Below are 125,812 nucleotides of genomic sequence, written 5' to 3' on the forward strand. Positions count from 1 at the left end.
GCGGATTTTACTGGACGACTGTGGGGACAGAGGAGTTTGGATCACTCTTTGGTTCCTCTTCTCCAAACGGACATATTATATATGGAGGGATCTACTTCTGGAATTGCTTATAATTTAAGTTGTACAAATGCAGTCTGATGTCATAAAAATAACTTTTCTTATATAATATCCTACCGATTGGGAAGTACTGGTGGCCACCAATATTATTATTAGAGATTGGGGTGAATATTTTAGGGGAATTTATTGTACTAATAAATCTTGACCTTTATTTACATGAATTTGCAGAAGAGTGAGATACCGTATGGGGGATCACATGGCCCGGATAGACTAAGGAGGACTTTTCTTTAGCTATTTGATCTGAGTGCCGCAAGGTTGGACTTTTTGTCTATATACATTATATACACTATAGATCAGGGATCCCCAACCTTTAGAACCCGTGAGCAACATTCAGAAGTAAAAGGAGTTGGGGAGCAACACAAGCATGAAAAATGTTACTGGGGTGCCAAATAAGGGCTGTGATTGGCCATGTTGTAGCCCCTATTTGGATTGTCAACCTACATTGAGGCTCTGTTTGGCACCTGGTTTTTATACAACCAAAACTTGTCTCCAAGCCTGGAATTCAAAAATAATCACCTGCTTTGAGGCCACTGGGAGCAACATCCAAGGGGTCGGAGAGCAACATGTTACTCACGAGCTACTAGTTGGGGATCACTGCTATATATACTATATACAAAGGTAGGCTCCTTCCATTACTCTCTAAGGCCTCTAATACATTGTCAATCCAATGTTAGGGATCTTCATACAGAGTAGAGCAGGGGTTCCCAAAAGGTAGATGGGGATCTACCAGTAGATCTTTAGTTGGTGATCAGTAGATCTCAAGAAACTGTCAACAAACAACTTGTCTAAATCCCCCTCCTGTTTCATTCTTTTCATTCAGTTAATTATTATGCTAAGGTTACATAACAAATATATGTTTAAATATAACAATACAGTAGAACCCCCATTTTATGTTTTTCAGGGGACCAGAAAAAAATGGTGTAAAATCCAGGAAAATGTAAATGTTTTAAGCATAATATATAGATGGGACCACAAAAAAATAATGGAAAACTTAAAATCAGAGGATGTAAAATTGAGGTTCCATTGTATACATTTTCTCATAAATCAATATTTAAGTAATATTTTCCATGGAACAGAATGATAACAAAGATTTTATGGATGTAGAGCATAATGGGACAATATCACTAAAAGTAGACCTTGCCTAAGTAAAGTTCGGGCCCTCCTGGAGTAGAGGCTCCATCGAGCCAGTCCATATGTACAAATCAGTAATGTACCAAGCCAATCACTTAGACATCTTTTGAGTGGTTAGTACAATACTCAATAAAAAGATGGCTGGACGATTGACATCTTTCTTTGGAGGGAAATATATCACACTACACCCAGGGCCTCCATCACGGGTGCTACTGTACGAGGCAGGGGGGCCCAGCTTTGCTGCACTTTTCAAAATAGTCGGGCCCTCCTTGACGGCACCAAAGCTGTGCCACATCTTTCTTGAACTGTCAAAGAGTCAAATAGCAGAAGTCACAAAAGGAGTCGAAGTTGAAGTCCTGAAGCCACGAGTTCAATTCCACTGAACACCAATGTGTGTTTTTTATTTTATTAAACCCCTAGTCACCAATGTATTATTTTAAAACTCTGTAGGCCTCTGCCACCAAATATTCTCTGGGGCTCAAATGTTTCTTTTTAAATTATAAAGGGGGGGGGGCCTGGTGCCAAAGTTTTTAAAAGAAAAAAACTTTTAAGGTTTGTTGTATTGGGATTTCTAATTGTCCCTCTCTGTCTCAGAACCAGCAATGGAGAGGGAGGGTAAGTTTATATCAGATCAGCAGCTGAACTCTGTGAGTTGTTATAAAATGTTATTTTTGGGTTGACTTGTCATTTAAGGGAGAGTTTATTACACTTTTCCTATCTCTCTATGATGTCCTACAGATACATTGCTGATAATGACACCAACATCTCAGCAATGTAATGTTAGTCACATGGTCACATAGTGTGAGACAACTGAGAGGAGCAAGTCATTTGAATACTGGGAAATCCAAGCAGCACTAGGACCATGAAGCTCCTGTCTGTATGGGGGAGGGGCCAGAGCAGCATTTTGTGGCAGTTACACACACAGAACAGGCAGTGAGTTTTGTTTGTCATAAACTGCCACATGTGAATGGCAGTGCTCCTGGCAGAGACTCTAGCCACTGGCCCCGGGATGAATTGGCCCCAAACTGACTGGTGACAAGAACACTAGGAGCCTGGGAAGCTGATGTGAGGATTGGGGGAAGAATCTGTGGAAAAGGAAGTCCCAGGGAATCGGGAAGTGAGAGGTAAATGATCAGGTAGGATCTGTGCAGCCACTGGGACAGAATGTTCTGTTATACAGATAGCTAGAATCTCAGCTGCCATAAAGCAGGACAGGACTGCTGCTTACAATGGGGATCAGATAGGATCTGTGCAGCCACTGGGACAGAATGTTCTGTTATACTGATAGCTAGAATCTCAGCTGCCATAAAGCAGGACAGGACTGCTGCTTACAATGGGGATCAGATAGGATCTGTGCAGCCACTGGGACAGAATGTTCTGTTATACAGATAGCTAGAATCTCAGCTGCCATAAAGCAGGACAGGACTGCTGCTTACAATGGGGATCAGATAGGATCTGTGCAGCCACTGGGACAGAATGCTCTGTTATACAGATAGCTAGAATCTCAGCTGCCATAAAGCAGGACAGGACTGCTGCTTACAATGGGGATCAGATAGGATCTGTGCAGCCACTGGGACAGAATGTTCTGTTATACAGATAGCTAGAATCTCAGCTGCCATAAAGCAGGACAGGACTGCTGCTTACAATGGGGATCAGATAGGATCTGTGCAGCCACTGGGACAGAATGTTCTGTTATACAGATAGCTAGAATCTCAGCTGCCATAAAGCAGGACAGGACTGCTTCTATATTATTATTTTTTTCTTTTTGATACATTGTCACCATAATTATTGTGATGACTATTACAATAACTTATTTGACGGATGTATGAAACCAAAACACAAATGTCATAACTTATATTTTTACAAAGAATATTCTACATTTTTTTTTGTCCCTTTACAAATTTGAATATATGAAAGAAGAGGTAAAGAAACCCCAGAAGCGAATTATTCTCTTTGGAGAAAGACAAGAGGCCATTAGTTGTGCAACTTCTCCAAATACATATTTTTATAATGAATAATAATCTAAATAAATTGTTTTCCTTTTTTTGCATCAAATAAAGAAGAGGAAGAGAAGCCCCAGAAGCCAATGATTGTGATTGTTTGGATAAAGACAAGAGACCATTAGACTGTGCAACTTCTCCAACACCAGCAAATCCTCACATTGGAAAGAAACATCTGTATCAGACTCAGAATCACCATCATTACAATGAACATTCCCAACTCCCAGAAGGAACTTCCCTCAGTAAGAAAACAATTCAAATGCTCAGAATGTGGGAAAACATTTACAAGACAATATAACCTTCTTATTCATATGAGAATTCACACAGGAGAGAAACCATACAAGTGCACAGAATGTGGGAAAAGTTTCAGGAGAACAACTACCCTTAGGAAACACCAGAGAACTCACACAGGGGGGAAACCTTACCCATGTGCAGAATGTGGTAAAAATTTTACAACAAAATCCTATCTTAATAAACACCTGACACTTCACACAGAGGAGAAACCATTTATATGCGCAGAATGTGGGAAATGTTTCAGGCGAAAAAAATCCTTAAAAAGCCACCAGATAATTCACACAGGAGAGAAACCTTTCACTTGCACAGAATGTGGGAAAAGATTTGCTAGAAAATACCAACTTCCCATTCACATGAGAAGTCACACAGGAGAGAAGCCGTTTAAATGCACAGAATGTGGGGAAAGTTTTAGCCGAAATTCAAACTTCAGAAGACACCAGAGGCTTCACACAAGGGAGAAACCTTTCACACCCACAGGATGTGGGGACACAATTACAACACAAATCCACTTTAGTAAACTCCATGTAATTCACACACAGAAGAAACCATTTATATGCACAGAATGTGGGAAAAGTTTCAGCTACAGCAGTTCCCTTAAAATTCACCAGAGAATCCACACAGAGGAGAAACCATTTACATGCACAGAATGTGGGAAAAGATTTGCAACAAAAGTGCTCCTTTGTTATCACCTGAGAAGTCACACAGGGGAGAAACCATTTGTGTGCACAGAATGTGGAAAAAGTTTCAGGTTAATCAATACCCTTAAAAAACACCAGAGAATCCACACAGAGGAGAAACCATTTACATGCACAGAATGTGGGAAAAGATTTGCAAGAAAAGACAATCTTCATACTCACCTGGGAATTCACACAGGAGAGAAACCATTTGAGTGCACGGAATGTGGGAAATGCTTCAGGGAAAGCAGGAGCCTTAGAATACACCAACTAATTCACACAAGGGAGAAACCATTCGAGTGCACATAATGTGGGATACGATTTGCAAGAGAAGAAGGTCTTCATACTCACCTGAGAATTCAGACGGGAGAGAAACCATTCAGCTGCACAGAATGTGGGAAATGCTTCAGGTTAAGCCTTAGAAAACAGCAACTAATTCACACAGGGGAGAAACCATTTGAGTGCACAGAATGTGGGAAATGCTTCAGGGAAAGCAGGAGCCTTAGAATACACCAACTAATTCACACAAGGGAGAAACCATTCGAGTGCACATAATGTGGGATACGATTTGCAAGAGAAGAAGGTCTTCATACTCACCTGAGAATTCAGACGGGAGAGAAACCATTCACCTGCACAGAATGTGGGAAATGCTTCAGGTTAAGCCTTAGAAAACAGCAACTAATTCACACAGGGGAGAAACCATTTGAGTGCACAGAGTGTGGGAAAAGTTTCAGGGAAAGCAGTACCCTTAAAAAACACCAAAGAATTCACACAGAGGAAAAACCTTTTACATGCACAGAATATGGGGACACATTTAGGAAAGAAGGCTGCTTTGATACATGGGGGCATGGGCCATTTTTTTATGACTAAGGGTCCAGGCTATTTGTTGGCCGGGCCCTCCACCCAGGAACCCTGGTGACAAATGGTCTAATCAGTGGGGCCACCTGGGATGTTGCCCCTGGGGGATATAAGTCTTAACCAAGATTTGTTTTACCACTTCCCTGGAAATACATTGGGGAAACTCCAAGCGGCTGTTGACAAAAAGAACTTGTGTGGGGAGTGGGATGATGACATTTAGTAAGTAGTAATGGAACATTCTGGTATTTAATAAACACTGTCAGCCCATAATATCCACTTTTTAATAACCAATTTTTACAAACTTCCCCCTATTGTAAATATAAAATATGTGGACTTTATTAAAACTACTGAATCTTCTCTTTTCTCTCTTTCATCTTTCATCAACCAATCAACCTTCAGAGCAGATTTCATACACCCGCTTCACTTTTATTACATGTGGAGACTTGGCTGAATGAACATAGTGATACACAGTCAGATCTGTTAGTTTGATGAGGGTGCACAGGATTAAGTCAAATAAAGTAAAATGCAATTAAATGTAAATATGGGGGTGTATAGATCTGTGTATTACTTTCAGTCAGGCAGAGAACCCCGAGTTCTGACAAACCACTGGCCACTAGCCTTACCAGCAGTAACACATGGGTAGGCTCCTTAAATAGTTATTGCAGTTGGGGGGTTCACACATCCTTCTCCGGCACTGTCTGGGCTGGTGCTCCATTGGAACAATATAAACATTGTATAGACTTTATAGAGATGAAAAAGTCCAACCTGACAGCACTCACATCAAATAACTAAATAAAAGTCTCCCTTATGTTATCTGGGCTATGTGATCCCCCGGGCGGTCGTTCACTCTATCACATATTCATATAAAGGAAATAAATCAAGATTTATTAGTAGGGATGCACCGAATCCACTTTTTTGGATTCGGCCGAACCCCCGAATCCTTCGTGAAAGATTCGGCCGAATACCGAATCGGAACCCTAATTTGCATATGCACATTAGGGGTGAGAAGGGGAAAACATTTTTTACTTCCTGGTTTTCTGACAAAAAGTCACGCAATTTCCCTCCCCACCCCTAATTTGCATATGCAAATTAGGATTTGGATTCGGTTCGGCCGGGGCAGAAGGATTCTGCCGAATCCGAATCCTGCTGAAAAAGGCCGAATCCTGGTCGAATCCCGAACCAAATCCTGGATTCGGTGCATCCCTATTTATTAGTACATCATTTAAAAGCAATTCCCCTGAAATGTTCACCCCGACTTCTGATAAAAACAATCGTTCTTACCACTCCTGCAGTAAACGATTCCGGTGAGTGTGATGGGGAGAAAGAGTCTAGTACCAAACCTGGTGCAACTGATCTACCTGAAGTCCATAGTTACAGTCTAGTATGATGCAAACGTCTGCTGTAATCCGGCGCGCTCCTCCATCTCCACCAATTAGGAAGTCGTCCAGTACAAGCGAACACGTGTTTCCCTTCGCCCTCAGAGCTTTCTCAAGGCCACTGTAAACTCATCAATCACATGATGTTCCCGTTGCTCTCGTTCTTTTAAAGATATCACCAAACCTGGAAAATACCTAAAGTTTCATGTCCTTTGAGTCCACACCCACACTCCAAATTGATCCAAGAATGTCTCCCATTGACTAAAACAGCAATTCAGCAGGATTTAGGTGGCGAATATTCAAATTTGAGTTCTTCAAGAGTATGATAGATCTCAAAAATAGAATTCAAATTTTTTTTAAAAAAAACCTCAAAACAAAATTTAACAATTCTCTAGTCATATTCGACGGTTTTGGCCATAAAAAAACTCAAAAATTAGAAATTCAAATTTTCAATTCGACCCTTGATATATTTGCCCCACAGTGTTACATAGATCACAACCAGTACCGGTACAAAAGGCGGGGAAGGCCCTGTGCAAAAGAGCGTACAATCTAAAGGGGAAGGGAATGGGCAAATCAAACATATTAATTCTGTAGAAATCTTGTTTACAACATCATCAATCCATATAGCAGAAAGGGGATATCTGCAGGTGGTATTCGTATATCTAAAATAATAGATATCATAAACATTAATTACAGTGATCCCAAAGTGTCAACTACTGCTGCGTTCCTAATCTCTAAAAGCAGAAGGCAAAAAGCCACCTCTTGTAACTTTAAGAGCTGAACTTTTGGGTTTTAACTGGGAAATTCAGGTTCGCTAGTGCAGAGAGCGCCACAATCGCCTCTGGATGGAGTGAAACGTGTGGACCTATAGCGGATTTTACTGGACGACTTCCCAATCTTTGGAGACAGAGGAGTTTGGATCACTCTTTGGTTCCTCTTTTCCAAACTGACATGTTATATATGGAGGGATCTACTTCTGGAATTGTTGATAATTTAAGTTCGACATATGCAGTCTGTTGGGATAAAAGTAACTCTTCCTATATAATATCCTACCGATTGGGAAGTACTGATGGCCACCAATATTATTATTAGAGATTGGTGTGAATACTTGAGGGAAATTAGTGTTAGATTTTGTACTAATGTAGGGATGTGATCATTTAGACACCCTCACATAATATTGGCAGGCAAATCCTTAGTATTATGGACACCTAAATGGGTCCTAATGGGGACCTGTGTTGTAGCTCTGCTTATATAAGCCCCTGTAGTTCTCACAGTGTACTTAGATGGCACTGTGTTATAGTATAAAGGTCTAAGTAATAGGGATGCACCGAATCCAGGATTCGGTTCGGGATTCGGCCAGGATTCGGCCTTTTTCAGCAGGATTCGGATTCGGCCGAATCCTTCTACCCGGCCGAACCGAATCCGAATCCTAATTTGCATATGCAAATTAGGAGCGGGGAGGGAAATTGCGTGACTTTTTGTCAGAGAACAAGGAAGTAAAAAATGTTTTCCCCTTCCCGCCCCTAATTTGCATATGCAAATTAGGGTTCGGATTCGGTTCGGTATTCGGCCGAATCTTTCACGAAGGATTCGGGGGTTCGGCCGAATCCAAAAAAGTGGATTCGGTGCATCCCTACTAAGTAACCATGCGGTCTGGGTCCATTACTTTAGCCCTTACCCAGCAGGCAGGAAGGGAATGGGTAGTAGAACCTAGGCGCTTCGGCCCTAGTAAAGTGCATAGCTATACTCATTCATAGATCACTCTAGAAGTGACAGGTTATTTAGTTGAGCAGCTCAAGGCTCCAGATGCAGGGATCTAGTAGGTCTCCTGGGTTCCACTTAGGGAGAAGGCTGAAAGCTGAATTGCTGCTTAACTACTGCTGTAGTTAAGGTGAAAGAGAGAATAAAGGAGCATAAAGGGGACATTCGTAACTTTAAAAATGGCACGGCAAATGATACCCCGGTATCACGACACTTTAACATAAATAAACATCACGTGTCCCAGTTAAAATGGTTGGTGTTAGAGGTGGTAGAGCCACCACAAAGAGGAGGGGATGTTAGAAAACTATTATTACAGAGGGAAGCAGTTTGGATAAAGAAACTGAACAGTTTAGCCCCAGCAGGTATGAACGACCAATGGAGTGTTGCAAGTTTTCTATAAGTGTTAACCCAAATGTGTATACTATGTTGCTATCCCTGTGTACTAATATAACTTTGTATCCTTTCTAGAGATATGCGGCTGCCCTTAGATACAGAGTAGAATAGAAATAAGAATCTACAGTTACAGCACTACAGAGTGGTAAGAGAAACTGGGCAATGTCGCTATAAAGGCAGGTAAATTAAATGAAAAGCAAAATAGTAAATATGATGTATTTGTGCTTATCGTGTGCTCTGTTTACAGTATATAAAATGAATGATCACTTAAGTGAATACTTGAAGCAATTTTGGACTCTTTATTGTAGGCTTCATTGCAGTACAAAGGGGTAAAGTGTAATAACCTGGATTTTAACTTGGACACTTTAATATGGACTTTTAATAATGGACACTTGGCACAGATGGAGGGGACACCAATTTGACACAAAAAGGATTGGACTGATGGAGGTTAGGCGAATAAACCCCCGAAGCAGTAACCTCTGATGACCTTGTCTTTTAATTACTTTTAACCACTTTTTAACCATTGGGTGAAGTTAATTTGTCTACCAATGATGGTGGAGGGGAGGAGTCTAATGTATTTAAAGTTTTTTGTACGATGTGCACCTGTGAACACTTGACAAAGAGCCACAATGCTCGAAACATGTTGTGTTTAATAAACCTTGCAGCAAAGTATCTGCGGTTTTGAGCCTGATTTGTCCACAACTCTCACAGAAACTACAGATATTTGGCTTCTAATCGGGACAGAAGCAGTGGCACAGGCAGGTAATGGTGTAATTGGTATCAACCTACTTTACTTTAACTACTGCTGTAACTGTTCCCTTGCCTGCAGGGATCAAGTGTTCTCTGGTGCTGTGAGTATAATGCTATCCTTTGTTCTATATGTTCTCTATGCTCTCCATTGTGGATGTCCTTTTAAATAAATAAACTCAGTTTCTGGTTAAGGATAAAAGAACTTTTATTTACGTGAATTTGCAGTAGAGTGAGATACCGTATGGGGGATCACATAGTCCGGATAGACTAAGGAGGACTTTTCTTTAGGTATTTCATCTGAGTGCCACACACACTGTAGCAGACATCACCAACAGGAATATCTGTTTAAAAAGCCTTTATTTTGCTTTTCTTAGGCTTAATGATCAGGACAGTTACAACGTTTCAAGCCAAACAATGGCCCTTTATCAAGCTAATGTTACACACATGTTGAAACATTTTATACTATATATCATAGCGCCATCTTATGGCAAAATACTGGAAAAGCATTATAGTACAGATACATTTTCAAATATTCACATTTTAGTTGGTGGAACAATTCTGTCCACTAATTATCAAGACGATTTTTGTGTCCCAATATCTGTAAAATCAAAATTAAAAACAATTTTACCGGAATATGGAGTATAAATCATATTCCCGATTGAGGCCATGGGGTTTCATTATTTCTAAATACCGTATCCACCAGGCTTCTTTTTTAAGTCATTCTTTATTTCTATCACCTCCTCTACGGAATATCGGAACATTATCTATAACCTGGAATTTAAGTTGTTGAACCCCATGGCCTTTCTCGGTAAAATGACATTCAACCGCCTGCTCCACCTTGTTTAATCTAATGGCAGATTTGTGCTCCCTGATTCTATCTCTTATCATTCGTGTGGTTTGTCCCACATATAAATATCCGCACGGGCATCTTATAACATATGCCACAAAAGTAGATGTACATCAGGCCCAGACTGGCAATCTGTGGGTTCTGGCAAATGCCAGAGGGGCTGCTATAAGGTCCCATAGAAAGTCAGTATTTAGTGGGCTGGTGGGGGCTGTTTGGGCCTCTATGTGGGCTGATTGGGCCTCTGTGTACCTGAAATGCCAGGGCCTATTTTAATTCTCAGTCCGGCCCTGATGTACATGTATACTATCCCCTGATCTTGATCGGGTTCCCTTTCCGGGGGTGATATAATGTGTCTCCCTTTTGACAGTTGGAGCAACAGTTACAAGATAAACAGGGGAAAGTGCCATTATTTTTTGGACGTAGTGCACCTTGTTTTAGCTGTTTTCCCCCTATATCTGACTTGACCAATATGGATCCAATGGTTCGATTTTTCTTATATGACATGAGGGGTGAATCATGAAAAGCCTCAATAGTTGGTAAGTCATCTCTCATGATCTGAGTGCCGCAAGGTTGGATTTTATTGTCTATATACATTATATACACTATATACACTTTATACACTATATACACTATAGTCACAAGTAGGCTCCTTCCCTTACTCTCTAAGGCAGTGATCCCCAACCAGTAGCTCGTGAGCAACATGGTGCTCTCCAACCCCTTGGATGTTGCTCTCATTGGCCTCAAAGAAGGGGCTTATTTTTGAATTCTAGGCTTGGAGGCAAGTTTTGGTTGCATAAAAACAGATGTACTGCCAAACAGAGCCTCCCATAAGCTGCCAGTCCACATAGGGGATATCAATAGCCAATCACAGCACTTATTTGGCACCACCCAGGAAATTGTTTCATGCTTGTGTTGCTCCCCAACTCTTTTTACATCTGAATGTTGCTCACGGATGAAAAAGGTTGGGGACCCCTGCTCTAAGGCCTCTAATACATGTAAAATGGAAAGTGGGTGAGTAGAGGTTCCATCGAGCCAGTCCATATGTACAAATCAGTAATGTACCTCACTCCATAGAACCAAGTCAATCATTTAGACATCTTATCAGTGGTTAGTACAATACACAATAAAAAGATGACTGGACGATTGATATGGTTCTTTGGAGTGAAATATATTTGTGGGCCGAGGCGACAGGGGCCCGGGCCTAGAGCAGAAAAATATTAGGGGTGCCATGCCACCCAGCTGATTTCCAGGGAGCACAGCTTAAACTACACCCAGAGTCACATCAGGGGGTACTATTGTATGAGGCCCGGCCTAAAGGGGGGTCCGGTTGTGCTGCACTTTTTGAAATATCTAGGCCCCTCTTGACAGCACCAAAGCCGTGCCACATCTTCTGTAGTCCTGAACTGCCAAAGAGCCGAAGTACCAAACAGCCGATCCTGAAGTCCCGAAACCAAGAGTACAGTCCTACTGACACCAATGTCTTTTCTTTTTTTACATTTTATTAATCCCCTGGCCACCAATGTATTATTTTTAATACTCCATAGGACCCTGTCATTAATATTCTCTGGGGCTCAAATGTTTCTTTTAAACTTGTAAGGGCGGCCTTGGCACCGATGTTTTTTTTTAAAAAAAACTTTTATAGGGTGCCCTGGCATCAACATTTCTTTTTTTACATAAAGGGGGCCCTGACCACCAATGATTTGGTGCCAATGTTTCTTTTTTTTTAACTTGTAGGAGGCCCGTGGTCACCAATTATATTTTTTTAACTTGTAAGGGGGCCCTAACCACCAATTTGTTTTTTTTAAAAAAAAACTTTTATGGGGGCCCTGGTGCCACAGTTTTTGTTTAACTTATAAGGGGGCCCTGACCATCAATGGGTTTTTATAATGTGTGTAGGGGGTTTACCATTTTCAGCACTGATGTCTGTGTGGTCTTTTTACTGTAGTGTGTCCTGGCTGGGATCTGGGGTGGGTAAGGTTTCCACCTTTTTTGGAAAAAAATACCAGCCCTCCTATATTTTTGTGGTTTTGCCCAATAAATACCATTGGCATCCAGCAGTATTTTAACTGGCCAGGTGGCAACCTTAGGGGTGGGGCTTAGGGACTGGGATGGGCCCAGTGGGCTCTGAAATTATGTTGTATGGGGCTCTATGATTTCTAATTGCCCCTCTCTGTCTCAGAACCAGCAATGGAGATGGAGGGTAAGTTTATATCAGATCAGCAGCTGAACTATGTGACTTGTTATGAAATGTTATTTTTGGGTTTACTTGTCATTTAAGGGAGAGTTTATTTGATTATTAAACTTTTCCTATCTCTCTGTGATGCCCTACAGATACATTCCTGATAATGACACCAACATCTCAGCAATGTAATGTTAGTCACATGGTCACATAGTGGGACACACAACTGAGAGGAGCAAGTTATTTGAATACTGGGAAATCCCACCAGCACTAGGACCATGAAGCTCCTGCCTCCTTGGGGGGAGGAGCCAGATCACCATTTTGTGGCAGTTACACACACAGAACAGGCAGTGAGTTTTGTTTCTCATAAACTGCCACATGTGAATGGCAGTGCTCCTGGCAGAGACTCTAGCCACTGGCCCCGGGATGAATTGGCCCCAAACTGACTGGTGACAAGAACACTAGGAGCCTGGGAAGCTGATGTGAGGATTGGGGGAAGAATCTGTGGAAAAGGAAGTCCCAGGGAATCCGGAAGTGAGAGGTAAATGATCAGATAGGATCTGTGCAGCCACTGGGACAGAATGTTCTGTTATACAGATAGCTAGAATCTCAGCTGCCATAAAGCAGGACAGGACTGCTGCTTACAATGGGGATCAGATAGGATCTGTGCAGCCACTGGGACAGAATGTTCTGTTATACAGATAGCTAGAATCTCAGCTGCCATAAAGCAGGACAGGACTGCTGCTTACAATGGGGATCAGATAGGATCTGTGCAGCCACTGGGACAGAATGTTCTGTTATACAGATAGAATCTCAGCTGCCATAAAGCAGGACAGGACTGCTGCTTACAATGGGGATCAGATAGGATCTGTGCAGCCACTGGGACAGAATGTTCTGTTATACAGATAGCTAGAATCTCAGCTGCCATAAAGCAGGACAGGACTGCTGCTTACAATGGGGATCAGATAGGATCTGTGCAGCCACTGGGACAGAATGTTCTGTTATACAGATAGCTAGAATCTCAGCTGCCATAAAGCAGGACAGGACTGCTGCTTACAATGGGGATCAGATAGGATCTGTGCAGCCACTGGGACAGAATGTTCTGTTATACAGATAGCTAGAATCTCAGCTGCCATAAAGCAGGACAGGACTGCTTCTTTCTTATATAAAGGAAGGATAAATAACTATATGTAAAACTTATATATAAATTGTCTCCATAATTATTGTGATGACAGTGCCAAACTATTAAAAACTTATATATATGAAACCAAAAAACAGAAATGTCATAACAAATATTTTTACAATGAATATTCGAAATTATTTGTCCCTTTACAAATTTGAATAAATTAAAGAAGAGGTAAAGAAACCCCAGAAGCGAATTATTCTCTTTGGAGAAAGACAAGAGACCATTAGTTCTGCAACTTCTCCAAATACATATTTTTATAATGAATGATAATCTAAATAAATTGTTTTCCTTTTTTTTTTTGCATCAAATAAAGAAGAGGTAGAGAAGCCCCAGAAGCCAATGATTGTGATTGTTTGGATAAAGACAAGAGACCATTAGACTGTGCAACTTCTCCAACACCAGCAAATCCTCACATTGGAAAGAAACATCTGTATCAGACTCAGAATCACCATCATTACAATGAACATTCCCAACTCCCAGAAGGAACTCCCCTCAGTAAGAAAACAATTTGAATGCTCAGAATGTGGGAAAACATTTACAAGACAAGATAACCTTCTTATTCATATGAGAATTCACACAGGAGAGAAACCATACAAGTGCACAGAATGTGGGAAAAGTTTCAGGAGAACAAGTACCCTTAGAAAACACCAGAGAATTCACACAGGGGAGAAACCTTACCCATGTGCAGAATGTGGTAAAACATTTACAACAAAAACCTATCTTAATAATCACCTGACACTTCACACAGAGGAGAAACCATTTATATGCGCAGAATGTGGGAAATGTTTCAGGCTAAAAAAATCCTTGAAAAGCCACCAGATAATTCACACAGGGGAGAAACCATTCCCATGCGCAGAATGTGGGAAAAGATTTGCAAGAAACCCCCAACTTCATAGTCACATGAGAAGTCACACAGGAGAGAAGCCATTTACATGCACAGAATGTGGGGAAAGTTTTAGCAAAAATTCAAACCTCAAAAGACACCAGAGGCTTCACATAGAGGAGAAACCTTTCATGCCCACAGGATGTGGGGACACAATTACAACACAAATCCACTTTAGTAAACTCCATGTAATTCACACACAGAAGAAACCATTTATATGCACAGAATGTGGGAAAAGTTTCAGTTACAGCAGTTCCCTTAAAATTCACCAGAGAATCCACACAGAGGAGAAACCATTTACATGCACAGAATGTGGGAAAAGATTTGCAACAAAAGTGCTCCTTTGTAATCACCTGAGAAGTCACACAGGAGAGAAACCATTTGTGTGCACAGAATGTGGAAAAAGTTTCAGGTTAATCAATACCCTTAAAAAACACCAGATAATCCACACAGAGGAGAAACCATTTACATGCACAGAATGTGGGAAAAGATTTGCAAGAAAAGACAATCTTCATACTCACCTGGGAATTCACACAGGAGAGAAACCATTTGAGTGCACAGAATGTGGGATATGCTTCAGGGAAAGCAGGAGCCTTAGAATACACCAGATAATTCACACAGGGGAGAAACTATTCAAGTGCACAGACTGTGGGAAATTCTTCAGGGAAAACAGGACCCTTAGAAATCACCAAATAATTCACACAGGGGATAAACCATTTGGGTGCACAGAATGTGGGAAATGCTTCAGGGAAAGCAGGATCCTTAGAAAACACCAAATAATTCACACAGGGGAGAAACCATTTGAGTGCACAGAATGTGGGATAAGATTTGCAAGAGAAGAAGGTCTTCATACTCACCTGAGAATTCACACGGGAGAGAAACCATTCATGTGCAAAGAATGTGGGAAATGCTTCAGGGAAAGCAGGAGCCTTACAAAACACCAGATAGTTCACACGGGAGAGAAACCATTCATGTGCACAGAATGTGGAAAATGTTTTAGGGACAGCAGTACCCTTCGAAAACACCAAAGAATTCACACAGGGGAGAAACCATTTGAGTGCACAGAATGTGGGAAATGCTTCACGGAAAGTGGTACCCTTAGAAAACACCAAACAATTCACACAGGAGAGAAACCATTTGAGTGCAGAGAATGTGGGAACAGATTCAGGCTAAGCAGTACCCTTAAAAAACACCAAAGAACTCACTAATGGGAGAAACCTTTTACATGCACAGAATATGGGGAAACATTTAGGAAATAAGTCTGCTTTGATACATGGGTGGATAGGCCATTTTTTTTATGACTAAAGTTGGCCACAGACACAAAGATCCGATTGTACGTATCAACATACGATCGGACTTCCGCCATCTCCCGACCTGCCACTGACCATTCCGATCAAATAAAGTAGTAAAAGAACAGATCAGCTAATGTTCTGCCCCTGACAGTAATCGTACGATAGTTATGTCCGACCAAATCTATTGACACTGAAAATCGTACGATCAGCAATACACGCAGAGATATTACCCACAGCCGACAGAAATCTTTTAACCTGTCTGATCGACCAAACGACCGATCTCCGCCGGATGAAAAATGTTGGGATTCGCAACACACACGGTCCAAAAATCATACAAACCCACGATTCATACGATCAGATCTTTGCGTCTATGGCCATCTTAAGGGTCCAGGCTATTTGTTGACCAGTCCCTCCACCCAGGAACCCTGGTGACAAATGGTCTAATCACTGGGGCCACCTGGGATGTTGCCCCTGGGGGATATAAGTCTTGACCAAGATTTGTTTTACCACTTCCCTGGAAATACATTGGGGAAACTCCAAGCGGCTGTTGACAAAAAGAACTTGTGTGGGGAGTGGGATGATGACATTTAGTAAGTAGTAATGGAACATTCTGGTATTTAATAAACACTGTCAGCCCATAATATCCACTTTCTAATATCCAATTTCTACAGTCCTCTCCCTTTTCTAAATATAAAATATATGGACTTTCATAAATGATAAAGTGTAAAACTACTGAGCCTTTTCTTCTCTTTTTCTCACTTTCTTCTTTCATCAACCAAGGGCTACAGTCATTTGTTCCCGTAGTAACTGACATTTAGAGCCCCCAGATGAAAAAAGTGCACCAACATTTTTCACAGCCAAATTATGAAGAAAATGCAAAAAATAGCAATAAATCTTATGAATAATGTATTGCACAGTGAGATTGGGGGTCAGAATCCGAGTTCCGCTAATATCACTTTGTATTGAATGTTACACAAGCAGAAGTGGGAAAGTACGAGTCAGAAAAGGGGTGGGGCTCTTGGGTTAGTGGGCAGGGTTTGGAGATATATTGAGCAGGATCAGATGAATAGACAGTTCTTTAACAGGGTAAAGTCTATTTTATTATTCACATGTACAGACTCCTATGAGCCACCAGGCATAGAACAAAACAAAATCCTTGCCACACTTGGGCTCTAACTAATACAAAGGGTCATTTTCCCTCTCTACTACCGGTCCCCTACTGAATTCCTGGCCAAACACAAAAGTACATCTCCACAGTTTCACATTACCTTTACAGAGTCCTTTTTCCTATTCCCCAGGTGAGACTTTCTAGGGGAATTAACCTAAAATAAAAAAGAACAAAGGTGCTGTAGTCTAAGGATTTGATAGCAGTGAAGGATAATAGCAAAAAATGTTATTTAAACAGAAAATACATGAAGAATCCCCAACGTTTCAGTCCTATACAGGGACCTTTATCAGGAAAATGTAAACCAGTAACAAACAGAGCTGCAGTGAGACTCCAGAATATGAACCCTTGCCTGAAAATGGTTAACAAGTTAAGACATCATCAGGGAAATGACAGATGAAATTAAAGTGCAACCAATTAAGTCGAGAAAGTTCAGAGAAACAGCAATAGGGTGTAGTGTACAGACTATTGTCTATTGTATAGAAGCAAACAAGGGAAAGTTGTGCTCACCACTAATATTTAAAACCATTAGGCGGGGGTGCAATGAGGCTGTGACCACAAAATACATATAGTCAAATACAAGAGTCCTCTGCACTCAACCCATTATCAATATATTTAAGACAGCGACATTTTGTGCTACTGCTACTAAAAAATGCCTTACCCTTTAAACAAAACAGGGATTGTTTGTCCATATATTGCAATATATTTAAGCTGAACAACTACGTCACAGTCATCCCATATCTGGCCAGTCCTACACTTAATTTTCATCTGATTCATTAAGAATTCTATTGCTTAATTATACATTTTACACAGGGACTAAGTTTTACCTGCAACTTACTTGCTGCTTTCAAAGTAAAACTCCCAAACTTGGCTGCCCTTTTATTAGACAGCTTAAATATATTGCAATATATGGACAAACAATCCCTGTGTTGTTTAAAGGGTAAGTAATTTTTCAGTAGCAGTAGCACAAAATGTCTCTGTCTTAAATATATTTATAATGAGTTGAGTGCAGAGGACTCTTGTATTTGACTATATGTATTTTGTGGTCACAGCCTCATTGCACCCCCGCCTAATGGTTTAAAAAATAGTGGTGAGCACAACTTTCCCTTGTTTGTTATAGTTATACAAGAGCAGTGACCAGCTCCATGTTGTAGCTCCCACCCCTCCCAGCTATAGTCAGGTGATCCCACTGGTGTCTAATAAAAGGGCAGCCAAGTTTGGGAGGTTTACTTTGAAAGCAGCAAGTAAGTTGCAGGTAAAACTTAGTCCCTTTGTAAAATGTATAATTAAGCAATTGAGTTCTTAATGAATCAGATGAAAATTAAGCGTAGGACTGGCCAGATATGGGATGACTTTGACGTAGTTGGCCAGCTTAAATATATTGTAATATATGGACAAACAATCCCTGTGTTGTTTAAAGGGTAAGGCATTTTTCAGTAGCAGTATGCACAAAATGTCTCTGTCTTAAATATATTGATAATGGGTTGAGTGCAGAGGACCTCTTGTAGTTGACTATTGTATAGAAGCCCCATCCTATTGTGTACTGTACCCCATAGCTAGTGCCTGTATGTATCAGAGAATGGACAATCCTCTGCTGTCATGTCATGGCCATATTTAGTGCAACAAAGCCATTGCCCAATGAGAGCAGAGGTAGGTGTGTGGATGCATAAAAATATGGCAGACACAGGGCAACTGCAAGTCTTCATCCAGAGGTAATAGTGCTGTACGATGGTCACCCCTAGCCATGCCAAGGCTCAGAAGATGTGGATACTGTCACAAAATACACATTTGGGGTGCTGAAGAACAATCTCCAGTGGTGCTTGTCACAACATGACCCAAGTGCATTATTATATGGGCAGAAAAGCATTCAGCAAAGTAGTAGTTGATCTACAACTAAGTAGTGAAAAATTAGGTCAATTTTAAGCACCAAGCCATGTGCTCTGCATTCTCACCTATGGGCACAGAGACATGAAGCACATTGCAAGAAAAGCATCCGGCTTAAGTAGTAATTGATCTTTAACTATAAACACAATGAAAATAAGGTAGGGTTTCAGCTCAAACCCATGTGCTCTTCACATTACACAGTCAAGTGCTAGTCATGTATGGGGTACAAATGGCCAGTACAGCTTCAGGGAGAGATATAAAATGTATAAAATAGATAAGCAGGTACAGAATACATAAGATAGTGCATATACTATAGGGGAAGATGCAGTGTCTGAAGGAAACAAAAAGTAGAGATGGAACTGAGGTGTCCATGAAAACAAAAACATATCTCTAAATAAACAATAAAGCATATTCTCTCTAAAGAGTAAATCAATGTAGCCAGTGACTATATGTCACAAGCAGTCCATGGCAAGTGACACAGGCAGACTCAGTGATAGACCAATAGGTTTAAATGGAACATCCCAAAGGTAATGTCTCATTAAGAATTTTTGTACGTTAGACAAATGGCAGGGGACCTTTTTACCCATAAAGTGGATCACCGTACCAGAGGCCACCCCTTTAGACTAGAAGAAAAGAACTTTCATTTGAAGCAACGTAGAGGGTTCTTCACAGTCAGGACAGTGAGGTTGTGGAATGCACTGCCGGGTGATGTTGTGATGGCTGATTCAGTTAATGCCTTTAAGAATGGCTTGGATGATTTTTTGGACAGACATAATATTAAAGGCTATTGTGATACTAAACTCTATAGTTAATATAGGTATGGGTATATAGAATTTTAATTAAAAGTAGGGAGGGGTGTGTGTATGGATGCTGGGTTTTCATTTGGAGGGGTTGAACTTGATGGACTTTGTCTTTTTTCAACCCAATTTAACTATGTAACTATGTAGCACCCTAACTAGCTTTGTGAGGTCAGCCAATCAGTACATTTGGTAATACCCCCCACAAAGTCCATTTTTAATAACAAGTTGCCTCAGCGGTTACCTATTGAGCTTTGTTCAGCACCAGAAGTGTTTCATCTCGCTATTCTCCAGATGATGGAAGGTGTTCCTGCAACTGCAGTGTATATGGATAATATCCTTGTGTGGGGTAAAGATGTACAGGAGCATTATACAAGTACTTGAAAGAGACAATTTAAAACTTTATAGACCGAAAGCAATTTTTGCCAGTCCTCTTTAAAATACCTAGAGGGATATTTTACTGAAAAGGGGTCTTCATCCAGATGAAGATAAAATAGCCAGAATCAAAGATATGCCTGTTCCACAATGTAAGAAAACCTACAGTGCTTAATGGGAATGATAAACTGTGTGGGCAAATTTATACCTGGATTAGCACATAGAACACAATAAGACTTACTGAAAGTAAATACTGACTGGGAATGGAATGAATACCAAAATTTTGAGTTGGAAGACATAAAAAAAACCCTTAACCACAAACCCAGTACTACAGCATTTTGATCCTTCATTGCCAGGTAAATTTTCTACTGATGCATCACAGAAAGGCCTTGGAGCAGTTTTTATTCAAAAAGTGAATGACTCTTGGCTGTTAGTGGCTTATGCCTCCAGAGCAGGATAGTGCAAAAGGGCATAGGTGAGGCCGCACCTAGAATGTAGAGGTTATAACTATGGCTTCAGAGATACAACTTTGTTTTGCACTTTAAGCCAGGTCAGAACTTGTAGTAGACACACCATCATGTGAGTATCTGTCTGGGAATACTTCAGAAAATACCTTTACTGATGACATTTCTGTTAACTTAGTTAAGACACTTTAAGAGTTAGTCATGCACTATGGTCTCAAATAGCCAAGGCTCAACAGCAAGATGAAATATTGATGAAAGTCAAACATGCCATTGAGAAAAATAATGCAGCCTCGGGTGTGCATACCTACAATATCTTCATGAATTCTCTGAAATCAATGGTGTCCTACCCTGAGGCTCTAGAATTGTTATTCCCTCCTCAATAATCAAATTGATTTTATCAAGGCTTCATGAAGGGCATGTAGGAATAGAGAAAGTTAAAAGGAGAGCACGCACATGCCTTTACTGGCCAACCATGAATGAAGATATTGCAGTTGGATATCAGTTGGACCCACTCCCCATGATGCCCTGAGCTACTCCCTGACCTTCCCACACCACAATCATGGCCATAGGAAGAGAAAAGTAGGAATGTGCTGATGGGGGGTGGAGAGGGGTTGCGGTTGGGTTAGAATGCAGGCCCTGATCATGCAACTTTGGTGGGCCAGAAACATCACAGCTTTCATTAAACATAACTTTACTGCTTCAAATGAATGCTATTTAGGCTGTGTTCTGCTCCAAGCTATTTCCCGAAAATCATGGTCACTGTGTTTGCAGGAATCCCTGGGGTAACAATTTATCTGGGTGACATACTCATTCATGCACAGTCTCTGGAGGAACACAATCCAATCCTTGACCAGGTATTTCATAGGCTGATGGACTATCCTCACCTTAAATGAAGGCAATGTGTTTGCATAAACTAAAGTTGACTTTGTGGGTCACAGACTCTCATGCCTGGGAATTAAACCCTCACAATCCAGTCCTGGGGCCATACATCAATTACCTGAGCCAAAAGACAGAACACTTTTCTGGGATTCAGATACTGTTTATGTATCTAACAAAAGCAAAACACCGTTACTTGCCTTCCTTAAAAAGATATGCAATGGGTTTGATTCCAGCTTGTTCCCAAGCAGTCTTTTTAATGAGACTTTGTATCACTTTCACACATTTTCACTAAATGCACCTATGTTTTTATCTTGTGATATTTAAGTTGTTGCCATAGGTGCAGTCTTATCACAAGATTCAGCATGAAGTGGAACACCCCGCTGCTTTTGCTTCTCCAGCTCTCACTCCAGCCAAGCCAAAATGCACAGCAGGAGAGCAGGATTCACTGGCCTATATATGGGCTTGTGAAGAGTGACATCATTTCCTTTATGGCAGGAAGTTTACCCTGAGAACTGATCACCAAGCCCTAATTTCCTTAGTGTCTACATCAAGCTCAGGCCAATGCCCTCTTCATATTCTCAGATGGTCAGACAGGTTATATCAATACAACTTTGAAGTTCGATATAGACCAGGAAACTTTAATCAAGTTGCAGATTACCTGTCCTGTGTGGTCTTTGAATGTGAGGAGACATAGACTGCACAGGAGGAAGAAGACACATTGATGATATCAATTCATTAGTCTTTATAGTTACAACATGACACTTAGGGGCCGATTCACTAAGGGTCGAATATCGAGGGTTAATTAACCCTCGATATTCAACTAGGAATTAAAATCCTTCGAATATCAAAGTCGAAGGATTTAGCGCAGATAGTTCGATCGAACGGTCGAAGGATAATTCCTTCGATCAAAAAAAGTTAGCCAAGCATATGGGGACCTTCCCCATAGGCTAACATTGACTTCGGTAGCTTTTAGATGGCGAACTAGGGGGTCGAAGATTTTTTTAAAGAGACAGTACTTCGACTATCGAATAGTCGAACGATTTTTAGTTCGAATCCTTCGATTCGTAGTCGAAGGTCGAAGTAGCCCATTCGATGGTCGAAGTAGCCCAAAAAAACCTTCGAAATTCGAAGTTTTTTAACTTCGAATCCTTCACTCGAAGTTAGTGAATCGGCCCCTTAGTGACCTCATCTCAGAATGACCCAGTGATTCAAGAAATACTAATGTATTTACATTGACAATTGCCGTCTGTTTTACCGGGACACCTTTAGCCAAACTGCTAACTGAGAACTTATCTGTCACATTAGAAAGATGTTTGTTTAGTACAGGAGCACAGGGCAGTAATTCCAACTGCACTGAGGACAGAAGTCTTCTAGATGGCCCATGAAGGACATTTGGGTATGGTAAGAACAAAACATCTTTTCAGAGAAGCAGTATGGTGGCCTGGCCTACATAATCAAATTGTAACCTTCATTTGAAACTGTGAGCCATGCTTACTTACAAATTGAAGAACATGGCTGCTCTACTACAAGTTAAGCCTTTCCACAAGTCCCATGGGATACAAATCAGTTGGATACATTTAGAAAAATAACCAAAGCATCACAACACCAGAGGTAACTGGTTGTTGTGTACGATTTATACTCCAGAAGTAGCTACAACAGGGGTCATTACCTCAATAGTTATCATCATAACCTTAGAAGGATAATTTTCACGGTGGGGACTTTGAACACCCCCATACCATCCACAGGCCAATGGAGGTGTGGAACATTTTCATGAAACTTTAAAGAATGGACTTCAGGTACATCTGCATGAAGGCCTTCTGTTGAGCAAGTCTAAAGTCTAATGTTCTCTGACATTTCAGTCTGGTAGCTCAGTAATCCAGAAGCAGAATCTGAACTGTTAAAAGTTGCTACATTTGTATTTTATATATATATCCAGGTTTTGAAGAATAATAGAGGGGAAAGTGTTATGTATTTGTATAAGTTGTTTTAAGTTGTATAAAGTTAATTACTTTTGAAGGACATCAGAATGTTGTAGCCCTGGGTATAGTGGGAGGAGACTGGGATGCTAGTCTGGTATAGTGATTGTTCTATATAATAATCAGAGAGTTGTGAAGTACAGGGGCAGGTATATACCCAAAAGTGAGTGCCAGGTGCAGTGGAGACTCTCATTGTGCTGTTTCCATGTGGAGGAATCTGTGAAGATACAGACAGTCACGTTTCAGCCCCAATGCCGCCCTTCCTCCTGCTCCGCTCTTCTAACTTCCAGCGTTGGAGCTAGTGGAGGTGGGGCCACATCGCTAGTGCCACATCGCTAAAGTTACCAAAGGCGGCTTTTTGCCACCCTTGGTAACTGGCCGCTCCGTGCCGCCTGAGGCAAGATTCTCACCTTGCCTCATGGCCAGAGCGGCCCTGGATACAGAATACAGTCATTTCTGGGTCTCCAATCTCCTTTGTCAGTGAACCCACCATCCCAGTCACCCACCATCCCTGTGTGATACATATATATATATATAATATTTAGCTCCCAGGTTACACGACTGTCTCTGCTCCAAATCTTGTGATATTCCTGCCGTCAGTAGACTCCCCCATCTCCTCCGCTCCCCCATAATTCTGCTACAAGTCTGAGTGCAATTAAGGACAGTGACACAGTGTTTCTCCCCTGCCATATAAAGGGGGGCAATACTACTTGGCCTGGCTCTGGGCTCGCTAGATTTCAGCGCTGCTATTGGCCATTTTCAGCTGATTTATCCATACAAAATATATGGGCTGAATTGGTTCCATTTAGGTGAATGAATACAGCAGAGGTGCATTCTGGTACTTTGTTACCAACTGAAATATTCCAGCACACAACCCCCTGTGCCACAGACACATTAAATCCGTATTTTGCCGGGTTGTTAGCAAGTTATTTGAATACTGGGAAATCCAAGCAGCACTAGGACCATGAAGCTCCTGCCTGCATGGGGGGAGGGGCCAGAGCAGAATTTTCTGGCAGTTACACACACAGAACAGGCAGTGAGTTCAGCTTTGTTTGTCATAAACTGCCACATGTGAATGGCAGTGCTCCTGGCAGAGACTCTAGCCACTGGCCCCGGGATGAATTGGCCCCAAACTGACTGGTGACAAGAACACTAGGAGCCTGGGAAGCTGATGTGAGGATTGGGGGAAGAATCTGTGGAAAAGGAAGTCCCAGGGAATCGGGAAGTGAGAGGTAAATGATTGGATGTCACACTGCTGCTCTGCACAAAGCTCTGAGCCAGTGCTACTGATCCAATCTAATGCCCCCCATTATGTTCTAATCAGCCATAGTGTTTAGCCAAAGACATGCTGCACCAAAATGGCTCTGCTCAGCTACAGGCCCTGTGTGCTCTCTGGGCATGCTGGGAGTTGTAGTGAGGGAACAAGGGACAACACAGGCTCTACATAAGGAATCTGGAGAATGTGCAATGTTTTCTCATTGGCTTTATATATATCTCACCTGACAATTCGCAGTTCCCTTAAGAACAGAGACACGCTGCGATTCGGGGAGATTAGTTGCCGGATGACACATCTCCTCTTCTTTAGGGCAACTACTCTCCCCAAACTGCCTCCCCGCCAGCTAGAATTGAAATCGCCGGCAGGATGGCACTCAGAGTGCTTCGTTTTCTCAAGTCGCCCGATGTTTCTTTGAAAAACAAAATGATCTGAGTGCCATACTGCCCGCATAACTCCAAGGCTTCCCTTAAAGGGCACCTATCACAGCCAAAATCAAACACATATTAACAATCTGACCAGTACAACATAAATACGTTTAATTAAACTACATATATAGTTTTTTGAAAAAACTGCAGGTTTTAAAAAAATCCCTTACTTTGTCAAATGGGTTCTTTCACTGAGGGAGGCCATACTGTGACTATAACAGAGACTATAATATGCAAATTTCAGGAGCATGCTCAGATTGTAACACTGCTTTGAGTATTCTACCCAGAATGCCTTGTTTTAGTAAACTCCTCCACTAGAAGTATCAGGAGATTTCCCTCTCTTGTCCCCTGCTGGTGGTGTCATTATGCAAATGAAGGGCAAACACTAACTTCCAGCAGGGGGCAGCACTACTGAACAGCAGCACAACACACAGGTTTGGCTGATTTGAAAATAGCTTAGAAGGGTTGATAAGCAACAAGGAATTTCAACTGAGCATGTGCGAGATTTCAGAGCTGCAGTTGGCTGGGAAGATATAGGTAGGAGGAGCCAGTGAAATCCAAGATGGCTGCCTCAGCTAGAACTGCAGTGGAGATAGGGGAGATCTTGCAGAAGGAATAGTGAGCTGATCATTTACATTAAACAAACAATTCTAACTGTTTTAAAAATCAGATTTCTTGAACTTTCACATAGTGTATTTACTTAGGAAATGATTTTGGTCATGATTGGTGCCCTTTAAACTAAGGATTGCCCCAGAGATGCTCTGCCCTTTCACTGTGCAGAACTGACAGGACGATAATAAAGTGCCAGAAAACAAAATCAAACATGAAAAAGAATCCTCACAAGAGGAATTGAGAAGGGCAATTGGCCTCCAGTTCTCAACCTTCTCATCATCCTTCCCCTTCGAGAGTAAAATGAAAGAAGAAAACCTAATTGACTCAGGCATACCCCCCTCCAAACATTCATTAAAGATCTTAACTAACACCGGGACAGCGATTTAAAGGTTTTATAAAATTCTGCCGTTAGCCCATCAGTCCCTGGAGCTTTCTCGTTATGTATTTTATCAATCGCACCCGCCACCTCTTCTTCCTCAATATTTGCTGTCAATGGGGAAAAGTCCAAATTTACTGTATCAGGTCCTGGGGTCGCCTTTAAGAAGATTTCAGTCCTTTCTCTCTCCAAAGTTTTACTTCTGAACAGACCAGTATAGTACGACCTTACAACCCCGAGGATTCCCTCCCTGGATTTCTGCAACTCCCTCGGAGTCAATAAGACCAGTCACCTGATTTTTCTTAAAATTCTTGAAAGGATCAGGGGAATTTTATGCCCCAAAATCTCTCACCAGAATCATAGAGTCCTTGAGACTGTACTGATGTTGTCTAATCAGATATTTCAACCGGGCAATTTTCTCCCCCACCACCCCAGCCGAAATTAAGGTTCTTCTTCCTCAGAGACTGGTATGTTTTTGATCTTAATCCTTCACGTTTAACAGATTGTTTTGTGATGAAAGTTTGAATTTCTTTTTTGCTCCCTCCCACCAGTTATCACAGAATCAAAAAAAAAAAAAGAATTTTGACCACAAGGCTTCTTAAAACACCTTAAATGAGTCGTCCTCTGCCGCTTCTTTAATAGACCCAATTCCCAGCCTCCACAGCCCATTCCCTCTATTGGGAAAATCTGATATTCCCAGACTAAAATATACCATTAAATGATCAGAGAAATCTACTGATGATTCCTTCACATCAGAGAAGACCTCCCCTTCCTTTACAAAGATCATATCAATATAACTACTTCTATTGGAGCAAAAGTATGTATGTACCGCTTTCCTCCCTCCCCAAGTAGCTACATCAATATAACCTGCCTGCTTAATTATACCTAACAAGAAAGCTCCTTCATACTTATTATATCTTCCAGTTCTATCTCCTGGATTTATGGTCCAGTTGAAATCATTAGCCCAAATGACTTGGCTCGAAAGTAAGCCCATCATGAAATGGTTTCTCCTGCCTTGCAAAAAATGTTCTTGTCTCCCAGAAAGACCTACTATCCTGTTTTCCTTGTCCAGGATCAAAACCATTCTGAGCAAATTGCTCTACTTTTTCCTCCAGTAAACCAGTAGCTCGGTGATCCCCAACCCCTTAGCTGTTACTCTCAGTGCCTCAAAGCAGGTGCTGATTTTTGAATTCTAGGCTTGGAGGCAAGTTTTGTTTTCATAAAAACCAGGTGTACTGCCCAACAGACCCACTTGTAGGCTGCCATTCCACATAGGGGCTACCAATAGCCAATCACAGCCCTTATTTGGCACCACCCAGGAACATTTTTCATGCTTGTGTTGCTCCCCAACTCTTTTTACATCTGAATGTTGCTCACTGGTGAAAAAGGTTGTGGACCCCTGTTGTAGCTGCTTCATTCTCAGCAGGTTGCTTTCCCCCCTCCCCCTCCACCTCATTTACATTCCTTTCAGAGACTCCGCATTCCTTATTGTTTAATTGTTTATTGTTGCAGACAAATTATTTTCAAAATTATCATCTGATTCCCTCCCACCTTCATTCAACACAAAATCCATTTATGATTCAAATGACTTTTTCCCTCCACTGGACATTTCATTAAACGGTTCTTTGTTGGGTTTTTTTTTTTTTTTTTTTCAAAAAAGCTTTATTGTAAACTGTCAACAATACAAAGTCCTAGACGCATTTTCAGTTCCATATAACATGAAATTGTGACATGTTTCATGAAACTTTGTCAGCTACCAGAGCTGTATCTGTAAATTAACCTCTAACCTCTACCTAAGGGGCTAGAATACTGTAGGGAACTCAGTAGGGGTGGGGATGGGTAAAATAGAAAGGAATTAGGGGGGTACAGCAGGGTGTCAGTGAACTCGCTAATCCAGATAGGAGTAAAACGTATGAACTGATCAGGGCTGGAGGATATGTCCTCGAATTTGCAAATTTCCGTAATTTTATTGAACCAGTCTTTTATGGTAGGGGTACAAGTGGTTATCCAGTGAAGTGGAATTAAAAGTTTTGCCGCATTTAGTAATTGTGGCTCTAGGCTAGAGTTGAACATTCCTACTGCCCGTGGATTGTGGAATAACAGCACTTGCCGGGGGTCAGCTGGAATGGGGGTTCTGAGAATTTCACTAGACAGTGAGCATAACTCTTCCCAGAAAGTTCGTATGAGGTCATACGTCCAGAAAATGTGGTATAAAGTGACTTTTTCCCTGTTACACATCCCATTTGAAGTTTTGTATATGTGTTGTAACTTGGAAGGCGTATAGTACCACCTTGTGAGTATTTTATCATTGAATTCTTGTATTCGGCAGCATCTCGAGCTTTTGAGCATTTTAGAGAGTATTTGTTCAATCTGCATCTCCTCAAACTGAGTATTTAGATCGTCAGACCACCTCTTGATAAATGGTACTGACTCCCAGTTAGTTGGTAATTGGAGCATTTGGTATAAAAGGGAAACTACATGTCTTGGTGGGTCTGGTAGTGTACACGTCAGTTTCGAATTTGGTAATATATATATATTATTATATATATATATATATATACTGTATATATATACAGATAGCTAGAATCTCAGCTGCCATAAAGCAGGACAGGACTGCTGCTTACAATGGGGATCAGATAGGATCTGTGCAGCCACTGGGACAGAATGTTCTGTTATACAGATAGCTAGAATCTCAGCTGCCATAAAGCAGGACAGGACTGCTGCTTACAATGGGGATCAGATAGGATCTGTGCAGCCACTGGGACAGAATGTTCTGTTATACAGATAGCTAGAATCTCAGCTGCCATAAAGCAGGACAGGACTGCTGCTTACAATGGGGATCAGATAGGATCTGTGCAGCCACTGGGACAGAATGTTCTGTTATACAGATAGCTAGAATCTCAGCTGCCATAAAGCAGGGCAGGACTGCTGCTTACAATGGGGATCAGATAGGATCTGTGCAGCCACTGGGACAGAATGTTCTGTTATACAGATAGCTAGAATCTCAGCTGCCATAAAGCAGGACAGGACTGCTGCTTACAATGGGGATCAGATAGGATCTGTGCAGCCACTGGGACAGAATGTTCTGTTATACAGATAGCTAGAATCTCAGCTGCCATAAAGCAGGACAGGACTGCTGCTTACAATGGGGATCAGATAGGATCTGTGCAGCCACTGGGACAGAATGTTCTGTTATACAGATAGCTAGAATCTCAGCTGCCATAAAGCAGGACAGGACTGCTGCTTTCTTTTATAAAGAAAGGAGAAATAACTATATACTATTTTATACATTGTCACCATAATATTTTGATGACAGTGCCAAACTATTATAAAAAACCTTGGTTGACAGATATATAAAACCAAAACACAAATGTTATAACATATATTTTTACAATGAATAATATTCTAAACTGTTTTTTTCCCTTTACAAAGTTGAATAAATGAAAGAAGAAGCCCCAGAAGCGAATTATTCTCTTTGGATAAAGACAAGAGACCATTAGACTGTGAAACTTCTCCAACACCAGCAAATCCTCACATTGGAAAGAAACATCTGTATCAGACTCAGAAAAAGCTTTAGTACAATGAACATTCCCAACTCCCAGGATGAACTCCCCTCAGTAAGCGAACAATCCAAATTCTCAGAATGTGGGAAAAAAATTACAGACAAAAGTCACCTTCAAAATCATATGAGAACTGACACAGGAGAGAAACCATTTACATGCACAGAATGTGGAAACAGTTTCAGCTGCAGCAGTGCCCTTAAAAAACACCAGAGAATCCACACAGGGGAGAAACCATTTACCTGCACAGAATGTGGGAAAAGCTTTGCAAGAAATGACAGTCTTAATACTCACCTAAGAATTCACACAGGAAAGAAACCATTTGAGTGCACAGCATGTGGGAAAAGTTTCAGGGATAGAGGTACCTTTAGAAAACACCAAATAATTCACACAGGGGAGAAACCATTTGAGTGCACAGTATGTGGGAAAAGATTTGCAAGGAAAGACAGTCTTCACACTCACCTGAGAATTCACACAGAGGAGAAACCATTTACATGCACAGAATGTGGAAAAAAATTTGCAACAAAAGTGAACCTTTGTAGTCATCTGAGAACTCACACAGGAGAGAAACCATTCATGTGCCAAGAATGTGGCAAACGTTTCAGCTGCAGCAGTGACCTTAAAAAACATCAGAGAATCCACACAGGGGAGAAACCCTACCCATGTACGGAATGTGGGAATAAATTTATAACAGAATCCCACCTTCATTTTCACTTGAGAACTCACACAGCGGAAAAACCATTTGAGTGCACAGAATGTGGGAAAAGGTTTGCAAGAAAAGACGGCCTTCATACTCACCTTAGAATTCACACAGGAGAGAAACCATTCAAGTGCACAGAATGTGGGAAATGCTTCAGGGAAAGCAGGACCTTTAGAATACACCAGATAATTCACACAGGGGAGAAACCTTTTGAGTGCACAGAATGCGGGAAAAGATTTGCAAGAAAAGACATCCTTCATTCTCACATTAGAATTCACACAGGGGAGAAACCATTTGAGTGCACAGAATGTGGGAAAAGTTTCAGGGAAAGCAGTACCCTTAGAAAACATCAAAGAATTCACTCAGGGGAGAAACCTTTTACATGCACAGAATATGGGGACACATTTAGGAAAGAAGGCTGCTTTGATACATGGGGGCATGGGCCATTTTTTTATGACTAAGGGTCCAGGCTATTTGTTGGCCAGGAACCCTGGTGACAAATGGTCTAATCACTGGGGCCACCTAGGATGTTGCCCCTGGGGGATATAAGTCTTAACCAAGATTTGTTTTACCACTTCCCTGGAAATACATTGGGGAAACTCCAAGCGGCTGTTGACAAAAAGAACTTGTGTGGGGAGTGGGATGATGACATTTAGTAAGTAGTAATGGAACATTCTGGTATTTAATAAACACTGTCAGCCCATAATATCCACTTTTTTAATAAACATTGAGTGTAAAACTGCTGAGCCTTTTCTTCTTTACTTGTTTTCTTGTTTTATCAACCAAGGTGTCACGGTTGGCACCCTAAATCTAGAACCAATGCTAAGCACCCTGTTCAGGGCTCTTGCCTTCTGCCTTTAACAACCACCTTTCAACTCAGGAGGAGCCCTCGGCTAATCGGATGCCACCAGGTCTTATTAAGAGAGATGCCAAGTGAAGGGTTCTGAACGAGCAAAGGAGTATGACATTAAAGCAAAAGTCTTTTGGGCAGGAGATCACAGTACAAGGCGCAGGCAGAAAGCGTAGTCAAATCAGACCGGGTCAGGGCAGGCAGAGTACAAGCGGAGTCAGACAGGCAAGGATCAAACCAGGAGATCAATCAGGAGGGATACGGATATAGAATAGTCGATTACCAGGCAGGGTCAGGATTACAGAAGTCAGGATAGTCAGAAACAGGCTGGGGTCACAACAGGTAACAGGCAGAAATAGTACCCAGTAACTCACTAGAATAGAACCTATCACGGGCAAAGAATTTACACATTGAATTCCCTTTTAAGCGTTTGAATTTGACGCCATTGCGCGCTGACGTCATGACGCCAGCGTGCATGCGCCTTTAAATAGAGAAGATGCATGGCGAGCGTGCGCCCTAATCAACGCTCATTGAGGAATTAATACAGCGTGGCGGGCGTCCTCACCGAGGAGCCCGCAGGTGTCCCCGCTGACCCCCTCCCACTATTTATTTATGTAAACAATAGTACATAGTTACATAGTTTAATCAGGTTGAAAAAAGACCAAAGTCCATCAAGTCCAACCCCATACACACACCCCTCCCTACTGTCACATAAATGATATATCCCCATATCTATACTAACTATAGAGTTTAGTATCACAATAGCCTTTGTATTATGTCTTCATTCCAGCACACAACCCCCTGTGCCACAGACAAATTAAATCCATATTTTGCCGGGTTATTAGCAAGTTATTTGAATACTGGAAAATCCAAGCAGCACTAGGACCATGAAGCTCCTGCCTCCTTTGGGGGAGGAGCCAGAGCAGCATTTTGTGGCAGTTACACACACAGAACAGGCAGTGAGTTTTGTTTGTCATAAACTGCCACATGTGAATGGCAGTGCTCCTGGCAGAGACTCTAGCCACTGGCCCCGGGATGAATTGGCCCCAAACTGACTGGTGACAAGAACACTAGGAGCCTGGGAAGCTGATGTGAGGATTGGGGGAAGAATCTGTGGAAAAGGAAGTCCCAGGGAATCGGGAAGTGAGAGGTAAATGATTGGATGTCACACTGCTGCTCTGCACAAAGCTCTGAGCCAGTGCTACTGATCCAATCTAATGCCCCCCATTATGTTCTAATCAGCCATAGTGTTTAGCCAAAGACATGCTGCACCAAAATGGCTCTGCTCAGCTACAGGCCCTGTGTGCTCTCTGGGCATGCTGGGAGTTGTAGTGAGGGAACAAGGGACAACACAGGCTGTACAGGAGCAGGTACAGTGGCCTGAGACTTCAGCTGGGGGAGCAGATTCAGTTGTGTATATTGTGAGCAGACACTCAGTGAGCAGAGAAGTAAAATCAATGTCCGTTTATTCTGTACCCATTACAGAGGCAGCCTTACATGTTTCCTCCTTATACCACTTAGTCATGGGCTCATTGTGATGACTCTACCGATAAACTGTATTTAAAAATAAATACTCTGGTAACTGAAATACAAAATCAAAGCACAAATTTCATAATACACATTTTTGCAATTTGATAAGTAGACTGACTAGAGCTCAATAGGAGCAGTGTGAAAATAAAAAACATATATAGTGTAGGATTCTTCATTTCCAACGTGATTATAGAATTACCTTGTGAGTTGCAATTCCACCCAATTGACAATTTATATGTGATGCTTGTAATTTATCACTGCATTTAAATAGCACATATCATATGTGATCTAAAGTCCGGTGCTCTTGTTTCAAAATAATTAAAACAAAATTTAAAAATAATATATAAATGAAAGGTACTTTTTATGTAGTGGTTTTCTTTTTTCATAGTTATGATAAGTAGTTAGGTAGGTCACTTGGAGCGGAGCACTTTATATCACAGACTATGAAGAACAAAAAAATCACTAAATAACAATCACTTAATTTATCATTTCTAATTTTTTATTTTGTTTTTGTATTTTCACACGTGAGCAGTGGACTTTAGCTCACATATGATACGTGCAATTAAAATACAGTGATAAATTACAAGCTTCACACATATATATAGTCAATTGGTTGGCATTGCAACTCGAAAATTAAGAATCCTACACTATATATGTTTTTGTTATTTTTCGATTCTTCCTATCGAGTGTTGGCTTGGACGTAATTTTTTCCTTTATTGACATTTTTACAATGAATCACAGTCAAAATTAATTGTTTTCCTATTTATTTGCATCAAATAAAGAAGAGGTAGAGAAGCCCCAGAAGCCAATGATTGTGATTCTTTGGATAAAGACAAGAGACCATTAGACTGTGCAACTTCTCCAACACCAGCAAATCCTCACATTGGAAAGAAACATCTGTATCAGACTCAGAATCACCATCATTACAATGAACATTCCCAACTCCCAGAAGGATCTTCCCTCAATCCCTCAATGCTCAGAATGTGGGAAAACATTTGCAAAAAATGGTGACCTTCAAAATCATGTCACACTTCACACAGGAGAGAAACCATACGATTGCTCAGAATGTGGCAAATGTTTCAGGTTAAGCAGTACCCTTAGACAACACCAGAGAATTCACACAGGGGAGAAACCCTACCAATGTGCAGAATGTGGGAGAAAATTTACAGTGAAAACCGTCCTCAATTATCACTTGAGAATTCACACAGGAGAGAAACCATGCAAGTGCACAGAATGTGGGAAATGTTTCAGAGAAAACAGTACCCTTAGAAAACACCAGAGAATTCACACAGGGGAGAAACCATTTGAGTGCACAGAATGTGGGAAATATTTCAGGTTCAGCAGTACCCTTAGACAACACAAAAGAATTCACACAGGGGAGAAACATGGGGAAAAAAATACAACAAAAACCAACTTCAATAAACAGCTGAGAACTCACACAGGGGAGAAACCATTCAAGTGTACAAAATGTGGGAAAGGTTTCAAGGGAAATTATTTGCTTAAATGCCACATGAGAATTCACACAAGAGACAAACCTTTCAAGTGCACAGAATGTAACCGACGTTTCACTCTACTGGGAACCCTTACAGTTCACCAGAGAATTCACACCGGGGAGAGACCTTATATGTGCACCGAATGTGGGAAAAGTTTCATGTCAGAGCCACAGCTTAAGAGACACCAGAGAATTCACACTGAGCAGAAACCTTATACATGTACAGAATGTGGGAAACAATTGTCTCGTAAGGAAACCCTTGAGCGACACATACAACTTCACGCAGAAGAGAAAACGTTTACCTGTTCAATATGTGGGAAAATCTTTTCTAATAAAAGGCACCTCCTCTACCCCCACACAGCTCACACTGGGGAGAAACCATTCATATGCGCAGAATGTAAGAATATGACTCACTCCTTTCTTTTCTCATGTACAGAATGTGGCAAACAGTTCTCTAAATTCAGATACCTTACCAAACACAAGGAAATTCACACGAGTGAAACGTTCCCATGTACAGAATGCGGCAAACATTTCTCTACAAAGACCTACCTTGCCACACACCGGAGAATTCACTTTAAAAGGGAAACATTGTCATGTACAGAATGCGGCAAACATTTCTTATCGAAGACATGCCTTACCATACACCGAAGAATTCACTTAAAAAGGGAAACTTTCCCATGTACAGAATGTGGCAAACATTTTTTATCAAAGTCCTATTTTCAGCAGCATTACGTTACCCACACAGGGGAGAAACCTTTCACGTGCACAGAATGTGGCAAATGTTTTTCTATAAAGAAGAACTTTAACAGACACCAGAGAATTCACATAAAAAAGGAAACTTTCCCATGTACAGAATGTGGCAAATCTTTCTTTACAAAGGCCAGTCTCCAGCAGCATTCTATGGCCCACACAGGGGAGAAACCATTCACGTGCACAGAATGTGACAAATGTTTCTCTAAAAAGAAATACCTTAGCAGACACCAGAAAATTCACATAAAAGGGGCAACTTTTCCATGTACAGAATGTGGCAAATCATTCCCCACAAAGTGCAGCCTACAGCAGCATTCTATTACTCACACAGGGGAGAAACCTTTCACATGCACAGAATGTGGCAAATATTACTCCACAAAGAGAAGCCTTAGCAGACACCAGATAATTCACATTAAACTGAAACTTTCCCATGTACAGAATGTGACAACCTGCAATTCTATTATGTAATCCACATGAGAAAAACATTTTCAAATTGCGCATATGTGAACAAATTCACTAAAACAACTCTTTTTGCCTAAACCAGATTATCCACACAGGAGAGAAACCTTTCACCTGCACAGAATGTGGCATAAATTTGTTTAATTGTTAAACTAATTTCCCCTTTGAAGCTTCCATGGCAAATCCTGGGCAAGTTGTTATGTATATTGGAGCATTATTGGGGCCACTTAGAGGTGTGGCCATGAGTTCATGGGCCATTTTTTCCTGACTAAGGTCCTAAGCTATTTGTTGGCCAGGCCCTCCAGCCAGGGTCCCAGGTGATAATGGGCTAATAAATGGGGCCACTTAGAATGTGGGCCTCTAAGGGGTGTATACGTCCTATACTGCAAGTCTGTGACTGTGACTAGGGGATCAGGGTGTGGGAAACTCAAGGGTTAACAGTATCTTGGGAAGTCCAAAGAATATAGGAATTGACATGGTTAGTGTGGAGAAGATGTAAAAAAGTTAACATCTTCATCATCATCTACATTAGAGTCCTGCGCAGGTCCATTTTTTGACCCGTACCACACAACCTGTAATCCACAACCCGGACCCACAACCCGCATTCTTACCCGTTTGGAACCGCTACCCGACCCGCAAGTACCTTATCCACAACCCGGATCCACGGCCCGCTGACCATCAAGAATCAGGAAGTGCTGTCATTGTAAACCGGAAGTGACATCATCGGTTGTAGACGTGATCAGAAAAAAAGGAGTAAAACAGGAAGTGCTGTCATTGTAAACCAGAAGTGACGTCATCGGAAGTAGACATGACCAGAAAAAAGGAGTAAATATCACTATTGAGTAGGGATGCACCAAATCCACTATTTTGGATTTGGACGAACCCCCGAATCCTTTGAGAGAAATTCGGCCGAACCGAACCCAAATTTGCATATGCAAATTAGGGTGGGAAGGGGAAAACATTTTTTACTTCCTTTTTTTGTGACTAAAAGTCACGTGATTTTCCTCCCTGCCCCTTAATTTACATATGCCAATTCAGATTCGGTTCGGCTGGGCAGAAGGATTCGGCCGAATCCGAATCCTGCTGAAAAAGGCCAAATCCTGGCCGAATCCCGAACGGAATCCTGGATTCGGTGCATCCCTACTAACCTCTTTTCTTCTAATGGGAATGGGTGACATTGTGTCAGCTGGAAAGACCTACTGGTAAATAAATCATTAGAGAGATTATTATATGATCCCCTTATATATTTATACATAGTTATCATATCACCTCTTAAGCGCCTCTTCTCCAGAGTGAACATCCCCAATTTGGCCAGTCTTTCCTCATAGCTAAGATTTTCCCTTTACCAGCTTAGTTGCCCTTCTCTGTCCCCTCTCTAATACAATAATGTCCTGTTTGAGTGATGGAGACCAAAACTGTAGGGCATATTCTAGATGGGGCCTTACCAGTGCTCTATACAGTGGGACCCCCTCCTCCCGTGACTCTCTGCCCCATTTAATACAACTCAAGACCTTATTTGCCCTTGATGCTGCTGACTGGCATTACTTGCTACAGACAAGTTTATTATCTACAAGGACTCCAAGCTCCGTCTCCATTATGGATTTGCCTAGTGCAGTCCCATTAAGGGTATAAGTGGATATTGTTACATCCCAGGTGCAGCACTTTACATTTATCAACATTGAATCTCATTTGCCACTTAGCTGCCCAGATTGCCAGTTAGTCAAGATCCTGTTGCAAGTGCCACATCCTGGATGGAATTAATTGGGCTGATAGTTTTGTCTCATCTGCAAACACTGATACATTACTTACAATACCCTCCCCTGATTGCTGCTCATAATGCCATTCAGTAGGGCAAAATTTTCAACATGTTCCATAAACAAGCCTAATAATTTCCCCACCACAGATGTCAAACTTACTGGTCTATAATTGCCAGTCTGAGATCATAATCCCTTTTTAAATACTGAAATTACATCAGCTTTCCTCCAATCCCTAGGTTTTACAACATTTATTATAGTGTTTGTATTCATTAAATGCAGTTTCTTTCCACACAGTTTTTAAATGGCTTTCTCTTCTTTCCTATTAATTTTTTTTACTTCTATATTAAGCCACATAGGGTGATTCTTGGTGCTTCTACATGTGCTTCTTAAGGGAATAAATTGAGAACAGTGACAATTTAATTAATTTTAAATAAATGACAACCATTTCTGTTCTGTGTATTTAGCAGAAAATGTAATGCCCCAATCAATACTCTGTAGGGCAGCCCTCAAGGCACTAAAATTAGCTTTTATGAAATTCCTGGTTTTTGTTGCCCCAGTATATATTTGTTTTTTGCACCAGACATTAAATGATATAACATTATGGTCACTATTACCCAGGGGTTCAATGACTTGCACATTTGCTATAAGTTCTGGCTCATTAGAGATCACTAGATCCACAATAGCATTTTTTCTGGTTGGCTCCTCAACAACCTGTGCCATAAAATTGTCATGTAACAGTTTATAAACTTGTTCCCATCAACTGATCTGGCAGTACTTTTGCTCCAATCAACATCTGGCTAATTAAAATCCCCCATTATCATTACTTTACCCAAACTAGCAGCCTTTTCTATTTGCATCAGGAGCTTTGCCTCCTCCTCGTCACTTACATTAGGGGGTCTATAGTGACTCCTACAATTAATTTGGTGGACTCTTTACAATTGACAATTGATGATATGACACATTTTACTCAATATGTGTTAATTTGGTACATCTCTGGACAGACACAGTAGAGTTACTCATGACCTCTATACAAACTTTGAATTCCAATAAATTTAATTGCAGACTCACATATACAGTATATTTAGTACACCCAGAATTTAAATTTTTGGATGTGACTCTGTCAGTTGATAAGTTGGGTTGTGTGAAGTGCAGGTCCAAAAGATATTCCTACTCCTAATGTTATGTCATCTCCAATGCTGAGATGGAGTATAATGCTAAATGCTTAAGATTACACCCCTGCTTACAAACCTAGAAAATTAATTTTAAATGCTGTTGCTCTGAGTCACTTGCCTTTATAAATTTCAGACTGCTCACTACCACCTTTATTTGAAGTACTAATGCTGGAATCCCTCCCTGATTCACCACTGAAAGCTACTGAGATTGTTTTTATGAAGGCAAAGTATCCAATCCTATCTCATCTTCTCAACTGGGTATGGAAGGAATAGACAAATGAAAAGTTGTCTGAAGAGTTCAGACCATATTTAAGACACCAAAATTAACAGTCTGCTCATTAAGGGTGTTTATTATGAGGAATGGACAAGCTGAAAGAATGGTTCAAACTACAAAGGATATACTACCAGGGACTGGTCAACAGACTTGCTCGATTTCTTTTGGCTCAGCATGTTACTCCATGTCCAGGTGTCAGCCCTGTTTATGGGGTGGCACCTTAAAACTTGTCTTGACCATTTTAATCCAGACATAACTGAGGATATAGAGAGGCAAAAGAGCCTTGTCCTCTAAAGTTGGCCATAGATACACCAATCATTTTGTATGATATTTGGTGTGCCTATGGCTGGAGACAAGCCGACAGATATCGGTAGAAGACTTGGATATTGGTTGACTCATGCCATTGCAGGCACCCAAACATCGGCCATTGTTAGTGCAAAATTGTCAGATACAGATATTGTTTCTACCTGTACTGTATATCTGATAATTGAGCTCTAATAGATAGTATTTAAAAATTAACAATCTTTCCTAGGTAACTATAACATCTATTGCCACCTTAAGACTTTATGTACATTTGCTTCTAATGATCCAGAGCATGCTAGGAATTATAGGCTGGTCCAAAGTGGGTCCCTGCAGTAATAACGGAAGTTACTGGACCCATGTCATACAGGGTACATTGCAAAGATGGGCAGGAATGGCGCTGTCATGTTGATCAATTGGGGAGCTGTGTTCAGCCAAATAACAGTACTTTAATTGGCCCTACTATAGTTCCCAGTGGCTCACTTCCAGATGAAATGGCTGCCTGGGGAAGCCAAGAAAGTGACTCCTATAGAGAACTGTGATAATTCCTTGCAAAATGCCCCTTGTGGTAAGACTTCTGGTTATGAATGGCCAATGTGCACCATGAGTTAGGAGCTGCTCCAGGTGTTAGGAACAGAAATATTCCTTTTGACCTCCAATATTTGTCCAACCACCCCAAATAAAGAATCTTTGTGGATTCTAAGTATCTGATGATTGCCCCAACTGGTTAAAGATTGCCCATAGTGGTTGTACTAGCTCCATACAGGCCAGGTAGAGAGGTCTCAGGGGGAAATCCGCTACTATCACAGCAATTGGAGTCGGAATAAATACCATCCTGTCCTGGACAGATCTCTGTTTTTCTAATTGTTGTAGTCTCTTTTGAATTTCCTTTTGCATCAACCATGCATCATTAGTTGTATTACCAGGATTGGGACTATCAAGGAGGAAACTTTCATTAACTGGTTCCTCATTTGTGTGAACAGACAAAAAATAACAGTTCAGAATCTCTGCTTTTTCTCTCTTCTCATCAACCAGCTGACCCCCCACTAATATTAAGCTTCCCATCCCTTCCTGCTATTTACATATTTAAAAAATAATTTTGGATTCTTTTTACTGCTTGCTGCAATACCTTTGGCTTCCTTGAATCTGATAAATGTTTCGGCTGTCCCAGATAGGTAAGAAGCAGGTCTTTTCATACCCACCTCAACACCAACACTTCTATTGAACCATTATAGCCGCATTCCTTTCTTACAAGATAAGACATAGACATTTTGCATTCTTTAGGATTGAAGGCACTTACTTTCAAAAGAAGATTCTGATTTATCAGTACTACCAGCCTGACACCACTGTGACTGAACAAAATGCAGTATTTGACTTTTTACAGAAAGATACAAAAATGGTCGCAAATAGAAAATAGAAAGTAATTGAAAAATGTTTTTATTTCTGGTGAGCAAGCTGAAGCCAACTGAACTGAAAGTGTTGGAAGGTGAACAACTCCTTTAACCCAAAATGAGATACACAAGATCAACAAGATCAAAATATGATCCCATAAGGTCTGACCCCATTCAGATTTACAGTCAGTTGGGAAAAGTAACCTACTAATTAAAGGATGGATCTACTTGGCATGTGAGCAGAATAGAACCAGTTCCTGAGCCTTCATAGGGGTAAGACACTACTTCTAACTGCCATTTCTGGAATGAGACACCAATGTGGTTGCACAGCCCTAAATACAAGGAAACCCATCAGGCAATACTTCACCCCTTATTGAATGGACCAGAGAAATTCACCAAAGTTCAACCCACACCAACAACTTACCTAGGCGTCTGGCTGACTATGTACTTTATAATGTTTCCAGGTTTTGAAGAATAATAGAGGGGAGAAATGTTATGTATTTGCACAAGTTGTTTTAAGTTGTATAAAGTTAATTACTTTTGAAGGATATCAGAATGTTGTAGCCTTGGGAATAGTGGGAGGAGACTGGGATGCTAGTCTGGTATAGTGATTGTTCTATATAATAATCAGAGAGTTGTGAAGTACAGGGGCAGGTATATTCCCAAAAGTGAGTGCCGGGTGCAGTGGAGACTCTCATTGTGCTGTTTCCATGTGGAGGAATCTGTGAAGATACAGAATACAGTCATTTCTGGGGTCTCCAATCTCCTTTCTCAATGTACCCACCATCCCAGTCACCCACCATCCCTGTGTGATATATACAGGGCAGCCATCAGGGGGGAGAGTTGTAGGGGTACCGAGGGTAAGGGGGGCCTGGCCACGGCACACTTTCTTGATTAGCCGGGCCCCCCATCTTTCTTAGAGCTGCTGACTTCGGGAAAAAATGGACGTTTAAGGGGCCCTGGCCACCAATTTTCTGATAATGTGGGGGGGGGGCCTTGGCCACCAATATATATTTTCTCATGTGGGGTCCTAGCCACCAATATTTTTTAATGGGGGGCCCTGGCCACAAATGTTTTTTTATGGGGGGCCCTGACCACCAATATCTTTTTATTTTTTATTAACATGTGGGAACCCTAGCCACCAATGTTTTTTTTGTTTTTTTACTGTGTGGTGGGGGGCAGACCTGTGGGGTGGGGAGGGCGGACCTGTCGGTGGGGCTTGCGGTGGGTGCAGCCCAGGGGGCCCAGAAAATTTTGTCGTATGGGGCCCTGCGATTTCTGATGGCGGTCCTGGATATATATATAGTATATATATTTGTCAGTTTACAAGACTGTCACTACTCCAAATCTTGTGATATTCCTGCCGTCAGTAGACTCCCCCATCTCCTCCGCTCCCCCATAATTCTGCTACAAGTCTGAGTGCAATTAAGGACAGTGACACAGTGTTTCTCCCCTGCCATATAAAGGGGGGCAATACTACTTGGCCTGGCTCTGGGGTCGCTAGATTTCAGCGCTGCTATTGGCCATTTTCAGCTGATCTATCCATACAAAATATATGGGCTGAATTGGTTCCATTTAGGTGAATGAACACAACAGAGGTGCATTCTGGTACTTTGTTACCAACTGAAATATTCCAGCACACAACCCCCTGTGCCACAGACAAATTAAATCCGTATTTTGCAGGGTTGTTAGCAAGTTATTTGAATATTGGAAAATCCAAGCAGCACTAGGACCATGAAGCTCCTGCCTCCTTGGGGGGAGGAGCCAGAGCAGCATTTTGTGGCAGTTACACACACAGAACAGGCAGTGAGTTTTGTTTCTCATAAACTGCCACATGTGAATGGCAGTGCTCCTGGCAGAGACTCTAGCCACTGGCCCCGGGATGAATTGGCCCCAAACTGACTGGTGACAAGAACACTAGGAGCCTGGGAAGCTGATGTGAGGATTGGGGGAAGAATCTGTGGAAAAGGAAGTCCCAGGGAATCGGGAAGTGAGAGGTAAATGATTGGATGTCACACTGCTGCTCTGCACAAAGCTCTGAGCCAGTGCTACTGATCCAATCTAATGCCCCCCATTATGTTCTAATCAGCCATAGTGTTTAGCCAAAGACATGCTGCACCAAAATGGCTCTGCTCAGCTACAGGCCCTGTGTGCTCTCTGGGCATGCTGGGAGTTGTAGTGAGGGAACAAGGGACAACACAGGCTGTACAGGAGCAGGTACAGTGGCCTGAGACTTCAGCTGGGGGAGCAGATTCAGTTGTGTATATTGTGAGCAGACACTCGGGCATATTTATCAAGGGTCGAGTTTCGAATTGAAAAAACTTCAAAATTCGATTTCAAAAAGACCAATGGAAGTGAAGTTGAAGTTTTTTTTGGAGGTCCATATTCGGCCAAATTCTAATGGTACGATCAAAGGAACAACGCATTCGATCGAATTTGATTCAAAGTTTTTCCCCCAAAAAAGTTTTGAACCTAATTGACTCAAATAGGTTCTAGTCGGTCCCCCATAGGCTAAAACAGCAATTCGGCAGGTTTTAGATGGTGAATGATCGAAGTCAAAGTTTTATAGAGACAGTACAAATAAATTTAAGTTTTTTTCAAATTCGAATCGAAGTTGGACCATTCCCTAGTGGAAGTACACAAAAAATAGCTTGAAATTCAACGTTTTTAACTTCGAAAATGTACCTCGACCTTTGATAAATCTGCCCCTCAGTGAGCAGAGAAGTAAAATCAATGTCTATTTATTCTGTACCCATTACAGAGGCAGCCTTACATTGTTATCATTGGTTATTTAGTGTACTATACTGTACTGCACTGCTGTTGTTATACAATCTTCACTCACTGTCACTTATATAAATAACATGGTTCATCTTGTATTACGTATGCTCTGCTGCTATAATTCATTTTAAAAAATGTTGAATTTTTTTTTTTTTATTTAAAATCATTTTTGTACTTAGCTGTAGTATTTAACTAGTACGTTTTAACTTTGCACAGTCTAAAAAAGTGGATCAGGAGGCATTTCACTGCATGTTGCGATCACAATAAACTATATTTAAAAAAAAAAAAAATACTCCGGTAGCTGAAATACAAAAGCAAAGCACAGATGTCATAATACAATATTTCGGACTCAATACGAGCAGGGGAGGAATAGAAAAGGTAAAAATAAAAACATATATAGTGTAGGATTCTTTATTTCCAACGTGATTATAAAACGACCGTGTGAGTTGCAGTTCTACCCAATTGACAATTTATATGTGATGCTTGTAATCTATCACCATATTTTAATAGCGCATATCATATGTGAGCTAAAGTCCGGTGCTCTTGTGTCAAAAAAAATAAAAACAAAATTAAAAAATAAGATATAAATGAAAGTGCTTGCTATTTAGTGAATTTTTTCTTCATAGTCGTTGTAAGTAGTTAGGTAGATCACTTGGAGTGGAGCACTTTATATCACAGAAAAAAAGAAGAAAACACTAAATAGCAATCACTTTTAATTGATATATTTTTAAATTGTTGACAAAAGAGCACTGAACTTTAGCTCACATATGATAAATTACAAGCATTACAGATATATATAGGTATATAGTCAATTGGGTGGAATTGCAACTCACAAGGTAGTTTTATAATCACGTTGGAAATGAAGAATCCTACACTATATGGGGCAAATTCACTATGCGCCTAACGCTAGCGTCAATTCGCTAGCGTTGGCCATTTTCGTTACTTTGCAAATTCACTAATGGACGCTGGCTAACTTCGCTAGTGTTACTTCGCACCCTTACGCCTGGTGAATTTGCGCAATAGATGTAACTACGCAAATTCACTAACGCGCGTGGTGTACTGAACGCTACCTTTTACGCTAGACTTCCTTCGCCACCTCAGACCAGGTGAAGCGCAATAGATTAGATAGTGATTTCTTCAAAAAAAGTTAAAAAATTTTCTAAGTCCCAAAAAACGCTGGCGTTTTTTCTATATTATGGGTGATAGGCTGAAAAAGATTGAAAAATTTTTTGGGGCTCCCCTCCTTCCCCCCTACATTTCCTGACTCATGGCAACTAAACTATACAGTGGGCACATGTGTAGGGCAAAATAAAATTTTATTTGATGATTTGAAGGTTTCCCAGGCATTTGTAGTTATTCTACGTATTCCTCCATTGAAATTAGAATTTGGCGCCGTATGCAAATTAACCATCGCTAGCGTAACTTCGCTTCGCGAATCAACGCTAGCGCAACTGCACAACCTTACGCTACCCCTGAGCGCAACTTTGGATTTTAGTGAATTTGCGAAGCGCTGGCGAAACTACACCTGGCGAAGTGAGGCAAAGTTACGCCTGGCGCAACTACGAATCTTAGTGAATATATGTTTTTGTTTTTATTTTTTCTATTCTTCCCGTACTCCTATTAAGCACTGGTCACTCTACTTATCAGATGTATTTGAAGTTTAAAGGAACACTTTATTTGTCCGGCTTTTGGGACCAAAAAGAAACAGCTGGCACTTAATGTTTTCCTTTATTAACATTTTTACAATGAATCATGTTCAAAATTAATTGTTTTCCTTTTTATCTGCATCAAATAAAGAAGAGGTAGAGAAGTCCCAGAAGCCAATGATTGTGATTCTTTGGATAAAGACAAGAGACCATTAGACTGTGCAACTTCTCCAACACCAGCAAATCCTCACATTGGAAAGAAACATCTGTATCAGACTCAGAATCACCATCATTACAATGAACATTCCCAACTCCCAGAAGGAACTTCCCTCAGTAGGAAAACAATTCAAATGCTCAGAATGTGGGAAAACATTTGTAAAAAAAGGGGACCTTCATATTCATATCAGACTTCACACAGGATTGAAACCATATCATTGCACAGAATGTGGGAAATGTTTCAGGTTAAGCAGTACCTTTAAACAACACCAGAGAATTCACACAGGGGAGAAACCCTACCAATGTGCAGAATGTGGGAAAGCATTTTCAGCGAAACCCCTCCTTAATTATCACTTGAGAATTCACACAGGAGAGAAACCATGCAAGTGCACAGAATGTGGGAAATGTTTCAGGGAAAACAGTACCCTTAGAAGACACCAGAGGATTCACACAGGAGAGAAACCATGCAAGTGCACAGAATGTGGGAAATGTTTCAGGGAAAGAAGTGCCCTTAGACAACACCAGAGAATGCATTCGGGGGAGAAACATGGGGAAAAAATTACAACAAAAACCGACTCTAATATACACCAAAGAACTCATACGGGGGAGAAACCTTTCACATGCACAGAATGTGGGAAAAGATTTACAAGAAAAGACAGTCTTCATAGTCACCTGAGAACTCACACAGGAGAGAAACCTTTCAAGTGCACAGAATGTGACCAATGTTTCATTCGACTTGGAACCCTTAAAGTTCACCAAAGAATTCACACGGGGGAGAGACCTTACATGTGCACTGACTGTGGGAAAAGTTTTATGGAAGACTCATACCGTAAAAGACACCAAAGAGTTCACACTGGGGAGAAACCTTATATGTGCACTGACTGTGGCAAAAGTTTCATTGTAAAGAGCGCTCTTAAAAAACACCAGACAGTTCACACTAAGGAGAAACCTTATGCATGTACAGAATGTGGGAAAAGCTTCTCTACAAAGAACCAACTTTCTTCTCACATAAGTGTCCACACAGGAGCTTTTACATGTACAGAATGTGGGAAACAATTGTCTCGTAAAGAAACCCTTGAGCGACACATACAACTTCACTTAGAAGAAAAAATAATTACCTGCACAATATGTGGGAAAGTCTTTTCTAATAAGAGAAACCTTCTCTACCCCCTCACAACTCACACTGGGGAGAAACCTTTCATATGCACAGAATGTAAGACTATGTCTCACTCATTTCTTTCACAGAATCTGGCAACAGTTCTCTAAATTCAGAAACCTTACCATAAACCAAGAAATTGACACAACGGTCAAATTCACAGAATGCGGCAAACATTGCCCTACAAATACCTTGCCACACACCGGAGAATTCACTTAAAATGGGAAACTTTCCAGTGTGGCAAACGTTTCTACTTTCAGCAGCATTGTGTTACCCACACAGGGGAGAAACCTTTCATATCCATTGAATTTGGCAAATGTTTCTCTATAAAGAAGAATTTTAAGAGAGACCAGAGAATTCACATAAAAAGGGAAACTTTCCCATTCACCAATTGTGGCAAATCTTTCTTTACAAAAGCCGGCCTTCAGAAACATTCTATGGCCCACACAGGGCACAGAATTTGGCAATATTTCTGTACAAAAATATACCTTAACAGACACCAGAAACTTTCCCATGTACAGAATGTGCCAAACTTTTCTTTACAAGGGCCAGCAGCATTTTATTACTCGCACAGGGGAGAAACCTTTCACATGCACAGGATGTGGCAAATATTACTCTACAAAGAGAAGCCTTAGCAGACACCAGATAATTCACATTAAATGGAAACTTTCCCATGTACAGAATGTGGCAACATTCAACATGGGTGCATGGGCCATTTATTCCTGACTGAGGCCCCAGGATATTTGTTGGCCGGGCATTCCACCCAGGGACCCAGATGATAATTGGCTAATAGATGGGGCCAATACTGGCAAGTCTGTGACTTGGGGATCAGGGGGTGGGAGATTTAAGGATTAACAGTATCTTGAGAAGACCAAAGAATATAGGAATTGACATTGGTTAGTGTGGAGAAGATGTAGAAGACAAAGATAACAAAGTGTGATTTACGTACAAATTAGCTGCGAATTGACACATTTTACTGCACTAATAAAAGTAATAATAACGCTGAGAATAATTTTAGGTTTTATATTTAGTGACCGTTCTCTCTTAACCAAGAATTGTTTTGCCAATTCCCTGGAAATACAGTGGGGAAATCTCCAACCAGCTGTTGACAAAATAAAATTGGCCTTGGCATTTGTGTTGTGTGTGTTGGGGTGGGATGATGATGATGATGGAAGGTGTTATTATTTAAGGAATATTCTCAGCCCATAATATCCCATTTGCACAACCATTTTTACAAACTTCTGTCAGACTGGGACACCAGGGATCCACCAAAAAACCTTAAACCAGGGGCCAAACCTCAGTACTTCTGCTCAACCTCTATTCTCTTAGTCTCTATTCTTACAGACTATAATCTATTATTCCATCTATTTAGCTACTTTGTTCTCATAGAAATAGGGAATGGCCATGAAATAGGCCAAATGTTTAGCAGCATGAGGGGTCATTAACACCGTGGCCCACCGGGACTTTTCCTGGTATGCCGGTGGGCCAGTCCAACACTGTAGACATCCATGTACTGGCCAATCAGGATGATCTGATCATAATATTGTCTGTAAAGTGCTAAAGAACTGGTGTAGGAAGGTATAGTTTAACAACACCAAAATCAAAGGCAAAAATAATCAAATGAATGCAAAGTGATTAAACTACAGAAATAATTACTGGATGAATTGGGAGGACATGGAATCCCGCAGTGAGTGAGTTATAGTTTAGCTGGCCTGGGTGTCCGGCAGTAATTGTGCTAATCTTTCCAGGCCGGGACACACTGCACAATCCTGAGGCATTTTTCTTGCTGAAAACACAATATGAGAATAATAAACTGCCGCCATTGTGGAAAGTTAGAACATGCAGAGACAGACGCACGGAGATCTATTGATCAACATTCTCATTTTCGTGGTTCTAGAGGTTTTAGAAGTCACATTCTCTAAAACCACAAATATCATGAACTTTATTTAGAAATCTGAACTGTAAAAACACGAAAACTGTGACTTTTTCAAGTTGTTGCAAATAATTACGACTTTGTGTTGCATAAAATCAGTGTTGAAAAAAACTTGAAAACCTCTAAAAGCACGAATCAAAGAAAGATCCTCCAGTTGTAAAAGGGGACACCTGCCATTGACTTCTACGTGATTTCAACAGGTTTTTTTAAAGGCAAAGTTTATTGTTTTAACATATACAACATATCAAAACCATTTGTGTTTACTATGTGGCATTTAGCATGGTGTGCAGGTCATCGTACTTAGGAACTACTATAACAAAAAATATACAAAAAGGATTTTTGTAAAACTTACTTTTCCGGTATAGAAATGTTAGTACTGTCTCATATTCTCTATACTCAATAGATCATGTTGTACATCAGCCAATAGACTCATTGTATCAGCCTTCATCTTTTGGGGACCTTTTGTCGAGGGGTACTGCCTAGGTTCCACTTTTATGCTACAAAATTTTGCAAAAATGTAATTTACAAAGTACTGAAAAACTGCAGGGTCATTGCAAAGACCAAATGTCGTGGCCAAATATTTGTAACCGCCATCCCTGGTATTAAAGGCCGTTTTCCACTCATCCCCTTCCCTAATACGAATGAGATTTTACGCACCTCTAAGATCAAGTTTAGTTTAAATTGTGGCATTGTTAACTTGATTGAATAACTCAATGATTAGAGGAAGGGGAAATCGTTTTTTCACCATCACTTAATTAAGACCATGACAGTCAATACATGGGCGAAGCCCCCATCTTTCTTGCCCATGAAAAAGAACCCAGCCCCTGCAGAAGAGTTAGAGGGTCTATTAAAACCTCTCTCCGGGTTCTCTTTAATGTAATATTTCATAGCCTGAGCTTCAGGAAAGGAAAGAAGGTATGTTCTCCCTCTAGGGGGAGTGGACCCTGGAACCAAGTCAATGGGGCAGTCATACTGCCTATGGGGTGGTAGCGTTTCAGCGGCCTTCTTTGAAAAAACATCTGAGAAGTCCTCATAAACAGAAGGCAACCCCTCTAAAGAGGTTACTGCAACCACCTGAAGGGAGTTTATAGAGGAACCCATACATTTTGACCCTCACTGAATGACCTTCCCAGATACCCAATCTATACGTGGGTTATGATTTTGTAACCAGGGTAACCCTAGAATTAAGGGAGAGGAGGAAGAACCATCAAAAATGTGGAGCGATATTTCTTCAAAATGTATATTGTTGATATATATGGGGATAGGCATAGACTTTTGGGTAACCAGCCCAGACCCAAGTGGGCTCCTATCAATTGCTAAGATTCAAACAGGAGGAATAAGGGAAATATTGTGCCTTCCTGCAAAGGCAGCATCTAAGAAGTTCCCCCACAGCCACAAAATCCACAAAGGCAGAAATCTTAGCAGAACCCCCAGGCCAAGACAAAATGACTGGTACCAAGACCCTAGAGGCAAATTGGGGAGAGGAAACTTCTTGACCCAAATGGAGCACCCCTTCTCCATTTAGGCTTTGAAATTTCCAGGCCTCTTAGCATACAGTACTTCCCAACCATTCCACATCCCGGGACAAGTTCCGATTTATGCTGCCTGTTCTGCTGTCCCGGATGCAAAATGCAGATGTCCTGTGGTGCCGTCTTTAGTCCGTTTTATGGATCTTCTTCCTTCTTCCGGAGGAGCAGTGACTCTGACTTCGGGTCAGCTGGTGCTGTTGTGGTGGGAAGACTAGAGCTCAGCGCTGAAGAGTGTCAGTGACGCTGGTTTGCTGCTTTAAACTTGAAACCTGAAACTTGGAGTTGTTTGACTGAGCAAAATGTAAAGGGGGTTCAGTTTTTGTATGGTTAGTTAATGTAATATGTAAGGTAAAAATTTGAAAAAACAAAATAACGCAACTAAAGTTTGTTTGTTGCGTAATTTCCCCTTTTTCTTATTTTTTAACCTTTCAAAATTACCTTAAAGGGGTGGTTCACCTTCAGGTTAACTTTTAGTATGTTATAGAATGGCCAATTCTAAGCAACTTTTCAATTGGTCTTCATTGTTTATTATAGTTTTTTAATTATTTGCCTTCTTTTCCTGACGCCTTCTAGCTTTGAAAAGGGGGTCACTGACCCCCTCTAAAAACAAATCCTCTCTAAAGCTACACATTTATTGCTATTGCTACTTTTTATTACTAATCTTTCTGTTCCGACCCTCCCCTATTCCATATTCTCATTCAAATCAATTCATGGTTGCTCGGGTAATTTGGACCCTAGCAACCAGGTGGCTGACTGCAAACTGGAGAGCGGCTGAATAAAAAGCTAAATAACTAAAAAAACATTAATAATAAAAAAATGAAAACCAATTGCAAATTGTCTCAGAATATCCCTCTCTATGTCATACTAACAGTTAACTGAAAGGTGAACAACCCCTTTAACTGTTTGCTGACCTTGTTTAGCCCAATGAAGCCCAATGCAATAGACTAGTTAAAGGACCAGTAACACCATTTTTTTTTATTCAAAAAATACAAACTACACCCTCCAAATAATACTTATGTCCCACTGCATGTTGTGTATTTACCTCAGATTTAGCATAAAATTGACCAAAAAATGTCGCCTCCATGCTCTTCAATGCATTTTGAAAAAAGGCGAAAAGGCGATCAGCGCGCACCCGACAGCTCTCCTCACAGGACTTCCGGAAGTCGCGTCATGAACCAGGCAATTGAAGGGCTGCTTCAGTGGATCACGCAACGGCTGGGGGAGAGGCACACACGTGTAAGGGCTGCTTCAGATGATCGCGGGGGAGAGGCACAGCTGATGGAATGGCTGCATTTAAGGATCGCCAAAGTATGCGGGAAGAAAGTTGAGAGAGATAGGAGGTGGGGGGAGGCTGAGAGAGACGGATACAGAGGTGGGGGAAGGCTGCTGTATGTGAAGGGCACTGCTGGGAGACAGGAACGGGGAAGGCTGCAGCATGCGGAAGAAACGACTGAGGGAGACAGTAACGGAGGTGGGGGCAGGCTGCTGTATGTGAAGGGCACTGCTGGGAGAAAGGAACAGAGGTGGGGGAAGGCTGCAGCATGCGGAAGAAAAGACTGAGGGAGACATAACGGAGATGGGGGCAGGCTGCTGTATATGAAGGGCACTGCTGGGAGACAGGAACGGAGGGGGGGAAAGCTGTGGTATGTGGAGGAAAAGCTGAGCGAGAGAGGAACGCTGAGGAAACATAAGGAGAACACTTAGACTTTGACAGCCAAGAAGACGCTTACAGGTAACTAATGGTTGCTATGTGACGTCACTTCCGGAAGTGACGTCACAAAACAGGAAGATGGAACCCGAAGAACAGGAAGAGGCTCACGGCGGCGCGCAGGCAGGGGTGAAGATGCTTTTCTAGTGCTACAAGATGGCGTGGCCCCTTGGACTCCATGAGAAAGCTGCGGTTTCAATTTTTTCCATTTCCCTTACTAGAAAGCAGGATGCAGCTGCAAATTGGGTGTTATTAATGTAAGTACTTTGACTTTGTCTGGGTTCTCTAAAAGGTGTTACTGGTCCTTTAAGAATGTGCCCAGCATGCCAGGCACTTAAAGTTGAACTCATTTGAGGCAGCCCTGATACTGCTTTGGGGTAACTAATAATTGCAACTGCCCCTCCTCCACCCCCTCCCCCTAATTCCTTCAGCAAGAGCAGAACTACAATGAATGAGCAGAGGGGAGGTTCATTGTAGATTCATTATAGCACTGCTCTTGCTGAAGTTACTTGGGGGAGGGGGTGGAGGAGGGGCAGTTTTACACCACAGCAGTATCAGGGCTGCCTCAAATGAGTTTAAGTGCCTGGCAGTGCTCATTCCAAGATTCCAGCTGGGTATATGTATATATCTGTATGCTTGAAGCTCAATGTTACAAGGCTAAAACTCCCTGTAACATTAAAGTCTGTGGCTGCTCAGCCATGCCCACAACATTCCTTCTCTGTATATTTGTATTTATACATATGGGAGGAGGAGGTGCCATATTGATTCCCTTAGACAGTACAGTATGAGGGTATAGCTTATTGTGTGCCCAGAACATTCCTTCTCTGTATATTTGTATTTATACATATGGGAGGAGGAGGTGCCATATTGATTCCCTTAGACAGTACAGTATGACGGTATAGCTTATTGTGTGCCCAGAACATTCCTTCTCTGTATATTTGTATTTATACATATGGGAGGAGGAGGTGCCATATTGATTCCCTTAGACAGTACAGTATGAGGGTATAGCTTATTGTGTGCCCAGAACATTCCTTCTCTGTATATTTGTATTTATACATATGGGAGGAGGGAGGTGCCATATTGATTCCCTTAGACAGTACAGTATGAGGGTATAGCTTATTGTGTGCCCAGAACATTCCTTCTCTGTATATTTGTATTTATACATATGGGAGGAGGAGGTGCCATATTGATTCCCTTAGACAGTACAGTATGAGGGTATAGCTTATTGTGTGCCCAGAACATTCCTTCTCTGTATATTTGTATTTATACATATGGGAGGAGGGAGGTGCCATATTGATTCCCTTAGACAGTTCAGTATGAGGGTATAGCTTATTGTGTGCCCAGAACATTCCTTCTCTGTATATTTGTATTTATACATATGGGAGGAGGGAGGTGCCATATTGATTCCCTTAGACAGTACAGTATGAGGGTATAGCTTATTGTGTGCCCAGAACATTCCTTCTCTGTATATTTGTATTTATACATATGGGAGGAGGAGGTGCCATATTGATTCCCTTAGACAGTACAGTATGAGGGTATAGCTTATTGTGTGCCCAGAACATTCCTTCTCTGTATATTTGTATTTATACATATGGGAGGAGGAGGTGCCATATTGATTCCCTTAGACAGTACAGTATGACGGTATAGCTTATTGTGTGCCCAGAACATTCCTTCTCTGTATATTTGTATTTATACATATGGGAGGAGGAGGTGCCATATTGATTCCCTTAGACAGTACAGTATGAGGGTATAGCTTATTGTGTGCCCAGAACATTCCTTCTCTGTATATTTGTATTTATACATATGGGAGGAGGAGGTGCCATATTGATTCCCTTAGACAGTACAGTATGAGGGTATAGCTTATTGTGTGCCCAGAACATTTATTTTCTGTATATTTGTATTTATATATATGGGAAGGAGACTGTGTCTCTGATGCTGCCATTGTAACCAAGAGAAAGGGGGGTGTTTTTGTAAAAAAGGCGTGTATTTTGTATTTGGGCGTGTATTTCACCGCGCAGCAACTATTTTTTCCCGTTTCTAATTCTCAAATGTTGTGAGATTTCCTCTTTGGACACTGAATACCAGAGATCCCAGGTCACTTCAGGCTCTTCAGCTGCTGCAGAAACATTTCAGGGGGCTCCACAGAGGGTTCCTATGTCCTTGTTATTATTGTTATGTCACAGACTGTTATCAGTCCACCATCTTTATTTCACACACAGACTTCCCAGTCTCCTCCCACTATTCCCAAGGCTGAAACATTCTGACTTCCTTCACAATCAATTCACTTCATACAAATGAACAAAGCAAATACATAACAGTTACCAACTGAAATATTCCAGCACAGAAACCCCCTGTCCCACAGACACATTAAATCCATATTTTGTCAGGTTGTGGGCAAGTTATTTGAATACTGGGAAATCCCACCAGCACTAGGACCATGAAGCTCCTGCCTCCTTGGGGGGAGGGGCCAGAGCACCATTTTGTGGCAGTTACACACACAGAACAGAACAGGGTTACCAGGTTGGTTTACTGCCAAATTGGCTGGTTTTGAAATGTAAATGTCCAAACCCACCAGTTTTGGGCTAGTTTTGGGCTAGTTTTAATAGGTGTCGTGGGTTTGGACTTTCAAAACCCGCCCAAATGTTTTCATGTAAATTTTAGTGACGTCAGTCGTCAGTTCACTGGTGGAGACTCCCCTCGCGGCTTTGCTGGGCCGGCGCTGGTTGGACTGTGCGTGCTGATTGGCTGTGACACTGCGTGAATTAGCGGAGACGTCGCGGCTTGTCACCGTCATGTGACTCTTCCACAACTTCTCTCTGCGGCTGTCAGCTCAGCGTGAGCTCCAGAACTGGCTGCAGACACAGAGGGGGAAGGTTGCCAGTCCCAGGCAAGGAGGGAGGTGAGGCCTTTTCATCTGCACAAGGGAAATCCCAGCAGCAAAGGCTCAGCTCTTGGGGCAGCGGAGGGGGGGGGTGACTTTCATTAGAGCGAGAGATTGAAATGTTAATTTAGTCAGGGAGGAGGGGTTGCCCCATTAGCAGCCTCAGTAATTACAGACTGATGCCCCACTGGCCCAGCTCCCGTTTCCCAGGATTCACTGTTGCTGCTGCAGGAGGAACCTGACTGACTGAGAAAACCTCGAACACTAATTCCTCCTGGAAGCCCTGCTGTGCTTTCAACTGCCGGTCTCTTCACTGTGTTACCTGTATAACGTACGGGAATTGGCAGTGTATGAACTGGGCTACTTTTTAAAATGGCTTTGGCTACTTTTTTATAGTATTTGGCTGGTTTTGAAATATAAACCTGTCAACCCTGGAGCAGGCAGTGAGTTCAGCTTTGTTTGCCATAAACTGCCACATGTGAATGGCAGTGCTCCTGGCAGAGACTCTAGCCACTGGCCCCGGGATGAATTGGCCCCAAACTGACTGGTGACAAGAACACTAGGAGCCTGGGAAGCTGATGTGAGGATTGGGGGAAGAATCTGTGGAAAAGGAAGTCCCAGGGAATCGGGAAGTGAGAGGTAAATGATTGGATGTCACACTGCTGCTCTGCACAAAGCTCTGAGCCAGTGCTACTGATCCAATCTAATGCCCCCCATTATGTTCTAATCAGCCATAGTGTTTAGCCAAAGACATGCTGCACCAAAATGGCTCTGCTCAGCTACAGGCCCTGTGTGCTCTCTGGGCATGCTGGGAGTTGTAGTGAGGGAACAAGGGACAACACAGGCTCTACATAAGGAATCTGGAGAAAAACTGCAATGTTTTCTCATTGGCTTTATATATGTCACCTGACACTTCCCCATTCTCTTAAGAGATATTCCAATATCTGCCCCATGTATGGAGGGTATAAATCATAACGTTTCTTCTGTTCTGTGTTTCAGGGTGAACAGTGTCAAACTTGGCCCCACAGGACCTAAAACTTGTAGGACATATTTATTAAGTACTTCTAACTCAGTTCTTCAATGGGCGCCTATGATTGAATGTTATACAGATAGCTGGAATCTCAGCCATAAAGCAAAATCATCTCCTTCTTAGAAATAAGGAAAGACAACTGTATAATTAGTGTTTTTTCTTTTCCTCTTTTACATATTTGCATCAAATAAAGAAGAGGTAGAGAAGCCCCAGAAGCCAATGATTGTGATTCTTTGGATAAAGACAAGAGACCATTAGACTGTGCAACTTCTCCAACACCAGCAAATCCTCACATTGGAAAGAAACATCTGGATCAGACTCAGAATCACCATCATTACAATGAACATTCCCAACTCCCAGAATGAACTTCCCTCAGTAAGAAAACAATTCAAATGCTCAGAATGTGGGAAAACATTTACTCACAACAGTCACCTTCAAAATCATATGAGGATTCACACCGGAGAGAAACCATTTATGTGCACAGAATGTGGGAAAAAATTTACACACAACAGTCACCTTCAATATCATATGAGAATTCACACAGGAGAGAAACCATTTATGTGCACAGAATGTGGGAAACGTTTCAGGGAAAACAGTGCCCTTAGAAATCACCAGAGCATTCACACAGGGGAGAAAATGTTCCAGTGCACAGAATGTGGGAAAATATTTGCTAGAAAAGGGCACCTTCGTATTCACCTGAGCACTCACACAGGAGAGAAACCTTTCACATGCACAGAATGTGGGAAAACATTTTCAAGAAATGACAATCTTCAAATTCACCTGAAAACTCACACGGGAGAGAAACCATTCAAGTGTAGAAAATGTGGAAAAAGTTTCATACTAAATTGTCTCCTTAAATGCCACATGAAAATTCACACAGGAGAGAAACCTTTCAAGTGCACAGAATGTAACCAACGTTTCACTCTACTGAGAACCCTTACAGTTCACCAAAGAATTCACACCGGGGAGAGACCTTATACATGCACAGAATGTGGGAGAAGTTTCATGGCAAAATCACACCTGAAAATACACCAGAGAATTCACACAGGGGAGAAACCTTACATGTGCGCAGAATGTGGGAAAAGTTTCCTGACGGAGTCACACCTTAAAAGACACCAGAGAATTCACACAGGGGAGAAACCTTATATGTGCACAGAATGTGGGAAACGTTTCACTGTAAAGACTAACCTTAAAAAACACCAGAGAGTTCACACTGAGGAGAAACCTTATGCATGTACAGAATGCGGGAAAAAACTTTCTACAAAGAACAGTCTTTCTTCTCACATAAGTGTCCACACAGGAGCTTTTACATGTACAGAATGTGGAAAACAATTGTCTTGTAAGAAAAACCTTGAACGACACATACAACGTCATGTAGAAGAAAAAAAAATCCCATGTATAGTATGTAGGAAAAACTTTTCAAATGAGAGAAACCTTCTCCACACAACTCACACTGAGGAGAAACCGTTCATATGCACAGAATGTAAGAATATGTCTCTCCCCGTTCTTTTCCCATGCACAGAATGTGGCAAACAGTTCTCTAAAAAGAAATATCTTACCAAACACCGGAGAATTCACACAAGGACTGAAACGTTCCCATGTACAGAATGTGGCGAACATTTCCCTACAAAGAGATACCTTGCCATACACAAGAGCTTTCACTTAAAAAGGGAAACTTTCCAGTGTACAGAATGTGGCAAATATTTCTTAACAAAGTTCTACTTTCAGCAGCATTGTGTTACCCACACAGGGGAGAAACCATTCACATGCACTGAATGCGGCAAATGTTTCTCTATGAAGATGAACCTTACTCGACACCAGAAAATTCACATAAAAAGGGAAACTTTCCCATGCACCGAATGTGGCAAAACTTTCTTTACAATAGCCAGCCTTCAGAAGCATTCTATGGCCCACACAGAGAAGAAACCTTTTGTGTGCACCGAATGTGACAAACCTTTCTCTAATAAGAGTGGCCTTCAACGACATTATGTCACTCACTCAAAGGAGAAACCTTTCATGTGCACAGAATGTGGCAAATGTTTCTCTATAAAGATGTACCTTAACAAACACCAGAGAATTCACATAAAAGGGAAACTTTCCGATGTACAGAACGTGACAAGTGTATCTTGAAAAAGGGCAGCCTTCAATGGCATTATATAATCCACACTTTAGGATGGAACTGCTTTCTGACAGACCATTGTTTCTCCTACTCAATGTAACTGAAGGAGTAGCAGTGAGACATGGATTTTTAAGTGCTGTTCTTATATCTACCAGGGAGCTGTTATCTGGTTACCTTCCCATTGTTCTTCTGATGGGGGGGAAGGAAAGGGGGTGATATCACTCCATCTTGCAATGCAGCAGTTAAGAGTGACTGAAGTTCATCAGAGCACATGACTGTGGGCACTTAGGAAACTGACAGTATATCTAAGTCCATGACAAATTTCAAAATTAAATATTAAAAATATCAGTTTACTCTTTTGAAAAATGGATTAAATACATAAGTCTGCTGGAGCAGAACTATTAATATTTTGATGCATTTTGAAAAAAAAAATGTTTTCCCATGACAGTATCCCTTTAAGAAACTAATGTCCCCTTTGAACCTTTCATGGCAGATTCAGGTCAGTTTTATATGTATAATAGAGCATGAATGTATATTTTATATGTATAATAGAGCATGAATGTATATTTTATATGTATAATAGAGCATGAATATATATTTTATATGTATAATAGAGCATGAATGTATATTTTATATGTATAATAGAGCATGAATGGGGACATGAGCACATGGTCCATTTTTTCCTGACTGAGAACTTGGCTAATTGTTGGCCACCCAGGGACCCAAGTGACAAATGGGCTGATAACTGGTGCCACCTAGGACGCAGGCCCCTGGGGGCCGTATAAGTATTAACCAAGAATTCTTTTATCAGTTCCTTGGAAATACAGTTGGGAAAACTCCAGCTATTGACAAAAATAATTTGAGCTTGGAAATTGTGTGGGTACGGGGGGTGCAATGATGATTTATTAAGAAGTAATGGCAGCTGTTATTATTTAAGGGATACTCCCAGCCCATAATATCCCCTTTTAACAACTATCTTTACAAATGTCTCCCCTTTTTTAGATGTAAAATATATGGACTTTATTAAATGACAAAGTGTAAAGATACTAAGCCATTTCTTCTCTTTTACTTTCTTGTTTCAGCGACCAAGGGCTGTAGTCATTTTCCCATATACAGTGGTACCTAAAACACAATAATATAAACAATGTATTTCACTCATTCTCCTGAGTTACCCCACACTCACCTTTTCACTTTCCCTCCTCATTCTGCTGAGTTACCCTCATACATACCTGTCCTTCTCTAATAACCCTCTGACCCCCTCTATTCATGATGTTCTGTCGGTGGCAGCAATCATAGGAAAGTTATGTCTGACCAATAGAAGTGACAGTCACCCATTGATATGGTCCGATAGGCAATACATGCAGATATATTATCATTAGCCAATAGGAATCCCATTGACTAAACAACCAATCACCATTGTATGAAAAATGTTGGGACAATACACACATGGTCTGAAAATTATACAAAACTTCATATGACTTAATCTTTGCATATATGGCTAGTTTATGTAAAGCTATATTGGTGGTAAATATAAATAAAAAGAAAGGGGTTTCTCCACTGCAGGAAAACTAGTGTGTGCGGATCCATGTTTGTGGAATTGCTGTTGCTGAGGGGCCTTGTCGGGTCAACGGATAACCAGCACCACTAGAGCAGCGAAAGTGAGTAAAATTCCGGGTGTGCGGTGTAAATATTACAATATTAGCTTATGTAAATACATAACATTTCTCCCCTCTATTACACTTTAAAACCTGGAAACATGATAAAGTAGATAGTCATTCAGATGTCTAGGTAAGTTGCTTGTGTGGGCTGAACGTCGACATATTTCAGTGGCCCGTTCAACAGGGGGTGGATTATTGCCTGATGGGTTTTCTGGTGTTTGTGGCTGTGCAACCACATTGGTGTACAGGGTCGCACTGGACATTGGGGGCCCACTGGGTTCCAAACCTCTGGGCCCCACAAGAATACATGAACTCCGGGCCCCCCATGTGCATTCTCAAACTCCAGGCCCCCCATGCACATGTGTAAACTCCACTGCAGCAGTTTGTTTTTTTTGGGAGGCCCAGTACATTGTGGAAGGGGGTCTGGGCTGGCGGGGGCCCATGAGGGCCAGGCCTGGACTGGGAGTCAAAATAGGCCCTGTCATTCAAAGTACACAAAGGCCCAAACAGCCCCCTACCAGCCCACCATCTGGTAACTTTCTATGGAGCCGTATAGCAGCCCCTCTTGCGTTTGCCAGAACCCACAGATTGCCAGTCCGGGCCTGGCCAGGGACCACTGTGTTTTTTTCCCAGTGTCCTGCTGGGCCAGTCCAACCCTGTTGGTGTATCATTCCAGAAATGGCGGCGGCAGTGACTCACACCTGTGAAACCTCATTTTATAAGGTTACTGTGGACCTGAATGGGTTCACCAAATCTTGTGGCAAATCTTGTATTTAACAGAGTTTATAAGAGAAACCTTTGCTCCAGTGTCAGCAGTGGAATTGTGACATTAGCAATAACACAGTGACAGAGTTTGAAATGTGCTTTAGCCTTATCCACCGCATTAATGTCACTATTATCAGGGGTACAGTCATTTTATTCTACATCAGGAACTGCTGTGTCTTTCACTGAGCGGCACAATTTAGCCGTGAATTTACAGCGACTGCAGCGTTTCCCTTGTGTTGGGCGCAGTTTTATCCCACCTTTATGGTGGCTGCCTCCACAATTGAATCAGTGTGTATTAGATGTATTATCAGTCAGCTTGTGTATATGAATGGGGACCTCACTCCCTCCTGAAGGGGCCGCATATTCATATTCACAAAAGGCATTTCCATTTGGCACCCCAGCTCCACAGCTTTTTGTAAGTGTATCTGTTCCTTAAAGGAGAAGGAAACCCCCTGGACCTGCGCAGAGGGGTAAGTAACAAGTTAGGGGCATTTGCCCAGGGGGGAGGTGGGAGGGAGGGGAAGCAACACATGGGAGGGGGGAGGGTTTTTGGGCCCAGGGGGTTTCCTTCTCCTATAAGTGACTTCTCTCTAAGTTTCGTATTTGTAGTTTTTTCAATAAGTTTGTCTCTAATCATTTCATCATGTGAGGGACTAAATTTGCAGGTGACTGCTAGCCGCCTCATTCTATTACATAGTGATGTATATGAAGGCCCAGAACTAAGGGTAGGAACATGCCTAGGGTACAAATCTGGGGGCACCAGACACGCACCTTCTCAGCCTCCTTCCCCCTAGACCAGTCCCGTCTCTGTGCTCTGACTGACATCGGCATGCGCCTGCGTCCTTTTTACTTGCACGTCCTTTTTCTGTGCAGGTGCACGTCGTTTATTTGCGCCAATTGGGCACCTTGTTGGCCTGGCCCAGCCCCCTTCAGACTGATATCACCTGCCGAACTTAACTCTGGCCACTAAGGGCAGGACTACACGGCCGATTCCGCCCCGATCCACCTCGCTGACTTTCGGCCAGATCTCGATCAGGGAAGCCCGTCGGGGGCCCCCAAACACGGGCCAATAAGCCGCCGACTCAGTCTGTCTGCAGCTTTTATCGGCCCGTGTATGGCCACTTTAAAAGAACAAATAAGATGATGTTCTGGCTGTGACCAGATGTAGGAAAGTTATGTATGACAGATAGAAGTGACAGTCGCCCACTGATATGGTCAGACAGGCAATACATAAAGAGATATTATCATTAGCCGACAGAAATCTTTTGATCTGTCACATTGACTACGAAAAATATCAGGACAATCTACACGCGAGCCAAAAATCTTACAAAACTTTGATTCATATTCTATATCTTTGTGTCTGAGGCTTTAGTAGAAACTGTTGATACCAGAGATCCCAGGTCACTTCAGGCTCTTCAGCTGCTGCAGAAACATTACAGGGGGCTCCACAGAGGGTTCCTATGTCCTTGTTATTATTGTTATGTCACAGACTGTTATCAGTCCACCATCTTTATTTCACACACAGACTTCCCAGTCTCCTCCCACTATTCCCAAGGCTGAAACATTCTGACTTCCTTCACAATCAATTCACTTCATACAACTGAACAAAGCAAATACATAACAGATACCAACTGAAATATTCCAGCACAGAAACCCCTGTCTCACAGACACATTAAATCCATATTTTGTCAGGTTGTTGGCAAGTTATTTGAATACTGAGAAATCCAAGCAGCACTAGGACCATGAAGCTCCTGCCTCCTTGGGGGGAGGAGCCAGAGCTCCATTTTGTGGCAGTTACACACACAGAACAGGCAGTGAGTTTTGTTTGTCATAAACTGCCACATGTGAATGGCAGTGCTCCTGGCAGAGACTCTAGCCACTGGCCCCGGGATGAATTGGCCCCAAACTGACTGGTGACAAGAACACTAGGAGCCTGGGAAGCTGATGTGAGGATTGGGGGAAGAATCTGTGGAAAAGGAAGTCCCAGGGAATCCGGAAGTGAGAGGTAAATGATTGGATGTCACACTGCTGCTCTGCACAAAGCTCTGAGCCAGTGCTACTGATCCAATCTAATGCCCCCCATTATGTTCTAATCAGCCATAGTGTTTAGCCAAAGACATGCTGCACCAAAATGGCTCTGCTCAGCTACAGGCCCTGTGTGCTCTCTGGGCATGCTGGGAGTTGTAGTGAGGGAACAAGGGACAACACAGGCTCTACATAAGGAATCTGGAGAATGTGCAATGTTTTCTCATTGGCTTTATATATGTCACCTGACACTTCCCCGTTCTCTTAAGAGATATTCCAATATCTGCCCCATGTATGGAGGGTAAATGATGTATAATCTGTATCTGCTGTGCCTTCATTTTCTGCTCTTCTGTGTCTCACTGTCTGGAATGTCATATCTGACCCCACAGATTCAGCTTTTTAGGGCCCCTAGAATTTGTAGTCAGTGGCTCAGTAGCCTGCTTGTGTCATAATGTTCTGTTATACAGATAGCTAGAATCTGAGCTGCCATAAAGCAGGACAGGACTGCTGCTTACAATGGGGATCAGAAAGGATCTGTGCAGCCACTGGGACAGAATGTTCTGTTATACAGATAGCTAGAATCTCAGCTGCCATAAAGCAGGACAGGACTGCTGCTTACAATGGGGATCAGATAGGATCTGTGCAGCCACTGGGACAGAATGTTCTGTTATACAGATAGCTAGAATCTCAGCTGCCATAAAGCAGGACAGGACTGCTGCTTACAATGGGGATCAGATAGGATCTGTGCAGCCACTGGGACAGAATGTTCTGTTATACAGATAGCTAGAATCTGAGCTGCCATAAAGCAGGACAGGACTGCTGCTTACAATGGGGATCAGATAGGATCTGTGCAGCCACTGGGACAGAATGTTCTGTTATACAGATAGCTAGAATCTCAGCTGCCATAAAGCAGGACAGGACTGCTGCTTACAATGGGGATCAGATAGGATCTGTGCAGCCACTGGGACAGAATGTTCTGTTATACAGATAGCTAGAATCTCAGCTGCCATAAAGCAGGACAGGACTGCTGCTTACAATGGGGATCAGATAGGATCTGTGCAGCCACTGGGACAGAATGTTCTGTTATACAGATAGCTAGAATCTGAGCTGCCATAAAGCAGGACAGGACTGCTGCTTACAATGGGGATCAGATAGGATCTGTGCAGCCACTGGGACAGAATGTTCTGTTATACAGATAGCTAGAATCTGAGCTGCCATAAAGCAGGACAGGACTGCTGCTTACAATGGGGATCAGATAGGATCTGTGCAGCCACTGGGACAGAATGTTCTGTTATACAGATAGCTAGAATCTCAGCTGCCATAAAGCAGGACAGGACTGCTGCTTACAATGGGGATCAGATAGGATCTGTGCAGCCACTGGGACAGAATGTTCTGTTATACAGATAGCTAGAATCTCAGCTGCCATAAAGCAGGACAGGACTGCTGCTTACAATGGGGATCAGATAGGATCTGTGCAGCCACTGGGACAGAATGTTCTGTTATACAGATAGCTAGAATCTCAGCTGCCATAAAGCAGGACAGGACTGCTGCTTACAATGGGGATCAGATAGGATCTGTGCAGCCACTGGGACAGAATGTTCTGTTATACAGATAGCTAGAATCTCAGCTGCCATAAAGCAGGACAGGACTGCTGCTTACAATGGGGATCAGATAGGATCTGTGCAGCCACTGGGACAGAATGTTCTGTTATACAGATAGCTAGAATCTTAGCTGCCATAAAGCAGGGCAGGGTTGTTGCTTTCTTAGATAAAGGATGAGAAACAATCATTTAAAGACACGTTTCTTTTTTGTACCATGTTACCATAACTCATAATTTATTTTCAAGTACAAACGTGAATTACTGTGAGGACTATGATTGGATAAAAGTTTTGGCCACAACTCATCAAGTTCACATGGAGGAGCAGGTACAGTGGCCTGAGACTTCAGCTGGGGGAGCAGATTGAGTTGTGTATATTGTGAGCAGACACTCAGTGATCAGAGAAGTAAAATCAATGTCCGTTTATTCTGTACCCATTACAGAGGCAGCCTTACATGTTTCCTCCTTATACCACTTAGTCATGGGCTCATTGTGATGACTCTACCTATAAACTATATTTAAAAATGTCATAGCACAAATGTTTACAATGAATGATAATCGAAATATTTTTTTCCCCTTTTATCTGCTTTAAATAAATATAGAAAAGCCCCAGAAGCCAATGATTGTGATTCTTTGGATAAAGACAAGAGACCATTAGACTGTGCAACTTCTCCAACACCAGCAAATCCTCACATTGGAAAGAAACATCTGTATCAGACTCAGAATCACCATCATTACAATGAACATTCCCAACTCCCAGAAGAAACGTTCTTTAGGAAGAAAACAAGCCAAATGCTCAGAATGTGGGAAAATATTTATAGACAAAACTCACCTTCAAAATCATATGAGAATTCACACAGGAGAGAAACCATACACGTGCACAGAATGTGGCAAAAGTTTCACGGAAAAAAGTGCCCTTAGAAAACACCTGATAATTCATACTGGGGAGAAAATGTTCCAGTGCACAGAATGTGGGAAAAGATTTGCTAGAAAAGGGCACCTTGATACTCACCTGAGCACTCACACAGGAGAGAAACCTTTCACATGCACGGAATGTGGGAAAAGATTTGCAAGAAAAGACAATCTTCGTCTTCATCTGAGAACTCACACAGGAGAGAAACCATTCAAATGTACAAAATGTGGGAAAAGTTTTAAGCTAAATTATTTGCTTAAATGCCACAGTAGAATTCACACAGGAGAGAAACCTTTCAAGTGCACAGAATGTAACCAACGTTTCACTCTACTGAGAACCCTTACAGTTCACCAAAGAATTCACACCGGGGAGAGACCTTATATGTGCACAGAATGTGGGAAAAGTTTCATGGCAAAATCACACCTTAACAGACACCAGAGAATTCACACAGGGGAGAAACCTTTCATGTGCACAGAATGTGGGAAAGGTTTCCTGAGAGAGCTACACCTTAAAAGACACCAGAGCATTCACACAGGGGAGAGACCTTATATGTGCACAGAATGTGGGAAAAGTTTTGCTATAAAAAGTGACCTTCAAAAGCACCAGAGAGTTCACACTAAGGAGAAACCTTATGCATGTACAGAATGTGGGAAAACGTTTTCTACAAAGGACGGACTTTCTTCTCACATAAGTGTCCACACAGGAGCTTTTACATGTACAGAATGTGGAAAACGATTGTCTCGTAAGGAAACCCTTGAACGACACATCCAACGTCATGTAGAAGAAAAAATATTTACATGTATAGTATGTAGGAAAAACTTTTCTAACAAGAGACACCTTCTCCACACAACTCACACTGGGGAGAAACCGTTCATATGCACAGAATGTAACAATATGACTCACTCCTTTCTTTTCTCATGCACAGAATGTGGCAAACAGTTCTCTAAAAAGAAATATCTTACCATACACCGGAGAATTCACACAAGAACTGAACGGTTCCCATGTACAGAATGTGGCAAACATTTCCCTACAAAGACCTACCTTACCAGACACAAGCGACTGCACTTAAAAAGGGAAACTTTCCAGTGTACAGAATGTGGCAAACGTTTCTTATCAAAGACCTACTTTCAGCAGCATTGTGTTACCCACACAGACGAGAAACCTTTCATATGCACTGAATGTGGCAAATGTTTCTCTATGAAGATGAGCCTTACACAACACCAGAAAATTCACACAAAAAGGGAAACGTTCCCATGCACCGAATGTGGCAAACCTTTCTTTAGTAAAACCAGTCTCCAGCGGCATTCTATGGCCCACACAGGGGAGAAACCTTTTGTGTGCCCAGAATGTGGCAAATGTTTCACTTCAAAGAAAACCCGTAACAGACACCAGAAAATTCACATAAAACGGGAAGCTATCTCATGTACAGAATGTGGCAAACATTTCTCTAAAAAGAGCGGCCTTCACAGTCATTATGTTACTCACTCAAAGGAGAAACCTTTCGTGTGCACAGAATGCGGCAAATGTTTCTCTCTCAAAATGAACCTTACAAATCACCAGAAAATTCACGTAAAAACGGAAACTTTATCATGTACGGAATGTGGCAAATCTTTCTCTAAAAAGAGGAACCTTCAGCAGCATTCTCTTACCCACGCAGTGCCGAAACCTTTCGCGTGCACAGAATGTGGCATACGTTTCTGTCTAAAAATTAACCTTATAAATCACCAGAAAAACCACATAAAAGAGAATGTACAAAATGTGGCAAGCGTATCTTGAAAAAGTGTAGCCTTAAATGGCATTATTCAATCCACACTAGTAGAATATTTTCATTTTGCCTGAATGTGAACAATTTCACTCGGCAGGAGAGAAACCTTTCACTTGCACAGAATGTGGCATAAGCTTGTTTAATTGTTATTGGGATTCTGTCATGATTTTTATGGTGTAGATTTATTTCTAAATTAAACGGTTTACAGTGCAAATAATTCACTCTACCATGTAAAGGTTCATTGCTAACCCAACAAGTATATCTTTTTAGTTGTAATAGAACCATCTCAGGTCATTTTGCCTGGTCATGTGATTTCAGAAAGAGCCAGTGCTGCACTATGGAACTGCTTTCTGAAAGACTGTTGTTTCTTCTACTCAATGTAAGTTAAGGAGTCTCAGTGGGACCTGTTCTTATATCTACCAGAGAGGTGTTATCTGGTTACCTTCTCATTGTTCTGCTGATGGGCTGATGGTGGGCAAGAAATGGGGGCTATATCGCTCCAAATTGCAGTGGAGCAGTAAAGAGTGACTGAAGTTTATCAGAGCACATGACTGGGGGCACCTAGGAAATGGACAATATATTTAGCTCCATGCCAGTTCTCCAAATTAAATATTAAAAGTATCAGTTTACACTTTCTATAAATGGATTTCGGTGCAGAAGTTTGTGGGAGCAGCACTAATACTTATTTTGAGGCATTTTGAAAAAACATGTTTTCCCATGACAGTATAAAAAAAACAGACTTACACTCGCACACCCTGGCCGTCCAGAAACAAACGAATCCCAGGTGCTCGATGATAGATGAATTGGACAACCTCAAAAGCAGCGTAGACACTGGACACACCGGCACAGCATGGGTATTACTAGCAGGTATAACCTTGCTCGTTTATTGCGGATGCAACGTTTCGGGGCGTGACCCCTTTCTCAAGCAAGTTCCCATGACAGTATCCCTTTAATGAGCTAATGTCCCCTTTAAACCTTTCATGGCAAATCCTGGGCATTTTCTATGTATAATAGAGCATGAATGGGCCATTTTTCCTGACTGATGCATTAGGCTTATTGTTGGCCAGGCTTTCCACCCAGGAACCCAAGTAACAAATGGGCTAATAACTGGGGCCACCTAGGTCACAGGCCCCTGGAGTGTATAAGTATTAACTAAGAATTATTTTACCAATTCCCTGGAAATAAAGTGGGGGAAAACTCCAGTTGTTGACAAAAATAATTTGAGCTGGGACCATGTGTGGGTATTGGGGGTGCAAGTAGTAATGGAAGATGTTATTTAAGGGATACTCTCAGTCTATAATATCCCCTTTTAACAACTATTTTTACAATTGTCTCCCCTGTTTTTAGATGTAAAATATATGGACTTTATTAAATGACAAAGTGTAAAACTACTGTTTCTTCTTTTTTCTCTCTTTTACTTTCTTGTTTCAGTAACCATGGGCTGTAGTCATTTTCCCATATTAAGTGGTACCGAAAATACAATAATATAAATAATGTAGGGCACAGTGAGACTCGGGGTCAGAATCCCAGTTCCACTAATATCACTTTGCATTAAATGGGCAGGGTTTGGATATATATGAAGTTGTGACAAAATTGGGACTGAACGCTACCTTTTACGCCAGACTTCCTTCGCCACCTCAGACCAGGCGAAGCGCAATAGAGTAGATAGGGATTGCTTCAAAAAAAGTTAAAATTTTTTCTAATCCCAAAAAACGCTGGCGTGTTTTCTACATTATGGGTGATAGGCTGAAAAAGATCGAAAAAAATTTTGGGGCTCCCCTCCTTCCCCCCTACATTTCCTGACTCATGGCAACTTAACTATACAGTGGGCACATGTGTAGGGCAAAATAAACATTTTATTTGATGTTTTGAAGGTTTCCCAGGCTTGTGTAGTGATGCTACATATTCCTCCATTGTAACTTGAATTTGGCGCTGTATGCAAATTAACCATCGCTAGCGTAACTTCGCTTCGCTTAGCGAATCAACGCTAGTGCAACTTCGCAACCTTACGCTACCCCTGTGTGCAACTTCGGATTTTAGTGAATTTGCGAAGCACTGGCGAAACTACGCCTGGCGAAGTGTGGCGAAGTTACGCCTGGCGCAACTACGAATCTTAGTGAATTTGCCCCTATGACTTTACAAATTGGCTCATTTGGTAGAGGGCCCCATACACAGGCAGATAATCTTCTGATTTGGTCGAACGTGTCTAATCACAATCCTAAATCTTTCATGAATCTTTTCATGGCCACCTTAGAGGGGCTGTTCACCTTTATGCTAACTTTTACTGTGTGTAGTTCTAAGCAGCTTTTCAACTACTTTCTTATTTTTTATAAGTTTTGAATTATTTGCCTACTTTTTTCAGCTGTCAAATGGGGGGGTCACTGACCCCATCTACAAAACAAATCATTTGAAGGTGAACAACCCCTATTCTCAGAAATAGCAATGGGGTGGGTACGTTTATATCTGCACCACCAGATCAGCAGCTGAACTCTGTGACTCTTGTTATGAAATGTTATTTTTGGTGACCAGTTGCACTCTGATTGGATATATGTGGGGGTTCAGCTTGTCCAATCAGAGCACAGCTGGCTTAAAGGTGGCCATACACGGGCAGATAAAGCTGCCAATATCAGTCGTTTGGACCGATTTGACAGCTTATCTGCCCGTGTATGGGGGCTTCCAACGGGTCTTCCCGATCGATATCTGGCCACGATATCGATCGGGAAGGTTGGATTTTTACCTGACTGACCCGTCGGAGCCGCTTGGCGCATCGTAATTCGATCGTTCGGCCATACGGCCGAACGTTCGAATTACCCCCAATAAAGCCATGCAGTTTAGTGGCATATCGGGGAAAGATCCGCTCGTTTGGCGATGTCGCCAAACCAGCGGATCTTGGAGTCTATGGCCACCTTTACAGACAGTAAAATGTACCAACCAGGTAGAGAGTAGTCAGGACTGGACTTTACAGACAGAAGACATGGCAGAAACAGGACTGATGTGAAGGAGCTGAAATCTCCACCTGGGAATATTTGCAGCAACTTTCATTCCACTCTGACAGGTACAATATACATTGTAGGCACCTACAGCAGCTTCTCCAGCAGACACAAGAAATAGCTGCTTTTTCTGCATCCGTCTCTCATTTTCTCATGCACCTGCCTCAACATGGCCGCCCTCACCTGAGCTCCTGAGGTAAATAAATCCAGGCTGTGCCCTTTTCAGTTAGTCACTATGTGGCCATTTTAGCCTCTCCAGACCAAAAGTCACCCTCCAGCTATGGCCAAAAGTGAGTCCAGGTGCAGTGGGAGCTGTTGTTGTTTTACCTGAGGAGGAAACAGTGAAGATACAGAATTGAGTCATTTGTGGCCTCTCCCAGCCCTTCCTCTATGTGCCCCTTCCAACCACCATCACTGTGTGATACATATATATATATATATATTTATATTCAGCTCCCAGGTTACACCACTGTCACTGCTCCAAATCTTCTCATATTCCTGCCCTCACTCCCCCATCTCCTCTGGCTACTCATTTCAATACCGGAATAACCCACCAGCACTAGGACCATGAAGCTCCTGCCTCCTTGGGGGAGGGGCCAGAGCAGCATTTTGTGGCAGTTACACACACAGAACACTGAGTTCAGCTTTGTTTGTCATAAACTGCCACATGTGAATGGCAGTGCTCCTGGCAGAGACTCTAGCCACTGGCCCCGGGATGAATTGGCCCCAAACTGACTGGTGACAAGAACACTAGGAGCCTGGGAAGCTGATGTGAGGATTGGGGGAAGAATCTGTGGAAAAGGAAGTCCCAGGGAATCCGGAAGTGAGAGGTAAATAATCAGATAGGATCTGTGCAGCCACTGGGACAGAATGTTCTGTTATACAGATAGCTAGAATCTCAGCTGCCATAAAGCAGGACAGGACTGCTGCTTACAATGGGGATCAGATAGGATCTGTGCAGCCACTGGGACAGAATGTTCTGTTATACAGATAGCTAGAATCTCAGCTGCCATAAAGCAGGACAGGACTGCTGCTTACAATGGGGATCAGATAGGATCTGTGCAGCCACTGGGACAGAATGTTCTGTTATACAGATAGCTAGAATCTCAGCTGCCATAAAGCAGGGCAGGACTGCTGCTTACAATGGGGATCAGATAGGATCTGTGCAGCCACTGGGACAGAATGTTCTGTTATACAGATAGCTAGAATCTCAGCTGCCATAAAGCAGGGCAGGACTGCTGCTTACAATGGGGATCAGATAGGATCTGTGCAGCCACTGGGACAGAATGTTCTGTTATACAGATAGAATCTCAGCTGCCATAAAGCAGGACAGGACTGTTATACAGATAGAATCTCGGCCATTAAACTTTCTCAGATAACGGAAGGAGAAACAACCATTTCATTACACTTTTTTCATACCTCTCAACTGTCCCATTGCCTGTGAGACAGTCCTGATTTTGACAGCTCAGCCCACAGCCCCAGGTTTTTATTAAAAAGTCCTGAGATTCTGATTCAGGTTTCTGAAACTTAATTAATTAAGCACCTGCACTAGATACAATTGTAACTATTTAAGATAAGCAAGTTTCTCTGGGGAGCTATAGATCACCGCTTAAAGGGCAATTTTATCTTCAGTAGCAAAACTGTTCGAATGCATAAAACATTGCCCTAAATTGGGCAGGGGTGCCCAAAAGATAGATTGGATCTACCAGGAGACCTTTAGCTGGTAATCAGTAGATCTCAAGACAAACAGTCTAAATCACCCTCCTGGTTCATGCTTTTAATTCAGATATTTATTCTGTTAAGGTTATATAACAAAACATTGTGTGTTAAATATATTATTATACATTTCTCATCAATTAGTATGTAAGTAATAGTTTCCATGGAACAGAATGCTAATGTGTTTAGTGTGAGTATAAGTGTAAGTACAGGGGATGTAAGAAAATGTTCTGTTCACATCAAAACCCTCACCTGTACTTATACCTATACTCACACACACACGAGTGCACCTAAATATACAACTTTACTTTGCCTTTATTATAGTCTCTTCATTATCACATTGTTGGTTTGGGCAGTCTCCCTTTTAAAAGCCACATATGCAGGTGGCAGATCAAGTCCACAGATCCACCCAACTCTACTTGTCTACTCCAGACCTTTCTCCTTCTGTCCTTTCCCAAATTACAGACTGTCTCTCTGCTGTCTCCTCCTGGATGTCTCTGCACCACCTGAAACTGAATCTTTCTTAAATAGAACTCTATTATATTTCCTCCGAGATCTTCCCCTGTCCCTCAGATCTTACTCACAATTAATAACATCACCTTTCAGTTGGCCTTACAGTAACACTGAGTTAGTTAGACTCACATCTGTCATTTACACCCCACATCTAACACTTGCAACATCTTGTCCTATTCATCCGTCCAACATTGCCCGAATATAACCATATCTCAGTTTAGACACAACGAAAAACACTTATCCAGTCTCCTATTATATATAATCTTGACTAATTCCACCTTCTACTTGCAGTTATTCCAACAAATAACCTTTCAGAACTCCAATCTGGTCTAAATGCTGCTGCTAGACTCATCTTTCCTAGTCACCCGTGGCATGCATTCACCAAAGGGTTAAGCTCCCCATAGACGCGACGATTCTTCTTGCCGAACGACCGATTTTAGGGAAGTCCGACCAATCCTTCGAAATTATCGTGCGGTTAGTGGGATTCCAACGATCGTACATCTTACGATTTTTCGGCCGACATCTGTCAGGAAATTGATCGGCCAGGTCAAAAAATCTTCGTCGGTTTCAGTGCAATGTATGTATGTCTGCAGGGCCCAGCAGCTCCCCTTTGTTTTCCTGCCAAATTGGTCTTTTTAGTTGATGGTCAATTCGTACGATCGTTCTGAGAAGATCGTGGTCTCACGGTGAAGATCGGATCTTTTAAAAATCTCAACATCTTTTGCCAGCTTTAATCTCTGTCTGGACCAATGGACAGGACCTCCCCCAAAGAAGTTAAAGGGTCAGCACCTGTCTGGAAGCCGTTGGATGAAAGCAAGTTCATGGGGCAAAGTGTCTTATATGGTTCTAAGTGGGAAGGGATTTGCTCTCTTTCTCTTGTCCCCTCTAGTGCTGGAAGTCCTATAGCTCCCCGGTGAGGGGTTAGCTAAGGAAGGCTCTAGACTGGTGAGGGAGCTGGTTAATACCTCCCAACTCCCAAATGTCCCGTTTTCAGTGGGACAGTCGCGCTTTTGACAGCTCAACCCGCTGTCCCACGTTTGCACTTTAAATTCCCGACTTTCTGAACAGATAGGGAAAAAAAAGTTTCTAACCTCGATGGCGTCACTTGAGGGGGGGAACCTACTGAGTGGTGCTTCAGACAGTGTCTGAGAGGTGTGCCGGGATTTAGGGAGAAGGATGCCATGCAGCCAGGCAAGGGAGAGTTCTACTGTGTGTGTCGGTTACAGTGTGAGTGTGTGTGTTACTGTGTGTGTGAGTAATTGGTACATTTGCTGCTGTGTGGGTGATGCCAGCTGTGCCCACACTCATGCCCCTTATCTCACTCTATTCACACAGTGCCCAGGCAATAAACTCACTCTGTTTTACCATTGGTCTAACATAAAAGTTCCAGGAGCAGGTTCTTCTCTCTCCCCACGATCCCTGAGCCAAGGCTGTAGCTCTCTGGGTGTTGGTGCTGGGAGTTGTACTTCAATAACCTGTGTAGGGAAGCCAGTTGCACTACAACTTACTACATTCCCTTAGTAGGGACTGCCATACAGCTCTTCCTGCCCAATTAAAGGGATACTGTCATGGGAAAACATGTTTTTTTCAAAACACATCAATTAATAGTGCTGCTCCAGCAGAATTCTGCACTGAAATCCATTTTTCCAAAGAGCAAACAGATTTTTTTATATTTAATTTTGAAATCTGACATGGGGCTAGACATATTGTCAGTTTCCCAGCTGCCCCTGGTCATGTGACTTGTGCTCTGATAAACTTCAGTCACTCTTTACTGCTGTACTGCAAGTTGGAGTGATATCACCTCCTCCCTCCCCCCCCCGCCCAGCAGCCAAACAACAGAACAATGGGAAGGTAACAAGATAGCAGCTCCCTAACAAAAGATAAGAACAGCACTTAATAGTAAAAGCCAAGTCCCACTGAGACTGATTCAGTTACATTAAGTAGGAGAAATAACAGCCTGCCAGAAAGTAATTCCATCCTAAAGTGCAGGCACAAGTCACATGACTGGGGGCAGCTGGGAAACTGACAATATGTCTAGCCCCATGTCAGATTTCAAAATTGAATATTAAAAAATCTGTTTGCTCTTTTGAGAAATGGATTTCAGTGCAGAATTCTGCTGGAGCAGCACTATTAACTGATGTGTTTTGGAAAAAACATGTTTTTCCATCACAGTACATACATACATAAACCCTTCCATACCTTCACATAAATTATATATACCCATATCTATACTAACTATAGAATTTAGAAACCCTGCAGTACTACACTGATAACACTGGTCCATTAGAAAGTGTTCTATATACCACCACTCTTTGTAGTATATCTTTTAGCCAGTTCGTACAAATACTATGTTCCAAACCAACATTCCTTAATTTAATTTAACCAGTAAGTTTCTGTGTGGCACTGTATCAAATGCTTTAGCAAAGTCTAAGTAAATCACATCCACTGCCATCCCAGAATCAAGGTCTCTGCTCACCTTCTCATAAAAAGAAATTAAGTTAGTCTGGCAAGATCTATTACACATAAAACCATGCTGGCACCAACTCATAGTATTATGATTTGCTATGAAGTCCAGTATCTTATCCTTTATTAACACTTCAAAAAGCTTTCCTACCACTGACTTCAGAAAAAGTTGCCTATAGTTTTGAGGCTGAGAACGGGATCTCCAGAGTTGAATGAATCCTGAAAAATTAAGTAAAGAGGTTTGCCAATCACAGAGTTTAGCTCGCTAAGTACCCTGGGATGAATACCATCTGGCCCCGTACTTTTGTTTATCTTAAAATGTTCAAGTCTCTTTTGAATTTCCTTATGTGTGAACCATGCATCATTAGTTGTATTACTAGAATTTGGACTTTTAAAAGGAAACCTTCATTAACTGGTTCCTAATTTGTGTAGATGGATGAAAAATATTCAGAACCTCCATTTTTTTGTCATTTTTATTACTATTTACATAATTAAAAAATAAGTTTGGATTCTTTTTACTGCTTGCTGAAATATCCTTTTCCGTATCGATTTTAGCTTGCCTTGCTTTTTTTGCATGATTTATTGGCCTCCTTGTACCTTATAAATGAAATGCTCCTTAAAGACCCACCTGTTTAGGGAAGCTTATTCAATGGACCTTAATCGTTAGTTAAAAATTTGTTTCTAAAATCCTTATGTATCATTTGTACCCTAACCTTCAATTGTAAAACTCCTGCACGTAAGGCCTTCTACCCTACTGTACTCTGTAAAGCCTTGTTTGTTATTCACCATTTCTTCCCTGGTCATTATAAACTAAGGCAAAGAACTGTGTAACTTGTTGGTGCTACAGTATATAAATAATTGATTATAATGATGGCCACAACTCACTAAGTTCACATGTACAATGCCCTGAAACTTTAGTTAGGGGAGCAGATCCAACTGTGTATATTGTGAGCAGAAAATCAGAGAAGTAAAATCAATGTCAGTTTATTCTGTACCCATTACAGAGGCAGCCTTACATGTTTCCTCCTTATACCACTTAGTCATGGGCTCATTGTGATGACTCTACCGATAAACTATTAATACTCCAGTAACTGACAAACCAAAGAACACGTCATAACACATTTTTTTTTTTTAAAATGAATAATAATTGAAATTGTTTTCCTTTTTATTTGCAAAAAAGAAGAGATAGAGAAGTCCCAGAAGCCAATGATTGTGATTCTTTGGATAAAGACAAGAGACCATTAGACTGTGCAACTTCTCCAACACCAGCAAATCCTCACATTGGAAAGAAACATCTGGATCAGACTCAGAATCACCATCATTACAATGAACATTCCCAACTCCGAGAAGAAACTTCCCTCAGTAAGAAAACAATTTGAATGCTCAGAATGTGGGAAAACATTTGCAGATAAAAGTCACCTTTATATTCATATGAGACGGCACACAGACGACAAACGATACAAGTGCACAGAATGTGGGAAAACATTTGTAGACAAAAGTCACCTAAATATTCATATAAGAGTTCACACAGGAGAGAAACCATACAAGTGCACAGAATGTGGGAAACGATTTGCAAACAATAGTATCCTTTCCATGCATAAGAAAATTCACACAGGGGAGAAACCGCACATGTGCACAGAATGTGGGAAAACATTTATAACAAAAACCCATCTTCATAATCACCTGAGTACTCACACAGGAGAGAAACCATTCATGTGCAGAGAATGTGGGAAAAGATTCCGTCTAAGCTGTAACCTTAGAAGCCACAAAAGAATTCACACAGGGGACAATCCTCACACAAACTCCGACCATAATAAACGGAGACTTCACACAGAGGAGAAACCTTTTACATGCACAAAATGTGGGGAAAGTTTTAAACGTAAAAACACCCTTCATAATCACATGAGAATTCACACAGGAGAGAGACCTTTCAAGTGCACAGAATGTGGCCAACGTTTCATTCGAATTGGAACCCTTAAAGTTCACCAAAGAATTCACACCGGGGAGAAACCTTACATGTGCACAGAATGTGGGAAAAGTTTCCTGACAAATACACACCTTAAAAATCACCAGAGAATTCACACAGGGGTGAGACCTTACATGTGCACAGAATGTGGGAAAACTTTTACTCTAAAGGGGGCCCTTATAAAACACCAGACAGTTCACACTGAGGAGAAACCTTATGCATGTACAGAATGTGAGAGACAATTCTCTACAAAGGACCAACTTTCTTCTCACATAAGTGTCCACACAGGAGCTTTTACGTGTACAGAATGTGGAAAACAGTTTACTCGTCAGCAAAGCCTTGAACTACACGTAAAACGTCACATGGAAGAAAAAACATTTACATGTACAGAATGTGGGAAAATCTTTTCTAATAAGAGAAACTTTCTTTACCCCTACACAACTCACACTGGGGAGAAACCTTTCATATGCACAGAATGTAAGAATATGTCTCCGTCCATTCTATTTTCATGTACAGAATGTGACCAACAGTTCCAGAATATGAGAAACCTTATCATACACCAGAGAATTCACACAAGGACTGAAACGTTCCCATGTACAGAATGTGGCAAACTGTTCTCTAAAATGAGAAACCTTATCATACACCGGAGAATTCACACAAGGACTGAAACGTTCCCATGTACAGAATGTGGCAAACATTTCCCTACAAAGACCTACCTTGCCATACACAAGAGATTTCACTTAAAAAGGGAAACTTTCCAGTGTACAGAATGTGGCAAACGTTTCTTAACAAAGTCCTTCTTTCAGCAGCATTGTGTTACCCACACAGGGGAGAAACCATTCACATGCACTGAATGCGGCAAATGTTTCTCTTTAAAGATGTACCTTATGAAACACCAGAGAATTCACAGAAAAAGGGAAACTTTATCATGTACAGAATGTGGCAAACCTTTCTTTACAAAAGCCAGTCTCCAGCAGCATTCACTGACTCACACCGGGGAGAAACCTTTTGTGTGCGCAGAATGTGGCAAATGTTTCTGTACTAAATCATACCTTAACACACACCAGAAAATTCACATAAAAAGGGAAACTTTCTCATGTACAGAATGTGACAAATCTTTCTTTACAAAGGTCAGTCTCCAGCGGCATTCTATGGACCACACAGGGGAGAAACCTTTTACGTGCACAGAATGTGGCAAAGGTTTCTGTACAAAAACATCCCTTAACAGACACCAGAAAATTCACATAAATAGGGAAACTTTATCATGTACAGAATGTGGAAAGGATTTCAGTACGAAAACATCCCTTAACACACACCGGAAAAGTCACATAAAAAGGGCAACTTTCCCATGTACAGAATGTGACAAACCTTTCTTTACAAAAGCCAGTCTCCAGCAGCATTCAGTGACTCACACAGGGGAGAAACCTTTTGTGTGCGCAGAATGTGGCAAATCTTTCGGTACTAAATCATACCTTAACAGACACCAGAAAATTCACATAAAAAGGGAAACTTTATCATGTACAGAATGTGGCAAACATTTCTCTAAAAAGAGCGGCCTTCGGCGCCATTATATTACTCACTCAGAGGAGAAACCTTTCATGTGCACAGAATGTGGCAAATGTTTCTCTCTAAAGATGAATCTAACAAATCACCAGAAAATTCACATAAAAAAGGAACTTTTATCATGTACAGAATGTGGCAAATCTTTCTCTAAGAAGGCCAACCTTCAGAGACATTCTTTTATCCACATAGGGTAAAACCGTTCATGTGCTCAGAATGTGGCAAATGTTTCTCTATAAAGATGTTCCTTAACAGACACCAGATGAAAGGGAAACTTTCCGACGTACAGAATGTGACAAGCGAATCATAAAAAAGGGCAGCCTTCAATGGCATTATATGATCCACACTAGAAGAACTTTTCACTTTCCCTTTATGTCAACAATTTCACTCAGCAGGAGAGAAACCTTTCACTTGCACAGAATACGGTATAAGCTTGTTAAAAGGGAACGATCACCCCAAAAAAATATTCAAAATCCTATTTTATCACATTAATCAAACAAAATGAACTTTAATTACACTGTATAAACTATTTGAATCTTGTTTCCATCAGTCTGGGAATTCATAATTATAATAAGCAGGCAGGAGCCATTTTGTGGACACTGTTATTAAGACAAGTCTTGTATCATCTCAGAATCTTGTTTGTGCACCAGAATGGGGGATCTGATGTCCATCCCCATGTCCTGGTTACACAATTAAATGATGAAGAGATTGGGGGGAATGTGGGGAGAGCAGTGACATGTAGGAAGTGCTGAATGGAAAGTGAAAGTACATGTCTGCCCCGTCTCTATGACTAAGGCATAGAGCTTACAACAGCTATGAATGCTTTAATAAAAAATAGAAATTGGATTTCATGTTTAATTTCTAAAGAACTTTTATTATATAGATTTTTGTGTCTGGGTGACAGGTCCACTTTAAGGAACTAATTTCCCCTTTGATGCTTCCATGGCCAACTGTGGGCAGGTGTTTAATAAAGCAGGTGTATAATAGAGCATGAATGGGGCCATGGGTGCACAGGCCATTTTTTCCTGACTGAGGCCCCAGGCTTATTGTTGGCCAAGCCCTCCACCAAGGGACCCAAATGACTAGGGTTGCCACCCAGCCTGTATTTTACCCATCTGTCTTCATCCTGCTTATAAGAACATATTTATACTGTATGTAGAAAAATCAACAAAGCTGACCCTAGGACATCCAAGTGGACATTCTAGTAATTGCCAGAAGGCTGCAAAAAGACTAGAGGTATACTGGGCCAGATAAACTAAGTGTTCTTGAAAACCAGATAGTATCAGGAGTGGCTGAGCTTCATGAGGAAAGCCCTACCTCTACAGAACAAAATGGGAAAAACCAGAACATCAAGGAGACCAACAGGGGTTCCATATCTAAATGTTACATATGCAAAGAGCCCTATGATTATGTACCATAGACACACCAAGCTCAGCCAGGGTAAATGGGACAACCCCACAGTACAACACAATAATTCAGTCCTAGCAGATATGGCTCACATGGACCCTGTAGCGCTTAACCCCCTGTGCACTTGTCCCACCACAATAGTAGTGATATAATTAAACAGAGGAGGAAGCAGAACCAGGGTGCAACTTCCTTTATTGGACTTGCACCTTACTTACTGTTTTGGACAAGCATACTCTTTGTCAAGTGTACCATACAAACCCCATTAGTAAAGTATAGGAAACAATCTGTCAGTCTTGGTTGAACGGGTGAAAAACATTTGAATATCCTGTTGGCTGCTTGAACCAATTGAAGTACAAATGATCTAACTTTTTTTTTTTTTATTCAACGTTTATTACATTTTAAGCAGACATTAAAATATCAGTTATTTCTTTTACATGTCATTTCTTTCTTTGTGTTCCTCCTCTTGTATTATTTACTATCCAAAACACAAAAATGCAGGAGGAAATACATGAAATAAAATTTAAACTAAACAATAAAATATTACCTTAATCTAAAACATATTGAACTTTACATAAAACATTGTTCCATTCCTGGTGGATGTATTACCCCTGCCTTATTCCATTATGTTCTATTGTTATATATAGGCCTCTGAAAGTTAGTCTCGCCCAATACGGTAAGTATTTTCACTTTCTATAGTACCAATGCCACTCAATACCCAATCATTCCTTGGTCTACTGAGAAAGGATCACTTCCCAACAAATTCTATCCATGACACCCATGTATCCCCTAGATATAATATTGTTAAGAGTATTAACATTAGATTAATGCTTTCACGTGAGCTATTATACCATTATTTATTTACCACGTATTATTATTTATTGTACATAAATAGAATATAAATTAGATAAAAATATATTTAAAGAAAATACATATATATGAATTATTGATATTTTTAAACAAGGACCTAATCAATATGTTGTTTTTAATAACTGGATCAATTGGAAAGTTGATTGACACATTTCTGCACTTATTAATTGATGTATTTAATGCATTTTTGCACACATTATTTAATTACAACGTATTAATGAGTCTATTTAATGGAGAGAGCACGTGATGGACACTTGACTCTGAGGAAGTGCCGCGAGTGTTGGGCACGAAATGCGTTAGTTTTACCACATACCCATTGCCAATGTAAATTACATAGGGGCAGATTTATCAAGGGTCGAATTTCGAAGTACAAAAATCTTCGAAAATTGAATTTGATGTTTTTTCACTGAATTTGGCAATCCTACGATCGAATAAAAACGATTGATTCAAATTATTTTAGCATACGATCAAAGGATTTTTATTCGATGTGTAAAGACTTAGAAAAGTTTGTAGAAGGTCCCCATAGGCTAACATAGCAATTCGGCAGGTTTAATTTGGCAAAGTATTGAAGTCAAAGTTTTTTTAAAGAGGCAGTACTTCGATTATCAAATGGTCGAATATTCGAACGATTTTTACTTCGAATCGAAGTCGAAGTAAATTCAAAGTCGTAGTATCCTATTCGATGGTCGAAGTATACAAAAAATTACTTCGTAATTCGAACTTTTTGTACTTCGAAAATTCACTTGAACCTTAGTAAATCTGCCCCATAGTGTGTTGAAATTTCACTCGAACCTTAGTAAATCTGCCCCATAGTGTGTTGAAATAAAGAATTGAAAAATCAAGGGTAAAATTGTTGTATTATCAGTACTTAGAGCCTGACGCTACTGTGACTGAACAAAATATAGTATTTGCCACAATCTAAATCTCACATCTTGTGCAATAGAGTATTTTTCTATAAACTGGTAAGAAGTATAAGGGCCAGAAAGTGAATACAGTCGGCCTATTGCTCATATGTTTTGGCATGTTCACCATTTAAATAGGGAGTCTTGTAGACCCGGGGTAAAGAGTGAACTGCATAGTATAGGTCAGGGGTGACCAGGACGTTGATCGCAGTCTAACAGTAGATCCCCGTCATGTTCCTGGTAGACTGCGACCTGGAGCCCGGAAGTAAGCGAGGCTGAGGGGAAAGAAACGGGAGGCGGGGCGGGCTGAGCAGAGGGGAAGGATGAACAGAGGAGAAGGACACGGGAGGGAGAGCTGAACACGGAGGGGGAGGCAGTGTGTTTAAACTTTCATAACCTGCCAAATCTTGTAAAATGGACATGGTAATTAGGGGGCCACAAATCTGCATGGTCAAAAGAATTTTGCTGCGCATTTTCAAGGTAGATCCCCTGATGTGGGTCAGGTGTCGAGAGTAGATCCCAGTGTAAAAAAGTCTGGGAACCCCTTGTATAGATTCAGCAGGAGTTTTAGGGAGATCAGAGGCACAGCTGTTTGTTGAAGATATTCTGAGTCCAACTGCTGAGATAATGTCTGAATCCGGTGAGACGTCCCTGCTGGGCCTGTATGGAGCTGGAACAACCACTGAGGAGAATCTTTAGCAGATACTGAACTCACCAGGGAATCCACAAAGCTGCTTTATTTCAGCTGAATGGACACATGTAGCAGTGGGTGTAGAAGTGATGCAAGTCACATAGAATATTTCCTTCCTAAACTCTGAGCTGAAGCTCCTCCCTCATGGAAGGCAGGAACACAAGAGGATGATGGGAGGAAGTGACATCACACGAGTAAAATAGAGAAATGACAAACATATACATTTTAACATAACAAACACTTAACCACTGGGACAGCACAGAAGGACTCCCATGTTTTTAGCGTGTGTTGAAAAGAAACATTAGCCCCTTTGGGCTGTGGGGTGCACCAAATGAAAACTGCAGGAGAATTGAGTGTATAAAGATTGTTCTGAGAAAACCCAACGGGACTAACCTCTATAGCAGGGGTCCCCAACATTTATTTACCTGTGAGCCACATTGAATTGTAAAAAGAGCTGGGGAGCAACACAAGTATGAGAAATGCTCCTGGGGTGCCTAATGAGGGCTGTGATTGGCTATTCAGTCGTTCCTTTGTGGACTAGTTGAGGAGAATGTTTGGCAATATATATTGTTTTTATGGCACTAAAACTTGCCTCCAACCTGGAATTCTAAAATAAGCTCCTGCTTTGAGGCCACTGGGAGCAACATACAGGGGTTGTGAGTAACATGTTACTTGTGAGCCACTGTTTGGGGATCACTGTTCTATAGTGTGTAGTGTTTTTAGATTTTTTGTTTGGAGAGGCTAAATTTGACCATATACTGGCTAATTTAAAGGGAACCGGTCACCCTGAATTTCTTTTACCCCACCAGAGGCGTGAGCTAATAAAGCTTGCACACCAGTTGGGTTAAAGTTTAAACGGTACGTTTTTTTTTTTTTTTTTCAAAATATATTGTGTATTGGAGACAGTGGGTCCTGGCACATTACACAGTGGGAAATGAAATGCTAATTTACATATAAAGCCTCAGGCCAAATGGTAGATATAACACAGGGCTGTTTCCATGAAAACAACAATAAAAAAAAAGCCACGCCTACTCTGTACCTGGTTGGTACATTTCACTGTCTGTAAAGTCAGCTGTGCTCTGATTGGACAAGCTACAAACCACATATATATAATCAGAGTGCAACTGATCTCTTCAGCATCGCGGTTTGGAGGCGGAACTAAGCAATCAGTCCGTGATTAAAGGAACAGTGCAGTCAGCAACGGAGCAGGTTTTATTTTATTTCTTTTGATTTTAGGGGTCAGACAGGTTTGGAGAGGCTTAGCCTTCCCTATTCTTACTGAAAATCCACCTATGGTGTTAGGACTTGGATAGCGGGGTAGCTTTATGCTAAAATACACATTTTGGTAGGCTTAAGCCTTCCTTGTGTTTGGGATGGTATGATGTTGTTTTATTAATGCTCAGACTTTTCCCAGCCCAGCCAAACAAAAACATTTGGATTCAAGTCTTTACAGTCCACCAGGTGGGATTGATACAGGCAAAGTCCTGGATAAATATAAACGATGGTCGTGTTGAGTTTATAGGTCCTATCCAGGGGTCACATGACAACCAACTGAGAGGAGCTTTATTCTAATTAGCCACCATTGTACTGACCAATCAGGATGATCTGATCATAATATTGTCTGTAGCAGAATTATGTCATTGCTATTAATAAATAAATATAATGGGGGGCTTATGGTTATCCAAGAGGATGATTAGAAACTAGTGTTGGAAGGTTTAGTTTAATTACACCAAACCAAAGCAAAAATAAGCAAATAATCAGCATTTCTAGCCCAGAAGAAGCAACCCACTTGGGGGCATATTTATAAAGGGTCGAATTTCGAGTTTGAAAAACTTTGAAATTCAAAAAGACCAACTGAAATGAAGTCGAAGTTTTTTTTTGTCAGAATAGGTCCGTATTCCACCAATTGACTTCAAATGGGTTCTAGGAGGTCCCCCATAGACGAAAACAGCAATTCGGCAGGTTTTAGATGGCGAATGGTCAAAGTAAAACTTTAAAAGAGACGGTATATGTTAAATTTCGATATTCCAATTTTCAAATTCGAATCGAATTTGGACTATTCCCTAGTTGAAGTACACAAAAAAATAGCCCGAAATTCAAATTTTTTTAATTCAAAAATTCACCTTGAGCTTTGATAAATCTGCCCCTTGATGTGTTGTTCTTCCCTCATTGTGTTTCCTTGAGCTGGTGCCTCCTATAACCACAATCCTATAACCCCCGGCACATCTGAGCTAGGGTTGCCACCTGGCCAGTATTTTACCAACCTGACTAGTAAAAATGTTGCTTAAAGGAGAAGGAAACCCAGTGGGCGCATAAACCCTCCCCCCCCTCCCCTGTGTTGCTTCCCCTCCCTCCTCCCCCTGGCCTACCTGTCCCACTGGGCAAATGCCCCTAACTTGTTACTTACCCTTCTGCGCAGGTCCAGTCCACGGAGTTCACCGACGCCATCTTCTTCCACGCGATCTTCTTCCTGCTTTGACTGGCGCATGCGCAGTAGGAGCATTTCGCTAGTACGGATCTACTGCGCATGCGCCAAAAGTCAAGAAGTGAAATCGGAAAACTTTGTTACTTTTGGCGCATGCGCAGTAGATCCATACCGGTGAAATGCTCCTACTGCGCATGCGCCAAAACGCCGGTCAAAGCAGGAAGAAGATCGCGTGGAAGAAGATGGCGTCGGTGAACTCCGTGGACTGGACCTGCGCAGAAGGGTAAGTAACAAGTTAGGGGCATTTGCCCAGGGGGACGGGTAGGCCAGGGGGGAGGAGGGAGGGGAAGCAACACAGGGGAGGGGGGAGGGTTTTTGCGCCCACTGGGTTTCCTTCTCCTTTAATGCCAATGTTATTTATAGGGAAAAAACAAAAAAATATAGGAAGGTCGGTATTTTTTTCCAGAAAATGTGGCAACCCTAATCTAAGCTCAGCACTATATATTATATTATATTAATATTTCTGATTGTCCTGAGAGAGTTCTGAACTGCAGGGGCAGGGTATATACCCAAAAGCAGACAGGGATTTTCATGAAGGCTAGGGGAGGCTACAGGTCGCCATACTCATTCAGCTCATTTAAAAACAGGTTTAGAAGGTGCACAGCCAAATAAAGCTGCTAATCTAGCAGAGAGTTCCCAGTTAAATATCCCAAAACAGATCAGTGTAAAATAAAAAAGGGGATTTCACATTCTATTTCCATAAAAAAAAGTACGCGTTTTGACCATAATCTGGGATGGGAAGTGAAGGTCCTGCCTACAAAGCCAATGCTGAAGAGACCAGTTGCACTGTGATTGGATATATGTGGGGGTTCAGCTTGTCCAATCAGAGCACAGCTGGCTTTACAGACAGTAAAATGTACCAACCAGGTAGAGAGTAGTCAGGACTGGACTTTACAGACACAGTGTCGGACTGGGCCGGCGGGACACCGGGAAAAACCCCGGTGGGCCCCGGGCTCTTGTGGGCCCCGCCGGCCCAGATCCGCTACTTAGTGGGGCGGCGCGACCCCACTTTGTTTGGGGTCGCGGTAGAATAGAATGGCCGCGCATGCGCACAAACGCGGCGCCGCGCGCATGGGCACAAACGCGGCGCCGCGCGCATGGGCACAAACGCGGCGCCGCGCGCATGGGCACAAACGCGGCGCCGCGCGCATGCGCACTAGCCCCCTGCAGCACTCCGGAGCGGCAGCGGCGGGTGGAGGGGGGCCCTGAGGCAGTAGCCCCGGTGGGCCCCATGCCTCCCAATCCGACCCCGTACAGACAGAAGACATGGCAGAAACAGGACTGATGTGAAGGAGCTGAAATCTCCACCTGGGAATATTTGCAGCAACTTTCATTCCACGCTGACAGGTACAATATACATTGTAGGCACCTACAGCAGCTTCTCCAGCAGACACAAGAAATAGCTGCTTTTTCTGCATCCGTCTCTCATTTTCTCATACACCTGCCTCAACATGGCCGCCCTCACCTGAGCTCCTGAGGTAAATAAATCCAGGCTGTGCCCTTTTCAGTTAGTCACTATGTGGCCATTTTAGCCTCTCCAGACCAAAAGTCACCCTCCAGCTATGGCCAAAAGTGAGTCCAGGTGCAGTGGGAGCTGTTGTTGTTTTACCTGAGGAGGAAACAGTGAAGATACAGAATTGAGTCATTTGTGGCCTCTCCCAGCCCTTCCTCTATGTGCCCCTTCCAACCACCATCACTGTGTGATACATATATATATATATATTTATATTCAGCTCCCAGGTTACACCACTGTCACTGCTCCAAATCTTCTCATATTCCTGCCCTCACTCCCCCATCTCCTCTGGCTACTCATTTCAATACCGGAATAACCCACCAGCACTAGGACCATGAAGCTCCTGCCTCCTTGGGGGGAGGGGCCAGAGCACCATTTTGAGGCAGTTACACAGACAGAACAGGCAGTGAGTTTTGTTTGCCATAAACTGCCACATGTGAATGGCAGTGCTCCTGGCAGAGACTCTAGCCACTGGCCCCGGGATGAATTGGTCCCAAACTGACTGGTGACAAGAACACTAGGAGCCTGGGAAGCTGATGTGAGGATTGGGGGAAGAATCTGTGGAAAAGGAAGTCCCAGGGAATCCGGAAGTGAGAGGTAAATGATCAGGTAGGATCTGTGCAGCCACTGGGACAGAATGTTCTGTTATACAGATAGCTAGAATCTCAGCTGCCATAAAGCAGGACAGGACTGCTGCTTACAATGGGGATCAGATAGGATCTGTGCAGCCACTGGGACAGAATGTTCTGTTATACAGATAGCTAGAATCTCAGCTGCCATAAAGCAGGACAGGACTGCTGCTTACAATGGGGATCAGATAGGATCTGTGCAGTCACTGGGACAGAATGTTCTGTTATACAGATAGCTAGAATCTCAGCTGCCATAAAGCAGGACAGGACTGCTGCTTACAATGGGGATCAGATAGGATCTGTGCAGCCACTGGGACAGAATGTTCTGTTATACAGATAGCTAGAATCTCAGCTGCCATAAAGCAGGGCAGGACTGCTGCTTACAATGGGGATCAGATAGGATCTGTGCAGCCACTGGGACAGAATGTTCTGTTATACAGATAGCTAGAATCTCAGCTGCCATAAAGCAGGACAGGACTGTTATTCAGATAGAATCTCAGCCATTAAGCTTTCTCAGATAAAGGAAGGAGAAACAACCATTTCATTACACTTGTCTTTTTTTCATACTTTCCAACTGTCCCATTGTCTGTGAGACAGTCCTGATTTTGACAGCTCAGCCCACCCAGGTTTTCATTAAAAAGTCCTGAGTTTCTGATTCATGTTTCTGAAACTTAATTAATTAAGAGGCTTTTGGCATTAAATCCAGAATACATAGCACCTGCACCTAGATACAATTGTAACTATTTAAGATAAGCAAGTTTCTCGGTGGAGCTGTAAGGGCAAGGCCAGAAGTGGCGTTTTTAAAAAAGAACAGCCAGGCATAAATATGCATAAACTTCACTACCACTGAAACAAATGGAAAACGCACTATGGCAATTCACACAGGGTGCGTGCAAGCTGAAATCCGCCATAGGACGCCAGTATTGGTGATTTTTAGCTGAAACGCCAATTCGTCAAGAAACTACCAAATCAGTAGACTCTATGGGATCTGCATGTTTGATATACGCAGCGTATTTTAAATATGGTGTCCAAATTCTCAATGAGAACAATGAGAAATGCATGTCGGGAAAAGAATCCTACGTGCTGAAAAACGCATTTTGACGGTCGCATTTGGTTTCAGTGGCGTATTTACGTCTGGCTGTTCTTTTTTAAAAAGGCAACGTAAAAACGCCAAGTCTGGCCTTGCCCTAACTCACCGATTAAAGGGCAATTTCGCCTTCAGTAGCAAAACTGTTCGAATGCATAAAACATTGCCCTAAATTGGGCAGGGGTGCCAAAAAGATAGATTGGATCTACCAGGAGACCTTTAGCTGGTGATCAGTAGATCTCAAGACAAACAGTCTATATCACCCTCCTGTTTCATGCTTTTAATTCAGATATTTATTATGTTAAGGTTACAAATGGAACAGAATGCTAATGTGTTTATGGATGTAGATCATAATGGGACAACATAAGTAAAAATAGACCTCACATTAGTAAAATATGGGCACTTCTGAATTAGGGGGTGTGGCCATAAAACGGGTCTGGTTGAAAATTTTCCATGCGTCAGATCTTTTTGTGTCTGTTTTTATTTTTCAAATATTGGGAGGTATGAGCTTTGTACAATGTAACTAAAACTCATAATTAAATTCAAGTGCAAATCTGAATTACTGTGATAACTGTGATTGGATAAAAGTTATGTCTGACTATGACTGAAACATGGTTCTCTCCCACTGACACTGCCTCCCCTGCTGCCCTCCCCTATGGAGTCTTCTCATTTACTCACATCCCCTAGACCAGGAGATCATCATGGTGGTGGGGTTGGAAAACCAAATGTAGGTTTCAAACTTTAACCACACCAACTTCTTTTTTCCTTTACTTCTTTTGAAGTGAACAGCAAACACTTGATTCTCAAATCTCTCTGTGTGTCACAGTCATATCATCCCCCTGGTCCCTACTCTACTTTCTTGGATCACTTTGCTGCTTGGCTTCCATATTTTATCTCCAGTGAGATACCTGCTCACATTCCAGGTGACTTCAATATTCCCATTAACAACTTCTCCTGCCATCTCTAAAGCCCTCTCACTAACAACTTCATTTAGTCTCTCTCAGTGGAGCAACTCTCCTATTCACATAGAGGGTCATGCTCCTGATCTTATATTCTGCCACTCGTGCCACCCATCCAACCTTACTAACTCTCCCCCCATCCAACCATCACCTCCTTTACTTTCAGATAGGGATGCACCGAATACACTATCTTGGATTCGGACAACCCCGAATCCTTCTTGAAAGATTCAGCGAATACTGAACTGAACCCTAATTTGCATATGCAAAGCAGGGGTGAAAAGGGGAAAACATTTTTTACTTTCTTGTTTTGTGACAAAACGTAACGCAATTTCCCTCCTTGCCCCTAATTTGCATTTGCAAATAACGGTTCAGATTCGGTTTGGCCGTGCAGAAGGATTCAGCGAATCATGTTTAAAGGGGACCTGTCACCCTAAGAAATAATTTCAAATTCTTTTCTATCATGTTAGTTGAGCAAAATAAATGTTACTTACACTGTATTTATTATTTAAATTTTGTTTCCTTCTGTCTTAGAATTATACAATCACAGCAAGCAGGCAGCAGCCATTTTGTGGACACGGTTATTAAGGGAAATTGTTTATCACTCCAAAATCTTGTGTATGCACCAGAATGGGGGACCTAATGTCCATTTGCAGTGCCCTACACAATTATAGAGCCTGAGGAGGGAAGGGGGAATGTAAGGAGAGCAGTGACATGTAGGAAGTGCTGAATGGAAAGTGAAAGTAATTGACTGCCCCTCCTCTATGCCACGGGCATAGAGGCGGGGCAGGTAATATTTGATTGACAGTTTAGATATTTAAACACCTTTATAACAGGTATGGATGTTTTAATGAAAAAAATTTTGGGGGTTTCATATTTAATTTGCAAAGGACTTTCATTATGCAGTTTTTATGTGTAGGTGACAGGTCCACTTTAAAGGGATATGGCATTGGAAAACATGTTTTTTCAAAACACATCAGTAACTAGTGCTGCTCCAGCAGACTTCTGCACTGAAATCCATTTCACAAAAGAGCAAACAGATTTTTTTATATTCAATTTTGAAATCTGACATGGGGCTAGACATTTTGTCAGTTTCCCAGCTGCCCCTGGTCATGTGACTTGTGCCTGCACTTTAGGAGAGAAATGCTTTCTGGCAGGCTGCTGTTTTTCCTTCTCAATGTAACTGAATGTGTCTCAGTGAGACATGGGATTTTACTATTGAGTGTTGTTCTTAGATCAGCCAGGCAGCTGTTATCTTGTGTTAGGGAGCTGCTATCTGGTTACCTTCCCGTTGTTTTGTTGTGAGGCTGCAAAAGTATCCCTTTAAAAAGGCTGAATCCTGGCCAAATCCCAAACCGAATCCTGGATTCAGTGCATCACTATTAAAAAATAAATAGGGATTATTTTTACTGCTTGCTGAAATATCCTTTTCCATATAGATTTTAGCTTGCCTTATAGCCTCTTTACATGATTTATTGGCCTCCTTGTACCCAATAAATGAAATGCTCCTTAAAGACCCACCTGTTTAGGGAAGCTTATTCAATGGACCTTAATTAATTGTTCATTGTTGTATCATTGATTACAAATTTGTTTCTAAAATCCTTATGTATCATTTGTACCCTAACCTTCAATTGTAAAACTCCTGCACTTAAGGCCTTCTACCCTACTGTACTCTGTAAAGCCTTGTTTGTTATTCACCATTTCTTCCCTGGTCATTATAAACTAAGGCAAAGAACTGTGTAACTTGTTGGTGCTACGGTATATAAATAAATAATTATAATGATGGCCACAACTCACAGTTCACATGTACAGTGCCCTCAAACTTCAGCTGGGGGAGCAGATCCAACTGTGTATATTGTGAGCAGACACTCAGTGAGCAGAGAAGTAAAATCAATGTCCGTTTATTCTGTACCCATTACAGAGGCAGCCTTACATGTTTCCTCCTTATACCACTTAGTCATGGGCTCATTGTGATGACTGTACCGATAAACTATTAATACTCCAGTAACTGACAAACCAAAGAACACGTCATAACACTTTTTTTTTAAATGAATAATAATCTAAATTATTTTCCTTTTTATTTGCAAAAAAGAAGAAATAGAGAAGCCTCAGAAGCCAATGATTGTGATTCTTTGGATAAAGACAAGAGACCATTAGACTGTGCAACTTCTCCAACACCAGAAAATCCTCACATTGGAAAGAAACATCTGTATCAGACTCAGAAAAAGCTTTAGTACAATGAACATTCCCAACTCCCAGAAGAAACTTCCGTCAGTAAGAAAACAATCCGAATGCTCAGAATGTGGGAAAACATTTGCAGACAAAAGTCACCTTCATATTCATATGAGAATTCACACAGGAGAGAAACCATATAAGTGCACAGAATGTGGTAAAACATTTGTAGACAAAAGTCACCTAAATATTCATATAAGAGTTCACACAGACGAGAAACCATACAAGTGCACAGAATGTGGGAAAATATTTGCACATAAAAGTTACCTTCATATTCATATGAGACGGCACACAGATGACAAACGATACAAGTGCACAGAATGTGGGAAAACATTTGTAGACAAAAGTCACCTAAATATTCATATAAGAGTTCACACAGGAGAGAAACCATACAAGTGCACAGAATGTGGGAAACGATTTGCAAACAATAGTATCCTTTCCATGCATAAGAAAATTCACACAGGGGAGAAACCGCACATGTGCACAGAATGTGGGAAAACATTTATAACAAAAACCCATCTTCATAATCACCTGAGTACTCACACAGGAGAGAAACCATTCATGTGCAGAAAATGTGGGAAAAGATTCCGTCTAAGCTGTTACCTTAGAAGTCACAATAGAATTCACACAGGGGACAAACCCCACACAAAATCCAACCGTAATAAACAGAGACTTCATCCAGAGGAGAGACCTTTTACATGCACAGAATGTGGGGAAAGTTTTAAATGTAAAAGAAACCTTCGTAATCACATGAGAATTCACACAGAGGAGAGACCTTTTACATGCACAGAATGTGGGGTAAGTTTTAAATGTAGAAGCACCCTTCATAATCATATAAGAATTCACACAGGAGAGAGACCTTTCAAGTGCACAGAATGTAGCCAAAGTTTCATTCGACTTGGAACCCTTAAAGTTCACCAAAGAATTCACACCGGGGAGAAACCTTACATGTGCACAGAATGTGGGAAAAGTTTCCTGACAAAGACACACCTTAAAAGTCACCAGAGAATTCACACAGGGGTGAGACCTTACATGTGCACAGAATGTGGGAAAAGTTTTACTCTGAAGGGGGCCCTTATAAAACACCAGAGAGTTCACACTGAGGAGAAACCTTATGCATGTACAGAATGTGGCAAACAATTCTCTACAAAGGACCGACTTTCTTCTCATATAAGTGTCCACACAGGAGCTTTTACGTGTACAGAATGTGGAACGCAGTTTACTTGTAAGGAAAGCCTTAAACTACACATAAAACGTCACATGGAAGAAAAAACATTTACATGTACAGAATGTGGGAAAATGTTTTCTAATAAGAGAAACTTTCTTTACCCCTACACAACTCACACTGGGGAGAAACCTTTCATATGCACAGTATGTAAGAATATGTCTCCATCCATTCTATTCTCATGTACAGAATGTGACCAACAGTATCAGAATATGAGAAACCTTACCATACACCAGAGAATTCACACAAGGAATGAAACGTTCCCATGTACAGAATGTGGCAAACTGTTCTCTAAAATGAGAAACCTTACCATACACCGGAGAATTCACACAAGGAGTGAAACTTTCCCATGTACAGAATGTGGCAAACATTTCCCTATAAAGACCTACCTTGCCATACACAAGAGACTCCACTTAAAAAGGGAAACTTTCCAGTGTACAGACTGTGGCAAACGTTTCTTAACAAAGTTCAGCTTTCAGCACCATCGTATTACCCACACAGGGGTGAAACCTTTCACATGCACTGATTGTGGCAAATGTTTCTCTTTAAAAATGTACCTTATGAAACACCAGACAATTCACAGAAAAAGGGAAACTTTATCATGCACAGAATGTGACAAACCTTTCTTTACAAAGGCCAGTCTCCAGCGGCATTCACTGACCCACACAGGGGAGAAACCTTTTGTGTGCACAGAATGTGGCAAAGGTTTCTGTATTAAATCATACCTTAACACACACCAGAAAATTCACAAAAAAGGGAAAACTTTCCCATGTACTGAATGTGGCAAACCTTTCTTTACAAGGGCCACTCTCCTTTGGCATTCTATGGCCCACACAGGGGAGAAACCTTTTGCGTGCACAGAATGTGGCAAAGGTTTCTGTACAAAAACAACCCTTAAAAGACACCAGAAAATTCACATAAGTGTCCACACAGGAGCTTTTACATGTACAGAATGTGGAACGCAGTTTACTCGTCAGCAAAGCCTTGAACTACACATAAAACGTCACATGGAAGAAAAAACATTTACATGTACGGAATGTGGGAAAATCTTTTCTAACAAAAGAAACTTTCTCTACCCCTACACAACTCACACTGGGGAGAAACCTTTCATATGCACAGAATGTAAGAATATGTCTCCGTCCATTCTATTTTCATGTACAGAATGTGACCAACAGTTCCAGAATATGAGAAACCTTACCATACACCAGAGAATTCACACAAGGAATGAAACATTCCCATGTACAGAATGTGGCAAACTGTTCTCTAAAATGAGAAACCTTACCATACACCGGAGAATTCACACAAGAAGTGAAACGTTCCCATGTACAGAATGTGGCAAACATTTCCCTACAAAGACCTACCTTGCCATACACAAGAGACTCCACTTAAAAAGGGAAACTTTCCAGTGTACAGAATGTGGCAAACCTTTCTTTACAGAAGTCAGTCTCCAGCGGCATTCAGTGACTCACACCGGGGAGAAACCTTTTGTGTGCACAGAATGTGGCAAAGGTTTCTGTTCTAAAACATCCCTTAACAGACACCGGAAAATTCACTCAAAAAGGGAAACTTTCCCATGTACCGAATGTGGCAAACCTTTCTTTACAAAAGCCAGTCTCCAGCGGCATTCAGTGACTCACACCGGGGAGAAACCTTTTGTGTGCGCAGAATGTGGCAAATGTTTTTATACTAAAACATACCTTAACACACACCGGAAAATTCACATAAAAAGGGAAACTTTATCATGTACAGAATGTGGCAAACCTTTCTTTACAAAAGCCAGTCTCCAACGGCATTCACTGACCCACACAGTGGAGAAACCTTTTGTGTGCGCAGAATGTGGCAAAGGTTTCTGTATTAAATCATACCTTAACACACACCAGAAAATTCACATAAAAAGGGAAACTTTATCATGTACAGAATGTGGCAAACATTTCTCTAAAAAGAGCGGCCTTCAGCGCCATTATATTACTCACTCAGACGTAAAACCTTTCATGTGCACAGAATGTGGCAAATGTTTCTCTCTAAAGATGAATCTAACGAATCACCAGAAAATTCACTTAAAATAGGAACCTTTATCATGTACAGAATGTGGCAAATCTTTCTCTAAGAAGGCCAACCTTCAGAGACATTCTTTTATCCACATAGGGTAAAACCGTTCATGTGCTCAGAATGTGGCAAATGTTTCTCTATAAAGATGTTCCTTAACAGACACCAGATGAAAGGGAAACTTTCCGATGTACAGATGTGACAAGCGTATCTTGAAAAAGGGCAGCCTTCAATGGCATTATATAATCCACACTAGAAGAACTTTTCACTTTCCGAGTATGTCAACAATTTCACTCATAGCAGGAGAGAAACCTTTCACTTGCACAGAATACGACATAAGCTTGTTAAGGAACTCATTTTCCCTTTGAAGCTTCCATGGCAAATTGTAGGTAGGGTGCATTGGTGCACAGGCCATTTTTCTTAACTGAGGCCCCAGGCTTATTGTTGGCCAAGCCCTCCACCAAGGGACCCAAATGACTAGGGTTGCCACCCAGCCTGTATTTTACCCATCTGTCTTCATCCTGCTTATAAGAACATATTTATACTGTATGTAGAAAAATCAACAAAGCTGACCCTAGGACATCCAAGTGGACATTCTAGTAATTGCCAGAAGGCTGTAAAAAGACTAGAGGTATACTGGGCCAGATAAACTAAGTGTTCTTGAAAACCAGATAGTATCAGGAGTGGCTGAGCTTCATGAAGAAAGCCCTACCTCTACAAAATGTGAAAAACCAGAACATCAAGAAGACCAACAGGGGTTCCATATCTAAATGTTACATATACAAAGAGCCCTATGATTATGTACCATAGACACACCAAGCTCAGCCAGGGTAAATGGGCCAACCCCACAGTACAACACAATAATTCAGTCCTAGCAGATATGGCTCACATGGACCCTGTAGCGCTTTACCCCCTGTGCACTTGTCCCACCACAATAGTAGTGATACAATTAAACATAGAGGAGGAAGCAGAACCAGGGTGCAACTTCCTTTATTGGACTTGCACCTTACTTACTGTTTTGGGCAAGCATACTCTTTGTCAAGTGTACCATACAAACCCCATTAGTATAGTATAGGTAACAATCCTGTTGGGTGCTTGAACCAATTGAAGTACAAATGATCTAACCTTATCTCCATATATCTACAAGATGAAAATCCACAAGCCTGGAAGAAGCAGGCGACAGCACTACCCTACAATAACTGCAACACCTCAAGTAAAGGGAAGACTACGATACTCCAAGAAACTACACTTTAAGACATTATAGCCGAAGGCAATATAACAGGTATAAACACACAGGGATATAAATGTAAGGACTATTCATTGTTTAAAAGATAGAGTGAGAGAACTTATAAGGGCTATTGAGAAGAAAGAGGAGAAATCTCCTTTTGGTAAAATTTTGCAGCATGTTCCTCTAGGACAGTAGTGCTCATACTTTACTAACGCAAGGTCTACTTTTAGTAATGTTGTCCCATTATGATCTACATCCGTAAAGACATTTGTAGCATTCTGTTCCATGGCAAATATTACTTAAATATTATATTGATTTATGAGAGAATTTATATTGCTATATTTAGCCACTATTTATTATGTAACCTTAACATAATAAATATCTGAATGAAAAGCATGAAATAAGAGGGTGATTTAGACAAGTTGTTTGCCGATAGTGTCTTGAGATCTTCTAATCACCAGCTAAAGGTCTACTGATAGATCCCCCATCTACCCTTTTGGGGGGGGAGAGGAACAAACTGAGCATGCTCAAGCCCTAGCCCTGGAGGTTTAAGATGAAAACAGTTAGTCTGATACAGAAGCCCATGAGTACACAATAGAAGGAAAGAAATGTGCTGTTTGACAGAGGACTCAGAGCAACATTACTTTGAGGGGTTACTGGTGTATTTATATAGACCTTTCTGATAAAGCTTACTTACTTTTAGCCTTTCCTTCTCCTTTAACAATTTGTTATGGCCTTTTGCTTTTTTACATAATATAATAAAACTAATTTTAATCAATAATTGGGAATAACATTTGGATGCATATAACATATGATATGTATGTATTTTACAATTATAATCTAGATGATGCCCAGTAGATGTCGCTGTCATGTTGTCTATTTAAGTAAGCAGTATTGTTTGGCCTGTGAGCCTATGATTAAGGGAGGTTCTCCCGAAATGCGTCAGGCAATGTGGATCCAGCTACTGTTGAAATAAATCCTCTCTTTATTCATTTTACTTGGAGAGCTGCATTCTGTTTGTGTATTGCTATATGTACAGAGAATGGAACAGAGTGGGGGAGGAAATCTTGCGATGGGTAAGTCTGGAGCGGCTACTTTTTTCAACTATAACTGTAGGGAAGCAGACTCCACTACAGGCCCGGACTGGCCAACTGTCAGTTCGGGCAAATGCCTGAGGGGCTGCTCTCTATGCACTGTAAATAGGCCACTGGGGCTGCTGCCATTGCTGCTCCTGAACTTCAACAAAGCCAACGTTTACTGCTACCATGCAGGACAACTCCATTTTCTCTAGCCCACCATTGTGTGTAGGGGAATACCCAATAACAGTTTTTACAATGTATCAAAGTTCCTGGCCTGGGCTGTGAGCAGGCCGGACTGGCAATCTGTGGGTTCTGGCAAATGCCAGAGTGGCTGCTGTATGGTCAGGGTGCTTTGCCAATGAGGGATTAATAGCTACTGCCATGATGTTCCCCAGGGCACGTGACAGTCAGCTGGGGTGGAATGTGCCACATTGAGTTTGGGGAGATTTACTGGAGGTGAAAAGGCCAAGGAGAAAGGCCCTGACTGAAGCCTGAAGTTTTCTCTGCTAGACTTTCCCATGACTTACTCTTACTGACAATTACATGGTCTTTTCTGAATGGAGATAATTGCTCCTCCCGGATAAAGTCTCCGTTTATTTTTGTGTTTTGTGAGGCGGGGTCATTTGTGACATTTCATTGAATTCCATTAATTAAAAATGACACTATAGTGCTGATGTTACTTTACTGTAATATAGGGATATTAGAAGTCTCTGAGGGGTTGTTCTGTGACCATATAAAGGCACAAGGCTGCAGGCTGAGTTATACAGGGAACTCTGAGTATCACTCATGTATTATAAGGGATAATGTACCCCCTACTGTAAATGATAAGGATATTAGAAGTCACTGAGGGGTTGTTCTGTGACCATATAAAGGCACAAGGCTGCAGGCTGAGTTATACAGGGAACTCTGAGTATCACTCATGTATTATAAGGGATAATGTACCCCCTACTGTAAATGATAAGGATATTAGAAGTCACTGAGGGGTTGTTCTGTGACCATATAAAGACACAAGGCTGCAGGCTGAGTTATACAGGGAACTCTGAGTATCACTCATGTATTATAAGGGATAATGTACCCCCTACTGTAAATGATAAGGATATTAGAAGTCACGGAGGGGTTGTTCTGTGACCATATAAAGACACAAGGCTGCAGGCTGAGTTATACAGGGAACTCTGAGTATCACTCATGTATTATAAGGGATAATGTACCCCCTACTGTAAATGATAAGGATATTAGAAGTCACTGAGGGGTTGTTCTGTGACCATATAAAGACACAAGGCTGCAGGCTGAGTTATACAGGGAACTCTGAGTATCACTCATGTATTATAAGGGATAATGTACCCCCTACTGTAAATGATAAGGATATTAGAAGTCACTGAGGGGTTGTTCTGTGACCATATAAAGGCACAAGGCTGCAGGCTGAGTTATACAGGGAACTCTGAGTATCACTCATGTATTATAAGGGATAATGTACCCCTACTGTAAATGATAAGGATATTAGAAGTCACTGAGGGGTTGTTCTGTGACCATATAAAGACACAAGGCTGCAGGCTGAGTTATACAGGGAACTCTGAGTATCACTCATGTATTATAAGGGATAATGTACCCCCTACTGTAAATGATAAGGATATTAGAAGTCACTGAGGGGTAGTTCTGTGACCATATAAAGGCACAAGGCTGCAGGCTGAGTTATACAGGGAACTCTGAGTATCACTCATGTATTATAAGGGATAATGTACCCCCTACTGTAAATGATAAGGATATTAGAAGTCACTGAGGGGTTGTTCTGTGACCATATAAGGGCACAAGGCTGCAGGCTGAGTTATACAGGGAACTCTGAGTATCACTCATGTATTATAAGGGATAATGTACCCCCTACTGTAAATGATAAGGATATTAGAAGTCACTGAGGGGTTGTTCTGTGACCATATAAAGGCACAAGGCTGCAGGCTGAGTTATACAGGGAACTCTGAGTATCACTCATGTATTATAAGGGATAATGTACCCCCTACTGTAAATGATAAGGATATTAGAAGTCACTGAGGGGTTGTTCTGTGACCATATAAAGACACAAGGCTGCAGGCTGAGTTATACAGGGAACTCTGAGTATCACTCATGTATTATAAGGGATAATGTACCCCCTACTGTAAATGATAAGGATATTAGAAGTCACTGAGGGGTTGTTCTGTGACCATATAAAGGCACAAGGCTGCAGGCTGAGTTATACAGGGAACTCTGAGTATCACTCATGTATTATAAGGGATAATGTACCCCCTACTGTAAATGATAAGGATATTAGAAGTCACTGAGGGGTTGTTCTGTGACCATATAAAGACACAAGGCTGCAGGCTGAGTTATACAGGGAACTCTGAGTATCACTCATGTATTATAAGGGATAATGTACCCCCTACTGTAAATGATAAGGATATTAGAAGTCACGGAGGGGTTGTTCTGTGACCATATAAAGACACAAGGCTGCAGGCTAAGTTATACAGGGAACTCTGAGTATCACTCATGTATTATAAGGGATAATGTACCCCCTACTGTAAATGATAAGGATATTAGAAGTCACTGAGGGGTTGTTCTGTGACCATATAAAGACACAAGGCTGCAGGCTGAGTTATACAGGGAACTCTGAGTATCACTCATGTATTATAAGGGATAATGTACCCCCTACTGTAAATGATAAGGATATTAGAAGTCACTGAGGGGTTGTTCTGTGACCATATAAAGGCACAAGGCTGCAGGCTGAGTTATACAGGGAACTCTGAGTATCACTCATGTATTATAAGGGATAATGTACCCCCTACTGTAAATGATAAGGATATTAGAAGTCACTGAGGGGTTGTTCTGTGACCATATAAAGACACAAGGCTGCAGGCTGAGTTATACAGGGAACTCTGAGTATCACTCATGTATTATAAGGGATAATGTACCCCCTACTGTAAATGATAAGGATATTAGAAGTCACTGAGGGGTAGTTCTGTGACCATATAAAGGCACAAGGCTGCAGGCTGAGTTATACAGGGAACTCTGAGTATCACTCATGTATTATAAGGGATAATGTACCCCCTACTGTAAATGATAAGGATATTAGAAGTCACTGAGGGGTTGTTCTGTGACCATATAAAGACACAAGGCTGCAGGCTGAGTTATACAGGGAACTCTGAGTATCACTCATGTATTATAAGGGATAATGTACCCCCTACTGTAAATGATAAGGATATTAGAAGTCACTGAGGGGTTGTTCTGTGACCATATAAGGGCACAAGGCTGCAGGCTGAGTTATACAGGGAACTCTGAGTATCACTCATGTATTATAAGGGATAATGTACCCCCTACTGTAAATGATAAGGATATTAGAAGTCACTGAGGGGTTGTTCTGTGACCATATAAAGGCACAAGGCTGCAGGCTGAGTTATACAGGGAACTCTGAGTATCACTCATGTATTATAAGGGATAATGTACCCCCTACTGTAAATGATAAGGATATTAGAAGTCACTGAGGGGTTGTTCTGTGACCATATAAAGACACAAGGCTGCAGGCTGAGTTATACAGGGAACTCTGAGTATCACTCATGTATTATAAGGGATAATGTACCCCCTACTGTAAATGATAAGGATATTAGAAGTCACTGAGGGGTTGTTCTGTGACCATATAAAGACACAAGGCTGCAGGCTGAGTTATACAGGGAACTCTGAGTATCACTCATGTATTATAAGGGATAATGTACCCCCTACTGTAAATGATAAGGATATTAGAAGTCACTGAGGGGTTGTTCTGTGACCATATAAAGACACAAGGCTGCATAGTCTTTAACATATTTTATATGAATTACAGTTAAGTGAGAAAATCAGCTCTTTATGCACATAATTGTTTGCAGTTTTACCCCAATATATGAGTGCATGTGTACGAGATCTTCTCACGTTTACAAGTGGGCTGCTTTGATTTTTTGCCTGGGCTGCTTTTAACACGAGTCTGGCCCTGTAGTACACATAGAATAGAAATGTCACAATATAAGGCTGATTGGTAATTAATACATATAATTACTACATGACATGAGTAGGGTTGCCATCAGGCAATTCTGCCCGGTTTTCATAATTTGGATAAGCAGACAGGTGCCAACCATAACCATGAGGCTGGTTCAATAATTTTAATATATAAAATATGGTATTTCTAGTCATATTAAATTGTAGGTGGGTCCAACACTGTCTACATGGGCAATACTACTTGGCCTGGCTCTGGGGTCGCTAGATTTCAGCGCTGCTATTGGCCATTTTCAGATGATTTATCCATACAAAATATATGGGCTGAATTGGTTCCATTTAGGTGAATGAACACAGCAGAGGTGCATTCTGGTACTTTGTTACCAACTGAAATATTCCAGCACACAACCCCCTGTGCCACAGACACATTAAATCCATATTTTGCCGGGTTCTTAGCAAATTATTTGAATATCATAACGTTTCTTCTGTTCTGTGTTTGTGTGAACAGTGTCATACTTGGCCCCACACGACCTAAAATTTGTAAGACATATTTATTAAGTACTTCTAACTCAGTGCTTCAATGGACCAGTTGCACTCTGATTGGATATATGTGGGGGTTCAGCTTGTCCAATCAGAGCACAGCTGGCTTTACAGACAGTAAAATGTACCAACCAGGTAGAGAGTAGTCAGGACTGGACTTTACAGACAGAAGACATGGCAGAAACAGGACTGATGTGAAGGAGCTGAAATCTCCACCTGGGAATATTTGCAGCAACTTTCATTCCACTCTGACAGGTACAATATACATTGTAGGCACCTACAGCAGCTTCTCCAGCAGACACAAGAAATAGCTGCTTTTTCTGCATCCGTCTCTCATTTTCTCATGCACCTGCCTCAACATGGCCGCCCTCACCTGAGCTCCTGAGGTAAATAAATCCAGGCTGTGCCCTTTTCAGTTAGTCACTATGTGGCCATTTTAGCCTCTCCAGACCAAAAGTCACCCTCCAGCTATGGCCAAAAGTGAGTCCAGGTGCAGTGGGAGCTGTTGTTGTTTTACCTGAGGAGGAAACAGTGAAGATACAGAATTGAGTCATTTGTGGCCTCTCCCAGCCCTTCCTCTATGTGCCCCTTCCAACCACCATCACTGTGTGATACATATATATATATATATTTATATTCAGCTCCCAGGTTACACCACTGTCACTGCTCCAAATCTTCTCATATTCCTGCCCTCACTCCCCCATCTCCTCTGGCTACTCATTTCAATACCGGAATAACCCACCAGCACTAGGACCATGAAGCTCCTGCCTCCTTGGGGGGAGGGGCCAGAGCACCATTTTGTGGCAGTTACACACACAGAACAGGCAGTGAGTTTTGTTTCTCATAAACTGCCACATGTGAATGGCAGTGCTCCTGGCAGAGACTCTAGCCACTGGCCCCGGGATGAATTGGCCCCAAACTGACTGGTGACAAGAACACTAGGAGCCTGGGAAGCTGATGTGAGGATTGGGGGAAGAATCTGTGGAAAAGGAAGTCCCAGGGAATCCGGAAGTGAGAGGTAAATGATCAGATAGGATCTGTGCAGTCACTGGGACAGAATGTTCTGTTATACAGATAGCTAGAATCTCAGCTGCCATAAAGCAGGACAGGACTGCTGCTTACAATGGGGATCAGATAGGATCTGTGCAGCCACTGGGACAGAATGTTCTGTTATACAGATAGAATCTCAGCTGCCATAAAGCAGGACAGGACTGCTGCTTACAATGGGGATCAGATAGGATCTGTGCAGCCACTGGGACAGAATGTTCTGTTATACAGATAGCTAGAATCTCAGCTGCCATAAAGCAGGACAGGACTGCTGCTTACAATGGGGATCAGATAGGATCTGTGCAGCCACTGGGACAGAATGTTCTGTTATACAGATAGAATCTCAGCTGCCATAAAGCAGGACAGGACTGCTGCTTACAATGGGGATCAGATAGGATCTGTGCAGCCACTGGGACAGAATGTTCTGTTATACAGATAGCTAGAATCTCAGCTGCCATAAAGCAGGACAGGACTGCTGCTTACAATGGGGATCAGATAGGATCTGTGCAGCCACTGGGACAGAATGTTCTGTTATACAGATAGCTAGAATCTCAGCTGCCATAAAGCAGGACAGGACTGCTGCTTACAATGGGGATCAGATAGGATCTGTGCAGCCACTGGGACAGAATGTTCTGTTATACAGATAGCTAGAATCTCAGCTGCCATAAAGCAGGACAGGACTGCTGCTTACAATGGGGATCAGATAGGATCTGTGCAGCCACTGGGACAGAATGTTCTGTTATACAGATAGCTAGAATCTCAGCTGCCATAAAGCAGGACAGGACTGCTGCTTACAATGGGGATCAGATAGGATCTGTGCAGCCACTGGGACAGAATGTTCTGTTATACAGATAGCTAGAATCTCAGCTGCCATAAAGCAGGACAGGACTGCTGCTTACAATGGGGATCAGATAGGATCTGTGCAGCCACTGGGACAGAATGTTCTGTTATACAGATAGCTAGAATCTCAGCTGCCATAAAGCAGGACAGGACTGCTGCTTACAATGGGGATCAGATAGGATCTGTGCAGCCACTGGGACAGAATGTTCTGTTATACAGATAGAATCTCAGCTGCCATAAAGCAGGACAGGACTGCTGCTTACAATGGGGATCAGATAGGATCTGTGCAGCCACTGGGACAGAATGTTCTGTTATACAGATAGCTAGAATCTCAGCTGCCATAAAGCAGGACAGGACTGCTGCTTACAATGGGGATCAGATAGGATCTGTGCAGCCACTGGGACAGAATGTTCTGTTATACAGATAGCTAGAATCTCAGCTGCCATAAAGCAGGACAGGACTGCTGCTTACAATGGGGATCAGATAGGATCTGTGCAGCCACTGGGACAGAATGTTCTGTTATACAGATAGCTAGAATCTCAGCTGCCATAAAGCAGGACAGGACTGCTGCTTACAATGGGGATCAGATAGGATCTGTGCAGCCACTGGGACAGAATGTTCTGTTATACAGATAGCTAGAATCTCAGCTGCCATAAAGCAGGACAGGACTGCTGCTTACAATGGGGATCAGATAGGATCTGTGCAGCCACTGGGACAGAATGTTCTGTTATACAGATAGCTAGAATCTCAGCTGCCATAAAGCAGGACAGGACTGCTGCTTACAATGGGGATCAGATAGGATCTGTGCAGCCACTGGGACAGAATGTTCTGTTATACAGATAGCTAGAATCTCAGCTGCCATAAAGCAGGACAGGACTGCTGCTTACAATGGGGATCAGATAGGATCTGTGCAGCCACTGGGACAGAATGCTCTGTTATACAGATAGCTAGAATCTCAGCTGCCATAAAGCAGGACAGGACTGCTGCTTACAATGGGGATCAGATAGGATCTGTGCAGCCACTGGGACAAAATGTTCTGTTATACAGATAGCTAGAATCTCAGCTGCCATAAAGCAGGACAGGACTGCTGCTTACAATGGGGATCAGATAGGATCTGTGCAGCCACTGGGACAGAATGTTCTGTTATACAGATAGCTAGAATCTCAGCTGCCATAAAGCAGGACAGGACTGTTATACAGATAGAATCTCAGCCATTAAGCTTTCTCAGATAAAGGAAGGAGAAACAACCATTTCATTTCACTTGTCTTTTTTTCATACCTTCCAACTGTCCCATTGCCTGTGAGACAGTCCTGATTTTGACAGCTCAGCCCACAGCCCCAGGTTTTCATTAAAAAGTCCTGAGTTTCTGATTCAGGTTTCTGAAACTTAATTAATTAAGAGGCTTTTGGCAGAAAATCCAGAATACATAGCACCTGCACCTAGATACAATTGTAACTATTTAAAATAAGCAAGTTTCTCTGGGGAGCTGTAAGGGCAAGGCCAGAAGTGGCGTTTTTAAAAAAGAACAGCCAGGCATAAATATGCATACACTTCACTAACACTGAAACTAATGGAAAACTCACTATGGCAATTCACACAGGGTGCGTGCAAGCTGAAATCCGCCACAGGACGCCAGTATTGGTGATTTTTAGCTGAAACGCCAATACATGAAGAAACTACCAAATCAGTAGACTCTATGGGATCTGCATGTTTGATGTACGCAGCGTATTTTAAATATTGAATCCAAATTCTCAAAGAGAAGTGCATGTTGGGAAAAGAATCCTACGTGCTGAAAAACGCATTTTGACAGTCACATGTGGTTTCAGTGGCGTATTTACGTCTGGCTGTTCTTTTTTAAAATCGCAACGTAAAAACGCAAAGTCTGGCCTTGCCCTAACTCACCGATTAAAGGGCAATTTCGCCTTCAGTAGCAAAACTGTTCGAATGCATAAAACATTGCCCTAAATTGGGCAGGGGTGCCAAAAAGATAGATTGGATCTACCAGGAGACCTTTAGCTGGTGATCAGTAGATCTCAAGACAAACAGTCTATATCACCCTCCTGTTTCATGCTTTTAATTCAGATATTTAATATGTTAAGGTTACAAATGGAACAGAATGCTAATGTGTTTATGGATGTAGATCATAATGGGACAACATCAGTAAAAATAGACCTCACATTAGTAAAATATGGGCACTTCTGAATTAGGGGGTGTGGCCATAAAACGGGCCTGGTTGAAAATTTTCCATGCGTCAGATCTTTTTGTCTCTGTTTTTATTTTTTCAAATATTGGGAGGTATGATCTTTGTACAATGTAACTAAAACTCATAATTAAATTCAAGTGCAAATCTGAATTACTGTGATAACTGTGATTGGATAAAAGTTATGTCTGACTATGACTGAAACATGGTTCTCTCCCACTGACACTGCCTCCCCTGCTGCCCTCCCCTATGGAGTCTTCTCATTTACTCACATCCCCTAGACCAGGAGATCATCATGGTGGTGGGGTTGGAAAACCAAATGTAGGTTTCAAACTTTAACCACACCAACTTCTTTTTCCTTTACTTCTTTTGAAGTGAACAGCAAACACTTGATTCTCAAATCTCTCTGTGTGTCACAGTCATATCATCCCCCTGGTCCCTACTCTACTTTCTTGGATCACTTTGCTGCTTGGCTTCCATATTTTATCTCCAGTGAGATACCTGCTCACATTCCAGGTGACTTCAATATTCCCATTAACAACTTCTCCTGCCATCTCTAAAGCCCTCTCACTAACAACTTCATTTAGTCTCTCTCAGTGGAGCAACTCTCCTATTCACATAGAGGGTCATGCTCCTGATCTTATATTCTGCCACTCGTGCCACCCATCCAACCTTACTAACTCTCCCCCCATCCAACCATCACCTCCTTTACTTTCAGATAGGGATGCACCAAATACACTATTTTGGATTCGGACGAACCCCGAATCCTTCTTGAAAGATTCGACGAATACTGAACTGAATCTGAACCCTAATTTTCATATGCAAAGCAGGGGGGAAAAGGGGAAAATATTTTTTACTTTCTTGTTTTGTGACAAAAAGTAACGCGATTTCCCTCCTTGCCCCTAATTTGCATTTGCAAATAACGGTTCAGATTTCGGTTTGGCCGTGCAGAAGGATTCGGCGAATCATGTTTAAAGGGATACTGTCATTGGAAAACATGTTTTTCCAAACACATCAGTAACTAGTGCTCCTCCAGCAGAATTCTGCACTGAAATCCATTTCTCAAAAGAGCAAACAGATTTTTTTTATACTCAATTTTGAAATCTGACATGGGGCTAGATATTTTGTCAGTTTCCCAGCTGCCCCTGGTCATGTGACTTGTGCCTGCATTTTAGGAGAGAAATGCTTTCTGGCAGGCTGCTGTTTTTCCTTCTCAATTTAACTGAAGGAATCTCAGTGGGACATGGGATTTTACTATTGAGTGTTGTTCTTAGATCTACCAGGCAGCTGTTATCTTGTGTTAGGGAGCTGCTATCTGGTTACCTTCCCATTGTTCTGTTGTTAGGCTGCTGGGGGGAAAAAGGTAGGGTGATATCACTCCAACTTTCAGTACAGCAGTAAAGAGTGATTGAAGTTTATCAGAGCACAAGTCACATTACTGGGGGCAGCTGGGAAATTGACAATATGTCTAGCCCCATGTCAGATTTCAAAATTGAATATAAAAAATCTGTTTGCACTTTTGATAAATGGATTTCAGTGCAGAATTCTGCTGGATCAGCACTATTAACTGATTCATTTTGAAAAAAAAAAAATTTCTCATGACAGTATCCCTTTAAAAAGGCTGAATCCTGGCCAAATCCCAAACCGAATCCTGGATTCAGTGCATCACTATTAAAAAATAATTTTGGATTATTTTTACTGCTTGCTGAAATATCCTTTTCCATATAGATTTTAGCTTGCCTCATACCCTCTTTACATGATTTATTGGCCTCCTTGTACCCAATAAATGAAAAGCTCCTTAAAGACCCACCTGTTTAGGGAAGCTTATTCAATGGACCTTAATTAATTGTTCATTGTTGTATCATTGATTACAAATTTGTTTCTAAAATCCTTATGTATCATTTGTACCCTAACCTTCAATTGTAAAGGCCTTCTACCCTACTGAACTCACTAAGTTCACATGTACAGTGGCCTGAAACTTCAGCTGGGGCAGCAGACACTCAGTGAGCAGAAAATCAGAGAAGTAAAATCAATGTATGTTTATTCTGTACCCATTACAGAAGCATCCTATGAGTAAGTGCCCCAATAGGCACGAAACGCGTTAGGTATCATGTCCTAATAAATTTTCTACTTTTTTACATTTGTTTTCGTATTTTTGGAGACCCTCACATTCCGTTTGGACACAGTAATTTTGACTTTGCACCTTGGGACTGAGGTGAACTGTCAGTGTTTTCTCCTTCATTCTTTACTTCATTTGGTTTTTTGATTTAATACTTTTTCATTAAGTGGTACCACATTTATTTGTGGCAGTAGCACAAACCTTCGCTTCTATACCCATTACAGAGGCAGCCTTACATGTTTCCTCCTTATACCACTTAGTCATGGACTCATTGTGATGACTGTACCGATAAACTATTAATACTCCAGTAACTGACAAACCAAAGAACACGTCATAACACATTTTTTTTTTAAAATGAATAATAATCTAAATTATTTTCCTTTTTATTTGCAAAAAAGAAGAAATAGAGAAGCCCCAGAAGCCAATGATTGTGATTCTTTGGATAAAGACAAGAGACCATTAGACTGTGCAACTTCTCCAACACCAGCAAATCCTCACATTGGAAAGAAACATCTGTATCAGACTCAGAAAAAGCTTTAGTACAATGAGCATTCCCAACTCCCAGAAGAAACGTCCATCAATTTTGAAAACAATCCGAATGCTCAGAATGTGGGAAAACATTTGCAGATAAAAGTTACCTTCATATTCATATGAGACGGCACACAGACGACAAATGATAGTGCACAGAATGTGGGAAAACATTTGTAGACAAAAGTCACCTAAATATTTATATAAGAGTTCACACAGGAGAGAGACCTTTCAAGTGTACAGAATGTAGCCAAAGTTTCATTCGACTTGGAACCCTTAAAGTTCACCAAAGAATTCACACCGGGGAGAAACCTTTCATGTGCACAGAATGTGGGAAAAGTTTTACTCTAAAGGGTGCCCTTATAAAACACCAGAGAGTTCACACTGAGGAGAAACCTTATGCATGTACAGAATGTGAGAAACAATTTTCTACAAAGGACCGACTTTCTTCTCATATAAGTGTTCACACAGGAGCTTTTACATGTACAGAATGAGGAACGCAGTTTACTTGTAAGGAAAGCCTTAAACTACACATAAAACGTCACATGGAAGAAAAAACATTTACATGTATAGAATGTGGGAAAATCTTTTCTAATAAGAGAAACCTTGTCTACCCCTACACAACTCACACTGGGGAGAAACCTTTCATATGCACAGAATGTAAGAATATGTCTCCGTCCATTCTATTCTCATGCACAGAATGTGGCAAACAGTTCCAGAATATGAGAAACCTTACCATACACCAGAGAATTCACACAAGGAATGAAACGTTCCCATGTACAGAATGTGGCAAACTGTTCTCTAAAATGAGAAACCTTATCATACACCGGAGAATTCACACAAGGACTGAAACGTTCCCATGTACAGAATGTGGCAAACATTTCCCTACAAAGACATACCTTGCCATACACAAGAGATTTCATTTAAAAAGGGAAACTTTCCAGTGTACAGACTGTGGCAAACGTTTCTTAACAAAGTTCAGCTTTCAGCACCATCGTATTACCCACACAGGGGTGAAACCTTTCACATGCACTGAATGCGGCAAATGTTTCTCTTTAAAGATGTACCTTATGAAACACCAGACAATTCACAGAAAAAGGGAAACTTTCCCATGTACTGAGTGTGGCAAACCTTTCTTTACAAGGGCCACTCTCCTTTGGCATTCTATGGCCCACACAGGGGAGAAACCTGTTGCGTGCACAGAATGTGGCAAAGGTTTCTGTACAAAAATATCCCTTAAAAGACACCGGAAAATTCACATAAGTGTCCACACAGGAGCTTTTACATGTACAGAATGTGGAACGCAGTTTACTCGTCAGCAAAGCCTTAAACTACACATAAAACGTCACATGGAAGAAAAAACATTTACATGTACAGAATGTGGGAAAATCTTTTCTAATAAGAGAAACTTTCTCTACCCCTACACAACTGGGGAGAAACCTTTCATATGCACAGAATGTAAGAATATGTCTCCGTCCATTCTATTGTCATGTACAGAATGTGACCAACAGTTCCAGAATATGAGAAACCTTACCATACACCAGAGAATTCACACAAGGAATGAAACGTTCCCATGTACAGAATGTGGCAAACTGTTCTCTAAAATGAGAAACCTTACCATACACCGGAGAATTCACACAAGGAGTGAAACGTTCCCATGTACAGAATGTGACAAACCTTTCTTTACAGAAGCCAGTCTCCAGCGGCATTCAGTGACTCACACCGGGGAGAAACCTTTTGTGTGCACAGAATGTGGCAAAGGTTTCTGTTCTAAAACATCCCTTAACAGACACCGGAAAAGTCACTTAAAAAGGGAAACTTTCCCATGTACAGAATGTGGCAAACCTTTCTTTACAGAAGCCAGTCTCCAGCGGCATTCAGTCACTCACACAGGGGAGAAACCTTTTGTGTGCACAGAATGTGGCAAAGGTTTCTGTTCTAAAAAATCCCTTAACAGACACCGGAAAAGTCACTTAAAAAGGGAAACTTTCCAGTGTACAGAATGTGGCAAACGTTTCTTTACAGAAGCCAGTCTCCAGCGGCATTCAGTGACTCACACAGGGGAGAAACCTTTTGTGTGCGCAGAATGTGGCAAATGTTTCTGTTCTAAAACATACCTTAACACACACCGGAAAATTCACATAAAAAGGGAAACTTTATCATGTACAGAATGTGGCAAACCTTTCTTTACAAAAGCCAGTCTCCAGCGGCATTCAGTGACTCACACCGGGGAGAAACCTTTTGTGTGCGCAGAATGTGGCAAATGTTTCTATACTAAAACATACCTTAACACACACCGGAAAATTCACATAAAAAGGGAAACTTTATCATGCACAGAATGTGGCAAACCTTTCTTTACAAAAGCCAGTCTCCAACGGCATTCACTGACCCATACAGGGGAGAAACCTTTTGTGTGCGCAGAATGTGGCAAAGGTTTCTGTATTAAATCATACCTTAACACACACCAGAAAATTCACATAAAAAGGGAAACTTTATCATGTACAGAATGTGGCAAACATTTCTCTAAAAAGAGCGGCCTTCAGCGCCATTATATTACTCACTCAGAGGAGAAACCTTTCATGTGCACAGAATGTGGCAAATGTTTCTCTCTAAAGATGAATCTAACAAATCACCAGAAAATTCACTTAAAATAGGAACCTTTATCATGTACAGAATGTGGCAAATCTTTCTCTAAGAAGGCCAACCTTCAGAGACATTCTATTATTCACATAGGGTAAAACCGTTCATGTGCTCAGAATGTGGCAAATGTTTCTTTATAAAGATGTTCCTTAACAGACACCAGATGAATGGGAAACTTTCCGATGTACAGATGTGACAAGCGTATCTTGAAAAAGGGCAGCCTTCAATGGCATTATATAATCCACACTAGAAGAACTTTTCACTTTCCATGTATGTCACCAATTTCACTCAACAGGAGAGAAACATTTCACTTGCACAGAATACAACATAAGCTTGTTAAGGAACTCATTTTCCCTTTGAAGCTTCCATGGCAAATTGTAGGTAGGGTGCATTGGTGCACAGGCCATTTTTCCTAACTGAGGCCCCAGGCTTATTGTTGGCCAAGCCCTCCACCAAGGGACCCAAATGACTAGGGTTGCCACCCAGCCTGTATTTTACCAATCTGTCTTCATCCTGCTTATAAGAACATATTTATACTGTATGTAGAAAGATCAACAAAGCTGACCCTAGGACATCCAAGTGGACATTCTAGTAATTGCCAGAAGGCTGCAAAAAGACTAGATAAACTAAGTGTTCTTGAAAACCAGATAGTATCAGGAGTGGCCGAGCTTCATGAGGAAAGCCCTACCTCTACAAAATGTGAAAAACCAGAACATCAAGAATATATGTTATATACAAAGAGCCCTATGATTATGTACCATAGACACACCAAGCTCATCCAGGGTAAATGGGACAACCCCACAGTACAACACAACAATTCAGTCCTAGCAGATATGGCTCACATGGACCCTGTAGCGCTTAACCCCCTGTGCACTTGTCCCACCACAATAGTAGTGATACAATTAAACATAGAGGAGGAAGCAGAACCAGGGTGCAACTTCCTTTATTGGACTTGCACCTTACTTACTGTTTTGGGCAAACATGCCCTTTGTCAAGTGTACCATACAAACCCCATTAGTATAGTATAGGAAACAATCCTGTTGGGTGCTTGAACCAATTGCAGCACAAATGATCTAACCTTATCTCCATATATCTACAAGATGAAAATCCACAAGCCTGGAAACAGGCGACAGCACTACCCTACAATAACTGCAACACCTCAAGTAAAGGGAAGACTATGAGACCAAGAACCTACACTTTAAGACATTTTATAGGTAGAAATAACAGGTATAAACACACAGGGATATAAATGTAAGGACTATTCATTGTTTAAAAGATAGAGTGAGAGAACATATAAGGGCTATTGAGAAGAAAGATGATAAATCTCCTGTTGGTAAAATTTTGCATCATGTTCCTCTAGGACAGTAGTGCTCATACTTTACTAACGCAAGGTCTACTTTTAGTAATGTTGTCCCATTATGATCTACATCCGTAAAGACATTTATAGCATTCTGTTCCATGGCAAATATTACTTAAATATTATATTGATTTATGAGAGAATTTATATTGCTATATTTAGCCACTATTTATTATGTAACCTTAACATAATAAATATCTGAATGAAAAGCATGAAATAAGAGGGTGATTTAGACAAGTTGTTTGCCGATAGTGTCTTGAGATCTTCTGATCACCAGCTAAAGGTCTACTGATAGATCCCCCATCTACCCTTTTGGGTAAGGAGGCCAAGGAGAAAGGCCCTGACTGAAGCCTGAAGTTTTTTCTGCTAACCTTTCCTTCTCCTTTAACAATTTGTTATGGCCTTTTGCTTTTTTACATAATATAATAAAACTAATTTTAATCAATAATTGGGAATAACATTTGGATGTATATAACATATGATATGTATGTATTTTACAATTATAATCTAGATGATGCCCAGTAGATGTCGCTGTCATGTTGTCTAGTTAAGTAAGCAGTATTGTTTGGCCTGTGAGCCTATGATTAAGGGAGGTTTTCCCGAAATGCGTCAGGCAATGGGGATCCAGCTACTGTTGAAATAAATCCTCTCTTTATTCATTTTACTTGGAGAGCTGCATTCTGTTTGTGTATTGCTATATGTACAGAGAATGGAACAGAGTGGGGGAGGAAATCTTGCGATGGGTAAGTCTGGAGCGGCTACTTTTTTCAACTATAACTGTAGGGAAGCAGACTCCACTACAGGCCGGGACTGGCCATCTGTTAGTTCAGGCAAATGCCTGAGGGGCTGCTCTCACTGTAAATAGGCCACTGGGGCTGCTGCCATTGCTGCTCCTGAACTTCAACAAAGCCAACGTTTACTGCTACCATGCAGGACAACTCCATTTTCTCTAGCCCACCATTGTGTGTAGGGGAATACCCAATAACAGTTTTTACAATGTATCAAAGTTCCCGGCCTGGGCTGTGAGCAGGCTTGGACTGGCAATCTATGGGTTCTGGCAAATGCCAGAGTGGCTGCTGTATGGTCAGGGTGCTTTGCCAATGAGGGATTAATAGCTACTGCCATGATGTTCCCCAGGGCACGTGACAGTCAGCTGGGTTGGAATGTGCCACATTGAGTTTGGGGAGAGTTACTGGAGGTGAAAAGGCCAAGGAGAAAGGCCCTGACTGAAGCCTGAAGTTTTCTCTGCTAGACTTTCCCATGACTTACTCTTACTGACAATTACATGGTCTTTTCTGAATGGAGATAATGGCTCCTCCTGGATAAAGTCTCCGTTTATTTTTGTGTTTTGTGAGGCGGGGTCATTTGAGACATTTCATTGAATTCCATTAATTAAAAATTACACTATAGTGCTGATGTTACTTTACTGTAATATAGGGATATTAGAAGTCTCTGAGGGATTCTGTGAATCTATAAAGGCACAAGGCTGCAGGCTGAGTTATACAGGGAACTCTGAGTATCACTCATGTATTATAAGGGATAATGTACCCCCTACTGTAAATGATAAGGATATTAGAAGTCACTAAAGGGTTGTTCTGTGACCATATAAAGACACAAGGCTGCAGGCTGAGTTATACAGGGAACTCTGAGTATCACTCATGTATTATAAGGGATAATGTACCCCCTACTGTAAATAATAAGGATATTAGAAGTCACTGAGGGGTTGTTCTGTGACCATATAAAGGCACAAGGCTGCAGGCTGAGTTATACAGGGAACTCTGAGTATCACTCATGTATTATAAGGGATAATGTACCCCCTACTGTAAATGATAAGGATATTAGAAGTCACTGAGGGGTTGTTATGTGACCATATAAAGGCACAAGGCTGCAGGCTGAGTTATACAGGGAACTCTGAGTATCACTCATGTATTATAAGGGATAATGTACCCCCTACTGTAAATGATAAGGATATCAGAAGTCACTGAGGTGTTGTTCTGTGACCATATAAAGGCACAAGGCTGCAGGCTGAGTTATACAGGGAACTCTGAGTATCACTCATGTATTATAAGGGATAATGTACCCCCTACTGTAAATGATAAGGATATTAGAAGTCACTGAGGGGTTGTTCTGTGACCATATAAAGGCACAAGGCTGCAGGCTGAGTTATACAGGGAACTCTGAGTATCACTCATGTATTATAAGGGATAATGTACCCCCTACTGTAAATGATAAGGATATTAGAAGTCACTGAGGGGTTGTTCTGTGACCATATAAAGGCACAAGGCTGCAGGCTGAGTTATACAGGGAACTCTGAGTATCACTCATGTATTATAAGGGATAATGTACCCCCTACTGTAAATGATAAGGATATTAGAAGTCACTGAGGGGCTGTTCTGTGACCATATAAAGGCACAAGGCTGCATAGTATTTAACATATTTTACATGAATTACAGTTAAGTGAGAAAATCAGCTCTTTATGCACATAATTGTTTGCAGTTTTACCCCAATATATGAGTGCATGTGTACAATATCTTCTCACGTTTACAAGAGGGCTGCTTTGATTTTTTGCCTGGGCTGCTTTTAAAACGAGTCTGGCCCTGTCGTACACATAGAATAGAAATGTCACAATATAAGGTAATTAATACACATAATTACTACATGACATGAGTAGGGTTGCCATCAGGCAATTCTGCCCGGTTTTCATAATTTGGATAAGCAGACAGGTGCCAACCATAACCATGAGGCTGGTTCAATAATTTTAATATATAAAATATGGTATTTCTAGTCATATTAAATTGTAGGTGGGTCCAACACTGTCTACATGGGCAATACTACTTGGCCTGGCTCTGGGGTCGCTAGATTTCAGCGCTGCTATTGGCCATTTTCAGATGATTTATCCATACAAAATATATGGGCTGAATTGGTTCCATTTAGGTGAATGAACACAGCAGAGGTGCATTCTGGTACTTTGTTACCAACTGAAATATTCCAGCACACAACCCCCCGTGCCACAGACAAATTAAATCCATATTTTGCCGGGTTCTTAGCAAGTTATTTGAATATTAGAAAATCCAAGCAGCACTAGGACCATGAAGCTTCTGTCTCCTTGGGGGGAGGAGCCAGAGCAGCATTTTCTGGCAGTTACACACACAGAACAGGCAGCGAGTTCAGCTTTGTGTGCTATAAACTGCCACATGTGAATGGCAGTGCTCCTGGCAGAGACTCTAGCCACTGGCCCCGGGATGAATTGGCCCCAAACTGACTGGTGACAAGAACACTAGGAGCCTGGGAAGCTGATGTGAGGATTGGGGGAAGAATCTGTGGAAAAGGAAGTCCCAGGGAATCGGGAAGTGAGAGGTAAATGATTGGATGTCACACTGCTGCTCTGCACAAAGCTCTGAGCCAGTGCTACTGATCCAATCTAATGCCCCCCATTATGTTCTAATCAGCCATAGTGTTTAGCCAAAGACATGCTGCACCAAAATGGCTCTGCTCAGCTACAGGCCCTGTGTGCTCTCTGGGCATGCTGGGAGTTGTAGTGAGGGAACAAGGGACAACACAGGCTGTACATAAGGAATCTGGAGAATGTGCAATGTTTTCTCATTGGCTTTATATATGTCACCTGACACTTCCCCGTTCTCTTAAGAGATATTCCAATATCTGCCCCATGTATGGAGGGTATAAATCATAACGTTTCTTCTGTTCTGTGTTTCAGTGTGAACAGTGTCATACTTGGCCCCTCAGGACCTAAAATTTGTAAGACATATTTATTAAGTACTTCTAACTCAGTTCTTCAATGGGCGCCTATGATTGAATGTTATACAGATAGCTGGAATCTCAGCCATAAAGCAAAATCATCTCCTTCTTAGAAATAAGGAAAGACAACTGTATAATTCGTTTTCTTTCTTTTCCTCTTTTACATATTTGCATCAAATAAAGAAGAGGTAGAGAAGTCCCAGAAGCCAATGATTGTGATTCTTTGGATAAAGACAAGAGACCATTAGACTGTGCAACTTCTCCAACACCAGCAAATCCTCACATTGGAAAGAAACATCTGTATCAGACTCAGAAAAAGCTTTAGTACAATGAGCATTCCAAAATCCCAGAAGAAATGTCCATCTGTAAGAAAACAATTCAAATGCTCAGAATGTGGGAAAACATTTGCAGATAAAACTCACCTTCTTATTCATATGAGAAATCACACAGGAGAGAAACCATACAAGTGCACAGAATGTGGGAAAAGTTTCAGGGTAAGCTGTTCCCTTAGAAAACACCAGCGAATTCACACAGGAGAGAAACCATTTGAGTGCACAGAATGTGGGAAAAGTTTCAGGGCAAGTAGTAACCTTAAAAACCACCAGAGAATTCACACAGGGGAGAAACCGTACCAATGTGAAGAATGTGGTAAAAAATTTACAACAAAAACCCACCTTCATTTTCACTTTAGACTTCACACAGCGGAGAAACCATTTACATGCACAGAATGTGGGAAAAGTTTCAGGCTAAATGAATACCTTAAAGAACACCAGAGAATTCACACAGGAGAGAAACCTTTCACATGCACAGAATGTGGGAAAGGACTTTCAAGTGAATACCACCTTCATGCTCATCTGAGAACTCACACAGGAGAGAAACCATTCATGTGCACAGAATGTGGGAAAAGTTTCAGCCAAAATTCAGTCCTTAAAAAACACCAAAGAATTCACACAGAGGAGAAACCTTTTGCATGCACAGAATGTGGGGAAAAATTTAGGAAAAAAAGCTACCTTGATGCTCACCTTAGAATTCACACAAGAGAGAAACTATTTTCTTGTGCAGAATGTGGTAAATGTTTCCTTTCAAAGCGGAATCTTACCAGACATTACACAATTCACACAAGGGAGAAATCTTTCACTTGTAAAGACTGCGGCAAAAGCTTCTCTACAAAGGACAGACTTTCTTCTCACATAAGTGTCCATGTAGGAGAGAAACCTTTTACATGTACAGAGTCTGGAGAACATTTCTCTCATAAGAAAAATCTTGAACAAAACACACAACTTCACACAGAAGAAAAAACATTTACATGTACAGTATGTGGGAACATCTTTTCTAATAAGAGAAATCGTCTCTACCCCCACACAACTCATACTGGGGAGAAACCTTTCATATGCAGAGAATGTAAGAATATGTCTCACTCCGTTCTTCTCTCATGCACAGAATGTGGCAAACAGTTCTCTAAAAAGAAATACCTTAACAGACACCAGAGAATTCACATAAAAAATGAAACTTTCCCATGCACAGAATGTGGCAAATGTTTCTCTACAAAGATGTACCTTCGCAAACACCAGAAACGACACACTCGGGGGAGTAACTACACACATGCAAAAATTGCGAGGGACATTTTACAACAAAAACTGACCTTAAAAAACAACTGAGCCTTCACATAGAGGAGAAATCATTTATGTGTGCGGAAATGTTTTACACTTATAGAATCCCTTAATAAACACCAGAGAATTCAAACAGTGGAGAAACCCTTCACATGCACAGAATGTGGGAAAAGATTTGCAGGCAAAAGTCTTCTTCATATTCATATAAGAACTCACACAGGAGAGAAACCATTCAATAGATATACAAGAAAAAGCCACATTAGTGCTCATATGAGAATTCACACAGGAGAGAAACCATTCCAATATACAAAATGTGGGAAAAGTTTCAGGCTAAATTATCTCCTTAAATGCCACATGAGAATTCACACAGGAGAGAAACCTTTCAAGTGCACAGAATGTAACCAGAGTTTCACTCGACTCGGAACCCTTAAAGTTCACCAAAGAATTCACACTGGGGAGAGACCTTACATGTGCACAGAATGTGGGAAAAGTTTCACTGTAAAGACTAACCTTATAAAACACCAGACAGTTCACACTAAGGAGAAACCTTATGCATGTACAGAATGTGGGAAACAATTCTCTACAAAAGACCAGCTTTCTTCTCACGGAAGTGTCCACACAGGAGCTTTTACATGTACAGAATGTGGAAAACAATTCTCTCGTAAGGAATGTCTTGAACTACACGTAAAACGTCACATAGAAGAAAAAATATTTACATGTACAGTATGTGGAAAAACCTTTTCTAATAAGAGAAACCTTGTCTACCCCTACACAACTCACACTGGGGAGAAACCTTTCATATGCACAGAATGTAAGAATATGTCTCCGTCCATTCTATTCTCATGTACAGAATGTGACCAACAGTTCCAGAATATGAGAAACCTTACCATACACCAGAGAATTCACACAAGGAATGAAACGTTCCCATGTACAGAATGTGGCAAACTGTTCTCTAAAATGAGAAACCTTATCATACACCGGAGAATTCACACAAGAAGTGAACGGTTCCCATGTACAGAATGTGGCAAACATTTCCCTACAAAGACCTACCTTGCCATACACAAGCGATTTCACTTAAAAAGGGAAACTTTCCAGTGTACAGAATGTGGCAAACGTTTCTTAACAAAGTCCTACTTTCAGCAGCATTGTGTTACCCACACAGGGGAGAAACCTTTCACATGCACTGAATGCGGCAAATGTTTCTCTATAAAGTTGAACCTTATACGACACCAGAAAATTCACATAAAAAGGGAAACTTTCCCATGTACCGAATGTGGCAAACCTTTCTTTACAAAGGCCAGTCTCCAGCGGCATTCTATGGCCCACAAAGGGGAGAAACCATTTGTGTGCACAGAATGTGGCAAATGTTTCTTTACAAAGGTCAGTCTCCAGCGGCATTCTATGGCGCACACAGGGGAGAAACCTTTTGTGTGCACAGAATGCGACAAACCTTTCTTTACAAAGGTCAGTCTCCAGCGACATTCTCTGACCCACACAGGGGAAAAACCTTTTGCATGCACAAAATGTGGCAAATGTTTCGGTACTAAATCATACCTTAACAGACACCAGAAAATTCACATAAAAAGGGAAACTTTATCATGTACAGAATGTGGCAAACATTTCTCTAAAAAGAGCGGCCTTCAGCGCCATTATATTACTCACTCAGAGGAGAAACCTTTCATGTGCACAGAATGTGGCAAATGTTTCTCTCTAAAGATGAATCTAACGAATCACCAGAAAATTCACATAAAAAAAGAATCTTTATCATGTACAGAATGTGGCAAATCTTTCTCTAAAAAGGGCAACCTTCAGAGACATTCTCTTACCCACACAGGGGAGAGACCTTTCTTATGCTCAGAATGTGGCAAATGTTTCTCTATAAAGATGTTCCTTGACAGACACCAGAGAATCCACATAAATGGGAAACTTTCCGATGTACAGAACGTGACAAGCGTATCTTGAAAAAGGGCAGCCTTCAATGGCATTATATAATCCACACTAGAAGAACTTTTCACTTTCCCTGTATGTCAACAATTTCACTCATAGCAGGAGAGAAACCTTTCACTTGCACAGAATGTGGCATAAGCTTGTTTATTTCTTAAGGAACTCAGTTTTGCTCATTATGTATAATAGAGCTTGAATGGGGCCATGGGTGCACAGGCCGCTATTTTTTCTTTACTTAGGCCCTAGTCCTATTGTTGGCCAGGTCCTCCACCAAGGGACACAAGTGGCTAATAACTGGGGCCACCTAGGATGCGGGCCCCTGGGGAGGTGTAAGTCTTACCCAATAATTATGTTACCAATTCCCTGAGAAGACGGTGGGGAAAACTTCAACCAACTTTTGAGAAATAGAATTAGGGCTTGGAAGTTGTATGGGTATGGGGGGCAGGTGCAATGATGACATTTATTAAGAAGAAATGGAAGGTGTTATTATTTTAGGGATACTTTCAGCCTATAATACCCTCCCTTTAACCACCATTTTCACAAACGTCTCCCCTTTTTTAAAATATATGGACTTTATTAAATGACAGTATAAAACTACTGAGCTGTTTTTTCTCTTTTACTTTTTTATTTCAACAACCAAGGGCTGTAGTCCTTTTTCCCCAGTTTAAGTTGCCCCCGAAAGAAAAAAAAAATCCTAAACTAGTTTCACTTTGCTTTGAATGTGACACAAGCAGGAGTGGGAGTCAGAAAAGAGGTGGAGCTGTGTGGTTAGTGGGCAGGGTTTGGATATATATGAAGTTTTGACAAAATTGGGACACAGCTGTGTGTATCCTCTGTACTCACCCATTATCAATATATTAAGGACACTAAGACATTCTGTGCATTGTTACTAAATTTCACACCCCTTTAAACAAAACAGGGATTGGTTGTCCATACATTGCAATATATTCAAGGTGGTCAACTATGTAACAGTCATCCCTGGTCTGGCCAGTCCCACACTCACTTTTATCTGAAGAATTCATTGAGAATTCTACTGGGTGATAACTAATGTATGTAGGGGTTGGACTGACTCTGTTTTCCCTATGGTTCTGAGGAAGGCACGTTGTACACTATGTGCTGAATAAGAGTGTGGGTTGGGGGTGAGTCCTGCTCTATGGGTGGGATACACAGTTACCTCTCACCTTCCCTGTATGACTTTATACATTTAGAAATTTGGTAGAGGGCCCCATACACAGGCAGATAATCTGCTGACTTGGTCTGAAGGTGCCTAATCACAATCCATGTATGGTCACCTTTAAGGGGTGGTTCACCTCTACGTTAACTTTTAGAATGTCTAATTCTATGCAGCTTTTCTTATTTAAACTTTTATTGTTTAGCAAGCATAAGACAAATCAACCCAAAACAAAAAAAATATTAATATTTGTCAATCATGATCAGTTACAATAGTTTAGATTCATGTTGGTGCACATACAGTATCTCCGTTACAAGTAATTGTAACATGTGACTGTTAGTACCTAGTAGCGATGGAAATTTCAACAGAGATAAGCACAGGTCATGTGAGTTCCAGGGAGTCTGGGTCACACCAGGCCCCCCACACTTATTTGTCTGTTGCCCCCTTGTTTGAAATGTCAGTTTGTTTAATGCGAGAGCTCTACCAACTGTCTCCAGAAGGGTATGGTTGGGAGGGTATTCCCCATTCATGAGGGCGTGCAGCCATAATCTGGCCACAGTGGTAGGTAGTAAGTCATTGATCACTCCCAGTAGGCAGACCACTGGCTTGACTATCTGTGCCCAGTTTGGTTGCTAAAGTCTCTATTACAGTAGCCCAGAATTCCTTCACTGGGGGACAAGACAAGATCATGTGGATAAAGTTGGCACTTGGGAATCTACATCTGGGGCATAGATCGTCCTGGCTTTTACCAATTTTTTTCAGCTTAAGGGGGGTTATGTAAAGATTGTATGGGTTGGGAGAAAAGCACCATTGTAGGTAGAATATTTGGGAGACAAGGTAATAAAAGTAATAAATATGGGAAGACCAGTCCCCCTTTGGTGATGGGAGCAGTTAATCTTTCCCAGGAGATGTGGTGAATTTTATTAGCCCAAATACATGACAGTACAAGTTTTTTTCCTTAAAAAGGAATGGTGAATAAGGAATGGGGTATTATGGAATATGTATAGGAGTTTTGGTAAGTACACCATCTTGATAATATTCACTCACCCCCATAGCATCAGTGGTAGATTAGCCCAGTGTTTAAGGGTACCAGGTAGGGTGTCAATAATTGGGTTTAGGTTGAGCTGCATAAAGTAGTGTGGGTCTTTATGTATGTGGATGCCCAGATACTTGAATGAGCCCACTTCAGGTGTAAGCCTGGAGGAGGCAGTGTGGGGGGATCAGGGTCAATGCTGTATAGTTTTGTCTTTTCCCAGTTTTTTTTTCAGTCCAGATACTTCCCAAAGTTCTGGACTGTGGTCAGGAGGGCTGAGAGAGAGTATTTTGTGTCAGATATTAGGACACCTGCAAAAAGGGAAAGATTCCGGGGCAGCTGGGAATTTCCTGGATATCAGTTTTGTGATAAGGCATGCAATACCCATTAAACCCCTTGTGCCACTGCCTAAACTGGTAGCAATTGACAGTAGTGGGAAATCACTCTGAGGGAATTTTCTTTTATGTCATCAATTGCCCTCACACCCCGGTAATTCTAGGCCTTCTCTGATCATGGGGTCACAACCCATAAAATGATTGGGTTACAGGCAAGATACTACATTGGGGTTCTGGAATCTCCTTGTGTTTTTGCTGCAGCTTCTCTTGAATGTTTACCTTCTGTCTATTCCTCTTACTCCGATGTCTTTTCTAAAAATGCTGCCGAAACCCTGCCCCTGCACAGATCTTATGACTGTGCAATAGATTTAATTCCTGGTACCACTCCTCCTAGGGATAAGGACATACCCTCTCTTTGTTCTTGAGTCCCAGGCCATGGAGGTATACATCCAGGAAAACACGGAGAGAGGATTCATAAGGCCCGCCTCTTCTCCGGCTGGTGCCAGTTTCTTTTTTGTAAAAAAAGAAATATGAGGGGTTTGAGGCCTTGTATAGACTACAGGGGCCTAAACAAGATCACAGTCAAGAACCGTTACCCCTTTCCCTTGGTCTCAGAAGTCTTTGATAGAGTTAAAGGCGCCACCATTTTCTCTAAAATCAATCTGATATATTTAATTAATTTAATCCGTATCAGGGAAGGGGATGAATGGAAGATGGCATTTAATTATGAGTATTTAGTAATGCACATCGGTCTATGTAATGCCTCAGCCATCTTCCAAGAATTGGTAAACAGTCTTCAGGGACCTTCTGGGTTGGTATGTTGTAGTATACCTGAATGACATCCTAGTTTCTTTTTAAAATTTAACTGACCATCATGCCCACGTGCAGAAGGTATTAAGTAGGCTAAGGCAAAATTAGCTATATGCCAAAATTGAGAAACGTGTTTGAGGTTTCCTCCATGCACTTTTTAGAGTATATTATTTCTCAAAAGGGCCTAGAGATGGAACCAACCAAGATTCAGGAAAACCTCGGATTGGGCACAACCTCGTTCATTACAGGCCATCCTAAGGTTTTTGGGGTTTGCTAATTATTACCACCAGTTCATCAAAGATTTCTCCACTCTTCTTGCCCGATCACTGCCCTCACCAAGAAAGGGGAGATCCAAGTATTTGGTCTATTGAGGCTGTGAAAGCCTTCTATCTGTTGACAGAAGCTTTTACTTCCAACTCCGGTGCTCCAGCATCCTGATGCTTCTCTCCCCTTCCTGGTGGAAGTGGATTCATCTGAGATTGGTGCTGGAGCGTTATTATCACAGCGACACCCTGTTACCGGTAAAATCCACCCAGTGCCTTTTTCTATAGGAAGTTCTCCACTGCAGAGGTTATTTATGCTATTGGTAACGGAAATGCTAGCATTAAATGGACATTCTAAGAGTGGAGACACCTTCTAGGGTGCTAAGCATTTGGTTTCAGGCCAGATGGGCTTAATTTTTTTACCTGCTTTAAATTCATTATAATTTACAGGCCTGAAGAAATGAATGCTAAAGCTGACACCCTGTCTAGAAGCTTTGTCTCTAGTCTTAACGAGAATTCCATCCCTGTTTCTATTGTTCCGAAGGAATTGATTGTAGCAGCCTTGAGCCCAAATCTGTATGCCTCCCTTTCTGAAGCTCAGGAAAAGTCACCTTGTAATGTTCTTGCAGGCAAACTTTTTGTTTCCAAAAACCTTCATGAAGCAGTTTTGCTGGAGGCTCATTATGATTCTAAGATAGCTGGGCATCCTGGCCATAGTAAAACATGTTCTCTTTTGTCTTGAGCTCTCTGGTAACCAACACTGAGACAAGGTGTTGGTAATTACATTGATTCCTGCCCAGTATGTCATAGTTCCAAATAGTCTAAATACTTACCTCAGGGGTTACTACAGTCACTTCCTTTTCCAAAAAAGCCATGGACCCATATCTCCATGGATTTTATTGTGGAATTACCTCCCTCTAAAGGTCATACTGTAATTTGGGTGATAGTGAATCATTTTTGTAAAATGTCCCATTTTATTCCCCTTCTCACCCCCCCCCCCCCGCCAAGTTGCTTGCCGAGCTTTTTATATGTAATATATTTAATCTTCATGGGGCCCCACTAAATATTGTTTTGGATAGAGGGGTTCAGTTTGTGTCAAAGTTCTGATGGGTCTTTTGCTCTCTTATCATCTGCAGACTAACAGTCAGATGGAAAAAACAAATCAGTTATTGGAACAGTATCTTAGATGTAACGTTTCCAATTATCGGTTATTGTGGGCAGATGTTCTGCCATGGGCTGAGTTTGCATACAATAATGCTTCTCATGTGTCCACTGGTCAGTCTCCATTCTTCACTGTTTTTGGGCATCACCCTAGAGCTTTCTCATTTTCTGAATGTTCTTCTGATGTTCCTGCTGTTGACTTATTTGGTGATTATTTGTCTAAAATTTGGCAGAAGGTGCAAAAGTCTTTTTCTTCTGCTGTTGCTGCCCAAAAGATGTCTGCTGATAGACATCGTAGGGTATCAGGTTAGTGATAAAGTCTGGTTGTCTTCTAAGAACATTCCATTGAATGGAATTTAGCATGGGTTTAGCATGCCGGTGCCATGACATCATCGCACATTGGTCCAAAATTTGAATATTTAAAGGAGCAGGTGTCAATTGTACAGTGCCCAATGGGATCCTGCCTGTCCCTGGTTTTGTCCTGTCTGCTGCCTGTCCTGATTACGGCCCATTTTGACTACTCTCTTGGATTTTCCCCTGGTACTGTGATATTGGTGTGTTCTTACCCGGCCTATGACCCAGGCTACTTCCTAACTTACTTCATCTGTACTCTCTCTCCTGTTACATTTTGACCCAGCCTGTGACCCCGACTATGCTTCTTGTTCTCCATTCCTGAATGACAAACGGTTACCTTGCCTGCCAAGAACTCTCCCCTTGGTCCTCTCACACTAAGCCTAGGGATGAGCCAATTTTTTCACTATGGAAATGAGGCCCTTAGACTTGTATGGCGCTGTGAGTCACAAAAAAAAGACGCGCATCAAAAAATTTAGACGCCCATAGACTTTAATGGGCATCTGCGACAATTCGCCGGCGCCAAATTTTTGACAAAACAGGTCAAATTCGCCCATCCATTCGGGTCCATCCACGCAACGTCCAACCTGTGCTGATTTTATTTATGTCCCAGTGCTGCAATTAAAATCTTCCTGGATGACATAAAGCAGGACATTGAAGTAATAAAACGATTTTCAGAGATGCCATTGTTCTGTGTTTTGTTATTTATGCGTACATTGTTGCTATCCTACACTGTAATGCAGGGGAGATTCGTTTATTAGTAAATCTGAACAGATTTTACCCATAAAGAGAATCGCGTACCAGAGGCCTCCCCTTCAGACTAGAGGAAAAGAAGTTTCATTTAAAGGAACAGAGTAGGGGGTTCATCACAGTGAGGACAGTGAGGTTGGGGAATGCACTGCCGGGTGATGATTCAGTTAATGACTATAAGAGGGACTTGGATGATTTCTTGGACAGACATAATACAAAGGCTATTGTGATACTAAGCTCTATAGTTAGTATAGATATGGGGATATATCATTTATGTGACAGTAGGGAGGGGTGTGTGTATGGGGCTGGGTTTTCATTTGGAGGGGTTGGACTTGATGGACTTTGTCTTTTTTCAACCCAATTTAACTATGTAACTATAATATCTGGTGCTTTGTAACCCACATTAAAATGAATGAACCATATATTTATGTTTTAAGTCTATTGAATCTGAAATAGCATGTAATGAAATGTTAGACTGAGAATATTCATGGTGTGTGTTAATAATAAATCCAGTGGTTAAAGGAATAAAAAAAAATACAAAAATAGCTGAAATGCAAAAACACATTTTATAAACAAAAATAGAAAACACTATAAAATAACACAAAAACAGAAGGTGTTAAAGTGGAGGAGGAGGACTGCTCCTCATGCTGAATATTAGCCTCTTCATTTCTCCTATCTCCTGCCTCAGCGTGTTCACACTCTCCCTCAGCCAGTTCATCTGCTGGACCAACATGACTAAAGGTGGGCAATATAATTGGATCCTAACAAATTGTAATGGGCTGTCGGATCGCGGGACGGCATCAATGAACAGATGCGGCTGCGATCCGACGGGCTTTTTAGTCCCATCTGATCGAGATCTGGCCGACTTTCGGCCAGATCTCGATCGATGAAAACCCTTCGGGGGGCCCCATACACTGGCCAATAAGCTGCTTACTCGGTCTTTCGGCAGCTTTTATCAGCCCGTGTATGGCCACCTTTACTTATGGTCATGATCCTGAGCTGGCTGGGGAGGTGCTATAGGAGCAGATGGTGGAGGAGATGGTGCCGGTGCTTCTGTAGTCTCAGGAGACTCTGCCCTGTATCCATGGATCCTTTCAGCTGGCAAGTCAATACATCATTTTAAACTATATTAAACAACCTAGATGTAGATGTCAAATAACATCAATCTTTAGCATGCCGGAGCCCTCTAGTGACCAAACAGAGGTACAACCATATATACTTAAATAATTCTCGAAAGGCATGCTTATTAGATGCTGCCTGACGAAGGGGCCCGCCCCCGAAACGTTACATCACAAGACTTGAATAAACACGCAGGGGTCCGTCCCGCTTCACTTGCTGTTGAGTGTCTGGTAAATTTTTCGTCTCTATGCTTATTAGTAAAACATATAGTTTATTACATCAAAGTATTAAAAAACATTAGAAAAACCCCTTAGAGCGCCTAACGCGTTTCATGCTTACTTAGCACTTAGTCATAGGCAAAATCCCGGGCAACCGGAAGGGACAGAAGGGGGGCCCTGGGGCAGCAGTCTCCGTGGGTCCTGGGCCCCCCAGTCTGCAACATGCATCTAAATGAATTGCTAAGTAATTACTAATTAGCCAGGCAGACTGTGGATTGAACACACATGGAATCCACAGCCTGCCTGGCTAATTAGCAATTGCTTTGGATGCAGACTGAACTGATCAAGGGTAGGACTACACAGGCGTTTTCTGCGTGATCTGACACGCTGTGCAAAAACGCAGGCGTCAAGTCCGATGCCACGTCCATTTTATATGTATGCATTAAGACACACTATACAGTCAGATAAGCCTCACATTATTATACATGTGGATCAACAAAATATAGAACTCTCTCTGTATTTTTTCTCCTTGTTACTGTATTTCTTCTTGTTTT

The 125,812-nt window shown here is 41.5% G+C and overlaps 9 protein-coding genes and 1 long non-coding RNA gene across 22 annotated transcripts; 9 read left to right on the forward strand and 1 right to left on the reverse strand.

The window, feature by feature from the left end:
- Window positions 1-2,117: 2,117 nt before the first annotated feature.
- On the forward strand, window positions 2,118-15,867 carry LOC121395205 (zinc finger protein 91-like). Its single transcript, XM_041568227.1, is given in 5 exon segments — window positions 2,118-2,372; window positions 3,309-4,631; window positions 4,794-4,958; window positions 14,114-14,562; window positions 14,647-15,867. Coding segments are annotated over 4 exon segments (2,853 nt in total). The 5' UTR covers window positions 2,118-2,372; window positions 3,309-3,454; the 3' UTR covers window positions 15,709-15,867.
- Window positions 15,868-19,295: 3,428 nt separating this feature from the next.
- On the forward strand, window positions 19,296-30,717 carry LOC108719646 (gastrula zinc finger protein XlCGF8.2DB). Of its 3 annotated transcripts, none has more exons than XM_041568199.1 (2): window positions 19,296-19,317; window positions 29,403-30,717. In XM_041568199.1, exon 2 carries the CDS (start codon window positions 29,552-29,554, stop codon window positions 30,689-30,691), a length of 1,140 nt encoding a protein of 379 aa, XP_041424133.1. In that variant the 5' UTR covers window positions 19,296-19,317; window positions 29,403-29,551; the 3' UTR covers window positions 30,692-30,717. The 3 variants fall into 3 exon arrangements, with proteins under 3 accessions (XP_041424133.1, XP_041424131.1, XP_041424132.1); XM_041568197.1 differs by lacking the exon at window positions 19,296-19,317 and adding an exon at window positions 24,028-24,513; XM_041568198.1 differs by lacking the exon at window positions 19,296-19,317 and adding an exon at window positions 25,634-26,437.
- Window positions 30,718-31,950: 1,233 nt separating this feature from the next.
- On the forward strand, window positions 31,951-35,956 carry LOC108695583 (gastrula zinc finger protein XlCGF26.1-like). Its single transcript, XM_041568160.1, has 2 exons — window positions 31,951-32,230; window positions 33,393-35,956. Exon 2 carries the CDS (start codon window positions 33,539-33,541, stop codon window positions 35,318-35,320), a length of 1,782 nt encoding a protein of 593 aa, XP_041424094.1. The 5' UTR covers window positions 31,951-32,230; window positions 33,393-33,538; the 3' UTR covers window positions 35,321-35,956.
- Window positions 35,957-39,919: 3,963 nt separating this feature from the next.
- LOC108695525 (gastrula zinc finger protein XlCGF57.1-like) lies at window positions 39,920-58,674 on the forward strand. 7 transcript variants are annotated; one of them, XM_041568157.1, is made up of 3 exons: window positions 39,920-40,478; window positions 44,781-45,000; window positions 55,496-58,674. In XM_041568157.1, exons 2-3 carry the CDS (start codon window positions 44,927-44,929, stop codon window positions 57,210-57,212), a joined length of 1,791 nt encoding a protein of 596 aa, XP_041424091.1. In that variant the 5' UTR covers window positions 39,920-40,478; window positions 44,781-44,926; the 3' UTR covers window positions 57,213-58,674. The 7 variants fall into 7 exon arrangements, with proteins under 7 accessions (XP_041424091.1, XP_041424087.1, XP_041424089.1 ...); XM_041568153.1 differs by lacking the exon at window positions 39,920-40,478 and adding an exon at window positions 41,526-42,202; XM_041568155.1 differs by lacking the exons at window positions 39,920-40,478; window positions 44,781-45,000 and adding an exon at window positions 50,417-51,428 and having other exon boundaries at window positions 55,276-58,674.
- LOC121395213 lies at window positions 48,135-50,635 on the reverse strand. The gene is made up of 2 exons (XR_005962339.1): window positions 50,506-50,635; window positions 48,135-49,753 (listed from the first exon to the last, which is right to left on the reverse strand). It is a non-coding gene; the product is annotated as an uncharacterized LOC121395213 (long non-coding RNA).
- A 2,016-nt stretch (window positions 58,675-60,690) lies between the features above and the next one.
- Window positions 60,691-67,312, forward strand: LOC108695517 (gastrula zinc finger protein XlCGF57.1-like). Its single transcript, XM_041568140.1, has 2 exons — window positions 60,691-61,629; window positions 63,849-67,312. Exon 2 carries the CDS (start codon window positions 63,986-63,988, stop codon window positions 65,933-65,935), a length of 1,950 nt encoding a protein of 649 aa, XP_041424074.1. The 5' UTR covers window positions 60,691-61,629; window positions 63,849-63,985; the 3' UTR covers window positions 65,936-67,312.
- A 1,476-nt stretch (window positions 67,313-68,788) lies between these two features.
- LOC108695502 (gastrula zinc finger protein XlCGF58.1-like) lies at window positions 68,789-94,124 on the forward strand. Of its 4 annotated transcripts, none has more exons than XM_041568118.1 (2): window positions 68,789-68,979; window positions 89,762-94,124. In XM_041568118.1, exon 2 carries the CDS (start codon window positions 89,908-89,910, stop codon window positions 93,190-93,192), a length of 3,285 nt encoding a protein of 1,094 aa, XP_041424052.1. In that variant the 5' UTR covers window positions 68,789-68,979; window positions 89,762-89,907; the 3' UTR covers window positions 93,193-94,124. The 4 variants fall into 4 exon arrangements, with proteins under 4 accessions (XP_041424052.1, XP_041424053.1, XP_041424051.1 ...); XM_041568119.1 differs by lacking the exon at window positions 68,789-68,979 and adding an exon at window positions 74,933-75,844 and having other exon boundaries at window positions 92,044-94,124; XM_041568117.1 differs by lacking the exon at window positions 68,789-68,979 and adding an exon at window positions 84,887-85,606.
- A 6,149-nt stretch (window positions 94,125-100,273) lies between these two features.
- On the forward strand, window positions 100,274-116,158 carry LOC108695539 (gastrula zinc finger protein XlCGF26.1-like). 2 transcript variants are annotated; one of them, XM_041568185.1, is made up of 2 exons: window positions 100,274-101,024; window positions 114,677-116,158. In XM_041568185.1, the coding sequence occupies exon 2, from the start codon at window positions 114,823-114,825 to the stop codon at window positions 116,149-116,151; it is 1,329 nt and encodes a 442-aa protein (XP_041424119.1). In that variant the 5' UTR covers window positions 100,274-101,024; window positions 114,677-114,822; the 3' UTR covers window positions 116,152-116,158. The 2 variants fall into 2 exon arrangements, with proteins under 2 accessions (XP_041424119.1, XP_018079612.2); XM_018224123.2 differs by lacking the exon at window positions 100,274-101,024 and adding an exon at window positions 113,240-114,094.
- Window positions 107,286-109,576, forward strand: LOC121395246 (oocyte zinc finger protein XlCOF6-like). The gene is made up of 2 exons (XM_041568279.1): window positions 107,286-109,173; window positions 109,497-109,576. Exons 1-2 carry the CDS (start codon window positions 107,286-107,288, stop codon window positions 109,574-109,576), a joined length of 1,968 nt encoding a protein of 655 aa, XP_041424213.1.
- Window positions 116,159-116,373: 215 nt separating the features above from the next.
- LOC121395247 (gastrula zinc finger protein XlCGF26.1-like) lies at window positions 116,374-118,065 on the forward strand. The gene has a single exon (XM_041568280.1). It carries the CDS (start codon window positions 116,374-116,376, stop codon window positions 118,063-118,065), a length of 1,692 nt encoding a protein of 563 aa, XP_041424214.1.
- Window positions 118,066-125,812: the final 7,747 nt, after the last annotated feature.

The sequence above is a fragment of the Xenopus laevis genome, chromosome 6S (genome assembly GCF_017654675.1).
Source record: "Xenopus laevis strain J_2021 chromosome 6S, Xenopus_laevis_v10.1, whole genome shotgun sequence".
Classification (NCBI taxonomy): Eukaryota; Metazoa; Chordata; class Amphibia; order Anura; family Pipidae; genus Xenopus; species Xenopus laevis.

Coding starts and splice junctions, on each gene's coding strand:
- LOC108719646 (XM_041568199.1), top strand. CDS start 29,552: ATGAACATTCCCAACTCCCAGGATGAACTCCCCTCAGTAAGCGAACAA.
- LOC108695583 (XM_041568160.1), top strand. CDS start 33,539: ATGAACATTCCCAACTCCCAGAAGGATCTTCCCTCAATCCCTCAATGC.
- LOC108695525 (XM_041568157.1), top strand. CDS start 44,927: ATGAACATTCCCAACTCCCAGAAGGAACTTCCCTCAGTAGGAAAACAA. Junction 45,001..55,495: donor TGCTCAGAATGTGGGAAAAC/ATTTGTAAAAAA, acceptor ATGTGGGAAAAC/ATTTACTCACAACAGTCACC.
- LOC108695517 (XM_041568140.1), top strand. CDS start 63,986: ATGAACATTCCCAACTCCCAGAAGAAACGTTCTTTAGGAAGAAAACAA.
- LOC108695502 (XM_041568118.1), top strand. CDS start 89,908: ATGAACATTCCCAACTCCCAGAAGAAACTTCCGTCAGTAAGAAAACAA.
- LOC121395246 (XM_041568279.1), top strand. CDS start 107,286: ATGGAAGAAAAAACATTTACATGTATAGAATGTGGGAAAATCTTTTCT. Junction 109,174..109,496: donor GTGCGCAGAATGTGGCAAAG/GTTTCTGTATTA, acceptor TCATGTGCTCAG/AATGTGGCAAATGTTTCTTT.
- LOC108695539 (XM_041568185.1), top strand. CDS start 114,823: ATGAGCATTCCAAAATCCCAGAAGAAATGTCCATCTGTAAGAAAACAA.
- LOC121395247 (XM_041568280.1), top strand. CDS start 116,374: ATGAGAATTCACACAGGAGAGAAACCATTCCAATATACAAAATGTGGG.